Source organism: Lissotriton helveticus, chromosome 6, assembly GCF_964261635.1.
Source record: "Lissotriton helveticus chromosome 6, aLisHel1.1, whole genome shotgun sequence".
NCBI classification, from domain to species: Eukaryota; Metazoa; Chordata; class Amphibia; order Caudata; family Salamandridae; genus Lissotriton; species Lissotriton helveticus.
Genome location: NC_136067.1, coordinates 1,285,587,949 through 1,285,732,127, shown reverse-complemented (window position 1 = coordinate 1,285,732,127; position 144,179 = coordinate 1,285,587,949). Strand labels below are relative to the sequence as shown.

Genomic DNA, 144,179 nt, shown 5'->3' with positions numbered 1-144,179 from the left:
CACATATGAACAAACAGAGCCCACTAATAACTGAAAAAAAGAGGATAACTTACAGAAATGGATCTCTATTGTCAATAAAAAGACTCTAGTTATCGTCATAAAAAATTGTACAAGTCCTCACTCATATTTAGGCTGTTAGGGACTCTTGTATCGAGAGCTAAAATTAAATGTGATTCACGTTGCCTTAATAGCTTATCTCGATTTCCTCCCCGTCCGGAGTTTGGAACTGACCCTAAAACTGTGTATTCCAGATCCTTCAGTTTGTTGTTGTAAACTGATTTAAAATGTCTGGCGACCGGATAATTGTGGTCAGAATTCACAATAGCCCTTACGTGTTGGAGGATGCGTTTATGCACTGGGAGTTTGGTGCTGCCAATGTATTCCACGTTACAGGTACATTTCAATTTATAGATGGCATATTCAGTGCAACATGTATGATGTCAATATTGTGAACGATCTTAGGAACAGTGATGGAACTACCCCTCGGGTCACTCCTACACAAGAGCTCTGCAACTCGCTGAATGCGTTTTTTTAAAATAAAATTATTACTTTAAAGCAGAGCATCCTAAATTCTCTGCCCCCCCCTCCTCCATTGGATGATGTCTATCACAACCCTTTTAATTTAGAAACTTTTCCCTCCATTGATGCCAAAATTTTGTCTAATCTTTGTGCACGGGTTAAATCTGGATCACCTGATGACATTTGTCCTCCACACATTTTTAGAGAGGTGCGGTTGGCAATTCCACAGGGCATTCTTTCATTGCTAAATGGCTCACTTTTACAGGGTAAAGTACCCAGCTGCCTTAAGAAAACTCTGCTTATCCCATTGATTAAAAAAGCAGGAGCAGACCCACATGACCTGATAAATTACAGACCAATATCTCTGTTACCTTACACATCAAAAATCTTGGAAGCCCATGTCTCTACGAGTGTATCCAAATTTATAGAAAAATCTGATTATCTTGAACCCAACCAGGCCGGCTTCCGCCCTTGTCATTCGACGGAAGCCATGATCCTTGCTGTTCAAAATACTTTAAGGCGGAACGCCGATAAAGGCATCCACCAGGCCCTTGTACTTCTTGATCTGTCTGCAGCGTTCGACACGGTTGATTATACCATCCTTATCAACCGTGTCGAACAAGCCGGCCTCAGGAGCCTTGCTTTAAGCTGGATCACCTCCTTTATCACAGGACGTACGCAATCTGTAAGACTAGGCCCTTTCACAGCTCCCGCAATTCCCACCACATGCGGAGTGCCGCAAGGATCATCATTATTACCCTTATTATTTAATCTGTATCTCCGCCCACTATTATACTCTCTAAGGAATGCTCAAGTTACCATCTATAACTACGCGGATGATCTCCAACTCATCTTTCCCCTTAGCACCAACGACTCTGTGGTGGAATTTCAAAACACCATGACACATATACAGAGTTGGATGAGCCTTAATCATCTGAAGCTTAACCCAGGCAAGACAGAATTAATCTTGCCTGGGAAAAGTGAATTAAGTTGGAGTCCATGCTTCTGGCCATCTAGTATGGGGGCTCCACCTACGAGATCTTCCTCGGTTAAAAGTCTGGGAGTTGTACTTAGTGCGGTTCTTTCCCTGAAAGGACAAGTTGGCGCTGTAGTTTCTGCCAGCTTCTTTCAACTTAGGAAAATAAAAAGAATAGACCAGTTCCTTACGCTGGCCGCACTTATTCAGGTTACCATTGCCCTTGTCCTGTCCCGTCTGGACTTCTCAAATAGTCTTTATTTGGGACTTCCAGCGGGCCTGCAAAAAAGACTCCAACTTGTTCAGAATCAAGCTGCCAGGCTTATTCTTGGACAAACAAAATGGCAGCCTATCAGACCTGGCCTGAAACAACTTCACTGGTTACCGGTGGCACAGCGAATTGCGTTTAAAACTGGGTGTATTATTTTTAAGACTTTACAGGATACAGGCCCGAAGTTTATAAAAAATCTTGTTTTCAGATATAGCCCCTCACTGAATCTCCGTTCCGCTCATAAAGCCTTACTGGTTGTCCCGTCCTTTAAAAAAAAAACGCCTTGGTGGCTGCTGCTTTGACCATCTCGCAGCCTCCTTTTGGAATTCGCTCCCGTTTTCTTTAAAAATGAGCGCAGACCTACTTAGTTTCAGACATTCTCTCAAAACATGGCTGTTTAATCAGGCTTACTGCTGAGTCCTACTATGTGTTATGTTTCCTTCTATAGCGCCATGAAGCCCTTGGGCATACGTGCGCTTAATAAATAAATGTTAACATAACATAACATGCTCTTGGATGGCAATCTCCATCTCACTAAATGCTGTCTTATAGTGAGTACCATTCTTAGCAAACGTGCAAGCACGGCAGGAGTTACATTTAAAGAAACCTGTTTTAGTGAGCCAGGTGCTTTTAAGCCTAACCTCTGGCATTGGTTTCACAAGGGCATCCCTCACGGAGGTTGCCCTTCTAAAGGTGATAGCAGGCAAACTAGGTAAAATGGGATCAAGAATGTTGTCGGTCAGTACAATTGGCCATTCTGACTAAATAATCTCATATATAATGTCTTCTTGTGCACTGAATGTGGTTATCAAACGAATTGAATGTACATCTTTGTTCAATGCATCCTTGTTGGCAACACTTTTGAGTTGGGGCTGAAGCAGGATATCTCTTTGTATATATATGTGTAATTGTTTCCATGAAATCTGTGGAGCATAAACATCTTCTTACGCTCACCTTGTGGTCTGTGCTCCATCTTTTGTGAAATTCGGAATCACCAGTGACTGGTGGAGTCCCTGGGATATATGTGTGTATATATATATATATATATATGTGTATGTGTGTGTGTGTGTGTGTATATATATATATATATATATATATATATATCCAAGATACTACGTCCTTACTCCAATCGCTCAGGTTTTCCCCCCAGCATGGAAACGCAGACACGGACCATTTCGTGCAAGTATTTAATCAGTACAAGTTAGCGCATGACGTTTCGGCTCTCAGCGAGCCTTGTTCACATGACATATATATATATCTCCACACGAAAAAGCGGCGTGCTTCTGCCGCTTGCACGGCGGGCGCTCGACAGGGTCGCCAAACCTTCCAATGTCGAAGTACCTGGTGTAGTCCTCTTATGAAAAAGATACCAGAGTCGAGGCCCAATTTAATTATTCAGTGCTCAAGGTTTATTTGGCAAAAAATAAACAGCCCCTACGCGTTTCGAGGTAAGCCTACCTCTTGGTCACGGGTGGAGTACATATAAATTCGCCATTCTTTTAAAGTCAAAACTAAATGCATTACGTCATGCATCACGTGCTAGTAGACATTAAAGACACACTACCGTTCGGCAACAATGTTTCAGTATAACATGATTCATGGCTCTACCCAATATAACCACATCTATAAATACAGAGTGCATGGCAAGTTTATCTCAAAATAAAATATTACTGCATGTGCAAGCATATATTTTCTATCGTATTCCATATCTTAACGATTTTAGAGATAAATGTCAAACAATACTTAATTGTATGTCGTTTACTTAATGGTCTCAACTTAAAATTCACTAGTCAAATGAGCCAGACACAGCTGGAATTTTTGGATGTTAATCTTTTGGTTGAGGATGGGGTCTTAACGAGTTCCTTATTCCGTGGTATCTTTTTCATAAGAGGACTACACCAGGTACTTCGACACATATATATATATATAATATATATGTGTGTATATGTTATATATATATGTGTGTATATGTTTATATGTGTATATATTTGTGTGTGTGTGTGTGTGTATATATATATATATATATGTAATTGGAGTCTTTCACAAAGTGAATTGCATGCGCTCTCGGACAAAAAGGCAAGAAGAGGGTCAAAATAGTTGGTAATGCAGTTTAATGCACAACGCGTTTCAGCAAAGAAAGCCTTGTTCACGTGCAACCCCACACTCACAGACACCAAGTATAAATAAAGTTTTTTCAGACTGTAGGCTCATAGTCAACAACGAAGTAGGACTGACAAAGCAGATGGTTTTGTGGCAGACATGTTGGAATGGTCAAACGGAATATACATCGTTTTTACAAAATCTTGCTCGTATTCGATGAATGATACACACAATTAATAAATAATTCATGCAATTTGCAAATCAATAATTATAAAGGTGTAACATGTAATCAAAACATATATTGCGGAAAAATCCCATTTTTGAAAAGATATGTAAATACCACAGAATCCGAATATCGGCTACTCCGTTAGCCAAGTGGCATCAAAAGGAGAAGTTGAGGCACATACTATGCATCTATTGCCAGGAGAATATTTTGCAGCACTGGTCCCATTAGCTATGCTTAGACACATATATATACATGCAAACAGCCCAGGACTGCAGAGCAATCTCTGCAGTATTACAATCAGGCTCAATGCGCTGGAGAAAACAACACACAGCTCAAATCAAATCGAATCAAAGCTAACAGCACCCAATGCTGCATAGCTTATAGAAGTGATGGTACAGCCTAAAAAGTAAAATACACTTGCGTGGCGTGGATCTCTTCCACCAAAAATTATGTGAATGTATGTATAATACAAGTTTGTAAAGTCCATCATGGGCCTCTGTGATAGGCATGGATCCGGGCAACGGCTGGGGAAAGTTTTACTAAGTAAGTGTCACCGTCAACCCAACCATGAAATTCAAACAATGCCTGGTAATTGTGACTGCCCAATGCTGTTGTATTCACTCTCTGCAATGGACCAAAATTGTATATACTTGGAAAGGTCAAACCTTAAAGCTATGGTGTCTGGACGTGTGGTACAAACTCGAGCAGTGATTCCAGGAGTGCAAAGGTTGGGTGCGCCCGTGCAGGTGTGATCCAGTGGTGGGCCCCCTCCTTTCCTCCTAAGGAATGAGAAAGAACAAAAGATAGAATCAAAATTTAAAAGTGAAATGTGACTAATCAATAACATGAGACAGACTAAATGAAAAATATATGACTAGACAACATAATAAGAAAAACAATTATGTTAAAAACATGTCAGAAGACGATGAGCGGAGTCGGTGCTTAACATCATAACAAACTATGCTGAGAAAGTCTAGACAATGCTGGCAGTTAGCGAGGTTGATAGACACTACTCTCTCAGGTGAATGGCCAGTTCCTCATCCATGTTGAGACCTCCCGGGAATCTGGTTTGAAACTCAATTATGAGTTTGGATTCACGTTGTCTCAAGTTGAGTACCCTGTCACCCCCTCTCGGATGTTTGGGGACCTGTTCCAATATGAAGAAATTTAATTCAGAGGTATTGGAATAGTGTTTCTGTTCAAAATGACGTGCCACAGGGTATTTAGGGTCCTTGTTGGTAATGGCCCTGAGGTGCTCAAGGATTCTTTTTTTGGCAGCACAGCTGGTACTGCCTATATACCACAGTTTACAGGAGCATTCGATGACATAAATCACAAATGTGGTGCTGCAGGTAAAGAAAGAGGTCAGATTTTTATTGATGTTATTATATTCTACAGATCCTCTGTATTTACTGTGCTTGCAAGCTTTACAATGGCCACATGGGTAAAAACCCACTAGACCATGTTCAGAGTTAGTCTTACTGTGTTTAGTAATGTCATTCCTGACCACTAGGTCACCTATATTCCTACATCTTTTGTAAGTGATGGCAGGACGATCAGGTATACTGTTACCAAGAATGGAATCTGTCTTCAGAATATCCCAATTTTTGGATAACAGTTTTTTGACTTGACTAACTTCTGAACTGTAAGTTAAGATGAGTCTGGTAGATTCATCTTGCTCCACAGTGTCAGCAGTCTTCTTGTCAGTTAATGTTTCAGGTCTTGTTATTTCATCTGCTCTCATTTTGGCTTTTTTAAGGACCCAACTAGGATAGCCTCTGCTTTGAAACCTGGTTATGATGGTTGCCTGCTCTTTCAGGTAAGCATCATTGGTGTTACAATTTCTTTTGGCCCTGAGCAGTTCCCCGTAGGGGATGCTCCATTTTAGAGCTTCAGGGTGGCTACTTTGTGCGTGAAGCACACTGTTCCCCGCCGTGGCCTTGCGAAACAAAGAGGTGTAGATTTTATGGTCTCTAATCTCCAGTTTGACATCCAAAAATTCAGTTTGGATGTCACTAACGTTGCCAGACAAAATGATGTTATAGCTGTTACAATTAAGTTTCCTGACAAACTCTTCAGCTTCAGATTTAGTACCCCTCCAGATGATAAAAAGGTCGTCGATGTAACGGAGCCATGCGACGACCTTCTTAAAATCCTCTGCCAGTGTGATACTACCATGGATTTCCTGCTCCCAATAGCCCATGAACAGATACGCTAAACTAGGAGCGAAGCAAGAACCCATGGCAGTACCACTGATTTGCCTGTAGAGGGCGCCATCAAAGGAAAAAATGTTGTTAGTTAAACAAAAATTCATCATTTCCATTATCATTTTGGAGTGTTCACGATAACATAAGGGTCTTTGTTTCAAAAAATGTTCACAAGCTTGAAGACCATGTTGGTGATTAATTATCGTATAAAGAGATTGCACATCCAAAACAACAAAACTGTATTCGGGTTCCCACACAATTTCTTCAATGTGACACAGAAAATCTTTAGTGTCTTTTATGTAGCTTGGTAATGAGATAACATAGTCCCGAAGAAAATGATCTACATACTTGGAGATACCTTCACTGATACTTCCGATAGAGGACACTATCGGGCGTCCTGGAGGAGCTGTTGCATTTTTGTGGAGTTTGGGAAGTAGGTACAGAATGGGAAGTCTAGGGAAATCTTTTTTCAGGTAACGATATTCTTCCCAGACCAAGAGCCCCTTATCTTTCCATGTCTCCAATTTCTCCCAGATTTCAACGATGCTCGTATTGTAGGCATCGATGTTGATCGGAATATAAAACTTGGTGTCACTAAGTTGTCTGAGTGCCTCATTGACATAGCTGTCACGGTCCATGATAACAATATTACCACCCTTATCTACCAGACTCATCTTAACTTACAGTTCAGAAGTTAGTCAAGTCAAAAAACTGTTATCCAAAAATTGGGATATTCTGAAGACAGATTCCATTCTTGGTAACAGTATACCTGATCGTCCTGCCATCACTTACAAAAGATGTAGGAATATAGGTGACCTAGTGGTCAGGAATGACATTACTAAACACAGTAAGACTAACTCTGAACATGGTCTAGTGGGTTTTTACCCATGTGGCCATTGTAAAGCTTGCAAGCACAGTAAATACAGAGGATCTGTAGAATATAATAACATCAATAAAAATCTGACCTCTTTCTTTACCTGCAGCACCACATTTGTGATTTATGTCATCGAATGCTCCTGTAAACTGTGGTATATAGGCAGTACCAGCTGTGCTGCCAAAAAAAGAATCCTTGAGCACCTCAGGGCCATTACCAACAAGGACCCTAAATACCCTGTGGCACGTCATTTTGAACAGAAACACTATTCCAATACCTCTGAATTAAATTTCTTCATATTGGAACAGGTCCCCAAACATCCGAGAGGGGGTGACAGGGTACTCAACTTGAGACAACGTGAATCCAAACTCATAATTGAGTTTCAAACCAGATTCCCGGGAGGTCTCAACATGGATGAGGAACTGGCCATTCACCTGAGAGAGTAGTGTCTATCAACCTCGCTAACTGCCAGCATTGTCTAGACTTTCTCAGCATAGTTTGTTATGATGTTAAGCACCGACTCCGCTCATCGTCTTCTGACATGTTTTTAACATAATTGTTTTTCTTATTATGTTGTCTAGTCATATATTTTTCATTTAGTCTGTCTCATGTTATTGATTAGTCACATTTCACTTTTAAATTTTGATTCTATCTTTTGTTCTTTCTCATTCCTTAGGAGGAAAGGAGGGGGCCCACCACTGGATCACACCTGCACGGGCGCACCCAACCTTTGCACTCCTGGAATCACTGCTCGAGTTTGTACCACACGTCCAGACACCATAGCTTTAAGGTTTGACCTTTCCAAGTATATACAATTTTGGTCCATTGCAGAGAGTGAATACAACAGCATTGGGCAGTCACAATTACCAGGCATTGTTTGAATTTCATGGTTGGGTTGACGGTGACACTTACTTAGTAAAACTTTCCCCAGCCGTTGCCCGGATCCATGCCTATCACAGAGGCCCATGATGGACTTTACAAACTTGTATTATACATACATTCACATAATTTTTGGTGGAAGAGATCCACGCCACGCAAGTGTATTTTACTTTTTAGGCTGTACCATCACTTCTATAAGCTATGCAGCATTGGGTGCTGTTAGCTTTGATTCGATTTGATTTGAGCTGTGTGTTGTTTTCTCCAGCGCATTGAGCCTGATTGTAATACTGCAGAGATTGCTCTGCAGTCCTGGGCTGTTTGCATGTATATATATGTGTCTAAGCATAGCTAATGGGACCAGTGCTGCAAAATATTCTCCTGGCAATAGATGCATAGTATGTGCCTCAACTTCTCCTTTTGATGCCACTTGGCTAACGGAGTAGCCGATATTCGGATTCTGTGGTATTTACATATCTTTTCAAAAATGGGATTTTTCCGCAATATATGTTTTGATTACATGTTACACCTTTATAATTATTGATTTGCAAATTGCATGAATTATTTATTAATTGTGTGTATCATTCATCGAATACGAGCAAGATTTTGTAAAAACGATGTATATTCCGTTTGACCATTCCAACATGTCTGCCACAAAACCATCTGCTTTGTCAGTCCTACTTCGTTGTTGACTATGAGCCTACAGTCTGAAAAAACTTTATTTATACTTGGTGTCTGTGAGTGTGGGGTTGCACGTGAACAAGGCTTTCTTTGCTGAAACGCGTTGTGCATTAAACTGCATTACCAACTATTTTGACCCTCTTCTTGCCTTTTTGTCCGAGAGCGCATGCAATTCACTTTGTGAAAGACTCCAATTACATTAATTCACCGGACTGCTTCGCCGGTATTTGCGCCACCTTCCACGGGTTCCAAGTGCTCCAGAAGAAGCCTTCAGTTTTTCTCATATATATATATATATATATATATATATGTGTATATATATATATATATATATCTGGGCGCTGACGAGGCTACACAGCCGAAATGCTGCATTCGCCCCTTAGTGCCTTATATTGAAAATAAAAGACTCCGAAGTACTCCCCTGATGTGGCCTCCGCCTTTCTTTTTGAGGGGATTACTGGTGCATTTACCACGCCAGCCAGCGGCGTGTTACGGAGGCCCCTGCACATAAGCGGCCTGGTCATCACTGGCCTTTCTTTGCTCTGGCAAAGTACTCTTCAATTCCGAGGTATCGGAACGGATCAGGCCCACCTTCGTCTGCAGGAGTAATGGAAGCGGTGTCAGAGTTACTGTACTCTGCACTGGGCGAGGCGAACTCTCGCACTTGCCCCCGCGGATCAAATGCCTGCTAGCGGAGGTGGTGCATTTGGGGACCCAAGGAGCCTCGATGTTTTAACGGGCACTGCAGGACATTGGTGATGGGTTACACGACTCCCCGCTGCTTGCGCCAACACCCGGCGGCCCTTTCCCGGCAAAATCAATGCATGCTGGGAAATGCAGTCCAGTGACCAGCTAGGAACGACTGCAGGTGACACGGATCATCATTTTGGGCGGAGCAAACTACAGTTGCTTAAGTGGGGCTGGACTATAAACTTCGTGGCTTCTCACTCACCTCCTGTTTTACTCCTGGGCGCTGACGAGGCTACACAGCCGAAATGCTGCATTCGCCCCTTAGTGCCATATATTGAAAATAAAAGACTCCGAAGTACTCCCCTGATGTGGCCTCCGCCTTTCTTTTTGAGGGGATTACTGATATATGTATATATATATATATATATATATATATATGTATATATATGTATATATATGTATATATATATATATATATATGTATATATATGTATATATTACCTACTGGCGGTCGCCAGTAGGTATATATAGTTAGGATTTTTTCTCTATGGGATTTTTGAAAATTCTATGTCTAATAACTTTGGCGTTTGTGGACGGAATTGGCTGAAATTTTCAGGAAATTGGAACATTTTGTTTCTGAGCAGCCCCTGAAAATTTGGGGGGGTTTCGTCAAGGGGGGGCCGAGAAAAAAGGGGGTTCCCAAAACGTGTTTTTAACATTGAGTTTTCCATAGGGCGGTTGGCCTCACTTTTAGCCCGAACGGCTGAATGGATTTGCACGAAACTTGGCAAAATTGTAGGGACTGGTAGCCCGATGTGCCTTTGCTAGGTCTCAATATATGTGCTCCAGTGGATTTTGAGAAATTAACGTTCAAAAAAAGATATATATCTGTAACAGCGGACCGGGCAGCGCTCCAGTTCGTGTACTTTTCGCGTTATGGAGCTTTGTGAAGCGAAGCTGATTGGTTCTCCGGCGTCTGTAAACATTCCAAACAGTCCGTAGCAGCCGCCATCTTGTCTCTCGGTAGGATCGAGAGACAAGAGGAGGCCAAAGCGAAGGGGAAAATGACCATAAGGGGGCATAGTAGATCCTCCCTGACCCCCTAGGTTTGATGTGGAGGTTTTAAAAGGGCCCGCGGGGGAAAAAAAAAAATAATAATAATAATCGAACGGCTGAATGGATTTGCACGAAACTTGCCAAAATTGTAGGGACTGGTAGCCCGATGTGCCTTTGCTAGGTCTCAATATATGTGCTTCAGTGGATTTTGAGAAATTAACGTTCAAAAAAAGATATATATCTGTAACAGCGCTCCGGGCAGCGCTCCACTTCGCGTACTTTTCGCGTTACGGAGCTTTGTGAAGCGAAGCTGATTGGTTCTCCGGCGTCTGTAAACATTCCAAACAGTCCGTAGCGGCCGCCATCTTGTCTCTCGGTAGGATCGAGAGACAAGAGGAGGCCAAAGCGAAGGGGCAAATGACCATAAGGGGGCATAGTAGATCCTCCCTGACCCCATAGGTTTGATGTGGAGGCTTTAAAAGGGCTCCGCGGGGCAAAAAAAAAAAAAAAAAAAAAACGTTTTTTTGGTGGGGTGCGCCCGGTTAGCGTAACGGGAAGCGGACTGGGGAGCGTACTACAAGGAATGAAGAATGATTGACTTTTAACTTATTGTATGTTTATAGACTTTTTTTTTACTTTTTTTTCTGCTGAGTGACGTCTCGGCCTATCTTCACGGGATGCAGTCCCTACCATCTCGGCGTTTAAGCCCAGGGGGACCGGTAGTGTGGGAGAGATAACGGGGCATATTATCAAGGGGGTTTATCTCCGCTTTTTTGGCTTTAAAAGCCAAGAAAGCGGAGATAAAATTATCTCCGTATTACCTAGCTGTCGCTAACACCAGTTAGCGACCGCTAGTAGGAGATAGCGACCATCTTGGGCCCCACTTTGCATGTCAGTGATATTTATCACTAATGACATGCAAAGTGGGCATGCCAAGATGTTAGCGACTGGAAACAGTCGCTAACATCGCTATCTCCTATTACCAACTTTTGGAGATATTCGCGCTAAGCGCGAATATCTCCAAAAAGTAACACCTGCCCTGAGCAGGTCTTAGCCATGTTATCCAATGGGAGGTGGATAACATGGCTAAGAGCATTAGCTCGGTAATGCATGAATATCGCTGACTTTTCAGCGATATTAATGCATTGCGGCCGTTTTTTATCGCATTTGCGATAAACCTTGATAATAGCAAGGTTTATCTGCGATAATTTCTGACGATGCTTAGCGGTAAAAAATTCGTTGCTAAGCATCGTTAGGGATAAATATCGCTTAACTTTGGTAATATGCCCCAACGTCTGTTAACGTTCGATTCGAAGGAAATCAGGAAGTGTTGAAAAACATTGTCTGCGCCATCTTGCCATTTTTCAAATGCCACACTTTTGTCGTGCACGGCAGCCATGTTAGATGACTTGACCAGACCCACTCTCTGCACGCTGTCGATCCTTAGCATGGCTCCCCACCCTCGCAAGCATCTCCCCCAGGCACTGGTCACCCCCGCTCTCTGTCTTATGCATGGGCAATAAACCTCCCCCCATCTGCGCTGCTCTTCCCTGAGAATCACACCCTGTGCCCGCCCGACACCTCCCTTTCGCCCTATTCACTACCGCACCCTCTGACACTCCTCTTCCTCTGTGTCCGATTGTCCAGGCCGGTCCCAGGCTATCAGCTAGCCTTGCAGATGTAGTTTATGGCCCCAGCTGTAAAGAATCACCCCTCTTCAAAGGAGTTATAGTAGATCAAGGCCCACACCCGATGAGATCCGTCACACCACACGCGTTCGTACTATCTGAAAACCATCCTGTATTGTGATTGGGGAGGGGACCGAGCCTGAAGCGGAAGATTCCAGGGATGACTCTTTGTACATCAAAGTTTTTACAATTATGTGTCACATTAAAAATATATAGCACTCCAACAAAGTAGTAGGATTATAAAACTTTGATAACTTATAAATATATACAACAAAACAAAAACATTTAAACATTTTTAGGGAAAAAGAAGGAACAATGGTCAGTAGCGGTCGGTTGTGCGAATAGTCCCAAGGCAGTACGACGTCCAGATTTCTGGACGGCACCCAGGTGATGTTGCCTGGGTGCCGCACTGATTTGGGTATCCGGCGTGGGGCGTCCCGGGGGGTGGGTCGTCAGTAGCGGTCTGTTGTGCGAATAGTTCCAAGGCAGCAGAACGCGCTGAAATGTGGATGGCACCAAGGTGATGTCCAGTAAGTTGCCGCCCTCCGAATAACGGCGTGGGGCGCCCCGGGGGGGGGGGGGGGGAGGCGGCGTGAACGGGCCTCCCCAGGTGGAGCCTCGTCTGCTGTAGTGGGGCGCCCCTTTACCGTTTCAGTTGCCATTCCGTCCGCTTTTGGTCCACTGTGTCAAAATCCGCAATTCAGCTGAGTTGCGCCCACTCTTGCGGTGCAGCGATAGGCGGCTGTCACAGGACTCTCAAAATGGCGGCAGTCTCTTTCCTTTTTGGGCCTGGTCCACTGAAATGGCCCTGGGACACCTTGGAAATCGGACGCTTGTCTGCTAGGTCTTGGACCCCATTCTCGAAAGCGTCCCCTCCGCCTTGAGGATTCTACAAAAGTCTTGGGGGCCCCCGACTCCTGCAGGCTTCCGGTGGGGAGCGGCTGCCATGATTGCTCGCGGAATGACCACGACGGAGCCACGAGATGGTGGTGCTTTCATGCTGACGCCAGCTTCAGTCTGAAACATCCAGAAACAAGGTGGGGCTTTCATCGTTTGGGAAAAAAAAATAGTTTTCATCCAATGAAAAGTGTTATTTTTAGGTCATATGATCAAGCCTTCCATCATTAGGAAACCAAAAGTAAAATGAACCAATGAAAAGTTTTATAAACAAGTCACATGACCTGTTATGCGGCATAGGGTATAAAAAGCGTAGAAAATCCGTTGGCACGTGAGGCGGCGTCAGTAGCGGACCGATGTGCGAATAGGCCGAAGGCAGCACAACGCGCCAAGATCCGGATGGCACCGAGGTGGTGTCCAGCAAGTTGTCGCACTGGTGTGGCCATCCTACAATGCTGAAAGTCGGCGTGGGGCGCCCCGTTGGCCTGTGAGATGGCGGCAGTAGCGGACCGATGTGCGAATGGGGCCAAAGGCAGCGCAACAATATTTTCTGAATAGAAGACACCACAAGGCGCTGAGATGCCGAGATCCGGATGGCACCGAGGTGGTGTCTAGCAAGTTGCCGCACTGGTGTGGCCATCCTGCAATGCTGAAAGTCGGCGTGGGGCGCCCCGTTGGCCTGTGAGATGGCGTCAGTAGCGGACCGATGTGCGAATGGGGCCAAAGGCAGCGCAACAATATTTTCGGAATAGAAGACACCACAAGGCGCTGAGATTCGGTTAGCACCGAGGTGGTGTCTAGCAAGCTATGCAGCTGAGTTGCGTGCGCACTTGCGGCGAATAGGTCGAAGGCAGCACAACAATGTTTTCTGAATAGAAGACACCACAAGGCGCTGAGATGCCAAGATCCGGATGGCACCGAGGTGGTGTCTAGCAAGTTGCCGCACTGGTGTGGCCATCCTACAATGCTGAAAGTCGGCGTGGGGCGCCCCGTTGGCCTGTGAGATGGCGGCAGTAGCGGACCGATGTGCGAATGGGGCCAAAGGCAGCGCAACAATATTTTCTGAATAGAAGACACCACAAGGCGCTGAGATGCCAAGATCCGGATGGCACCGAGGTGGTGTCTAGCAAGTTGCCGCACTGGTGTGGCCATCCTGCAATGCTGAAAGTCGGCGTGGGGCGCCCCGTTGGCCTGTGAGATGGCGTCAGTAGCGGACCGATGTGCGAATGGGGCCAAAGGCAGCGCAACAATATTTTCGGAATAGAAGACACCACAAGGCGCTGAGATTCGGTTAGCACCGAGGTGGTGTCTAGCAAGCTATGCAGCTGAGTTGCGTGCGCACTTGCGGCGAATAGGTCGAAGGCAGCACAACAATGTTTTCTGAATAGAAGACACCACAAGGCGCTGAGATTCGGTAGGCACCGAGGTGGTGTCTAGCAAGTTGCCGTACTGGTGTGGCCATCCTACAATCCTGCTCCGAATAACGGCGTGGGGTGCCCGAAGGGGGGGGGGGGGGAGGAGGCGGGGTGAACGGGCCTTCCTAGGTGGAGGCTCGTCTGCTGTAGTGGGGCGCCCCTTTACCGTTTCAGTTGCCATTCAGCTGAGTTTCGGCCGCTCTTGATGCTACAGCGACAGGCGGCTGCAACAGGACTCTCAAAATGGCGGCCTGTTCTTTGGATTTGGGCCTGGTCCACTAAAATGGCCCTGGGACACCTTAGAACTCGGACGCTCGAATTTTTTTTCCTTTCCTCTACATGCAAAAAAAGGTAAATGCCCGGTACGTTACACGCTTCATCTGCCACGATGTACTCTCCAGAGGAACCGAAAAAAAATATAGTTATGGTAACTATACCATGCATCGTCATATGGAGAGGTGGCACCAATTAATTATAGTGCTGCATAAAAGAGAGATTTGGAGGAGAACCCCCGACCTTCCAGTACATTCATCAAAGAAGTGGCACTGACAGCATCAGAGGCAAGGGAAACGGTCCCAAATATTTAGAAGAACTTTGGAAAGATTAAAATGACATGTTTAGATTGTGGCAAATTAATTTCATGTGGACAGATGAGTGTTACTCTAATAAATACAGCATATGAACATCATCATAGTCGATGGTTGGTAGAGACATTTTGACTATATCCTGGACCTGCCCGTCCTCGCCCAAAATGGCGCCGGAATAAATGGGACTCGTAACTCCTTGTTGTGTACTGGTTGCACAACCTTGATATCACGAGATACGTATGCAGTTTTGAAGCACATGGCGGGCGGGGACGAGAATAGATTGAATATTTCGATATCCCTATTGATATTAAGTTCTGATGTGTTATTGATTACTGTACTATTGAAAGTTCGAATTAACGTCACCCATGGTACTTGCCCGCAAATGTATATCTAGATAATTTTATTGTAACTGGCCCTGTCGTATTTTAATTATAAAATGTACGTCCACCGATTCCGCAACTGTTAGACACTTTAGTTCTTGCAACCTAATGGCCCGCCCGTTACGTTCCTCTACAGTGTAAATGTCTACTCATCATATACGATTACAGTTTGCTCCGTGGCCGGCTCACGTGGTTATAGGCCCGTATTTGTATAATGACATTTTCACAATAAAGGTTTTTAAAAGAAAACATGGTAGTAGTATATACATTGGTAAAGTTTTTAATAATAGTCACTGTTTTAGAATCAGTAAAAGGCAAGTGAAATAAAGCAGACCAATTACATGAAGGGTAAAAGGTATAATACGCAGGAACGCAGTAAAGATAAATGGTCAAGGGCTGTTGTGTTTTCTACTCCTGCAACATAAAGTGATCGATAAGAATCTCATATTCAGGCGTATCGGCGACTAAGACAGCAGGCCGACCCTCTTTTGCTCAACGGCTCCGTCATGGGACGAAGAAACGCCCTTTTTCTCGAAAAAGGAATATATTTTACTTGCAGGACAGTTGTAAATTTTCCGGGAAAGTACATTAGCCTGGAACATTATAACATATATTTAAGAAAAAATAATGTTCGAAAGTAATAAAAAGCGTAATTTTTAGGTCATATGACCAAGCCTTTCATCATTAGAATAAGAAAAGTAAAATGAACCAATGAAAAGTTTTATTAACAAGTCACATGACCTGTTATGCTTACGTTACGCGCTGCGCGTCGCGCCCCGGATCACTTCCGGATGCGCTAACGCGGCGCGTCATATGACGCATTACGCGACAACGCAGGTCCAGAATATAGTCAAAATGTCTCCACCAACCAGCGGTCGGAACACAACCCCTTTCAGCAGGCTAAATAGTTCTGTTAAATGACAACAGAAGGGACAGGCAACAAGAACCATCAGTCAAAGAGGGGAGGGCTAGTTCTTCTCTACCGGGTCACGTTGGGGCGCTACCGGAACTGATCGAATTGGTAGTCTACAGTGTTTCTGGATGTTTCAGACTGAAGCTGGCGTTAGCATGAGAGCACCACCATTTCGTAGCTCCGTCGTGGCCATTCGACGAGCAATAATGCTAGCCGCTCCCCACCAGAAGCCTGCGGGAGTCGGGGGCCCCCAAGACTTTTGTAGAATCTTCAAGGCTGAGGGGACGCTTTCGAGAATGGAGCCCAATCTCTAGCAGACAAGCGTCCGAGTTCCATGGTGTCGCAGGGCAATTTTAGTGGACCACGCCCAAATCTGAAGAGCCGGCCGCCATTTTGAGAGTACTGTGGCAGCCGGCTATCGCTGCACCGCAAGAGCGGGAGCAACTCAACTACATGGTGAGCGAGACGCTGTAGTCGAAAGAGCGGGCGGTAAACAGCTGAATAGCGGAAGAGGCACAGTGTAGCAAAAGCGGGCGGAATGGCAACTGAAATGGTAAAGGGGCGCCCCACTACAGCGTGTCTTTAGGTGAAACGGATTATGGGACAAGGTCAAGAATGGAAGAGTTACCAAAAGGAAAAAAGTTCCGCTTGATCCCGGGAGCCGGCCACCTATGTCGGGGGCGATCTCAGGCTACACCAGGAGAACACGACTTGGGGAGGGAGCCGGAGCCAAGCGCCCCCTCCGAGTCCGCGCCCTCACACCGTCCCTCGGGGGCCTCCGTCAAGCGGTTCAGGGTGGCACCGCATTACATTGTTCACAAATGCAGTCACGTCCTCAAACAGCCCCCACTTTACTTTGAGAATAGTGAAGCTGAAGCAAGTGCAAATAGGCTTCAGACAGTGTTACAAGCACTCCTCAAAACTTTGAACCATCAGAGTGCATGAGTTTCATGCTCGATCGATTGAGCTAGCCGGATCGGGCAACAAAAAGTATAAAATAGTTATGTAAATAGTTGTTTAATAAAATGTTTTACCCTGTTACTTTGCTGGTGTGTTGTATATATTTGTAATATTTGCATAGAGTTTATCGTTATTTTGGGCGGGGTGGGTGGCGGAGCCGAGCTGTATTGCAGCCATCATGGTGTGGAGTTCAGTTCATCTCAATAGTTTCGTGTTTGTCATGAGGGGTTGTTCCTAATGTTTCTATTTTAGCGAGGTCAAAAAGAGATCCCATTAGTGGCCTACTGATTTTGCTCGATTCCTTTTGTTTTTTTACACGATTTTTCGCTATCTGCAAAGACTAAACAGAGTATTGCGACTCTGTGCTTGTTTGTAAATAGAGAATGAACCAAAGAGAACCAATTCTAAAACAGTAAATGCTTGGATAACAATCAATCAAATGGAGAGAGAAGCAGGCACGACGGATTACAACGGGGGCAAAGGCCTGCGTTAACTACCCTTCACTATCTGCAAAGAGAGAGTACTCCTAATAGAAATGAGGGGGAGGGGGGGGCAGCATTCAAAGCAGATCAGTGTGCATAAACACGAAAATGTTTTTACTTACCACGTACTTGACATTCGACAGCTTATGATATTTGCTATTAAAAAACCATTGAAATTCACTGAAAAAACCATAGGTTAGAGACCATATATAGTTAGGAATTAGCATTTAAAAAACCTTGAAAATTCACTGAAAAAACCATAGGTTATAGACCATATATAGTTAGGGATTAGCATTTAAAAAACCTTATTTTACTCACACAAAACCATTGAAATTCCATATATAGTTAGTTGCACTAACTATATATCGCGCACCCGCAATCCACTGCTGCTGATGTCACATATTACATCATTCATGACATGGTCAGTGACATCACTGATGACATCACTGATGACATCTCAAATGACATCACTGATGACATCTCAAATGACATCACTGATAACATCTCAAATGACATCACTGATGACATCTCAAATGACATCACTGATGACATCACTGATGACATCTCATTTGACATCAATGACCACATCACTGATGATATCATTCATGTGACAATACAATGCATCTCCTCACACTTTAATATAACCTCTGTTACACCCAGTGTTAAATACAGAGTATAATTTTTGAAACCATTGACACACCAATACTAGTTACTACATACGCACTCAGTGATTCCTATGTTTACACACACATTCACTCATTTACCCATACAATCATTCATACATACAATCACTCATCTTTACAACACTATCATATGCACTCATACACCTATACAGACTCTCACACTCTGTCACTCATCCATGGAGTTACTCACACACCTAGTCAGTCCTGTAAATAATCAATCACACTTCCATTTTCTAATCTATACAGTTAAACATAGAGCACCTTACATTTTGAAACATATACTAACACATACTTACTCTCTTATACAATCATTGATACAAGTACACATTGATCTGCACAGAGTCACACACCTCCCAGCCAGCCACACACACACTCAGTCTCCCATACAAATACTTGGGCAATCAATCAATAACCCATATAGTTACTCATATAGCTACTGATCAACACATGCAGCAGTTTACAGAACAACAGACATAATGATGCACAAATTAAGACAGTTTAGTCACTAACCCATGCACTCAGTGAGACACATTTAATCACTCACTCATACAGTCAGTCACGCACCTACTAAATCCTTCATCCAGACACTTCTACATCTACTCATTCTTCAATATGTAAAACATATTTAAACTTTACAGAAACACACAGTCACTAGATGATGTCATCAGTGATGTCATTTGAGATGTCATCAGTGATGTCACTGACCATGTCATGAATGATGTAATATGTGACATCATCAGCAGTGGATTGCGGGTGCGCGATATATAGTTAGTGCAACTAACTATATATGGAATTTCAATGGTTTTGTGTGAGTAAAATAAGGTTTTTTAAATGCTAATCCCTAACTATATATGGTCTATAACCTATGGTTTTTTCAGTGAATATATATGTATGTGTGTGTTGTATACATATGGTCGCCAGGCCTTCTTTACAGTGCATGTCGCTGCATTTTACCTGCATCCTTCTTGGTGACCTGGTTCAACCTTCTTAGTTTTATTGGTCTTTTTCCTTCCTTCTCTCCAGTGAGTGTCTGTTACATTATTTCGGAGGATGCCTTGTATATCTTTAAGGTTAATTCTTTAAGGTTAATTCAAGAGCGGTGTCTTTTACTGTTCTTGTTGTGTGAGTGGCGCTGCTCTTCAGTGTTCTCTTTCTCCATCATTCTTCATAGGAGGCCTATTCTTTCTAAATCGGTTTCTCAGGTTAGTCTCCTCAATGATCGGGGTGCGCTTTATTCGTTGTATGTGTTGCTGTACCTAAAAACGCTGTGTATGCTCCTTTCATTTGGTTTTGAGCCTGGCCTCTATGGGCTATTATCCTTGGTCCCTATGCCTTCCCCAATCTTAGATTGCATCTTTTGTGATTGTCTCTTTTACTGTTTCTATACCTTGTTTCCACGGTCTTATAGCTTTCTACTCCTTACGGGCTTCCATATTCATTCTTGGAGATCAGTCTTTTCGGTGAGCAGCTTGCGTCACCTATCATTTTGGCATAGTCTGGTACCCTTCTATCTTTTGGACAGGATCCTCCTATTTAGGGATCTTTGGTGAGGTCAGTTTGCCCCACAAAGCCCCTCCTCCATGGATGGTATTGCTAGGGTATCTGATTCTAACATCAGGAATATACAGCTAGATGTCTCTATCAGATGGACAAGTTGCTTACTTTCGGTAACCCCTTATCTGATAAGTACAGGATCTAGCCTCAGGTTCCTTATTGACCCACCCATCCTACCCGCACTGTGAACTGACAGCCCTGTTGTCTCCAAGATCCCCTCTATGCATACTACTGCAGTTCTTTTCATTTGGCACACTGTTTCCAGATACTGTTTCCTTGAGTGGCTCTGCATTGTTGGCGTGAAAATAGTCACAGAAACAACTGACATTACGTAGAGGGAGGGTTTTTGTGGAATTCATTGGCGTCACATTCAGGAGACTGAGTCGCTTGACACCCTCTACCGACCTGCAGAGGAACTGCTAAAAAAGATCTTGATCTATTCTGAAGCCTGGGGAGGATTCTAAGATGTGGAATCTGCGGCTAGATCTACCAGATAAGGCATTACCGAAAATAAATAACTTGTCCATCAGTCAGGAGGGTCAGTGAACTTACAGCAATTTCTTCCCTAACGAACTGGTTCTTCTGACTCATGCCTCTTTTCTTCTGAAGGTAGTCACCCTGTTTCACTCGGTCAGAGCAGTACTCTGCCTGCCTTCTACACTCCACTTCCTCAATGGAGGAGGAACAACTCCATTGTTATGACCAAAAAGAGCTCTGTCATTCTATATTGATCACACCAAAGATCACTGGGTGGGCGATCAGCTCTTCATTGGGTTCACCAGTGCGGAGAAGGGCAAGGCTGTGAGGAAACAAACCATCTCCAAATGGATAGTACTCTGCATAGAAATCTGCTACGCACTGCTGAAGTAGAAGCAAACCCCTGACGGCTTGCGTGCTCTCACCACCAGAGCCAAGGATGCCACTCCTGCTTAAGCCATGGAGTACCTGCCCTGGACATCTGCCAAGCTACCTCATGGACGTCCCTCCACACGTTCACAAAGCACTACTGCTTGGACGGTCATGTCTTTTGTGATGGGCATTTCACCCGTTCAGTTCTCCAAGAGTTTTTGTTCTAAGCTAGTTTGCAAGCCCACCTCCTGGGAAAAAATGGTTTAGGGATCTATTCTGAGGTGAGAAATCTGCAGTTGGACAGCTCTATTAGAGGAACAAGTTTCTTACCTTCAGTAATGCGTTTTCTGGTGCAGACTCTGTTGAACTACAGATTCCTCACCAACCCTCCCATGCTCCCTGTTCTGCAAACTGGGCTCTTTTTCTCAGAAAGATCCCTTTAGACCGTGCACCCTGGTCAAAACTGTTTCATTGGTTTTTACGTGGCTCTGCAGTTTTGACGTGTAAGTAGTCATGAAAGAAACTGATGTCAGCGCCCCTTGGTTCGGCCTATATAGGCACCGCTACGTCACTTCCAACTCAGGCGATGCTGGCTCAGAACTGAATGATGCCACCTACCGGTGCGCATTGGTACTACTCAAGATTTTCCAGCTCTAATCTTACACTGGGGAATATTCTAAGGTGAGGACTCTGCGATTAGTTAGAATCTCTACGAGAAAAGACGTGTGGGAAGGTAAATAATTTGTTCTTCAGAAACCATTACTGTTTTGATTTTAACTCCAGAAACAAGGCACATTTTGACCAGTTTTTGGTGTGTTGGTTGGCTGCTGTCCACTTTATCAGACTCCATCTTTCAGTGTGACTAGTAGGTGAATTATGCTTGATTAGGAATTTGCAGACATATGTATAAAGTGTTGTTATCAATCACACCCCATGACATAAAGCGTGCTATAAACTCACTGGCAAAAAAGAAAGCGCCTGGCCTGGACGGCTTCCCTCTGGAATACCTCAAAACCTTCGCGACTGACCTAACACCCCACCTGGCGTCCATATACGGGGAAGCCCTAACTAAGGGTGTTCTACCAGTCTCATTCCGAGAGTCGATAGTCGTGACATTTCCGCAACCACACAGGGACCCCACACTTCCGGCTCTTATAGGCCTATCACACTGCTGAATGCAGATTGTAAACTACTGGGGAAGTTGTTAGCCGACCGCTATAGCCAAATCCTCCCAGCACTAGTACACACCGACCAATGCGGCTTCGTCCCCCGCCATAACACCTCCCACAACTTGCGCCAACTATTCCACATACAACATGAAAGTGTGGACCGTTTTCCTCGCGCGGCCTGCCTGATCTTTGACCTAGAAAAGGCATTCGACACCCTGACCTGGCCCCACCTGTTTGCTGTCGTACGGGCCATCCAGATAGGTCCCACTCTGATGGCATACACCCAGCTTCTGTATAGAGGTCTGACCTCTAGGATAAGGGTCGGTAAGCTGATCTTGACCCCGTTCCCAGTGGAGAGAGGAACCAGACAAGGGTGTCCTCTCTCCCCTCTTCTGTTCGCACTGGCTGTGGAGCCCCTGGCCATTCGTATGAGACAGGAGGGAGAGAGCTGGGGTATCCCGATCGCGGGCGCGTTTCATTGCGTCTCACTCTACGCGGATGACCTACTGGTCTATGTCCGAGACGTAACGGGCGATCTCACCCCCATTTGGCGCGCCCTGCAGGAGTTTGGAGACATGTCAGGTCTCAAAGTCAACTGGGGTAAGTCCGCAATATACCCACTCAGCCCGGACCTAGCACCTCACGATCTATGGGTAGGCGAACAGACCCTAAAATGGAGCTCGGAAGGCCCCAGATATCTGGGCGTGCGGTTATACCATTCCCCAGAAGACCTTTACGAGGGAAACCACCGTGGTGCACTAGCGGGCCTTCGGTCCCCTGTCGGCTTCTGGAAGACTCTCCCCCTGGCGCCAATAGGGAAATAGCCATAGCCAAAATGATAATGGTACCCAGACTACTGTACCATTTCTCCAACCTCCCTGTGATTCCGCCCCGGTCCTTCTTCCGAGAGCTGGACACGCTCCTCACAACATTGATCTGGGGGGACGGGCGCCATAGGGTAGCTCTACGCACTTTACAGCTCCCCACTGCACGCGGTGGCCTGGGAGCCCCATCCTTCGAATCATACTTCTTAGCTGCGCAGCTCCAGTGGCTGTCCTATTGGATGACGGAGAGGCAGATGGGAGAGACAGTCACTGACAACAGGGAGCTGCCTCTACCCCTCCTTAGACGGATCCTGATGCCAGGCTCCAAGCCGGACCGCACTCACCCGGTGCATGTCGCCGTGGCCCGTAACTGCATGATGCGCATTCACAGACTATCCAAAGAACGACCGCTATACTCCCCGCTGCTCCCCCTAGTAGGCTTTCCCCAGAATGAGGGATACTACACCGACAGAGATCTGCAGACGTGGACGGATAGTGGGGTGTCAGACATGGAAACCCTGTTCCAGGAGGGTCAATTGAAGACATTCGAGCAATTGATCGAATGGCACGACCTTCCTCCCGGGCAATTCCTAACGCATAGACAATTGATAGACAGCAGCTGAGCATACTGGGACCCTCGGGCGGGAGAACCCCCAACACACCCTGTGTTACACACAATACTGTACTGGCAGACACCTGGTGACGTGGCACTATAAGGCCATTCGGAAACTAATTGAAACTCCCCTAGATAGGCTACGACAGTCCTGGGAAGACGACATAGGACGTGTTCTTCACGATACGGAGTGGACACGGGCGCTTGAGTACCCAAAAAAAGTTTCCCGGAATGCCCGCTTCAAAAATATACAATTCAACATTCTACACCGAGCTTACCTGACACCCGACAAGCTGCATAAATACTACCCCGACACGGAATTCCGCTGCTCCCGTTATCAGATGCTGAATGCAACCTTTCACCATATGTTCTGGGACTGCCCGTCCCTGCAAACATACTGGAATAAGATATACCAAACGCTGCGCGCGCTAGTACACCTGCAACACATCGTCACCTGGGAAGCCTGTGCCCTGGGTATCTATAAAAGAAAAAAATCCGAGAAGCTGCAGTGGCGATTCGCATCCTTGGCCATTCTACTGGCCAAACGGAATATAGCCATGCACTGGAGGGCCCCAACAGGGCCGCCAGAAGCGGCCTGGGTGGGAGCCGTAAATAAATGGGGTGCGGCGGAGGAGGAGATCCTGAGAGATGAAGAGGTGAAAGGGACGCGCAAACACCCTATCTCTATGGAATGGGCACACCTGCTGATACAGTTTAAACACGAACCGGCAGTCCAAGACACTGCAGAGCCGACGCAGACCCAACCTGACAACCCCCCTCTGGGCCCCAGCCCACAAACCCAATCACTACCGCACACATAGTGCCCCTGTAGGATAGTCGACGCGCCGCGATCCATAACCACGGCCGCTGTCCCTCCCCCCCCGTTAACCCGTTGGCCCCCGCCCCCCCACCCCCGTGACACGCACTACCAGTTCTCATCGGGCGATGCCGGACGGGACGTCGTCCTATAGCGCTACGCTCGCCGCTGTCCCCCCCTCCCGCTACCCTCCTTCCCTTACACCCCGCGGGGGATGCCCCCCTGCGGATCCCAGTTCAGCCTCAGTCGGCAAGTACGAGTCCGACAAGTTACACGTAAACATCACTGTTGGCATAAGTTGAATAGGGTGGAACGCTGTCAGTGGGTAACAGCCCCTTACAACCCCATGATCATACCGACCACGGGATCAGGTACACTAAGACATGGCATCCTACTTTACGATAACTTACTGACGAACTCAGGCACTCCATACACAGCACACACACCCAGGAGACATAAGCCAACCTGTCGTCATCGTACCATAATCGTATTGTCATGTAATGATTGCATTTATGTTGATTGTGTTGCGACCTATCCTGGAAATGCAGAAAACCCTAGTAAAAAATGAAAACAAAAAATGTATAAAGTGTTGTTTATATTGGTCTTCTTCATTTCTGATAGATACTCTGATCTCCCCTCAGATTAACTTCTCTCACTTCTTCCGTCTGAGAATTTGCTTTTATTGCTTTTTGGTAACATGTTTTCATATTTCTACTCTGCTGTAGCTCAGTCTACTATCCTTCCAATCTGTAGTGCATGGAAGCTAAGCAGTACTGATGTCACTAATATGGGGGGTTCTTTGAGGTAAAATGCAACAAAAGCACATTTGGACTTATCTTGTTGAGAGAATCCCTGCTTTGGTAGGAAGGGAATTTTGAATACTTCCTTAGTATGGAGGGTAAATGAGCATGTCCAGGAGGTTATGTTGGTACAAGGCAGACTGTTAGAAAAATGGCTTCACTCAAGCGAAGAATAACTTTGTTTTTTCAGCTGGTGAAACAAGGCAGCCTGTGGTACCCTTAAATTTGGATCCTGATGTTTCTGCTCAGTTTGTTTATTCACCGCCTGCGATGCGAACAAGGCGAAAAGATCAACTCAATATTTCAGAAGTTGTAAAAGAACGAGTGAGTATATTGCTGCAGTACATTCACTCAAGTGCAATTTTGCTATTTTAACACTGACTCCATTAGATGAAAACAGACCATGTTTATTCCTAAACACTCTACAAAAACTTAAAGCATAAAAATACATGAATGTGTTTAACTCAAGGAAATTAAAGTTAATATAGGTTAAAAATTGAGTTTTATCAAAAACTAAAAGTACACTTATTTGACCGTGTGCCTAATTTCACTTAGATAGGACGTCTTGCAATCTGTTCTCTGCATGCTTTAAGAAAATTTCTAAGCCAGTCTGGATCTTTCCTGATTACATTTTGGACAGACAATTCATTACCTCAGCAACTACTACTCCTACCTTGACAAACACTAATCTGAGGAATTGTCTAGCAAACAATGCCACATTAAGAGCATGTGTGGCTTTGTTTGATTGGTCATGTCCATGCTTTGTGTTCGAAGGGTATTTAGTCTGATAATTGGGAACTAATGTCACAAGCCCCAGCCTTAGCTTCATAAACCCCTGAGATAAATTTTGAATATTATTCTCAGTCTGGTGTTTTCCTAACAATTCAAACATCTTAAGAGTCTGAAGGAAACCTTATCCAGTGCCCAGCTGAATTATGCACCTTGCTCATGAAGCAGAATTAGTAAGTGATGTTGTTAATCAATCTGTTTCTCTTAAAGTTTGCTTCCCAGGTCTTGCTGAGGACTATTAAGTGAGTATTTTATTTGTTTTTAATCCTTTCTCCTTTGGGAGTTGGTGGTCTTCCTGATCATCGAACCTTTTAAGCTACAATTCTAAACCCTATCATTCCAGAGAAATTGTTCATTGAAATCACACACTTTCTTTTGAGACCTGAACCAATGGCTCGTGGCTTTTAATTCTGTTGGGTCTTGTCATGCCAATGGGTGTGCTACCTCAGTCAAAACACTTTTGCAATTAGTAGATCCTGAGATTCTGATCAAAACTTCTAACCACAGATGCCTGCTCCACCAGGAATCTGTGGTTAGAAGTATGCATTCGAAGCTCAGAACAACCAGCTAGGAATGCTGTTTCTGCCTGTACCCAAGCCCTCTGTAATGGCCCCTAAATTTACAGGACTGATGCGGAAAATGTTTTGCATTGGCCCACGTTGAACATGATGTAGCTCAACTCTCTTCAAACTATTTCATATAGGAGTCCACCTTCTGTCTGGAAGTGAGATTGATCAAAGGACATATCCATAAGTGATACATGTTCATCACTCATCCAAGCTTTCTACAAAGGCAAGTAGCAGTGATGCAAATAGACAGACTGTGTTTACGGCTCATACTGCCAAACGTCTTAAAGGCATCAATCCTTTCGAATTCTCTATCCGGAGGATTGGTTGGAAATGAGTTCGTTTTCACCTTACTAGTCCAGACCTGTACAATGAATCTCTTTAGACCAGGGTACTTGGAGAGGAAGCCGAAATCACCAGGTGCTGGCCTAAGATGTCTGGCCAGCTGACAGGCAGAAATTACATGATTTGCAGAATTTCTGTCCTAACTTTTGTCATTGTCTCAATGGAGGGCTGTTGTAATCCCTCAGCTATGCTCTTAACCACAACTGCAAACTAGGTACTTCAGTTTGAGGCCCATGTTTGGCAATCTCTGTTTCAGGGGAGCTTTCGAGCCCACTTGATTCTGCACAACCATGTATAATGCATCAACATTTTATTTAGTGGGGGAACAAGCCATCCCTTTCACCACCATTATCATTAGTAATATCTTGGGGCGTGTACAGGAAAAGAATCAGACTCAAATAGATAATGGCCCCTCTGCTTATTGCTGTGATGCAGAAGGGGGATTTGCTGCTTGGCAACTGGTTTTCGTTTTTGTAGTTTTGCAGAGCAAAATGGGTGAAGCTTGAGCTGACATTGGTTCGGGATCTTACGTGGGGTTCTACACCGGTTCGTCCACCAGTGCAGAGCCAGCATGGATTCCTGGATTGAAATGCCCAAGTTGGTACGGCCCTTTAACAGGTCCCAAGGGAACAGGCGTTGCCATGGAGGGACCGGCTGGTAGTAACCCAACTTGAGACTCCTCTGGTTCTGTGGGGCCCTATGTTGTACTAGAGGGAGCCAAAAGTACACTGAAAATTTTATGTAATTTCCTATTGAATATCTCTGTGAGCTGTGGGGGTTGACGATGGTCCGGAAACTCTGGCCCAACTCAGGAATGCTTGATGGACCATTATTCCCACTCTCTGTGGGGAAACGGTTGTGCAGATCCTGCCACAGGTTCCGGAGGAGGCCAGGGACATCCTCTCCCAAACCGTATCAGATGGGAGAGATGCAGCTAAGTTATCAGTCCACTGTGGTTTAGACACGACTCGCTGGGCAGAGAGATTTCCACACCTGGCTCAGAACATCTGACTTTCCGGGGGATGTCCAGGCCTCATGCATGGACATGCCCTTTGTTGGCATCCGCCTTTTCGGAGACAAGGCAGACACAGCGCTGGAGCGCTTTAAGGTCTCACTGGTTACTGCCAAGCTGGTGGGCCTCTGCTGATCCCTTCACCAGTTTGCCTTTCGCTACTTCTATGGTTATGGAAGGGACTTTAAACCATGCCAGCCCTATCTGAGCCATCAAGCTGTGCAATTTCAACAACCCCTGCATGGACGAGGCCAGACGTCCGGTCACCCTCCCCACCCGCAGTTTCTACCTCTAAGCCCTCCTAGTCTTGCCCTCCCAGATCATGGGCGTCCAGCCGGTGGCAGGATCAGCTATCATCTCCACCACTGGCACAATATAACGTCGGACAAGTAGGTCCTCCAAATAATTCAAAGGGGCGACTTCCTCCCCTTTGAGACCACACCGCCCTCCTTTCTATGAATGTCTGACAGAGGATCCTTTAAGTTTGCTCCAGGAGAAAGTCAGGACTCTCATGGCCAAGGGAACCATAGAGAGGGTTCCTGTGCCAGAAGTAGGTTGTGGTTGCTATGCCTTCTACTTTCCGGTCTGAAAAAGGACACGGGCCTTTGTCCTGTCCTAGACCCTCAAACCCTCAACTACTTCCTCAAAATTGAGAAATTCATGGTGCTCACATTAGCTCAGGTCCTGTCTGCCCTAGACCTGAGAGACTTGATGATAGTGTTGTACTTGCAGAACTCTCATTTTAATGTCCCGGTCCTTCCGGCTCATCAACGCCTCTTGCAGTTTACGGTAGACCACAAGCACTTTACGTTTACTGTGGTTCCTTTTGGCTTTACCGGCGCCCCTCGGGTTTTCACCAAGATGATGGCGGTGATTTGCGGCAAATCTGCAAAGATCAGGGGTGCCAGTCTTTCCCTATCTCGACGGCTGGCTGATGAAGGCGGACTTGCCCAGACTGTCATCTACCTCCTCCAGACTATAGCGAACCTCCTGCATTCGCTGGGGCTTACTATCAACATGCCGCCGAAGTCACACCTGATTCCCTGTCAGACGCTCCCTTTCATCTGAGATGTCTGGACACAATGTAGTTTCGGACCTATTCATTATGTGATACTGATGTTTCAGCCTCTATCCTAGATTTAGGGGAGAATGACTTTGAGGCTGTTGGACCTCACAGCCTCCTGTTAGTGACACATGCCAGATGGCATATGCGGGCACTGCACTGTGACCCAAAGTTCCAATGGGTACAGCATCAGGGGAATCTCTCCGACTGGTTTCAGATCTCAGAGGAAACTGCACAAGACCAACTGCACGTGACCTGCGGTTGTGGCTGAAAAACCTCAATTTTGGATCAGAGGCAGACCCCCCTCCTTTCCCCAAACAGATCTCACATTAGTGACAGGTGCGTCACTCCTGGAAATGGGGCTGCCATCTTGGAGAGGTGACGCAACACAGGAAGCCTCCACCCTGCCAGGTTGAAGGCAAGGTCCAGCTCTTGCGTATGGAGTTGTTCCTGAGGCTGATCCTCCTCGGGGTCAAAGTCTTCGGTTAAGTTAAAGAAGAAACACAAGAAGTCCAAGCAGGACTCTGCCCCTTCCCACCACTTTCAATCTCCAGAGGAGGAGTGAGGGTGTCACTGTGCTTAAAGGACTTGCTCTCGTTTAACCGAGGGGCCACTTCCATCTTTGGTCTTAATGCACCCCAAGTTGCAGCAGGTAGAGGCCTTTTGTGAACCCTTGCTGAGTATCTTTGGCACTCTTCTGGCTTCCTCTGAGGCATCTTTGGACCTCAAGAGTCCGTAGAAATGGTTGGTCAAGTTACAACCGGTGGGTTCAACGTCCGCACCGTCTGGGCCTTTTTACCCAGTTTCGGTTTCTGTGCTGACATCGGGACTAGTGCTGAAATCTGTACTCCTTGAGCGTCAATGCTGCCCCCATTCGCCACTGCCGCCAGAGGAAGACGCACAGACCATTGTGCTTTCCGACTCTGAGCTGATATTGTCTCAACATCGATTACAACATATCCTGATATTGTGCCAGCCCCAACACAACTGACTTATTCAATTCCCCTGCCGTGCAGTCATGCACAGACATTACACCAGCTTTTAGCTTGGACTCTGACCAAAACTAGCCTTATGCAAACAACAGTGATGTGTTAAGGAAGGATTTTTCCCATCCTATGATTATAACTGGGTTAGGGAGTTACAGAATTCCAGTTGCCTGAACACCTCACCTGATACTGAGTTGGTTCCCTCAATGGGACACCAACTGAGGAAAGCAGTTCCTTTGCCACAACAATGAGAGCTGCGGAAGGCCTTGATCTTCAGCTCCCCACTGTGGATGTAAGTCTCTAGTATATGGTAACAGGGGCACCCAGGGCCTGTACGTTAAGGTCTCTTTCATGTACTGCGGCACTAGTTGTGCCACCACAAGTATGATGTGGTAAAATATGGCTCGCAGTCTGCCTCTGCAGACTGGAAGGGCATTTTGAAACTGCTAACTCAACTTTGGCATTTAAAGTAATGGCAAAGCCCGAAATTCCCTTTTATATGCAAGTCATTCCTGAGGTAGGTGTAACAAGCCCTAAGGCAGAGTGCTGTATGTTAAAAAGTTGTACATGTACTTTTACATGTTCCAGCAGTAAAATCCCTAAATTATAGTTTTTAATGTGGAAAGGCTAGTAGCTACAATGGCAAGTACAGAGTTACAGCCTGACATAGCCTGCTAACTTCTGAATGGGACCACTAAAGCTTATACTGTAATGGGTGGTGACCTCCTGTTCACGTAACAGGGCCACAACAGCTTAGAAGCCAACTGGGGCAAGTTGGTAGTCCATGATCTTCGTACCAGAGCTGTGCAGCACCAGACACCATAACCCGGTGCTCAGTTGCACAGGAGTTCACTGAGCCCGAATGTCATCTGAGTGCAGCTTGGTCGCCCAGAAGCAGTTATCGCCCAGGGAAGGATTCAGCTGAGACCGCGATACCAGGTGACTTTTAGCCCAGTGGTGACTTTACTTCTACCTGCATTGAGGGACGTCAGCCCTGTGAATGGGACTCCAGTCGACAGCACAGCATCCTTGAGCATATTCAACATCCTTCATCCCTTGCATCAGGACCACTTCCATAAGAAACCACTTTACTGGATATATAAGTTCCCAGAATTGACTGAAGACTGCTTCATCTGCTGAGGAAACAGATTCTGAGAACCTTGCTGGTCCCCCTGACTGGCTCCCTACTGGAGTTGGTCGCCTAAAGTGACTCTAAGTGATCGCAATACAACTAGCCCTTTTTTTGGAGAAAAAAGTCTCTACATATCAAATTCATTGGATTTTCCAATGCTTGTTCACGGTTGAGTGAAGTACTCTGATTTACTATGCCTTGGACATTCTATATCTCCGGAACCCTCCGGTGGATATTTTTCATTGTGGTGTCTAAGAATACATAAAAATACAACCTATGTTTATAAATTGGTGTCTGATTTCTTGAGTGTCCTTTGGATACCCAGGGTTGAGCTAAAGGTTTGACAAATGACGCCTACTGGTCCAAAGAGAGTCTGTAAGTGTATTACATGGTGAGGTCGCACACAACCACACCATATAATATACCCCATTTTCTTACATTGGTGCGTAGTGGTGTGATCCAGAACTTGTGATTAGCAGTACCAAACAATTGCTGAAGTCTTGAGACCATTTGGGAATCCACCTAAGGGGATACCCAAGAAGTTGTCGTGGTTTCCCAATGAATGTCCAGTCCCACAGTCTGCAGAGACATTGTTTCCCATGAGTTGCTGAACTAAAGTTGTGACCAAGTTTTCAAAAGTTTCAGAACTTCCTGGAAATTACTGTGAGCAGGAGGAACTTGGAGCTTGACATTGTCCAAGGATAGGATCTGAGCGATTTGTGTAAGGATAGAAAGTCACTCTGGGAAACAAGACAAGGAAGAGTATCTGGTGAAGTCCTTTAAGGCTTGGGAGAAAGCCCACAAAGCCCCACCAGCACTGAAAAAGAATACCTCAAGGTAGTGGAGAAGAAGAAAGAGTGGGGATTCCGTCCACCTATACACCAGGCAAGAGTGCACTCAACAGAAGGCAGTGTGGGGAGAGGTCACACAGCAGCAGGAGACACCTTCAGAAAGAAATGGCAGCCCTAGAGCTGGACGAGAGAGCCTGGCAGAACGGAATGCTTCACATTTCACAGTGTCGTTCATAATGGTAAGCAGTTTGAGCCCTTTGTCTACAAAAGCACAAATGATGATTTTTTTTTTTTTTAATAACTTTATTTTGGTTTTCAGCAAAATGAACAACACAATCCCCCTCCCAAAATTGGCATCGGTAGAAGAAAAATACAAGTGTACACATTCCACAGCCCCAGTATAGCTCCAGCAGGTGCAGATATAGCAGTAGATACAATAGTCACATTCTTGGGATGCAAAGCAATTATACTAAACTGACAATAAGGAACGACGTGCGTAGACATCAGGGCATTACCTCGACACCTACTCTCTCTCTCCACCTTCCGCCACCCCATCCCCGGGCCCCGATTCCACAGAGGAGAACAAGTCAGCACTAGTTGCATCGGAATCGCTATCAACGGACCCCACAGCGCACATCATTCTCCATGCGAGCAAATCCTCTTGCAGCCGCTCATCCTTACGCGTATGCTGCATGTGAGTCTCCTCAGCCAATATCCATTCCCCCACGTCCCGGAGCCACAATGACATGTCTGGTGCCCTCTGTCCCATCCAGGTGATAGCCACCCGTCTACAAATTATGAATTTAAAAAGGAACACCATAGTTGGGATTCTCTTTAATTATACAAATCAATTTCTACCCAAAATAACTCTATTTGCAACATTAATCTATGCTCTAATCTATACTTTGCAGCATACATGCAGTTCATTGATCGTTAATTGCTCACAGTTCAATATGCGGATTTTAACGTATAAATTGCAAGTCACAAAAGGATGTTTCTTTTAAAAGCAGTCACCCACTGACCTATTTACATTATATGCACTTTGTAATCTGCATGGCACACGTTCTGTGCAACAGGCACATTATCCCTCTGCGCTACCTTCTAGGAAGAACATTAATCACAGGAGTTATCTTGACATTTATTTTGTTGCCTGGAAATTTCTTGAGGAAAGAAACGCAGCAGCTGGTGCTTTAAAACTAAAATAAACTTGCAAACACAGTGCCCAGCGTAAGTCAGCACCCGGTGCGGAGCCACCGGTCGCATCCCCCTAGAGCCGACCGGCCGGCCCTGGATGGCACTGATGAGTTCCTAAATTAAAATGATGCCTGCATACCTTCCAACTTGAAGAACAATGTCACCCTGTGAGAAGAGGGCATGGCCACATTTCGAGAAGTACCTACAGGGCGCTTTTGAACCCCGCCCCAAGTCCCCTTCTCCCAAAAAATAAATGAATAAATAAAAAGCTTGCTGAGGCTGGTGCCAATGTCCTGGGGTGTTTGAACACCCCTTAATGCATGTTGGCAGCTCAAAGCCTCTGAAAACCAGCTGGAAAATCACTATTTCAGTGGTTTTCAGCTTGTTTTCCCTGCCACCATGTGATATCGGCTCCTCAATGGGAGACGGTGTGATGGGAGCCGATATCGTGTATCACACGGTGGCACCATGTGAGTTGGAAGGTATATGTCTGTGCGCATGGCTTGCGCTTATATGCAGCTTTGTTTGTCACTTTCGGAACAAAACGGTGCCAACACAGAGTCTACTGGCATGCATGAGCACTGCTTTTGAGTTTCCAAATCCAGTCTTCACCTGGGGGAAATTTACATGGTGAACAGTCAGCAGCTAGAGTATCGACCCGAAAAAGCGTTACCATAAGTAAGTAACTTATTCATTAGCAGCCTATAAAGATTGTCAAATCTACTTAATATCTGGTTTGGCCAGTGTGTTTAGAATGCACAATTTATAACTGGATGTTCGAGGCATATGAGCTGCAGATTGCACATAGTGCATAGATCGCCACCTAGTGTTGGGCCCGGATGTTTGCAGTTTATTTTAGTCCTGAAAAGTTCTTTGGAAGTCACGAGATAGGTGACTCCTCCTTTGGACCACATTGCGCATGGGCATCGGCTCCATCTTCAGATTGTTTTTTTCCGCCATCGGGCTCGGATGTGTTTCCTGCGCCCCAGTTTGGAACCAAATTTCCTTAAGCACACAGTCCTCACCCGGTTCGACGGTATTGTTTCGATTGCGGTCCCCATCGACTCGACTCTTCACAACTTCAAAGTCTTCGATTCCGGTCGTTGACGAAGGCCTTACTTCTGGCTCATGGAAAAGACGCCATTCAAAAAGTGTCCTCAATGTGGGTTGAAGTTTCCCCACACTGATCTACATGAGGTGTGCAACCTTTGCCTCTCCCCGGAGCAAAAGGCCAAACACTGTTCCGCTTGTGCCACCTTCCGCTCCAAGAAGACGATTCGGGACCAACTAGCTCGAAGAACCATGGCTCGCTCATCAGCTTCGATCCCGGACGACATATTTGAAGGGGGCATCGACATGCCAGAACAGCAGCGAGCCGAAGAAAGTGCCAGCTCCTCTGATGCCGAAGACTCCGACGTCGAGGACATCACTCCAGCTCAACGGGTCGTGAGTACACACGTCAGCCCGACCCTTCCTCGGCACCCTCTAAAAAGGCTTCGGTCACACCCTGACCTTCGGGCCTGGGTGCACACCGAGAGACTGCTTCCCACGCCCCGCCTTCGTACCCGGCAAAGAATCCTACTAAGCCTTCAGGTGGCACGGGCTTGAGTCAGCCTATTCCTGGTGTCGATCCCATACCGACACCGAAAAATAAGCCATCATCCTCATACACGCAGACCGCTTCGACACCCAAGCACTCGGCGCCGTAGACTGGCGCCGGCGTCAAAAACGCACTCAGAGCAGAGTAATAAACTGCCTAAGGGTCCCGACTCCCATGCTTCGGAGCCAAAAAAACCTCCGGAACCGAAAAAATACGTTCTGGTTAAAGACATTTCAAAAGGTCACAGTTCTAAATAAAAAGACCCTAGACCAACTACCCAGTCTGTGCCGAAAAAACCTCAAGAACCAAGAACTTCAACACCGAAGTATCTACCCTCCACATAAGAGCTTTTTATACCAGATCCTACTCAAAACACTCTTGGACAGGATCCTAAGACTGACCAACTGACTCTTAGCTCCAAGAAGAGACCACTAGAGGCACATGCACCTCCTCCTCCAAAGAAGAGAGGCATTGCAACCTCTCCATTAAGGGTCCCTTCTCCACCGCCTCCCCATACTCTTTCTCCTCCTCTACTTCCTCCACCACATCATTCGCCTACACCATCCCCTAATCCAGATGGCCCTCAGAAGGTTTTTCCCCCTCATTCCTGGCGAAGCTAGAGAGACTGTGCTAAGAGCGTTGATCTTATCACGCTTAGATTATGCAAATGCACTCTTCAGTGGCCTACCAGACTATATGGTCCGTCGACTCCAGGTTATTCAAAACTCGGAAGTCAGACTGATGTTCCAATTACCCAGGAGATCCAGTGTTCGTGAACATCTGCGCAGCCTTCATTGGTTGCCTATTGCCAATCGAATTCTGTTCAAAATTCTGGTCCTGGCTTATCGCGCTATCCACCAGCAGGGCCCAGTATATTTACGAAATAGATTTGTTCTTTATGCTCCTAAACGGGCTCTCCGTTCTGCTAACCTTTGTCAGATGGTCCAGCCTAAGTTTAAGCTTGCAAGAACAGGAGGCAAATCCATCTCTGTTAAGGCTGCCAGAGCATGGAATGTTCTCCCTTTGGCCCTTCGCACTGCTCCCTCACTTTCGCAGTTCAAGAAGGGACTCAAAACATATTTGTTTAATATTACTCTTTAATCTCTCTCTTTGTTGTGTTAGCTGCCCGCCTTTTTTTCACGTACTCACCGCGCCAGGATACTCCTGAGTAATAGAGCGCGCAATAAAAGGCTTTATAACATAACATTTATAACAGATGATGTAGTAGATACAGACTCTGATGACTCGGGTGGGGGGTGCTCATGACCCAGTAGGGACCAATAGTCCCCCTCAATCACCTAATCCATGGGATGATTATACCACCCCTGATGTGCCTTACGTCCCTCAAGATGATGTATATCCCTCCAGGCCTCCCCCCCCCCAGAGGACACTATAGGTTTTAACCTACTAGTCCATAGGGCTGCCCAATACCATGGGGTTGACTTGTACACAGACACTGTGGAGGAAGATTTCTTATTGGACACTTTTGACACTACACAAAGGTCCACTTCCATCTTGCCAATGCTTAAAGGGGTCATTAAGTATTCGACAGAGGTATTTAAAGATCCTGTCAGGGCTCGAGTCCTCAACTCCCGCATTGAGAAAAAATACAAAGCTGCCCCTACAGATCCAGTTTACATAAGAGGCTTAGCACCACTAGATTCCTTGGTAGTTTCTAACGCACGTAAACGTGCCAATTCACAGACATCAGGTGAGGCCTCACCCCCAGATAAGGAATCTAAACTCCTTGATGCTCCGACAAACGAACAGCGTCACATGCAGCTAATATATGGCGCATTGCCAATACTCAAGCGCTATTGGCAAGATATGACAGGGAAATAAAGAAAGAGAGAAACAGCAACCATCAACCATATAGCCCCCTGCTATTAAGTGGAATTCCAAAAGGAATATTACATTCCATAATCAGGACTAAAAACAAAAAAGTAGTGATTTAAAAAGGATGTGGAAGAGAAAAACATTTTATTCTAATATCTCTACCTTTGTTGACAATAAGCTACTGCATGTGTGAAAAAGTATAAACCTCCCATACACTGAGGTGAAGCCCGAGGCACCGACGGAGAGGGCGGGGTCCTCATACACCTGAGTGTTTACCGGGTGAGGTGAGGCCAATACCACATCTAGGACAGGTGTAACAATCACTCTGCCTGTATGGAGGTAATATGATAAATACACAATTATAGTTTTTCACGCATGCATCAGCTTATTGTCAACACAGGTCCTGAAGAAAGCCTGGGCTATAGGCCCTTTGAGCTGAAACTAGTTGACCACTTTCCACGAGCAGCGGCATATTTGTTTTACGTCGCATCTGCAATAATTTTAGTAGGTCTGGGAGAGATAGTAGAATAAAAGGTTTTTCTCTGCCACATCCTTTTTAAATCACTACTTCACTTGCACTGCACTTAATCCTTTTCCATCACAGACTTTGTGGATATCCTTTAGAGACATCGGATGACCAAGGAATACAACTAGTCATTGGTCTTTATTTACCACTTTATGTAAAGGTCACAGAGATCTATTCGAGATTTATACCACATCAGCTCCTTTTGTATCAAAAGGGCTGAGTGGTAAAGATTGAAGGATATCCATATGATGACACTGGCCATGGCTGGCAGTTGATGGAAATAGGACTGTTTCGTAATGGTCTCTGTTTTCGTTTTTATTAGTCCGATTATGGAATGTAATATTCCTTTTGGAATTCCAATTAATAGCAGGGGGCTATATGGTTGATGGTTGCTGTTTCTCTCTTTCTTTATTTCTCTTTGACCGCCAAATTTCTATGTTTTGGAGTCGTTGATTTGGGGATTTTATCTGTTTTTGGTCGGTAAACGGTCCCTTAGACCCTTGTCCCTTGTGGATGTGTCGATAGTAAAAATTGGACAGGGCACATTATGATGAACTGGAATCCATAATGCAGCATCTGCCAGATATATACAAAAATAGGGCCAATGAACTCATACAGGAAGGTAAAAATATCACCAATACTTCCATTCGTTGTGTCCTAGATGCCGCAGATACTGCCTCGAGGACAATTAACACCAGTGTCCTTTTGCGTGGGTTTCAAACCTGAAGTTCAAAATTCCATCCTCAATCAGCCATTTGATGAGAAACACCTATTTGGCCCTAATGTCGATGTATCTTTAGAAAAAATGAACAAAGACACCGACGCAGCTAAATCTATGGGAGCCTTGCAATTGCTAGCTCCCAGACGTTCTTTTCGTCGCTCATCATATAGAGGCAACACAAGAGGCTACTCCTCCGATAGCCCCTCCACTTCCTATAAGACTCCTAGCCAATCCACTTTCACTAAAGGCTACCAAAGAGGGGGTTACAGGGGTAACAACAACAAAGGCAGAGGCGAAACCAACAACTCCCGCTCTGCCTCCAGCCCTACCCAATGACTTTCCTCCACTTCCCCCCCACCATTCCACTCCTGTGGGGGGAAGACTACAACAATTCCTTCCTGCCTGGACCAACATCACATCAGACAGGTGGAGCGACAAATTATTCAATCCGGTTACTGTCTAGAACTAACATCTACCCCCCAAATATACCGCCCAAACAGCGTCCAATGTCACAAGAGCATCTATCACTGCTACAACAAGAAGTAATATCTCTACTGGAAAAAAGTTCAATAGAACCTGTTCCTCTGCACCAGCAAAACAAGGGAGTTTACTCCCTATACTTTCTTACCCCAAAGAAGGACGGCTCTCTAAAGCCTATTCTAGACCTCAGACCACTAAACATATACATACAGTCAGACCATTTTCACATGGTCACACTCTAACAAGCCCTTCCTCTTCTGTTAAAAAACGACTTCCTTGCTACTCTAGATCTCAAGGACGCATACTTCCACATTCCCATTCACAAAGCTCACAGGAAGTATCTCAGATTTGTAATAAACGGGCAGCACTATCAATTCAAGGTACTCCCATTCGGAGTCACAACAGCACCAAGAGTATTCACCCAGTGCCTAGCAGTAGTGGCAGCACATTTACGAAGACAGCACATCCACGTCTTCCCATACCTAGACGACTGGCTCATAAAAGCCAGCTCCTACAACCAGTGTGTACAACACACTCATGCCACTATCCAACTGCTTCACAACTTGGGGTTTACAATAAACCACACCAAGTCTCATCTGCAACCATCAATGGCATTTTTAGGGAACATTCCCCTAGATGACATCTGCAGAGCAGCTACATGGTCTACACCGCACACATTCACAAAACACTATTGTGTAGATGTGCAAACTAAACAACAAGCTAATGTGGGCCAGTCTGTTCTCAAAACACTATTTCAAACTACTGCAACAGAGAGGGGTGGTCGCCGCTAAGAGTGGGTACTGCTATACAATCTATGCACAGTGTGTAATGTGCAGCTCATATGCCTCGAACGGAAAATGCTACTTACCAGTATGCATCTGTTCTTGGCATGTAGAGCTGCAGAGTTACACAGGCCCACCCGCCTCCCCGGCTACCCTTATCTGTTCCAGTACTATCTTAATCAGATACAGCTTACATGGACATCCTTCCTTTTCTTGCAAAGCTCCATCTTTTCCCTAATGGCGAAAAACTATCTGAAGATGAAGCCGATGCCCATGCGCAATGTGGTCCAAAGGAGTAGTCACCTATCTTGTGACTTCCAAAGAACTTTTCAGGACAAAAACAAACTGCAAACATCCGGGCCCAACACTAGGTGGCGAGCTATGCACAGTGTGTATCTCTGCAACTCTACATGCCAAGAACAGATGCATACTGGTAAGTAGCATTTTCCTTTGTTTTGTTTCTAAGGATAGCTCTGCTCCATTGTTTGAAGTGTTAGTCCCACCACCTCCATTGCTTGACCTGTTAACTCCTATCCCGAAGCTCCGATCTAGTAGCGCTTATCGGGTAGATGGTGCCATTCTGGGTGAAATGCATGTGCTGTCAGTGTACGAGGGACAAATGAGATTTGTGAAGCGGATTACATTGTTCATCCGAGTTAGATAAATGCTTCCCAGAATCTAAGACAATCGATCGCCCTGTGGGCTGACGTAGAAATAAAAGGACAGCTTAGCTACGTGAGAAACAAAGGTGGTCTGTCCCTATTAGAGTCGAAAATGATTGCAAGCAGAGCATTGCTTCCGGGATATCCATCAGGTGAATTTCATACAGGACGGTGGAGTGAGATGGAAAAGTGTGCCTGGTTGTCCCCACATCACAGTGCTTAGAAGTAGATATTGGTATTAATCTTCAATCAACCCTTCGTTATTGTGTTTGGATATCCAATAATACAATGTATTTCACTTATAGATTTAATCGACAAGGTAGCTATGCTTCGAAGTAGAGCAAGTTAAACAAACATTGGCATAGCTAATAGGTCTCGCATTTGGGGTGTTATAAGTGTTTAGATAGAGCTATTGGCTTTGTTAACGTTTTTAATACGTGTTGCTTCGAAGCGCTTGGGCGTTTTCCTGTAAAGACTGGACTCCCAAAATAAGACAAAAGCAGAATTCCCAGCATGGAAATTGGGATGGTTTCCTGGCAGGCCTTTAATTGTAAAAATTCAATAGGGCTAGGGAGAACAGCGACAACAGCACAGTACATCTCAGATTATAATATCAAGTATAAACACTGCATAACGCCATGATGTGGATCAGTAGATAGGCATACATGAGCCAATTTCATGCGGCATCATTCAGACATATTGTCGTAATGTCAAAAATGTATCTAAACACTTAAGTTGAGATTAAGTAACATACTTAATGAATAAGTGCAACCGTTGCAGTATATTTTGTTCTTTTTAGTCATGTCTAGGGCTCTGCCCCCAAAACCCTGACTGCACTGCGCTCGAGATCACAGTTTTCATACTTGTATGCAATTCTACTTCTGAACGATCTGTGAAATACTTTCAATTGGCAGTTTTTGAGACCCCCACCTTCAGCACACATAAGGTAAAGAACTGTGTGTATCCTGGAAGTTCCTGCTGCTCCGGCTAAGACACACATCAGGGGTTGGGGCCCAGAAGCCCCTTAAGCCCTAGCTATTTCAGGCCTTGGCTTGCTTGGCACTGTTGGTGATTTGGATAAACTCTACCCTGGTAGGGTTCACTTTCAGATAGATGATCCAGGATTGGAGGAGAGCAGACAATTCTTGCATTTGGTCGACTTTGTTGATTGTCCAGACTTTTATGTTATGTAGAGGGCCCTCCGTATGCTGGAGGGTTCATAAAGTTGCTACCTAGGAACATGCCTTACATTTTAATAGACAATTGGGAGATGGATTCTTGACGTACTGCACATGGGACTTAAAATCACAGGATTCTAGTTGACAACTCGACCAGCATTTGGATATTGGAGAGGGACAAAGTGAACCTTTGTGGTATGTACCACATTACTCATGGGATTCTACAGAATTAATCAATGATCGTCAATGTTTCTGAAGGCTCATAGTAGATTGAGAAGGGCCCGGAGCGAGGAATCACCATTGTCTTTGACTAGGGCATCATCTACGGGTGGAAGGAGGCCTCTACTGTTGGTTGATCTATGCTTGCTGTGGTAGATGGGAGGCGAATTTGGGGTGAGAATACATTTTTACTCCATGGATGGACCAATCAGTGGTATTACTGTTGTGAATCTGCTTGAGGAGGACGAGGTTGAGTGTGTTTCCTGTTGCATTAGATTGTATAAAGAGGTGCTGCATGATTCTCACGGTTTCAAGGTGGTTGCCGAGCGAGCGCATGTCTCATGGCTTTGAAGCTGCAGCTTCCGGATAGGATGATATCGCCAAAAAAAGGTTTTTGGTCCAGCTGGTGTCCCTAAGATGAATGTAATTACCTTAATGAGGTAGGTCAATATGAGTTACTACCCTCCACTCAATTAGCTCAGTATTCTTCCCTTTGATGCCAAAACTCTAATTATTATCATAGCAAACATATTTGATTTATAAGTCAAGACTTAAGTATGGCAGAGTCTGCAAAGGAGTTTTCAGCTTATCACTGATATTTAATATATCGTTCAACTACTTACTCTCTAGAAACTATACACCACATTTGCATTTGCCATTCTAGCCCTACTAGCTCCGTGATGGAAATATATTCTTAATACAGTAGTAGCCGCGCACAAGAATTTAAAGGAAACCATGTTAGTATGAAGCCTCAGTAAAAAAGGCTTACAAACATAATTTTTCAAGCCACAATAAGGCTGACGGAGACCACTTCTTCCTGAAAAAGACATGCAACCGGTAGCAGATAAGACACAATAGCTCTGAGCACTCCCTGTCACATTTTACAGAACTGAGCAAAAAATGTCAAGTATTGAAAACTAAGGCGAGGTACTGTAGGGCAGAAAGCAATAGCAATTACCTGATTTACTAATGCAAAACTCTGCGTTACATAAACATACAAATACAGAAGCAACCTCTCTGAAGTCACCATCGTTCTGGGCTCTGCAGATTGACCGATGTTAATTTGCAGTGCTGGTCAGAGTGTAAATAAGGCCAACATGTACAAAGCCGAATAAGTCAACACAGAGGGATATTCAGGAGGAAGTGAGGAATTACTCAGTTGCAGCACCTCGAGGAACTGAGACCGGGGCCATCCCCAAGAACAGCTGCAAGTACGTGGGGACTCCACTTTCGGGCTCTTAAGTTGTACAAGGAAGCAGCTGAGCAAAATCAGCATGGTGAAATGAGGAAGGGAACTAAGCGTAGAGGGAAAAGAAAACATTTTGGGAGGCTGAGAGAACAAATAGCAGGGAGGTTCCCTCAGTCCACCAGTGAGGCTGTGATAGCGAGGTAGTGAACCAGGGACAGGCAAAGGGCTCAGAGTTGTACAAATGAAAGTTGCCAAGAGATCTCGGGGAGCTCTCTGTAGACGAAAGAATTTTAGGATAGAGGCACACTGGTGAGAAGTGGGTATGACCAGGCCCACTGGAATTATGCAATTGTGATAATGAAGCAATACTATTACAAAATATGCAGCATAATTAGCATTTTTTTGCTGCATAATTTTCTCAATCCTGCCGCATAATTTGGCCCTTTCCTGCTGCATAATTGAAGTGGCCCCGGGTATGACTCGGTAACCCAAAGAATGAGAGAGAGGAAGGAATTTTTTAGAAAGAAAGCACATTGGTGAGAATCGGGCATGACTGGCATACAAATAATTGAATGGAGTATAAAATAGTTAAGAGCTCATTGTAGAGAGCTGAACAGAGTTGATAAGAAAGCACTCTGGGGCAAGTAAAGAAAAAGTAAGTGAGGAAACGACCCAATAATATGGTAAATGCCTGCACAGGTAGGTAGAGAGCCAAACTAGGACCTGTAAAACGACCCGATGGGCCCTAAGATATATCTTTGTAGGTAGCAAGGAACCTGAGATTTGGGAGAAGCTTATGGGTAGAGACTCAGTGCAACTGAAGAACTCACGGGAGAGAAGGGAGAGTTAATGTAGCCTAATGGGAAAAAGAACCAAGGGGAGTTAAGTTCACATTAACTATAAGAGGGACATTTGGACCGGTGATGAGCTGCATCGAATGGGCAACATCACACTAACGAGAGGGGTACTTCTAGCAAAGGAAAGGGATCATGGAGAGTAAATGACCCTTCATAGGAAAAAGTTCTGCAGGAGAGGAAGAGAGCCCCCGATAGTTAAAGAGCTATAGCAAACAGTGAACTTATAACAAAGAGCAACTAAATACCAGAGAGTGACCCAACAGGGGGGGTTCACCAATAACAGCAACACGTTATCGGCAGACAAGGGAGCAGACGCAAAAGGAGGGTCTAGCGGACAGTGGTAGGGACCATAACTAACAAATGGAGGGAATAGCAGTCAGGAAAAAAGGGTTTCTGACACAATAGGGCGGTGAAAAGGACATGTAATGAAGACACTGATCCGCTCCTACCTGAACAAGACGTGCAGCCCGAGACGCGGTCTGCGGTGGGGGAGGGGAGGGGAGGAGGGGGGAGGGGGGAGAGCACGCTGCCTGATTAACTTTTGGGTATCCCGCGATGTACCTTCATGCTTGCATTCTGCTACTTAAGTGGCCAAGATACCTGCTTGCATCCCCGCCCTCTACACCAATGCACTGTCTGCAGCTTTTCTGTCTGAGCACGTGCCACATACGAAGGAGAGGGCTCCTGCAGCTGGCTGCCTGGTCACCACTCATTATCCCTGCCTCTTCCTACTCGTTGGAGTGTGACTCTATACCATCTGCACAGGCTGCTTCTGCATGCCAGGCAGGCCTTTGCAGAGAAGCGCTGCTCTAATGTCTGCAAAAGAAAGGGAATGAAAAGATGTGACTGGCATACCACAAAGTAGCGGGTTAGTGTTCTCGATGCACATCGCTGAGACGTTGCCTTTGTCTTGATGTACTGCTCCCCCTGCTGGTGGAACCCTGGCATGTCAAAGAAAGTTAAGTCAACTACAGCTTTTCGCTGCTAATCCACTATTGGACCGAGCAGGTATGAATAGTGCGTCACAGGCACCAGGATAGAACGGCTTGTGGAACGTGTCCCACTAATAATTTATTGGTGTCCATTGGCTGGCTCAGGGCCGTTCACCTTACACCAGAGGTCTTCAAACTTTTTGATGCCGAGACCCCCTTGTAAAACCTTTTTAGGCGTAAGGACCCCCCTTCCAACAAAAGTTTCTAGAAACTGGTACTCCTCATCATCAACAACTATCGACAACCATAAATGCGCCTGTTGGACCTCATCACATCCATCCATCCATCATTCATCCACCCACACTTTCACACATCTATCCATCCATCCATCCTTCATCCATCCACCCTTTCATCCATCCATCCATACATCCATCCTTCATCCATCCACCCTTTCATCCTTCCATCCATACATCCATCCTTTACCCATCCACCCTTCCATCTATCCATCCACCTTTTCACACATCCACCCATCATTCATACACCCACCTTTTCACACATCCATCCATCATTCATCCATGCAACCTTTTATCCATCCATGCTTCATCCTTCCACCCATACATCCACCCTTCATCCATCCACCCTTTCATCCATACATCCGTCCTTCATCCACCCACCCTTTCATCCATCCATCCACCCATCATTCACCCCCACCTTTTCACACATCCATCCATGCATCGTTCATCCATGCAGCCTTTTATCCATCCATACATCTATCCTTCATCCATCCACCCTTTCATCCTTTCATCCATCCATCCATCCTTCATCCATCCACCCTTTCATCCTTCCATCTATACATCCATCCTTCATCCGTCCACCCTTTCATCCATCAATCCATTCACCCATCATTCATCCACCCATTCATCCATCCATCCATCCACTTATCCTTCATCCATCCACCCTTTCATCCTTCCATCCATCCATCCTTCATCCATCCACCCTTCATCCATCCACCCTTTCATCCTTCCATCCATCCATCCATCCTTCATCCATCCACCCTTTCATCCTCCCATCCTTACATCCATCCTTTACCCATCCACCCTTCCATCTATCCATCCACCTTTTCACACATCCACCCATCATTCATACACCCACCTTTTCACACATCCATCCATGCATCATTCACCCATGCAGCCTTTTATCCATCCATACATCTATCCTTCATCCATCCACCCTTTCATCCTTTCATCCATCCACCCTTTCATCTTTCCATCTATACATCCATCCTTCATCCATCCACCCTTTCATCCTTCCATCTAAACATCCATCCCCCCTTTCATCCATCCATCCATTCACCCATCAGTCATCCACCCATTCATCCATCCATCCATCCACAATCCATCCACCCTTTCATCCATCCATCCATCCTTCATCCGTCCACCCTTTCATCCTTCCATCCATACATCCTTCCATCCATACATCCATCCACCCTTTCATCCTTCCATCCATACATCCATCCTTCATCCATCCACCCTTTCATCCATCCATTCACCCATCATTCATCCACCCTTTCATCCATCCATCCATCCACTCATCCTTCATCCATACACCCTTTCATCCTTCCATCCATACATCCATACTTCATCCATCCACTCTGTCATCCATACATCCATCCTTCATCCACCCACCCTTTCATCCATACATCCATCCATCCACGCATCATTCACCCCCACCTTTTCACACATCCATCCATGCATCATTCATCCATGCAACCTTTTATCCATCCATACGCCCATCCTTCATCCATCCACCCTTTATCCTTCCATCCATCCATCCTTCATCCGTCCACCCATTTCCACCTGAGCATTTTCATTCTGTCCTTCCTCAGGGCTCTCCCTTACCTTCAATGTGAGGATGTTAAGAAAAAGCCTCAAAAAAGCTTTAAACCTCCAGCTTGTGAAGAGATTGAGATATGTTTCACTTTCCCTGAGTACAAACTAGTGTAAAGAAGGAATTATCGTGGACAGAAGGAATTATCCGCGAATTGCAACAGGCAAAAGGAAACATTGGTGCATTTAAATGTACGATGCACGTTAAAATTACAACTATTATTGTTCAAGTAGCTCCAAGTCTAAGATGAGATGTCTGAGCCCACCCTTGCTGCCCTCCGGGTTCAGATCTATGGCATCAGAGGGTCCTTCTTCCTGTTCTTAAAAGCAGCGCCCATCCCCCAGTCTGGACAGGAGAGCGACTTCCCTGGCTTTCAGCACTCGGGCCTCCTGACGTGCTCATGGCCCTCTCGTTATGCATAGGTGTGTCTGCGTGAATGTGGCTGGCATCTTGTGTGGGTTGCCTTCTCGAGTTTCCTCTCAAGCCAGAAGAATTTAACATCCCTGCTGCTGAACTGAGGGTGTGCCTTCATTTACAGGATGGGGGAAATAGATGTAGCTTAAATTGATCCTTTTTTTTTTTTAATTTGAGGAGAAGGCAGCAGGGGGAGAGGGGAGAGAGGAGGGGGCCTGAGCCTGTTTCCCTTGTGGGAAAAACGAAGCCTCAGTAACCAGTTTACAAAAGGAATGTAAACATGCAAATGTGCTTTAACGACCTGTGAAAAACTCAGGGGTGCTGGGCTGTGCTGGAGATAAGAGTGCAGACACAGCCCAGCGGAGCCCACAGCAGCTCCAGTTGAGACGCACTACGGGGGAGGAGGGGGGCTGAATTCCTTGGCCTGGGCAGAAGTGTGACCAGGATTGCGCGACCCCCTTTCCATCACTCCACGGCCCCCCTGGGGGTCGCGCCCCACACTTTGAAGACCCCTGCCTTACACTCTGAACGTGCGTGAGGCTCACGCATTGCCCATAATGCCCGGCGCCTGCAAGTCACACGGCATGAAAGAGTGTTCAGCATTTTTAAAGGGGGCTGCCGGCTATACATGGCTGCAATCCGGAGCTATTTTTTATACCTTTGGTACTCACAATTATAATTGGATTGAAACCGCTGCACTCCAAGGTGAATCAATGTAAACTGCAAGGGTAAATTGATGCAGTATTTATAGGTGCTTAGGGAGATCACCTCCTGGTTCAGAAAGGTGCTGTTAAATAGTAGAATCGAGCAAGCCTTACAGAGGGTAAGGACTGTCCCTAGGCACTCTTTAATGCACAAAAGTGCGTGGTAAATGTATACTAGTACTCCAGAGGTGATTAGAATGATAGTAGTTTTTAATCAGTTCGATTGTAAGTTTTTGGCAAAAAGTTCACATGTTCAATCATATTACGTCATATGATGGTACAATTTTGAACGTGAGTTTCAATCACAAATCCAATGATCATAAAGAATATATACTCCAAAGGTGTAATAATCCCCGATGCATTTCGTGCAAGGTTGCACTTCTTCAGGGGGAATCTGTGTGAAAAAGAAAAGTAGCTGTAGGACGCTAAACAATACAGGAGCCAGAGATTCAGTGAGACCACAATCGAGTTTGTGAAGTTAATACCTCATCCTTCCACTACACGCTTTACATTGTTGGTTTATGGTGTTCTGCAGCACTCTATTTTTCACTTGATCTATTTTTGCCTGATTAACATTTTTCACGATCTTTCACGACCGCGTCACCGGTTACTCTCATAGTTGCTTTGTTTATCACAGTCCGCTTTCTATGTTCACACCCCTTACCCAATATCAAGGAGCATGTACGCATGCTCGCCGTCTTCCGGGTTGCCGTCTACACGGACCGGCCTTTACCGTTGGGACACTGCCTGCTTAATCCTTGCTCCTATGGCCGGTAAGTGGCCCAGCCACTAGTTTCTTTGCACTTATTAGTTTTTAATCGTTCCCTATAAATGCATGATTTCTTTTCATACACTTTTACACCAATCATAATATCATCAATCACCCGTCATTCCCATTCTTGCACGATAAGTATTCCGTTTTAAACACTCTTGGACCACTGGAGTTGACATCAAATGGGTTACTCTCATGCTTCGTTTTGACACCGCACTAACTCTTCCTGCATGTCATTCACCATATATTCTGTTCTTGTTTCTCTGAATACTTCGTAATCAAATCTCTAAAAACGTCGGAATCTGCACGTTTTTTTAATTTTTAAAATTTTAATTTTGGCGTACCTGTTTCTGTTTTCTTTTCCTTTTTGGCACACTTTATAGGTATTAACTTCACAAACTCGATTGTGGTCTCACTGAATCTCTGGCTCCTGTATTGTTTAGCTTCCTACAGCTACTTTTCTTTTTCACACAGATTCCCCCTGAAGAAGTGCAACCTTGCACGAAATGCATCGGGGATTATTACACCTTTGGAGTATATATTTTGTATGATCATTGGATTTGGGATTGAAACTCACGTTCAAAATTGTACCATCATATGACGTAATATGATTGAAATGTGAACTTTTTGCAAAAAAACTTAAAATCGAACTGATTAAAAACTACTATCTGAAAGAAACAGGTTAGTATTAGATTCCTCACCTTAGAATATCCCCAGGCGTCAGTCTGGATCCGGAAACTTTTGCGTAGCAGTACCCCTGCGCGTCGGTAGGCGTCGTCTGCAGGCGTCCCCTGCGGCTCCGCGTCCGTCGGCGTCGTGCGCCGTGATGACGTCGCCGGAGTATATAGACGCCGCCTCCGCGCGCTGACGTCAGTTCTTCTTTTTTTTCCGCGCCAGTTAGCGCAGATCCGAAGAGCAGTACTCCGGTCTTTTGACCAACGTTTTTTGATTAACTTTCTAACTCTAAGGTGCCGATAGGATGCCCGGGTTTAAGAATTGTGACGGGTGTGACCGCACGATGTCGGTCACGGACTACCACCGACTCTGCCTCCGGTGCCTGGGCGCGGACCACGACGTGGAGTCCTGCGTCGACTGCCGGGCCTTGACGAGTAAGGCTAGACGGGAGCGGTCCCGCAAGCTACTCGAGCTCCGGGTGTCGGCCCAGCGTCAGGAGCGGTCCCAGTCCGACCGGAGGTCGAGGGAGCGGTCGCGGAGCCACCACGAGCGCTCCGGAAGTCGTCACCATTCCTCTGGTTCCTCAGGTAAGAGGCACAAGAAGTCGGGGCGTCGTCATCGTACCCCCGACGCTCGCGCGATGCGGCCGGGGGTTCGGGTGGCCCCACCCCCGCGGCTCCGCGTGGGTCGCCGACGCTGCCTGCTCCATACCCGACGGTCCCTGGGCAAGGCGCGTCGCGAGAGGAGATAGAGGAGTTCCTCATGGCCATGAGGGCGCTGTCTCCTCCGACGGCGCCTGCGGGCCCGGTGGTCCCGTCCGGGGGCCCGAGCGGTTCGGGTGCTCCTGCCCCGACGCCGTCGGGTGCTCCGGCCCCGACGCCGCCGGCGGCTCCGGCCCCGGCGCCGCTGGGCCCTTTAGGGTTGACGCCGGCTGGTCCACCGGCCTCTCCGGCGCCGATTCCATCGGGGCAACCCATGGTGCCGCCTCCGCGCGGCGCCGGGACTCCGACGCCGGCCGGCGTCGGGGCTCCGGCTCCGGGCGGCGCCACCCCCATTCCCTCTCCTACTCCGGACGCGGAGTCGGACCGGCGTCGTCCGACGCCGAGTCCGGCGCCGATGGGGCCCATTGACCCCGAGGAGCCGGTCTACATCATTGACTCCGAATATGGTGAGGATGCAGATTATGGAGAGGGTTGGGAGGGGTCTGAGGACCCTCTGTCACGCGAGTGTCAGTACGACGTGGACTGGACAGGTGACTTGGGTGATGCCAGTGGTCTGGACGATTCTCCTAACCCTGGTTTTGTCTCGCCTCCTACTGTGGCCTCGGAGGCTGGGGCTGCTTATTCAGTGGTGTTGATGAGGGCTGCCAAGGCCTTGCGCCTTGAGCTCCCCGTCGCGGTCGTGAGGCCTAATATCCTCACTGAGGTCTTCAAACCGCAGTCATGCCCACAGGAGCCTCTGCTGCCGTTCAACGAAGCCTTGACAGACGTTCTTTTGGGCACGTGGTCCAGGCCCGCTTCAGGTTCGCCTGTTGATAGGAACGTGGCCAGACGCCACCGTCCGTGTCCGGATGACCCCAAGTTCCTGTCCACCCATCCCACCCCTGAGAGTCTGGTGATCCAGACCTCGACTTCCCAAACCGCATTCCCGTCGGCCCCGCCCGACCGGGAATCTAAGAGGTACGACCAGTATGGGAAGAAGGTCTTTTCGTCCCTGAGTCTGGGACTGCGGTCTTGCAACACAGCATGCCTCGTGGGCCGCTACACCCACTCTCTGTGGGATACGGTCGCGGAGTGTCTGCCACAATGCCCGCAGGAGGTACGGGCAAAGCTCGGTCAGGCTATGATTGAAGGCCGAGACGCAGCACGATATTCCATCAGGTGTGGTCTCGATACGACCGACTCGCTAGGCAGAGCGATGTCCACGACGGTGGCGATTCGTCGCCACGCCTGGCTGAGATCCGCCAACTTTTCGCCGGATGTCCAAAATACTTTGATGGACATGCCGTTCGATGGCAGTCGCCTGTTTGGCGACAAAGCGGACCACGCGCTGGAGCGCTTCAAGGACTCCAGGGTCACGGCCAAGTCCTTGGGTCTCTCGACCCAGCGCCAGCAAACGGGTTCGTTTCGCTCCTTTCGTGGCCACGGAAGGGGCGGTCCCACACGTGCTGCCAGCCACGCACCGCAGAACACTTCTCAACGCGGTGGCGGCCGTGGCTTCCGCCGTGGAGGCGGTCGGGGACAACGGCGAGGTCAGACCACACCTCCCCCCGCAGCATCAGCCTCCAAATCCTCCTAGTCCGAGCTTTCAGGCCCATGTGACGCCAGTGGGGGGCAGGGTTCGCCATCACCACTCCCGCTGGCGCACCATCACATCGGACAGGTGGGTGCTGCAGCTCGTCCGAAGGGGCTACTCCCTCCCCTTCGAGAGCACTCCTCCAGCCATGCCACCGCAGAACCACCGTGTATCGGGGGACCACTTGACACTTCTGCAGGAGGAAGTTACGGCCCTCTTGGCCAAGGGGGCCATCGAGCGCGTTCCTGGGCCAGAAGTAGGGTGTGGTTGCTATTCCCACTACTTTCTGGTACCCAAGAAGGACAAGGGGGGCCTACGTCCTATCTTGGATCTACGGAACGTCAACGGCTTCCTCCGGAAGGAGAAGTTCAAGATGTTGACTTTGGCTCAGGTCTTGGCTGCTCTGGACCCACAAGACTGGATGGTGGCGTTGGACTTGCAGGACGCGTATTTTCACATCCCCGTCCTGCCGGCCCACCGACGTTACCTGCGGTTCACGGTAGGCCACGAGCACTTTCAGTTTATCGTGCTCCCATTCGGCCTTACCAGCGCCCCACGGGTGTTCACGAAAGTGATGGTGGTGGTCGCAGCTCATCTGCGCCGGTTAGGGGTTTCAGTCTTCCCCTACCTCGACAACTGGTTGTTGAAGGCGGGCTCGCCCCAGACAGTCGTCCACCACCTTCAGATGACGGCAGACCTCCTGCACGAGCTGGGGTTTTCCATCAATGTGCCGAAATCACACCTGTGTCCCTCTCAAAAGCTCCTTTTCATCGGAGCAGTTCTCGACTCGGCGCAGTTTCGGGTTTATCCTCCGGAACGGCGGGTCCGGGATATTCAGGCTCTGATTCCAATCTTTCAGCCGTTATCCCGGGTTTCGGTCAGGTTGACGCTGCGGCTGCTGGGGCTGATGGCTTCCTGCATCCTTCTGGTGCATCACGCCCGGTGGCGGATGCGGTCTCTGCAGTGGGACCTGAAGTTTCAGTGGGCCCAGCATCAAGGCAACCTATCCGACCATGTCCTGATCTCGGAGGGCACTGCGAGACAGTTGCAGTGGTGGCTTACGGACCGTGATTGGGTCAGAGGCAGATCCCTCTCCCTTCCCCAACCGGAGCACGTAGTTGTGACGGACGCGTCCCTCCAGGGCTGGGGAGGCCACTTGGGAGAGGCGGAGATCAGAGGCATCTGGTCTCCGGCGGAGTCCCGGCTCCATATCAACATGTTGGAGCTGCGGGCGATTCGCCTAGCACTGAAGGCATTCCTCCCCTTTGTCAACGGGAGTGTAGTGCAGGTGTTCACGGACAACACCACCGCCATGTGGTACTGCAACAAGCAGGGCGGAGTGGGGTCGTGGACCCTTTGCCAGGAGGCTCTGCGTCTCTGGCAATGGCTGGAACGTCAGAGCGTGACTCTGACGGTTCAACACCTGGCAGGTTCTCTGAACGCCAGGGCGGACGAACTCAGCCTTCGGTGCTCGGTGGATCACGAATGGCGTCTGAACTCGGACGTGGCGAAAGGCCTCTTTCTGCAATGGGGAGAGCCTTGGTTAGATCTATTCGCCACAGAAGAGAACGCGCAATGTCATCAGTTCTGCGCGTTGGAGTTTCCAAGACGGCACTCGCTCGGCGACGCCTTTTGGCGCGAGTGGAGTTGCGGTCTATTGTACGCCTTTCCGCCTATACCACTTCTGCCCAGAGTGCTGAAGATCAGGCGCGACCGGGCCCAAGTTATCCTTGTGGCTCCGGACTGGGCTCGCAGGTACTGGTATCCCGAGCTACTCAGCATGTCAGTCGGTCCCTCGATCCGCCTGCCCCTTCAGGAGGACCTTCTGTCACAGCAGCAGGGGACGGTCCTCCACCCGAACCTGTCCAGTCTCCACCTCCATGCGTGGAGATTGAGCGGCGACAGTTGAGGCCATTTGACTTGCCTCCTGAGGTTTGTGATGTGATTCTGGCAGCCAGGCGTCCCTCCACGAAGTCGGTATACGCCTGCCGGTGGAACAGATTTGTGGCATGGTGCACAGCAAAGGCTGTGGACCCTCTCTCTGCCCCTCTTTCCGAGGTTCTCCTCTTTCTTCTCTCTCTTGCCCAGCAGGGCTCTGCTCTGGGCACTATCAAGGGCTACCTTTCTGCCCTTTCGGCCTTTCTAAGGCTGCCTGATCAACCTTCTTTGTTCAGGTCCCCTATTGTAACAAGATTCTTGAAGGGCATCACGCACATGTATCCACCTGTTCCGTTCGTGATGCCTCAGTGGGACTTGAACCTGGTTCTGATTTTCTTGATGTGCGCTCCCTTTGAGCCACTTCATTCCTGTCCTCTCCGTCTCCCGACTTTAAAGACGGCCTTCCTGGTTGCCATCACCTCTGCCAGGAGGGTGAGTGAGCTCCAGGCTCTTTCTGTCAAACCTCCTTTCATGTCAATTCATCCAGACAAGGTGGTTCTGAGAACTAGACCTTCTTTCCTGCCCAAAGTAGTCTCTGCTTTTCACATCGGGCAGTCCATCACCTTACCCTCCTTCTTCCCGCCTCCGCATCCTTCAAAGGATGAAGAGCGGCTCCATCGTCTGGACCCAAAACGTGCGCTTTCATTTTATATGGATCGCACATGCCAGTTCTGGGTGGATGACCAACTGTTTGTTGGCTACGTGGGTGCGAAGAAAGGACGGGTGGTACATAAACGGACCATCTCTCGGTGGGTTGTTCTGTGCATCAAAGCGTGCTACTCTTTGGCTCGGAAGGAGCCTCCTGTTGGGCTGAGGGCCCATTCCACTCGGGCCACGGCGGCTACTACTGCCCTGGGCCGGGGAGTCCCTTTGCAGGACATTTGCCAGGCGGCTACGTGGGCCTCGCTGCACACCTTTGCGAGGCACTACTGCCTGGACAGTCAAGTCCGGAGGGATGGCTTCTTTGGCCGTTCGGTCCTCCAGGACTTTCTGGTGTAGGATTGTATTGGTTCGCAGACCCACCACCGGGGTTGGTATTGCTGGGGTATCTATTCTAAGGTGAGGAATCTAATACTAACCTGTTTCTTTCAGATGAACAAGTTACTTACCTTCGGTAACGATATATCTGTAAGAAACAGTAGTTAGTATTAGATTCCTTACCGCCCCACCCATCCTCCCCGTTCTGCGAACTGATACCTAGGGTTAAGGACATCCCTTTCAGGACCCTTGTTTCAAATGGCACCAGTGTTGGTTCTCGCATGGCTCTGCGTGTTCTGGCGCGGAAAAGCTATGTACAAAGAACTGACGTCATCGCGCGGAGGCGGCGTCTATATACTCCGGCGACGTCATCACGACGCCGACGACGGACGCGGAGCCGCAGGGGACGCCTGCAGACGACGCCTACCGACGCGCAGGGGTACTGCTACGTAAAAGTTTCCGGATCCAGACTGACGCCTGGGGATATTCTAAGGTGAGGAATCTAATACTAACTTGTGGTAAATAAATAAATAATACCCTATTTTTGACTAGACATATATCATAACAGATAGCTCAATAAATAAGAGTCAAGATTCGAGGTAGTAGGAGTTTTGCAGGTTTAATACAGCATAAGGACAGGAACAGGACAACCTGCATAGGAATAGGATGGCAGGGCCCAGCAGCTGCTGGGGCTCGGTCTGGGATGAGCGCGCTGACTTTTAATAACAATACATGAGCATATATACATAACGCAAACACATAGCATTACATTGCAGTAGGCGTAGCAGTGGGTGGAGCAGAAGGCGTGACGCGTAGCAGTCGCGAAAGATAAGGGTAAAAAGAGGTGTAACTGGGCGTATACATAGACATGTGATGCAGACTTAACAGGATATGTCATGAATGGGGCGGAAACCATGGAGGGGGCTACCTAAGGAGCCGGGACCTCTAACCTGGTGGTGCGCGCAAACTGGCAATGACGTATCACTAGGAGAAGCTGGGGGCTATGAACTCTGTGCTAGGAGCAGAGACTAAAGTCTGGAGGGTCGGAGCGACATGTACCTAAACAGTATCTAGTATCTGATGTTTAGAGAACATGTTGATATAAACTAGAAGTCAGGAGGGGAAAGGCTAACTTGATTCTAAGACTGGACCATGCATTATTCTACATGTAGTGCGTGTTGAAGAATATTAAATGACCATTAAATGCAGTATTTCTCTAACGTGGAGACGTGAAGGCTAGACAATGACGGAAACTATTGATGCGATTCAGTAGCTTTAGGAATGCAGGGAAGGAGGACTAAACTGATAACTGGAACTATAACATACTTTTGGCAGACTCAGAGGCAGAGCCAGGCTGGACCGGGCACTGCGAGGCAGGAAGTAAGTGAAGGGTCGAGGATACAGGTGGGGGCTGGATCGCTCCTCAGCGAGGCTTCCGGAGACAGGAGCTGAATCTGGTGTCCAGGCCCTTCTGAGGCCTAGAAACGGGGGCTTGATAATAAAATAACGTGCACACTGAGAAACGTGGCAACGTAGCTTTACATAGGCCTGATATTCGTAGTATTCACGAGGACTGGAAACTAGCATACTAGAGGTGGACACAACTGTAATTGCGTCATTAATCGGACATGGGGAATAACATATGCATATTGGTCATGCACACATAACATATGATGGATGACACGTAGGGACATAGAACATAACAAAATTTACTTTTCCACATTCCCTCCTTGTCACTACGTTTCCATCAGGAAACATCAATATTCATGATACCATCTATCATTTCATACAGTATCATTTGCTCGTCTCGAATTATCCTGGAACGGGATTTAGAACGGGGCTTGGGACTAGGAATACAAGAGGTAGCACAAATGCCGCAAATCGCAGGGCCACATTGTATACAGAGGCAGCAGCTGAATATGATCGCTACTGCGATACCTAGGAAGGACAATATTTTCCATCCCCATGCGGAAATTATATTCCAGAACCAACCGGACCATGTCCAGGTGCCTGGATCTTGGTGTATCAGATGGGCAATTTTATGGAGTCTGGTTATAGCTGAATAAACAGACGGCGCGTTATTTGGAATGAAAATGCAGCAACTAGATCCGATGACTCTACAAGCCCCGCCCCTATCGGCCAATATGACGTCAAGGACGAGACGATTCTGGAGCACAACAATTCTCATAAAGGATTGCTCTTCGGTTAAGTTACCTAGAGCGGAGGCAGTCTCATCTACTACAGCTTCAAGGGTTCTTGTTAACCTACGAATTAGCTTACTATTTACAACTGTGCCTAAATAAGGGAAAACACCTTTATCAATATCAATGAATTGCTCTGCAGCAGTTTCAGTATAGTCGACAATCGGGAGATTTCTCTTGTGTCTAGTATGTACTAGGTAGGAATTCCTATGGTAGTCAGGTGGGGCTAAAAAAACAGGTGGCAGTAGGAAGGCAATGTAACAGGTTCCCTCCCAATCGAGGGGCAGACGAACATATGCAGTTTGACCACAAACAAAATAAGAATGACGTGAAGCTTTAAAAATAGATTTCCCACTGTCACTATACTTGACAATAGTAGTACAATCACTATGTCCTACATGTACGGAACCCTTATTTCGGACACATAATTCGCCTTTGACTGGTAGTACTGAAATAGCAGGTGAGTCTGGAGTAGTATCAGACTGAACATTCAGGACCATAAAGTTCGACGAATAGTTACCTAAATTGTACACTTCATTTTCTAGATCTAAACCTGTTCTGTGGGGGAGACCATGCTTGTCTGGGAAACATGCACTGTTAAGAAAAGACATATCTGTTGAGGATGACGTTAACGTGGACCATGCTCCACACGAACCATTATGTGAAAAAGGATAAGGAAAGAGTGGCAGAACTCCTTTCGATGTCTGGAAAGGGGGGAGTCGACCACACACCCAACAATTAGTGGCATTGCTGGTCTGGTGTGAGTAATGTAACATACGGATAAATGAGTTATTACGCATAGCGAGGCGGTAGGACAGCTCGTGAGGAGGCAGATCACTAAACGTGTGCTCTACTGTAGCATTAGCAGACTTATTTACATGTGAAACTGGGAAACACAGGTAAAATGCATAACTGGTGCAGGAAATCATAAGGCTGGAAAACAATATGAAACATAGAAAAACGATACATCGGATTGAGTTTTGACTAACTCTCTCACTATGGGGGTCTATTTTATACATGTCAGAAACAGTCTAACCGTTTCACCTAGGGGAGGACTTAGACAATCAAACTGACTGACTTATTTTACTAGACCGTAGCTTTTGCTTATACTCCTGCTGCGGAGTTTTCTCTAACAGGGGAGGGGTTGTGTCAATGTCATTTGCGGGACAGTCCTTAGGAACAATGTTTTGACAAGTTTTTAAATCCTGGGAAATGTTCTTGGAGACCGGCTTTAATCCGTAGAATTTCTTGACGTGCGAAAGGTGTACCCAGCCGCGGCGTCCTTCCAATTTCACGGCTGTACGGGTGGTGAGGAGGACCTGACGGGGCTCCTTCCAACGTGGCTCCAGCGGACTTGATCTGTCGAAGTTACGTACGAGGACCATTGAACCTGGAACGATTTCATGCGGGGCCACCTCGGTATTGTCTGGAAATGCGGCGGCAACCTGTGAACGACATGAGTTGAGGGCAGACATCAAGGAAGCTAGGTAATCTGTCAGCATATTACATGAAACATCAGTAATACTTCGGGGTCTAGGAGTACCCCACATGTTAGGGGGGTGGCCGAATACGACCTCATACGGGGACAGACCTGATCTGGAATGTGCGACCATGCGCATATAAAACAAAGCAACTGGCAGAGCTACTAGCCAGTCCACACCTTTCTCTTTACATATTTTGGCAATTCGGATTTTCAGAGTCTGATTATGTCTCTCGACGAGACCAGCTGCTTCAGGATGGCGTACACAATGAAACTTCCACTGGTACCCTAACAACAGGGAAACGTGCTTCATCAACTCAGATGAGAATGGCTGACCGTTATCAGAATATACGACTCTAGGGAGTCCATATCGAGGGAAAAACTCACGAACCAACTGCTTGGCAGTGGTCGCGGCTGTGTAATCTGGGACTGGATATGCTTCTGTCCATCTGGACAAAGCGCATACAACTACAAGAACATACTTGAAACCTCGACATCGCTCCATCTGAATATAATCCATCTGGAGGACCTCAAAAGGGTGGTCAGGAGGCTGGAAACCACCTTGTTCCACCGGGACACTTTTACCTGGATTAAACTGACAACATATCATACAGGTACGGACTTTCTGCTTGGCTGCAGCTCGTAAATGCTTGTTGAACCAAATGTTCTGGATACTGTCTAACATTGCTTTTTCTCCTAAATGTGCTGGACTATGTGCGGTATTAATGATGACTTGAACCATAGAGTCGGGGAGAAACCATGTGGTTCTACCCTTCGTTACCCATCCTTGATCTGTCTGGACCCCTCCTTGTTCAGACCATTTCTTGATTTCTTCGGGAGTAGCATGTAACTGGATATCTATGACATCTTGTGTAGGGTCCTTAACTGTCATGCATGTAATTGGATCTGGAGTATGTGTCATGTTAACTGGAATGTCTGGAGTCTGTGCTGTAAGCTTGGCTGTGCGATCTGCTAGATCGTTACCCTGGGAAATAATGTCAGTGACTTTCGTGTGTGCCTTGCACTTCATGATGGCAATGGATGTCGGTAAATGTATTGCATCTAACAGAGCTTGAATAAGGAGACCATGCTGAATCTTGGTTCCATGAGAAGTCATGAAACCTCTCTCCTGCCAGAGCACTCCAAAGTCGTGTACAACTCCGAATGCGTAGCGTGAATCTGTGTAAACGTTAACTTTCAAGTTCTTGGCGTGTTTACAGGCTTGTGTCAGAGCAACTAGCTCTGCTGCTTGAGCGGACAGGGTGTCAATACGGTGTGTTTCAATAACTTCAGTGTCAGTAGTCACTGCATACGCGGCGACTAGTTCTCCTGTACTAGTTCTCATACATGAACCATCCACATAAAGTGTCAGGTCGGGATCTAGTAACGGAATGTCTGTCAGGTCTTGTCTTGGCTTTGTCGTAATGTTAACTACTTCCACACAATTGTGTGCGGCAGAATTTGAATTAGCTGATGGTAACAGTGTAGCAGGGTTCAGGGTGTTGCAGCGTCTGATTTCTATGTGTGGCTGGAACAGTGTCAATTCATAACCCGTTAAACGTGCAATTGTCAAGTGCTGTGTTTGTGTTCTATTTAAAAGAACTTCCACGGAATGTGGAACTTGTACTGTCAAGGTATGTCCTAAGACTATGGAATCACTTTGTCTGATAGCTAGTGCTGTGGCTGCAACTGACTTGAGGCACGCAGGCAAAGCCTGGGCGACTGGATCTAATGTGCTCGAAAAATAAGCACACGGCTTGTATTGTCCTGCTTGATCTTGTGTGAGAACAGATAATGCTGTACCTTCACGTTCTGTGACGAAAAGTGTAAAAGGCTTACTGTAGTTAGGTGTAGCTAGAACTGGAGCTTGGCATAAAGCTTTCTTTAACTCGTTGAAACTAAGTGTATGTTCAGATGTCCAAGGGAGGACAGTCGATACGGCTGCCTCCTGTGTCGTTAACTGTATCAGTGGCTTGGCTAGAAACGCATACTGAGGAATCCATTGTCTGCAGTAAGAAGTAAGGCCGATAAAAGCACGTACCTCCTTCTGGGTCTTGGGCTGAGGTAGACTCGCTATTAACTGGATACGGTCTGGTGTCAACTGCCTACCCCTCTTGGACAGCAAGTGTCCTAAGTATACCACTTGCTGGACACAGAATTGAAGCTTCGAAGGGGACACCTTGTGCCCCATCTCGGCTAGGAAATACAGAACCGTCAGTGACGCTCGCTCGCAGTCACGTTCGGAACGGGCTGTGATCAGTAGATCATCGACATACTGGAGCAGGGCAGTTTCAGTTGGCATGTGAATGTTGTCTAGTTGTCTCTTAAGTGCTTGACTGTAAATACTAGGACTTTCTGTGAAACCTTGAGGAGCTCGTGTAAACATATAGCTCCTTCCATTTAAACAAAATCCGAAAAGGAACTGGCTGTCTGGATGAATTGGGACACTAAAAAATGCATTCTTGAGGTCGATTACTGTAAAGAACGTGGCTTCGGAATCAATGGCTGTTAATAGGGAAGAGATGTCTGGGACAACTGGGTACTGAGGAATAATACATTTATTAAGCTCTCGTAGGTCGATCACTAATCGATATACTGGGGGTGCATTTGGATCAGTACGTTTCATGACTGGAATGATCGGAGAATTACATACATTGGAGTCAGTTTCTACAACTACTCCTTGAGCGATGAGCTCGTCTATAATTTTGGATAAGGCTGCTACAGCCTCAGGTGGCAATCTATACTGTCTGATTCGTGGTAACACTACACCTGGTTTGAGAGTCACACGATGGGGTGTGATTTGCATATAACCTACATCAGTTGGACCTTGCGCCCATAAATGCTGCGGGACATTAGACAGTCTTGAATCAAAATCTCGTAATACATAGTGACCCTTAAAGTCACGTAGGAACAATCGTATTCCCTCGGGGGAACAACATATAACTGCACCTAACTCTTTCAATGTCTTAATGCCTAACAGATTTTCTGGACATGACTTAGTAAGTAACAGATCAGTAGTGCGGGACAATGGACCTACTTCTAGAGTAACTGGCTTTGAAATCTCATTTACGATAGGCTTTCCTGAAAATCCAAGGGAAACATTTCTAGAGCCTGAGAGCGGAGCCCCTGGAACTTCGGCGTGACTAATTGTGGTCCTACTTGCCCCTGTATCAATCAAAAACTTTCTGTCTTTCCCTAATACTTGACTGTGAACATAGGGACCTTCTTGATCTACAGGTATCTCGATGAGAGGCAAGCCTACCTCCCTCTCTAGGCTGTTTCATGAATACTGCTGATACTCTGGATATTCAGACTGTGCATACTGGTACATCTGCGATGTAACGTGCTGTGTTGCCGCAATAGGCTGCGGCGCGGTAACTGTCTGTGGTGCATTCTGTGGCTGAGGAATCTGTGAAACTTGTTCTTGTCTAGGCGGACGTGGTCTTTCTTTAGTCTTACCGGTAGCTATGTTGTGTTTCAGGACTGCACACTCGTTTATGAAATGACCTGGCTGTTTACAATAATTGCAATTCCCTTTAACGGGAGCTGCAGGATGACTGGTTTGATTCGGACCCCTCTTCTGACTGTCTTGAGGAACAGATTGTGCAACTAGTACTTTCATTTTCGTGTCTTTCATACGTTTTCTTTCGTGTTCTTGCTCTTCTCTGATTCTATTCTGGTGGTACTGGAGCATCTGGAGCATCTGGGACGGAGTATTAGCTTGCCAGGTACTTTCGACTTTCAGAACTCGGTTTTTAATTGGTGGACTTGAATTCTCGACTAATTTAGTAACGAAAAGGTGAGGGTACGACTCACTACTTGTCTTGAGACCACTGTTGATACTGAAACATTTTTCAAATCTAGAATAAAAATCACTAATATCTTCATCTTGTTTCTGTTTACAGGCTGAGATTGCATCCCAGTCTTCTTTTTTCGTTGTTAATAGTCTGGGTAAAACTTGAATCAATAATTCTGGTAATTCTTTACATTTCTCTCCTAGACCGGTACCTGGTACACGTGCCTTGTCTTCAGCTTCTAGAACTGTCCAATCTATCTTTTTCTCTCCCACCTCCCATTCTTTTTCCTTTAGCTTTTCATACACCCCGGCGGGCAACAGGACCTTTAACATTTTAATGATATCTGGGTAAGTGTATTCTCCCATACGGAGCATATCTTTTAATTCTCTATGGTACCCTGCTGGATCTTTGTCATGACAGGGAATTAATTTCTTCATCTCTAGAAGTTCCATCTTTGTGATCGGAGTGTATACAAACACTCGCTGCATTTCGCCACCCGCTCCTCTGACTTAACTGGATGCACTTCTCGTAACGGGTTCTGTCTTTCCATGTAAAATGGTTTACCTTCTGGGGGTGAGACATGAACAAAATGCGGGTTCAGAAACGTTCTATATTTGTGGCGCTGTTCTAGAATGACACTAATTAAATCGGTACCTAGACCTCTCCATCTATACTGGAGTAACTCGTTCAGGATATCATGTAACGGGCCTGGATCAGAATGTTGACCCTCATACAGAGTAATGAGGTGCTGAATCATATACATACCCACCAGTCGCTGCTCGGCTGGGGGCATTTTCAGAAACATTTGTGCCACTATTTCGTCTGGAAAAGTGGTAGAATCAGTAATCCATCGGACTGCTGACCGAACTATTTCTTGTTCATGCATGGTACTTAACTCACTATAACCGATTCGTGATTTCAGAATGTGATCGGTAGCTTGGAATACTTGTTCTAGGGAACCTTGTTCTGGTGCTGAATGATGGGAAATTGACTTGTGTTCTAGACGTAAATGGCGATCTGGAAATCTAGATTTTCCTACATACGCTATTCTGGCGGTATTCTCGTCCTCTTCCTCTTCAGGATCAGAGGTACTTTCTTTCTCGCTTACTTGTGCTGCTTTACGCTGTTCGTGTATCTTTATTATCTCTCTACGGATTTTCTTGTACATACTTTCCATGGCACCAATGGTATTGTGCTTTCCTTCGGCTATATTATCACTCCACTTTGTTAGAGTTTTCATTTCTTCCGGGTCTTTAGACGGATAATCTTGTTCTCTTATTAGACAGTTAATTAAAAACTTTAATATCATACGCTGGATCTCAGCTTTCCTTTGAGACATGGCATCCCTAATACTTTCTGGATCATCCCCTGTACGGATGAAACGATATATTCTGTCTAGATCTTCTTTCATATTGGGTAGGGTGACTAGATACTCGGTCACTCTCCTTACGCGTACGGAATATAAAACCATATTAAACTCGCCTGGAACTGGGTCATAGACACATTCGCCAAGGGTTTGCCTGATCTCTGCAACAGACTTATTACTTTTGGGAGTACGCTGTGATGCTTGAGCATGTAATTCGAGTGCTGATAAACGCTTGTATGGCGGCGGGGTTTGAGGAAGACCTCCTCCTGCGGCCCCTAGACTAGAATCGTCGACTGATGCTTTTCGTCCTGGCATGGTGGGTAATTGTAACGTGGGCTGGACTTGTATGGCGGGCTGACCCGGGGGGGCTGTTAAGGGCACCCCGGTGTCTGGGGGAGTAGGAATTACCTGATTTACAGGGACTGGCGGAGCGCGGACAGGATTTGCATATTCAGGGACTGTGTCGCCCAAATAGGACGAAATAAAAATATCAGCTGCGGTCGGTTTGTGACGTAGCTTGGTCGGAACTAACGGTGGCGGGAAATTACTGGATGCCTCCGGGGTCGCTTTTGGCAAGCCCTCGGCAAGAAGAGGATACATACCCTTAATAAGGGCATTCCTCTGTCTGTCTTTCTGTTCAGTTTTGACTTGTTCACCTATCTCGATTAATTCTTTTTCTTGGGCTCGTTCTTGGGATTCTCTACTTAGTTCTGACTTTCTGATTTCTTTTTCGGTTCTTTTATGAGCTTCTTTGCGCCATAACTCAATGGCATCTTTCTGTGATTGTCTGGCTTTCTTTTTCCATAATGCTTCTTCTACTCGCATGATGCATTCGGCATCCCATGTACCCGATACGGGCCATCTATACTTTTCTTCTAACTGCTTGGTATACTCTACCCATAAATCTAGATACAATATGGCACTTATGCCATGTTTCTGATACATAAAGTGACCTGGACTGTCCCTGGGCGGGACGGGAACTGCTGCTTCCAGCAGACCCTTTCTAGTTTTTAACTGACGTAACTTGGAAAATATGGGCATGACTGGACTGTAATCTAGACACAATACAATACACAATAAACACGATACTTAATCCCCATTCATACCACGACATTGAAATACATGAAAAACATTTAAAAATAACAGTTCGAACAGAATACTACCTGGAAATACTGAGAACAGAACACTTGAAATTTCTCGAGAACAGAACTGACTAGAACAGAAACTAGATGCACTGCTGAAACAGTACGAAACTTACCGGTCTCTTAAAGAGACACGTCAGGACCCGCATCCACCGAAGTGGACACTTCGTTTGTGGGACTGTGTACCACCAACCCACAGACCAGAGTCAATTTAAATTGACCCTGTCTAGATACCACCCCAGTAACGGTACTCACCGGGCAGCAAGAACGGAAGGCCTCGGACTGGACTACACTGCTACGACGATGACGACGAACTTCGGACTTCGGACTTCAGTTACGGGTGGACCTCCGGATACCTCGGACCTTGGACTCTTGGCTTGGGCTCTGGTCGGGACTCGCCGCGTTCCTCCACCGTCTCGTCTGGATGCTGGACCGCCTCCTCCGTCTCCTCCGTGGGCCTGAGGGATACTTGAGCAGAAATATCTGCCACTGCGCAGAAGAGTTCCGTCACGACTGCAGAGGGTCAGGGGGTCGGCGTGGCTTCACCGACGCGTGGGGAAAGGGCAAGTCCCTGTTCGGGCGCCATTATGTGGTAAATAAATAAATAATACCCTATTTTTGACTAGACATATATCATAACAGATAGCTCAATAAATAAGAGTCAAGATTCGAGGTAGTAGGAGTTTTGCAGGTTTAATACAGCATAAGGACAGGAACAGGACAACCTGCATAGGAATAGGATGGCAGGGCCCAGCAGCTGCTGGGGCTCGGTCTGGGATGAGCGCGCTGACTTTTAATAACAATACATGAGCATATATACATAACGCAAACACATAGCATTACATTGCAGTAGGCGTAGCAGTGGGTGGAGCAGAAGGCGTGACGCGTAGCAGTCGCGAAAGATAAGGGTAAAAAGAGGTGTAACTGGGCGTATACATAGACATGTGATGCAGACGTAACAGGATATGTCATGAATGGGGCGGAAACCATGGAGGGGGCTACCTAAGGAGCCGGGACCTCTAACCTGGTGGTGCGCGCAAACTGGCAATGACGTATCACTAGGAGAAGCTGGGGGCTATGAACTCTGTGCTAGGAGCAGAGACTAAAGTCTGGAGGGTCGGAGCGACATGTACCTAAACAGTATCTAGTATCTGATGTTTAGAGAACATGTTGATATAAACTAGAAGTCAGGAGGGGAAAGGCTAACTTGATTCTAAGACTGGACCATGCATTATTCTACATGTAGTGCGTGTTGAAGAATATTAAATGACCATTAAATGCAGTATTTCTCTAACGTGGAGACGTGAAGGCTAGACAATGACGGAAACTATTGATGCGATTCAGTAGCTTTAGGAATGCAGGGAAGGAGGACTAAACTGATAACTGGAACTATAACATACTTTTGGCAGACTCAGAGGCAGAGCCAGGCTGGACCGGGCACTGCGAGGCAGGAAGTAAGTGAAGGGTCGAGGATACAGGTGGGGGCTGGATCGCTCCTCAGCGAGGCTTCCGGAGACAGGAGCTGAATCTGGTGTCCAGGCCCTTCTGAGGCCTAGAAACGGGGGCTTGATAATAAAATAACGTGCACACTGAGAAACGTGGCAACGTAGCTTTACATAGGCCTGATATTCGTAGTATTCACGAGGACTGGAAACTAGCATACTAGAGGTGGACACAACTGTAATTGCGTCATTAATCGGACATGGGGAATAACATATGCATATTGGTCATGCACACATAACATATGATGGATGACACGTAGGGACATAGAACATAACAAAATTTACTTTTCCACAAACTACTGTTTCTTACAGATATATCGTTACCAAAGGTAAGTAACTTGTTCATCATTCTAATCACCTCTGGAGTACTAGTATACATTCAACCACGCACTTTTGTGCATTTAAGAGTGCCTAGGGACAGTCCTTACCCTCTGTAAGGCTTGCTCGGTTGTACTCACAATTATAACATGCAGGGCAAAACATTTACTTAACGGTTTGAACATTCTCCTGTTTAAATGCACTAGCCAATGTACCACTTGCTTTAAAATGGCATTTTGACTCATTTGTAAGGTAAACTCATCAATATATTAAACAAGCATTGGCTGCGTGACCGTAAAAGTAACGCGATCACAGTGAAAGCGATTGCGATCGCAATGACGCGCTCTGTGCTCCCAAAAATGAAATATTAAAAAAACGTGAGTGGTGCGCGCGCGCAACGGGATAAAGTGGCAAGCTGGTGGCCGGCAAGGTAGCACTTTTGACACTGCTACTAAATGTCTTGCCAGAGCAGCGCATGTGCTGGCTCAGGTGAGACCTAATAGAAAGGTCACTGAATCGCCATATTGGTAAGACTCTAGACATTACATTACACACATGATAGTGTCTGTTTTTCATTGACTTGAATTATGTTGAATTAATTATTTTATTTTTTTCTTCTGTAGGATATACTCATTCAGGAAACAGAGGTTTCCGATGAGCCGGCTGTTAAGAGAAGAGGCAGGCCACCCAAATCCAAAACAAAAGGCGGCAGGTAGGCATGTCACATTATTTTGGTTAGATTTGTTTTTTTAAATAATTCATTGTATTCTCTTAAGCAATTTATACGTCCACAAAGCAAGACAGAGCATGTTTTAAGTCCTTGGAAAGTATCTTTATATATTGTCATTGACACTTCCTTCACATAATCCTGCCAGGATATAGCTCTATGTATAACAGGTCTTGGTGTTCTTCGCTGAGCAGTTTGGAAAGCATAAGCAAAAATCTTAGTCACCCTTAGGCATGTGTGGGTTATGTATATTTCATTTATTGGTTGCAGACATTGCCACTCTCTTTAAAAATGAGCAACCGCAATGCCTATTTCCAAAAAGCTGTAATGTGCTAGAAAATCCCACAATGTGTTACGAAGGATTTATATTTATTTATTTATATTTAATCTTATAAAGCGCGCAGCTACCCGAAGGTTTCCCGGCGCTAAACCAAAGGCAAAGGGAGTGTGCTAGCAGACTCGTTTATTGATTGAAAAGCCAGGTTTTAAGATCCCTGCGGAACGTAAGATGGTTAGATTCCTTTCGAAGAGGAAGAGAGTTCCACAGGGACGGGGCTAAGAAGGCAAATGAACGACGCCTTCTTAGAGATTTCAGCTTGGCTAAATTGCAGCACATTGCTTAATTCATTATTTGTGCAGAAGTAGATGTGCTTCGGAACGACCCGCTCAGGTACATCCGCTCCGGTGCGTCTCCCCAGTCTCTGGGAGCATCTGGAGAGAGATTAAAAAAAATGAAAACGGCCTTCTGGGGTGCTTGGATTTAAAGGCTAAACAAGGGTAATACACCCTTGCTTTACCCCAGGATTTGATAGAGACTACTAGCCGCAGATTGCTTCACATAGAATTATCCCCAGACGGGAGACTGGATCCGGAAACTTGTTGCCACAGCATCCTTGTGCGCCGGGTGCGGGGCGACACCACTCGACTCCGCCCAGCCGTCCTCCGCGTACGTGACATCAGCGAGGTCACATAAGCCCCACCCCAGCGCCCTAAGTCAGTTTTTTCCTTTTCCATGTGCAAAGCGGATCCAGTCTTGCTCGGGCCTGTTTTGGGGCACTTTTTTCTTATCTCATTGTATCTATTTTTGGTGGAACAGTGTGCGAATGCCTTTGGGCTTCAAGACCTGCATGGCGTGTGGGCGTCTTATGTAGGCGACGGACCCTCACCTCATTTGCATGTGGTGTTTGGGGGAAGATCCCGGCACCACTGATTGTGAGGCATGCCAGCAGTTGAATCTGAAATCGCGGCAGGAGCGCCGGATGAAACTAATCTCAGCGCGTCTCTCCAGGTTGGCTTCTGGTGTTCGGCCTGTCGGGCCGTGGGCTCTCCGCGGGTGATGCGGCCCTGTGTGTGTCGTCCTCCTATCCAACGTTTCCCGGTGAGTGGGCGTCAAGAGTCCAGATGGAGACATACGCATCGGCTTTTCAGGCCTCGCTGACGTCTCCTCCTCCTTCCCCTCCTGGGGTGTCGGCGGACCCCTTGCCTTGCGCGGGGCCCTCCGCGGCGCCGGTGGTGGCTCCGGCCCCGGCGCCGACTGGTTCAGATCCAGGCTTGGAGGATGAGGTGCTGTTGGGGTGCGGCTCCTCAGGGGCCCCTCCTTTGGACCACGGCGCTTCTGCTTCGCCGCAAACTCCAGCAGGAGTCCCTGTGGTGTCGCGGGAGGCCGCCAGGGCTCGGGTCGCATCCCCGAGCCCTGCTCGGCTCTCTGGGGAGGCGGAGGCCTTGTCCACGGCTGAGCTGACACCGCCACGGCGCCGGCACCTGCTGGTCCGGGCGGCGCCACAGGGCTCAGTGGGCCCTCCTTGTCCCGCTCTGAGTCAAGGTTGGGCAGGGACCCCTCCCCCCCCCCCTCCAGACGGCGGCCTCGTCGGAGGTTGAATCGTCCCTTACGCGCCGCCGCATAGGTCACCGGGCCACCTCAGTCACATCCTGGGACGAGGCTGGTGGAGGGCTTCGATTCACTCCCCAGGTCCCTCTCGTTCCTCCACGCAGGCGGCTGCTTCGCCGGAGGTAGAGTCTGCGTCGTTCGTTTCCTGCCGTTGCCCACGGAGGAGCTGCTGTCTCCACCGCGGGGCCCTACGGAGGCGGGTGCGGCCTTCGCTCACGCAGTGCCATGGCTGTGGGTATCCTGCGCATGGGTGACCTGGTAGCTCATTTCCCGACGGACCATCTCTTGGAGGTTCTCCACCAGGGCTCTGGTGGGAGGGAGCTGTAGATTCCCTTTGAGGGTTTGCTCCTTTCCTCCCTGATGGGGGCTTGGAGGCGCCCCGCCTCAGGGGCTCCGGTGCACCAACACCTTCTGCACCGGCACCTTCCAGCGCCTCATGACCAGGCATGTCTTTCCCTCCATCCCTCTGCCTCAAGTCCACTTTTGCGGACTGCTTTTCCTTCCTTGCTGCTGCTGTTGCCTCCGCCATCCCGGGAGGCCCGCTGGCTGGACTCTTGGGGGCGCAACATGTTTGCCTCGACCAGCGCTGCCCTGCGGGTCCTTAAGACCTTATGTGTGTTGGCTAGGGCCTCCTCTTGTTTGTGGGACTCTGCTGAGTCCTTGGGGTCCACAGCTTCCCAGGAGACTGTTCACATGGACTTATGGCATTATGCGTTGGATGGCCGGGAGCTAGCGACGTTTTGTTCTCTGCTCCGCTCTGGACATCTCAGAGGTGCTGGGCCATGGCTTACTCAGTCGCCCTCCCTCGCCCTGCTTGGCTTCGGGACGACGTGTTCCCTGAAAACATTCGGGAGTGGCTGATTGATCTTCTGTTTGATGGCAGCCTGCTATTCCATGCCCCGGCGGACTCCACCATCCAAAGGTTGCTCCGTCTTGTTGCTGTTTCTTCCTCCTCTTTGGTTCACCGGAGGGTGGGGTTATAGTGCTCCTGTGCCCCGCTACTGTGGCTGATCCAGGGTTGGGGGGGTTGTCTTCACTCTCTGCCCTCCCATCCCACCCTCTTGCTGCTAGCGGTCCTGCCCCTCTGCTGACCCCTATGTTGGGGTCATCAAGCCATGCCTTGCCTTTGTTTCCTTGGGGGATGGTTGCCCTCTGTGCTGGGGTGGCTTGGAGTTTGGTTGTTCCTGTCTGTCTCGGGGCTGGGTCCCCTTGCCTGTTTCTGGGTGTGGGTTGTTGGCCTGCTGCAGGTATCATGACTTTTTACATATGTTCCCTGTTTCTATCCGGGCAGGAAGGAGGGGAGGGGAGGTGCAGGCTGTTTACATACTGGCAGGGTGGCTGCTCTGGCTCGGCTCTGTTCTTTATTCTGCCTTTGGATGCTGCAGTGTTGCGCTGTTCCTTATGGTGCACTTGCCTCCATTCTCTTTTGTCTACTCTTCGCACACTGTTCCCTTACTCCCACAGTTTTGCCTGGTGGCTTCGCGAAAACTGACGTAGGCACGCCGGGGTGGGGCTTATGTGACCTCGCTAATGTCACTTACGCGGACGACGCATGGGTGGACTCGCCTTGCCCCCGGCGTGCAGGGATGCTGTGGCAAAAAGTTTCCAGATCCAGTCTCACGCCTGGGAATAGTTCTACATGAAGGAATCTGCGACTAGAATCGTCTCTACCAGATACATCGTTACCAAAGGTAAGTAACTCGTTTGTCAGGGGGTGAACATATTCATACCTAGCATTGCCAAGCTGCTGAGAAGGATTGTGTTCGACCAGCCACTTTGCCCACGGGAGGTTAAGGACATGGTAAAGTGACCTACATGCCAGTATTTGATTCTTACCATCCCCCAACCCCTATCTTGACCAAAGGCAAGATGTGTTAGCTCCTGCTACACCTCTCGGCCAGGACGGGGGGGTGGGGGTCTACAGGGTCCTGCTTCCCTTGCCTAAGAGTAAGCAGTTTTTTGTTTTGAATCTCTCCTATCCCAACTCAACCCAAGGGTATAGTGTGAATATTTCTCTCCCTCTCACTTTGCTTAAGGGAGCGGGAGTTGTATAGCCCAGCCTTGCCCTCAGGTTGGAGGTTGATTTTTTGCACCTGCTCTCTCCACCCCATCCTCTTACCCAGATGCAGGGAGGTTTTATTGAAAAAAGCAGAGGCAGCTCACTTCTGCCTAAATGCCGTGTTCACAATGTCAAACATGGTACCAAGCTAGCTCGTTCTGCTTTACCCACAAAGTGTTGCTTTTCAAGTAGATAGCGTTGATGGTGTATTCGTGATTGCAAGCATACCAGCTAGGGCCTTCTCTGTTGTCTTGATTCTAGTTGGCTCTCATGGTGTTAAGAGCTCTGTTCTTAAACACAATCCATGGAATTATGGGGTTTTATTTTTTTATTTTTTTTAAAGAGTACCCCTTGTGCCCTAAACCAATGGGCAGTGGAGCGGATTGGACCTGATAAACCTCCACCACTCATGAGTTTCAGGTGGGGTCTACTAAATAAGTAGTACTGTGTTATCAATTAAATTTTTCTCCTATCTTTTCTCCCATGGTTAAAGTTTGTGCTACTCCATCGTTGGCACTGTGTCTGTCAGTGCTGCAAAACGTATTGTATCACAAGTATCAGGTTTGGAAAACCAATCCCTGCTTGATGAGTGTACCTTATCTTTGAAACTGGCTAGTTTCTCATTAAAAATGTTATATGACCTTCTAATCACAAATGACACTTTGGTGAAGTTTTCTTCTGATTCCATCAACAATTTATTGATATTTTTTCATTTCTTTACATTGAATCATCCTTCATTTGTATAATGGAATCCAAACACTTTATCAGTGCCCAGTGCATTTCGGGTCGAAGATGACCCTTCATCAGGGGTCTCTAGAAATGACATAACACAAGAGCAAATTCAGTCCTAACGAAATACTAATGTGGCTTCATACACCTTCATTATACACACCAAACAGACTTATCTGTGGAAGTTACTAAACTCAGCACCCTGAACTAATTAATCTAAAAGTGAAAAAAAAATGTTCGACAAATGTGCCCATGACGATTACAATGACTAAATCGTGACTGCCACATGATTACAGGCACCGCGTTTTCAATCCAGTAATACTTCTCCAAGTGGTGCCTCCCCCGCGGCTCCAGCAGAGCCTCCAGTGTTGCCGTCGGCCTACCCACCCTTCCTGTGTCCGTCAGCGACTACGGCCCAGCTGCAGGAATTTCTGGTTGCCATGGCTCGCCTCTTTGGGCAGGCTGGCCTGCAGGCCCGACTGGGGGGTCCTCCCCCTTAACTGTCGGCAGCTCCGGCATCGTTGTCCGATTCGGCCATGGCACCGCAGGCCCCCCAAGGATCCAGGCCTGGATCCCGGTCGATGCTGGTTGACCTCGTGACACTTCCACCGACGTCGACCCCACCGGCACCACCTCCGACATCGCCCGTGGCACCGGATGACGTCTCCCCCAGTCTCAGCCCAGATGTGGACACAGAGCCGGTACGGGGGATTTCTATCCCTATGTCTTGCCTCCTTATTTTAGGCCTGTTCATCAGCCTTAGGAGGAAGGGAGGGGTCTGAGGACCCTCACACAGCTCAGTGTGAGTATGACCCGGACTGGGCAGAGGAACTGGGGGATGACAGTGGTATTGACACCTCTCCTGACATTGGCATGCTCACTCCTCCTACCGTGGCTACGGAGGAGGGTGCAAGTTATGCAGTGGTATCTGAAAGAGACACGTTAGTATTAGATTCCTTACCTTAGAATATCCCCAGGCGTCAGACTGGATCCGGAAATTTTTGCGTAGCAGTACCCTTGCGCGTCGGTAGGCGTCGTCTGCGGCTCCGCGTCCGTCGTCGGCGTCGTGGGCGCCGTGATGACGTCGTCAGAGTACTGAGACGCCACCTCCGCGTGCTGACGTCAGTTTTTCTTTTTTCCGCGCCAGCAAGCGCAGATCTGGAAAAAGCAGTAACCTAGTCACTTTTTGTCTAACTTTTTGATCGATTTTTGATCATTTCTCGAAGTCTTTCCGACTCCGATTGGTGCCGTAGGGATGCCCGGCTTTAAGCACTGCGAGGATTGCGACCGCCTGATGTCGGTCACGGATCCTCACCACCTGTGTTTAACTTGTCTAGGCGTCGATCACGACGATAAGGCCTGCTCCGGTCCTGCGCCGCGAGAGGTCTCGGTCCCACAGGAGGTCGAGGGACAGGTCGCGGGCTCGGAGCCACCACAGCTCCGAGAGTAGGCCGCACTCCTCCGGGTCGAAGTCGTCGTCCGGTAAGAAGCACAAGAAGTCCAAGAGGCGTCATCGCTCTGCAGACTCCCCCCGACGCTCGCGCGATGCGGCCGGGGGTTCGGGTGACACCACCCACGCGGCTCCGTCGGAGTCGCGGGCGCCGCATACAGCTCCACGCCCTCCGGTCCCTGGGCTACACGCGACGCAGGAGGAGATCGAGCGCTTCCTCATGGCCATGAGGAAACTCTCTCCTCCGACGGGCTCCGCGGCGCCTTCGGCCCAGCGGACCGGTCTGGGGCCCCTAGCGGGTCGGGGGTTTCGGCCCCGCCGATGCCTTCGGGCCCGGCGCCGCAGGTTCCCGCTATCCCGACATCCCGACGCCGCCGGCACCTTTGGGCCCGGAGCCGCGGGGTCCAGTTGTCCCGGCGCCTTCCGGCCGCGGGACGCCGCTAGACCTTCTTCGGGATCTGGATCGTCGCCGGTGGACCTTACGACCTCCCCGGCGTCGGACCATCAGGTGTCGCCTCCGGCTCCGTCCTCGGGCGGCGCCGTCCCCGATGCCCCCTTCATTCCTGTTCCGACATCGGGACGGCCCGATGGACGCCGCTCCAGACGTCGTTTGGGGAGTTTCACTTCTATGAGCAGGACCCATTAGTTGAGAACCCTGAGTTTCAGGAGATGCGTGATGAAGAGGATTGGGAGGGGTCTGAGGACCCTCTGACCCGGGAGTGTCAGTCTCATGAGGACTGGGCAGGAGACCTTGGGGAGGCCAGTGGCCTGGACACCTCTCCAGACACTGGTTTTGTCTCCCCTCCTACCGTGGCTTCGGAGGAGGGGGCAACCCGACAGTGTGGTGTTGATGAGGGCTGCCAAGGCCTTGGGCCTTGAGCTCCCCGTCGCGGCCGTGAGGACTAATCTCCTCACTGAGGTCCTTAAACCGCAGTCAAGCTCGGCCGAGCCTCTGCTGCCCTTTAATGAGGCCTTGACCGACGTTCTTCTGGGCACTTGGTCCAAGCCCGCTACGGGTTCGCCCGTAGATAGGAACGTGGCCAGACGCCACCGCCCGGCACCGGGCGACCCATGTTTCCTGTCCACCCACCCTACCCCCGAGAGCCTGGTCATCCAGGCCTCCAATTCCCAGACCGCCTTCCCGTCGGCGCCGCCGGACAGGGAATCCAAGAGGTACGAGCAGTACGGCAAAAAGATCTTCTCGTCCCTTAGTCTGGGACTGCGGTCTTCCAACACCGCATGCCTCTTGGGCCGCTACACCCACTCTCTGTGGGATACGGTCGCGGAAGTGCTGCCAGAGTGTCCGTTGGAGGTACGGGCCAAACTCGGCCAAGCCCTTGTGGAGGGCCTGGATGCAGCCAAATATTCCATACGGTGTGGGCTGGATACCACCGACTCACTGGGTAGAGCGATGGCAACGACGGTGGCGGTCAGACGCCACGCCTGGTTGAGGTCCGCCAACTTTTCGGCCGATGTCCAGAACACCTTGATGGACATGCCGTTCGATGGCCGTCGCCTCTTTGGCGACAAGGCAGACCATGCGCTCGAGCGCTTTAAGGACTCCAGGGCTATGGCCAAGTCCTTGGGCCTCTCGGCCCCGCGCATGCAATCGGCTGCCTTTCATTCCTTTCGTGGCCACGGAAGGGGTGTACCCACACGTGCTGCCAGCCACGCTCCGCAGGGTAATACCCAACGCGGTGGCGGCCGTGGGAACCGCTGTCCTGGCTGTCGGGGACAACGGCGAGGTCAGTCCACACCTTCCCCCGCATTATCCGCCTCAAAACCCTCCTAGTCCGTGCTTTCAGGCCCATGTGACGCCAGTGGGGGGCGGGTTCGCCATCACCACCTCCACTGGCGCACCGTCACTTCGGACAGGTGGGTGCTGCAGATCGTCCGAAGGGGCTACTCCCTCCCCTTCGAGGCGACTCCTCCAGCCATGCCACCGCAGAACCACCGTGTATCGGGGGATCCTTTGCGACTTCTGCAGGAGGAAGTTACGGCCCTCTTGGCAAAGGGGGCCATCGAGCGCGTTCCTGGGCCAAAAAGTAGGGTGTGGTTGCTACTCCCACTACTTTCTGGTACCCAAGAAGGGCAAAGGGGGCCTACGCCCTATCTTGGACCTACGGAACGTCAACGGCTTCCTCCGGAAGGAGAAGTTCAAGATGCTGACACTGGCTCAGGTCCTAGCTGCCCTGGACCCAGGAGACTGGATGGTAGTGTTGGACTTGCAGGACGCTTATTTCCACATCCCCGTCCTGCCGGCCCACCGGCGCTACCTGCGGTTCACGGTTGGCCACGAGCACTTTCAGTATACCGTGCTCCCCTTCGGCCTTACCAGCGCCCCACGGGTGTTCACAAAGGTGGTGGCGGTGGTCACAGCTCACCTGCGCAGGTTAGGGGTTTCAGTCTTCCCCTATCTCGACGACTGGTTGTTGAAGGCGGGCTCGCCCCAGACAGTCGTCCACCACCTCCAGACTATGGCAGACGTCCTGCACCAACTGGGGTTTTCCATCAATGTGCCGAAGTCACACCTGTGCCCCTCTCAGAAGCTCCTTTTCATCGGAGCGGTTCTCGACTCGGCGCGGTTTCGGGTTTATCCACCCGAACAGCGGGTCCGGGATATTCAGGCTCTGATTCCCATCTTTCAGCCGTTATCCCGGGTCTCGGTCAGGTTGACGCTGCGGCTTCTGGGGCTGATGGCCTCCTGCATCCTGCTAGTGCATCACCCCAGGTGGCGGATGCGGGCTCTGCAGTGGGATCTGAAGTTTCAGTGGGCCCAGCATCAGGGCAACCTATCCGACCACGTCCTGATCTCGGAGGGCACTGTGAGACAGCTGCAGTGGTGGCTCACGGACCGCGATTGGGTCAGCGGCAGATCCCGCTCCCTTCCCCAACCGGAGCACGTAGTTGTGACGGACGCATCCCTCCAGGGCTGGGGAGGCCACATGGGAGAGGCGGAGATCAGAGGCCTCTGGTCTCCGGCGGAGACCCGACTCCACATCAACCTGTTCGAGTTACGGGCGATTCGTCTAGCACTGAAGGCATTCCTCCCCTCTGTCCGGGGGAGTGTAGTGCAGGTGTTCACGGACAACACCACCACCATGTGGTACTGCAACAAACAGGGCGGGGTGGGGTCGTGGACCCTTTGCCAGGAGGCTCTGCGCCTCTGGCAATGGCTGGAACGCCAGGGCGTGACCCTGGTGGCTCAACACCTGGCGGGTTCTCTGAACGCTAGGGCGGACGAGCTCAGCCGTTGGTGCATGATGGATCACGAATGGCGTCTGAACTCGGACGTGGCGCGCAAGGCCTCTTTCAGCAATGGGGAGAGCCTTGGTTAGATCTATTTGCCACCGAAGAGAACGCGCAATGTCATCAGTTCTGCGCGTTGGAATTTCCAAGGCGGCACTCGCTCGGAGACCCTTTTCGTCGCGAGTGGAGTTGCGGTCTACTGTACGCCTTTCCGCCTATACCACTTCTGCCCAGAGTGCTGAAGAAGATCAAGCGCGACCGGGCCCAAGTCATCCTTGTGGCTCCGGACTGGGCTCGAAGGTACTGGTATCCAGAGCTACTCAGTATGTCAGTCGATCCCCCGGTTCGTCTGCCTCTTCAGGAGGACCTTCTGTCGCAGCAGCAGGGGACGGTCCTGTCCAGTCTCCACCTCCATGCTTGGAGATTGAGCGGCGACAGTTGAGGCCATTTGACTTGCCTCCTGAAGTCTGTAACGTCATTCTGGCAGCCAGGCGTCCCTCCACAAAGTCGGTATACGCCTGAAGGTGGAACAGATTTGTGGCATGGTGCACAGCAAAGGCTGTGGATCCTCTTGCTGCCCCTCTTTCTGAGGTTCTTCTCTTCCTTCTTTCTCTTGCCCAGCAGGGCTCTGCTCTGGGCACTATCAAGGGCTACCTTTCTGCCCTTTCAGCCTTTCTAAGGCTGCCTGATCAACCTTCTTTGTTCAAGTCCCCTATTGTAAATAGATTTCTAAAGGGCATCACTCACACATTCCCTCCTGTTCCGTTTGTGATGCCTCAGTGGGACTTGAACCTGGTTCTTACGTTTCTGATGTGCGCTCCCTTTGAGCCACTTCACAACTGTCCTCTTCGCCTTCTTACTTTGAAGACTGCTTTCCTGGTTGCCATCACCTCTGCCAGGAGAGTGAGTGAGCTCCAGGCCCTTTCTTGTACTCCACCTTTCCTTTCTGTCCATCCGGACAAAGTGGTGTTGCGTACCAAGCCATCTTTCCTGCCCAAGGTTGTCACGGCCTTCCACATCGGCCAGTCTATCACCTTGCCAAACTTCTTCCCGCCACCGCATCCCTCTAAAGAGGAAGAGCGGCTCCACCGTCTGGACCGAAAACGTGCGCTCTCATTTTACTTGGACCGCACACGCCAGTTCCGGGTGGATGACCAACTCTTTGTTGGTTACATGGGCGCTAAGAAGGGGAAAGCGGTGCACAAGCGGACCATCTCCCGGTGGATCATCTTGTGTATCCAGGCATGCTACTCCTTGGCTAGAAAGGAGCCCCCTGTTGGATTACGGGCTCAGTCCACCCGAGCCACGGCGACTACAACTGCCCTGGGCCGGGGGGTGCCCTTACAAGACATCTGTCAGGCAGCTACGTGGGCATCGCTGCACACGTTTGCAAGACACTACTGCCTGGACAGCCAAGTGCGGAGGGATGGCTTCTTTGGCCGTTCCGTCCTCCAGGACTTTCTGGTGTGATTATTGGTTCGCAGACCCACCACCGGGATTGGTATTGCTGGGGTATCTATTCTAAGGTAAGGAATCTAATACTAACGTGTCTCTTTCAGATGCACAAGTTACTCCTTGTGTAACGATATATCTGTAAGAGACATTAGTTAGTATTAGATTCCTTACCGACCCACCCATCCTCCCCGTTCTGCGAACCGATATCTAGGGTTAGGGTTATCCCCTTTCAGGGCCCTAGTTTCCATGGCACCAGTGTTGGTTTTTAACATGGCTCTGCGTTTCTGGCACGGAAAAGCTGTGTCTAAGAACTGACGGCAGCACGCGGAGGCGGCGTCTAAGTACTCCGACGACGTCATCACGGCGCCGACGACAGACGCGGAGCCGCAGACGATGCCTACCGACGCGCAAGGGTACTGCTACGCAAAAATTTCCGGATCCAGTCTGACGCCTGGGGATATTCTAAGGTAAGGAATCTAATACTAACTAATGTCTCTTACAGATATATCGTTACACAAGTAGTAACTTGTGCGTTGTGTAGGGCAGCCGAGGCACTCCACCTCCAACTCCTTACAGAGGCTGTCAGGACTCACCGCCTGACTGAAGTGCTTCAGCCGGCGGCTACCTCTGCGGAGCCACTGCTGCCTTTTAATGAGACACTTTCTGATGTTCTTTTGGGCACCTGGTCCAGGCCCAACCCAGGAGCTCCTGTGGATAGGAACGTGGCCCAACGCCATCGACCGGCCCCGGGCGACCCCATTTTCCTCTCCCAACACCCCACCCCTGTGAGCTTGGTTGTCCAAGCCTCCACGTTCCAAAGCACCTTCCCTACCGCACCCTCTAATAGGGAATCAAAAAGACTGGAACAGTTTGGGAAGATGATTATCTGATAGAGACGTCTAGCCGCAGATTCATTAACTTAGAATATCCCCAAGCATCAGACTGGTCCGGAACATTTTGCGCAGCCCTGACGTTGTTTTCTTCTTTTCCGCATCACAGCGCGGAATCGGGAAACCAGCAGTTCCTGGCCTACTTTTGGGCCTTCTCGACACCGTTGGTGTCATACCGGAACAGTGAGCAATGCCCTCTGGATTCAAAGCCTGTGAGGCCTGTGCGTGTCAGATGTCTGGCACTGACCCATACCTTATTTCCATGTGGTGCCTTGGTGTGCACCACAATTCCAAGCAATGCGGCGACTGTCAACAGATGAAGCCGAAGTCCCTTCGGGAACGCAGTATGAAGCTGTTGGCCGCGTGACTGTCCGGACCAGTTTCTTCTTGTCGCCGCTTTCCCTCTCCAAAGAGGGGCTTTCTCCCGAGGCCGCTCCCGCGACGGGCGCCCAAAAAAAGGTAAGGGGAGCCACAAGCGTCCACTGAGGTCCACCTCACGTAGGCGTGCTGCTGGCGCCCACTCCTCTCGTACGGCGCCCGGAGGTCACCTCCTCCTTATCCTCCTTTCCCAGGAGTTGGAGCGACGTGTGCCCAAATGGAGTCCTACTCCTGGGTTCTTCAGGCCTACTTTGAGTTCCCCGCTCTCCCTGGCGCGCCTTCGGGCCCCACAGAGGCAGAGGGGACTCAGGCCGGGCCCTCGTCGGCGGATCCTTCCCCGGCCAGGGTTGTGAGCACCGACTCCGGAGGCGACGATGTTGGGCCGTGGCCCAGACTGTCCTTGTCGCTCTAGCACACCCCGCCAGTCAGCGCATAGCCCTGTGCGTCTTCCTGCGCGGACGGCGGAAGCGTCGACGGCGATGCCGGCTACGCCGGGTGCGATGCCGGGCTCTCCCCGTCAGTCAGAGCATAACCCTGTGAGGCTTCCTGCGCGGACGACTGAGGTGGGTTCGATGCCGGCAACGCCAGGCTCTCACTGCCCGTCAACGCATAGCCCTGTGCGGCTTCCTGAGCGGAGGGCGGGGTCAATGACGCCGAGCTTGGAGCTAGGCTCTGTCGGACCCAAAGCCGGGCTCATCGTCCAAGTCCACGCCCAGCTCACTTACTCGGACACCGTTCGGCATCGAGGGTACATCCCTCATGGAGGCCGTCGACGTCCTGTCGACTCCGACACGGTGCCCACGGACGCCACTGTCGACACATCCATCGCCGCCGGTGCTCATCCTTTCATCAACGCCGGTGCCCATGCCTGGGTTTGCTCCGATGCTGTTGCTTCCCCTGGTCTGGAGCCACTGGTGCATGTTCCTTGTGTGGCATGGCCTTCGGTTCGTTCCCCAGCCCCGCTCTTTATGGCGACTGGGAGAATTAGCCTCCAACTGTCTCATACAGATGGCCTCTTGTCCCCTCCTAGGGTGATTACTGAGTTGAGGGCTGCCTACGCGCGGACCATTACCGGGCAGCTGCTATCCTTGGCTTTCAGCCTCCTGTGGTTACCCCTTATTACCGATCTCTTAACGGATCTGCTTAATCACAAGCCCATTTTAGTGGAACCCTTGCTACCCTTTTGGGGTGCTCTATTGGAAGTCCGGCGTGGCACAATGACACGGCCCTCTCTCAGGGAGCCCCGGTTGCTTGGGCCATTGCAGGTAGGCACCATCCTGCCCTGGGGGATCTACTCTGTCTGTCCCTCCATCCTGCTGCTCAGGGCCTGGTAATTCACGCAGATTTTGCTTTACAAGACTCCTCTTCTTTGCCTTTGTTTCCTCCCACCTGGGGAACCCGGTGGCTGGATGCATATGGCAGACAGCTATTTGCTTCTTCTAGTGCTGCCATCCGCCCTTTAAACACTACATGCGTGTTTGCACGTGCGTCCTCCGCATTCTGGGACTCTGTGGCTACCTTGCTTCCTTCTCTTCTCGAGGAATTGCGCTCGGAGTTCCTCCGTCTTGTCCTTCGCGGAAAGGAAATGGCTCATTTTACTATACGCGCCTCCCTGGATGCCACGGACTCTGTGGGCCGTGCCCTTGCACGGTTGGTGGCTTTGCGCCGTCATGCCTAGATGCGTGACAGCCGCTTCCCTGATAACATCCGGGACAGCCTCCAGGACATGCCATTTGACGGAATAGACCTTTTTGAGTCCCACACTGACTCTGCCGTCTCCCGGCTTCTGTCAGGGCTACCATAATTATGCAGCGCCACGGACTGGCTGACTTTTTTCTTCTCGGTTGCGGTCTTCCTTTATGGCAAGTTTTTTTTTATCAGAGGCAGATTGGTGCCTCTATATTGTCGGTATAGCCGTACGTCTGGGCTGTTTTTGTTTTCAAGTCCTCTAACTGTCTGGGAAACCCCCCACCCCTCCTTGCCAGTGGTTAACCCTTGCCCTATGTGGGGTATTGGCTGGTGGCAGGTATCTGCCTTTGCCTTCGTAAGCGCCTGTGGAGTTTTCATTGTAGGTATCCGTCTGGGGCTTAGGTGCCTCCTTGTACTGTGTCCCGCGGGGTCGCATCACCCTATTGTCTGTAATGCTTAGACCCCGGGTCTAGGTAGATTTTCTTTTAGTGCCAGCCCCGCCTGGGTTGTTCTCCCCAGTAGGGAGTTGCCAGGGACCTCTGTTGTGGGTTGTTATGGCCCTTGGCTTGTTCCCCAGCAGTTTTCTCCACATCCCCGCTGCTTTTGCGCAGGGTTTTCTATGTTCCACTGGCATTTTTAAATGTGGCAGACTCGTGGAGCCGGTTCTCCTTGTACTCCGCTCTTCCTGGCGTCTAGGACCCGCGAGTTGGTCCTAAGTACTCCTTTGTTAGGCTCGTCTTTTTTTCTAAATTGTCCTGCGAGAGGACTGCTCTCTCTTCCGGACTGACGGCAGGCGCCGCTTAGCCTGGTCTAGTACCACTTTCTGTATAAGCTGCAGGTACTTTTCAGTGAACCCGAGTGGCTGGGTTTGGACGGGTTTCAGCATCTTCTTGAGGCTGTTATGTGTCATGGCTTGTGCGGCCCGTTGCTTCTTGCTATTGAGCGCATCTCGGCTGTTCCTGCTGTCTTGCTTCCTGGTGTTACGTCTTCCCGTGTATGAGCGTCATTCGGCCTATGTATGGGTATTCTTTCAATGCTGTCCACATCTCTGTCTGGTGAGGGTCTCTGAAGTGCTCTTCCTCTGTGGTACACGTGGGGGTGCTACACGTTCTCTCCACCATACCACTTATCCGGTCCTTTGGGTTGGTTTTGGCGACTGCCGCATCCTGCGGTTCCTTCACGCCATAAGGTTCAGTTCTACTCCTGCGAGATGCTGCACTTTCTTTCCATGTCAGTTTCTTACTAGGCGTGTTTTTCTGCCATGTCGCCCTGTGCTGAGCAGGGGCCAGTGACCTGCTGCTTTCGTATCTGTACGGGAGCAGGTTTCACAATGTTTTACGCTGTTTGAGTGATTTAGCTGGGCTAGCCCTGGCTTCTTGTCCACACCTTGGATCCTGGGGATCCTTCATGCCTCTTTCGAGGTTCGGCATTTTGTTTCGCTCAGGTGCAAGCGTTCTGGCTTGGTGTTTTTCTTCTTCATCCCCTCTACATGTGGGGGTTTTCGTGTTATTCTGGATGGGCTGTAGTGCCCTAGCCTTCCCTTGATTCCTGCTCTCTTCAGGGCACAGGGGTATGGTGGTGGCTGCACTGTCACTTTGTCCCCACTGTGTTTCGTCCTTGGTAGACGACACTCCTTTAGTCATGTTATTGACTACTAGGTTCTTCTGGACCTTGGTGGGGTTTAGTTGCAGTCCCGCCTCCTCTATGGATAAGGCTTTGGTATCTATTTTAAGTGAAGGAATCTGCGCCTAGACGTCTCTATCAGATGAACAAGTTACTTACCTTCGGTAACGATGTTTCTGGTAGAGAAATAGTCTAGCCGCAGATTCCTTAACGCCCACCCATCCTCCCCGTTCTGTGACAACCTCTTCAGGTTGGGCTTCTTGCCTTCACCTCACTCTGGGTGGCTTTATTCCTCTGCGGACGGATGTCTTCTCTTCATTCCAACTCCCGAGGCTACATTCTGTTTTGTGGCTTTGTTCTGCCCATTCTTGTGTTTGGACGGTATACTCATATGACATGTGTCCTTTACAATCCTTACCCTGGGTTGTCCGATGTGAGTCTCCCTCTCCATTCTGTCTTCTTCAACCGCTTGCGGTCTCTTGCCTTCCCTATACTCTAGCGGTTGCAGTCTCTGACAAGGCTGCCTTCGGCAGATCCATTATTTGGATTTGACGCCTCCTTTTAGGTGACGCTTTATAGTGGTTTGTCCTTGCTCCTGGATGTTGGACTGGTTGTCCCTAACTGTCATTTCTTATGGTTGCAGCCTTGCTGCCAGGCTGCTGTGATGGTTCACCGAGGAGCTAGGGCTCAATGGTGGGTCTTGTGCCTCTGGTGGCACAGGCTCACACAGGCCAAAGTTTCTATTCTGCCCATGCTCTGCATCTTCTTTTGCCTCCGGGGGAGGTTGGGACTTTACACTTGCGGGGGTTCCTGCCAGAGTGGTGCTCTGTACTTTCCCTCCCTCAGTTTACAGTATACAGTGCTTGGCACTGTCCTTCTATGGTGATGTTTATTCACCATACCTTGTTTTTTCTTTTTCTGCACACTGTTCCCATATTTTCAGTTTTTTGGTGATGGCTTCGCGTTCTGACACGGAAAATTCTTCTGAAGAAAACTTATGTTGTCGCGCCGGTGCGGGACATATATGGCTCCGCTGACGACATGTCCATGGACGACGTCAGGGCAGAGCCGTACGGTTCCACCCCCCGGCGCGAGGTGCTGCTGCGCAAACTTTTCTGGACCAGTCTGAAGCCTGGGGATATTCTAAGTTAAGGAATCTGCAGCTAGACTTATCTCTACCAGATACATCGTTACCGAAGCTAAGTAACTTGTTCTTTTCTTTCCCCAGTTCAGGGCTGTGGTCTGTGAACACCGCATTCCTCTTGGGCCATTATTCCCACTCTGTCTGGGATACGGTGGCCAAGTGCTGCCTCAGTGTCCGGAGGAGGCGCGAACAGTGCTCTCTCAGACTATTGCTGAAGGGAGAGATGCAGCCAAGTTCACAATTTGATGTGGCCTTGATACCGCCAACTCGCTGGGCAGAGCGATTTCCACGACAGTGGCGCTCTGTCGCCACGCCTGGCAGAGGACTACTGGCTTCTTGGGGATGTCCAGAACACTTTCATGGACATGCCCTTTGATGGCGTTTGTCTTTCTGGCTACAAGGCGGATAGTGCGTTGGAGCGTTTTAAGGACTCATGGGCTACGGCCAAGTCCTTGGGCCTTTCGGCCACTCGCCCTCCTCCGGTTCTGCCTTTCGGCCCACGGAAGGGGCGCCCAACACGTTCGCTTCAGAGCCACAGGCCTGTGCAGCAACAGTCCCAGCACGGACGTGGGATCCGCCGAGCTGGGTCAGGGAGCCAGCGTGCGGGTCAGTCCACCGCCACCTCCACCCCAGCCACCAATGTCTTCAAACCTTCCTAGTACGATTTTTCAGGCCCATCAAAAGCCAGTGGGCGGCAGGATTCACCATCACCTCCCCCACTGGCGCACCATCACTACGGACAGGTGGGTTTTACAAATAGTCCGAAGGAGCTACTCCCTCCCTTTCGAGACTGCCCTTCCAGCAATGCCACCCCAGTACCACCGCATGTTGGGGGATCACTTGGCACTTCTTCAACAGGAAGTTGTGGCACTCTTGGCCAAGGGGGCCATCAAGCTCGTTTCTGCACCAGAAGTAGGTTGTGGTTGTTATTCTCATTACTCTCTGGTGCCCAAGAAGGACAAGGGCCTGCGTCCTATCTTACACCCCTGGAATGTCAATCGTTTCCTCCGTAAGGAGAAGTTCAAGATGTTAACTGTAGCTCCGGTCTTGTCTGCCCTCGACCCTGGAGACTGGATGGTAGCGTTGGATCTGCAGGACACATATTTCCATATTCCCTTCCTACCAGCCCACCGTCATTTCCTGCGGTATATGGTATGCCACAAGCACTTTCAGTTTACCGTGCTTCCCTTTGGCCTTACCAGCGCCCTTCGGGTGTTCACGAAAGTGATGGCGGGGGTCGCAGCTCATCTGCGCAGATCAGGGGTTCCAGTCTTCCCCTATCTCGACGACTGGCTGCTGAAGGCGGGATGGGCTTCAGGCAGTCGTCTCACACCTCCAGACTATGGCTGACCTCCTGCATTTGCTGGGGTTCTCCATCAATGAGCCGAAGTCGCACCTGATTCCCTCTCAGAAGCTCCTCTTCATCGGAGCGGTTCTGAATACGACGCTCTTTCGGGTTTATCCTCCCGATCTTCGAGTCCAGGATATTCAGTCTCTGATTCCAATCTTTCAGCTTTTTTCTTAGGTTTTGGTCAGGCTGACCCTGAGGCTGGTGGGCCTCATGGCCTCCTGCATCCTGCTGGGTGATCATGCCAGATGGCATATGCGGGCTCTGCAGTGGGACCTGAAGTTCCAGTGGGCTCAGCATCAGGGGAACCTGTCTGATCTCGTCCAGGTCTCGGAGGGCGCTGCACGACAGTTGCAGTGATGGCTCACGAACTGGCATTGGGTCCATGGCAGATCCCTCTCCCTTCCCCAACCGGAGCACACAGTGGTGATGGATGCGTCCCTCCTGGGATGGGACGGTCACATGGGAGAGGCGGAGATCAGAGGCCTCTGGTCTCCGGCGAAGTCCCGGCTCCATATCAACCTTCTGGAGCTTTGGGCGACCCGACTTGCACTGAAGATATTCCTTCCCTCTGTCCGAGGAAGAGTAGTGCAGGTGTTCACGGACAACACCACCGCCATGTGGTACTGCAACAAACAGGGCGGGGTCGTGGACCCTATGTCAGGAGGCTCTGCGCCTCTGGACACGGCTGGAACATCAGGACATTTCCCTGGTGGTTCAACACCTGGCAGGTTAATTGAACACCAGGGCGGATGAACTCAGCCGCAGGTGCATGATGGATCACGAATGGCGCCTTCACTCGGACATGGCGCAAGGTCTCTTTCAACAGTTTGGGAGCCTTGGTTAGATCTATTCGCCAACCAAGAGAACTTGCAATGTCAGCAGTTCTGCTCGTTGGAATTTCCAAAGCGGCACTCGCACGGCGACGCTTTTTGTTGCGAATGGAGTTGCGGTTTGTGGTATGCCTTTCTGCCTATACCACTTCTCCCCTAAGTGCTGAAGAAGATAAGGTGCGACTGGGCACAAGTCAATATTGTGGCTCCGGACTGGGCTCGAAGAGTATTGTATCCGGAGCTACTCAGTATGACCATCGATCCCCGGATCCGACTGCCTCTTCGGTAGGACCTCTGTCGCAGCAGCAGGGGAGGGTCCTCTGCCCTAACCTGTCCAATCTCCACCTCCTTGCGTGGAGACTTATCAGCTGCAGTTGATTCCTTTTGACTTGCCTCCTGAAGTTTGTAATGTCATTCTGGCGGCCAGGCGGCCCTGCACTAAGTTGGTATACGCCTGCAGGTAGAACATATTTGTGGCATGGTGCTCAGCAAAGGATGTGGATCCCCTTTCTGCCCCTCTTTCAGAAGTCCTTTTGTTCCTTCTTTCTTTGGCCCAGCAGGGCTCTGCTCTGGGCACTCTCAAGGGCTACCTTTCTGCAAGTTCCTTGTTGTAAATTGATTCCTCAAAGGCATTGCTTACCTTTTCACTCCTATTCCCTTTGTGATGCCACAGTGGGACTTGAATCTGGTTCTCACATATTTGATGTGTGCTCCCTTTGAGCCTCTTCACAACTGTCCTCTACGTCTCTCAACTCCTAAGAATGCTTTCCTTGTTGCCATCACCTCCACTAGGAGAGTGAGTGGGCTCCAGGCTCTTTCTTGTAAACCTCCTTTTCTGTCTGTCCATCCAGACAAGGTTGTGCTCAGAACCCGTCCATACTTTCTGCCAAAAGTTGTCACTGCTATTCACATCGGGCCGACAACCACTTTGCCCACCTTCTTTCCACCTCCGCATCCTTCCAGAGATTGAAGAGAGGCTCCCCCATCTGGACCCAAAATGTGCGCTCTCCTTTTACCTGAATCACAACAGTTCCGGGTGGATGACCAGCTCTTTGTTGGCGCCAAGAAAGGTCGAGCCGTACACAAGCGGACTGTCTCCTGATGGGTCGTCTTGTGTATCAAAGCCTTTTATTCCCAGGCAAAGAAGGAGCCTCCGTTGTGGCTGCGCGCCAATTCCACCAGGGCGACACTGCTACTACGGCGTTGGGACGTGGTGTCCCCTTACATGACCTTCTGTCAGGCAGCTACATGGGCCTCGCTGCACACTTTTACTAAGCTTTACTCCCTGGACAGCCAAGTCCAGAGAGACTGCTGCTTTAGCTGTTCTGCTCTCCGGGACTACCTGGTGTGACCATGGTTCGCAGACCCACCACCGTGGTTGGTATTGCAGGGGTATCTATTCCAAGGTAAGGAATCTATCACTACGTGTTTCTTTCAGATGAACAAGTTACTTAACTTCGGTAACAATATAGCTGTAAGAAACAGTAGTAGTTATAGATCCCTTACTGCCCCACCCATCCTCCCCGTTCTGCGAACTGATTTCTAGGGTTACTGTCATCCCTTTCAGGGCCTTAGTTTCAAGGCTCCAGTGGTCAGTATCTTGCATGGCTCTGTGTTCCTGGTGCAGAAAGTAGTGTACAGAACTGATGTCAACGTGCGAGGGTAGCGTCAACGTAGCTGCCACCATGTCATCTCAGTGACCACGTTGCCAACGACGGACGCGGAGTCGCACGACGCCACCTTCGGACGCGCAGGGGTACTGCTGACGAAAAAACTTTCCGGATCCAGTCTGACGCCTGGGGTAATTCTAAGGTAAGGAATCTATCACTACTAATGTTTCTTACAGATATATCGTTACCGAAGGTAAGTAACTTGTTCTTTAGTGTCCCACACAGGAGTAGAACCTTTATATACTGCAATACAATGCCTTTATATATATATATATATATATATATATAATGTAGGAGACAGTGGTTAAGATGGCGAATGGGTAAGACGTGCCTTCTCGTCTTTTCGTCCCACTGACAGGGCACATCTGCCACGCCTTCAGTAGATGGACCAGGGAACCTCCATGACGCTACACCTGACCTACAACTTCGGCCGTTGCACCTAGAAGCTGCCTGGTATGGCGAAAACCCAAGGAGATAGCAGACTGACTGAGCAGGCAAGCCGGGCCAAGCACTGTACCAATTGGCCTGCATGGGGCCTGCAATCCCCGGCCTGGGCGGTGCTTTGTCCTCTGAGTAGGCAAGGCTGTGTCAGACTGTGTCCACCCCCTGAGCCTCCTTTGTGTGTCCAGTCTGTCCACGAAGCCGCATGAGGAAGCTGCTCGAGTGTAGCAGCTCCCGCTGCCCCTACGACTGGAGCGCCTGCTGCTGGAGCTGATTTTAAAGGAGGAGAGAGAGGATGTAGGCAGAGCCTGTGGCTTTGGACCCTCTCGGAGCAGGGCTGAGTACGTTTGAGGCTGTTCCTCTCTGCTCTGTGTCCCTGGGCAGGCAGGCAGCCCACCAATGCTGATCTGGGGTGCCCCCCTTCCCCACCCCACCTCCCCACTGACTAGTGGTTCCTGATTTCACCAGGATGAACAGTGTGCCCTCCCACGCTTCCCTTCACTCCCTGCCCGCTGTGCCAGTGCAATGGTGTATTGCCCCCGTAGGCCGCAACTCCTACTGGGACCTGGGTATCATATCCCTCATCTTTTAGACTCTCCTTCGCTGCACTGCTTGGAAGGACATGCCACTGGGGAAGCAAGCAGGGCCGATGACTCAGCACTACAGCCTGCGCGTCTTGACCTCCTGCCTAGGACGCCACGCCTACAGCCCCAGGCTGTTGGACCTACAAGCATCTCCACCAGATGCAGAGACCTGCCTCTTGGGAGGCAGCGCTGTACTCCTGGTGCTGCTCCAGTCCCCTGGCGCCCGGAGGTGGTGCCGGGCCTGCAGCCTTTGACTTTGCGTACCATTGAGGTTGGATCCTGCCCCGACCAGAGTACCTTGGGGGCCCGCCTGCAAGTCCGATGCGACTCGCTATGAGCTGCTGGGGTCTGACGGCCCCCACCACCATTGCTTTTCCACGCCATACCTAGCATCTTGCTGGGGGTGCAACATGACTCCTTGGCCTGCTCCTTTGGCTTAGCGCCAGCTTGGGAGCCGTCTCTGCCACTTGACAATGAGTGGTCACTACCTATCGACAGCAGTGGGCCCCCACAGTGTGCATAACCAGGGACTCCTAGCTGCCACTGCACACCCTTTCCATTGCTTCACTCTATTCTCCTCCCACATGGCAGCGAGCAAGAGAAAGGAGGACTGCTCAGTAAAAGCTTTGCTCCTCAAGCACACCAGCTCTCATGCTGAGGGCTCTCCACCGGTGCCTGACCCATCTGTGTCCTTGGACTCCGAAACTCTATGTACACATTCCTTCATAGGAATGCTCTTCGTTTCCCTCTAGGAAGACCTACAATCCATGAAGAAGGAGCTCTCCCAGCATCTCCGAGAGAGGAGGCGGCATGTGGACGCATTGGAGGACAGGGTGGAAACTGGAGGAGCTGTGCACGAGTAGGGACACAGAGATCAAACCACTCCAGCAGGAGATACTCTGCCTCCGAGACCAGCACTTGGACCTTCTGGCACGGCTGAAGATTTAGAGAACCACTCGCGCCATAATAACATTAGCCTCAGGGGATCCCAAACAGAGCAGAGAGCCCGAATATCGCCTTTTTGGGGGGTGACCTCTTCCGAGTGATTGTAGAGGCCCCCTTTGATCTTGAGATCAAGCTTGACAATCGCGTTGGTCCGATAAGGCCTCCACCAGCACCCCTTGCAGACATCCTCACCTGTGCCCTTGATTTTCAGCTGAAGAAGCGCATCCTTAAACGGGCCGGGTACACAAACCTACTTTCTTCCTTTACATTGCCGCATCCACTCTTCAAAAACAAAGGCCATATCGTCCAATTACATCCCACCTCCACTCCATCGTAGTTCCCTACTCTTGGGGACAACCCTTGCTCTCAGGTGGGAAGAACACCAGCTCCACTCATAGGTCCACTGGCCTCTTTCACCACTCTCTCATAGGGCTTCTTGCCCAGGACATTGATTGTCTTTATTTTGTTGTGTTGAATATTTGTTGGGTTTCTTTCTGGGTGATTGGTCTCCCTCCACCCCTAGGTTCCTCTGAGCGGTTCCCTTTACCGACACACCATTGTGCCACTTGCTTCATGATGTCAGGGTCTCTATCTTGTGCCATCAACCCCCCCCCCCCCTTAGAAAAATCAGGGACAGGGTATTATCTTACTCTTGCTAGGCTCACACAACTTTACAGTGGGATCAGTGTATACCCCAAACGATGGTCAGGAGAACTTTTCGCATCGGACAGGGGTGACAAGGTCGACAGATCAGCTGTTGCTGATGGGGGCAACGTTAACATAGTCTTTGACAACGCAGTGGACCGCTCAGCCCTACGTCAGGGGTAGTCCAGTGCTCTCTTATCCGAAGGACACATTGCCTTGAGGAGGTGGGCCTGATAGCTATTTGGAGGGCTCTCCTTCCCCACGACCGGGGTTACACTTTCTACTCCCACTCCCATAAGGCCTGGGCGAGGATAGATTAATTCCTGGGCACCTCTGGTATTGTATCTTACACGCAAGCTGCCGAAATAATGCCACGTTCATTGTTGGACCACGCAGCTGTCGCTCTCATGCTTTATATTCCATCCACTTGCCCCCCCTCCTAAGGCTTGGCATCTCCAGGATTCACTCTTACATCGCCACGCTGTGGTTCAGCAGATTACCACAGCTCTATGGACTTCCTTGATATGAACGCCTACCCCAAGACCTCAGTCACCACTATCTGGTAAGCTCTGAAAGCGGTGATTAGGGGGAAGTTTATCGTGATTGCCTCAGCGGATAATAAGACATGCAGGGACAAGCAGGACCAACTCTCACGACAAGTCCAGGAGCTGTAGCGTATCCATGAACTGACAGGTGCACCCGGATCTGGCGACCGCTTGAGGCAGCGCACAATCAGCTGTCCGACTTTGATTTGGACTGGGCAAAACATGGAGCACTCTAGTTGCGATATACCTTCTATGTTGGGGGTAACAGATGTGGACGGCTGCTATCCAACATGCTGCTTAGTCTGAAGGAGACAAGGGAACCCAATAGGTAATTAAGGACCTAGGGTATCAACCCCACCACCCGTTCAGGGAGATAGAGAAAGAAGGGTGGAAGGAGAACAGTGGTCCTTAACACATTTTGTAAAAACATTTCAATAAAGTATAGCCAACAATATGTGCTATATTCAAAAAAAGTGTCCAGCCGGACACGGATTTTTAATCAATGCGATGTATGAAGGAGTTTTTCAAGAACAAACAATACACTGGGATGCACTCCTGTATCCAATACAAGAAAACATAACAAACAAAAACAAATAAACAAAAGAGTTTTTACGGCAAGGATGCTTTAGGTAAATGATAATACATAACTGAGCTATCCAAAATAGTTGACACACGAATAGAACACAATGGTAAACTGTGTGTAACTATATAAGTGGTCGACGGCGTTTCGATCCCTAAAAAAACAGAAAATGGGATCATCATCAGGACTGCATGTATAACATGCCTAAATATTTATAGCAAGCCTTTGGAGAAATTAGGGGAGAAAAGGCAAGGATGACTTTAGAAGGAGGAAACATCCAGTATCGTTTTATCATAATTAAAAGTAGACCATGCAGAGTAGGACTTCTTGAGAAGTTTTAAAGTTTTAAAACTGTGCTTAATGAAAAAGGAAGAGAGGGAAGACAAATGAGGAACAGAAGTGATCGGTAGGACCCATAAATGACTCTCCTTGAGGAGGTGGTGCTAAGCCTTCCACTTGAAATTGCAAGGAGGTATGTTGTGTGGCAATTAGAGAGCCAAGTGTGCATATGTGCATAGAAAAGACCAGATGATGGGCAGTACTGCCTTCAACGTACTGGCCTAGGGGCTCCAAAATTGAGCCTCAACCAGAAACTATGGGTCTACCGGGTGGGCTGGTAAGGTTTTTGTGAACTTTGGGAAGAGTATAAATTACAGGTGTCCTAGGTGATTTAACATTGAGGAATAAAAAGTTTCTGGTTGCGGCTCAATTTTGGAGCCCTTAGGCCAGTACGTTGATTTCTTTATAAAAGAATTTGTTCCATCTACCGCATGCTATTGGAGAGATAGCATGGCGATGATTAATCTAATTAAACACCACCCTTTCAATGAGGATACTGATCTACTGTGTTCACTGGCTGTAGAATCGTTGTATACGAATATTACTCAAACTAGCGCCCTGCTGGTCATTCAAGAAATACTTGACTCCAGACCACTCCCTCACCCGGTACCCACCATCTTCATTCTCCAGTTGTTGGAGTTATGTTTGACAAGGAATTTTTTTGCTTTTGAAAACCAGTACTACCAACGGGTGAAGGGTACGTCTATGGGGGCTGTTTTTGCCCCCAACCTGGCTATACTCTTCATGGATTATCTGGAAACTAACATCATACTCTCTCCCTCTAACCCTTTTTGCACAGAGATATCGATATGGCGAAGATATATCGATGATATATTCCTTACCTGGTGCAACAACCTAGACACTCTCAACCAGTTTCTCCACTGGCTTAACAGTAATTGTTCGGGCCTGACATTCACCATCACCACTGATAAATCGGCCATTGCTTTTTTAGGTCTTACCATTTATCATTCTGATGGCACACTACGCACTAAATTGTACCGCAAACCCACCGAACGTAACACTCTGTTGAGCTATAGCAGCAATCACCCAAGGGCTCTTAGGGATTCACTGCCATATTCCCAATTTCTGAGACTCAGACGTAATTGTTATGCTAAGGATGACTATTTTAGAGAAGCTACTACATTATCCATGAAATTGAAAGACCGAGGGTACCCTAAAAGACTTGTACGCAATGCCCTTAAAAGAGCATGGTACTGCCCGAGAGAGGTACTACTTAGCCCTAAACCCAAAGACCAGGTTAACAGAATTGCATGTGTTACCACATTCTCTCCCATTTCCCACCCTCTTCGCAAATCAATACTTAAACATTGGCCACTACTCAACGCTGGAGTTCTCAATATCGAATGTCCTATATTTGCATTTTGCAAAAGTGCCAATTTAAAAGACCATTTAGTAAGAGCGGCACTTCCCAACCCAGTTCAACGTTCTACCCTTGATGCCCATTGGGGACTGGTCCCTTTAGTTGGTCATTCTAAATGTGGTACATGCAGTGTATGTGATTTCACTATGGAAGGCAAGTCCTTCACCTTCAATAATGTCAAAGTAAACTGTCGTACTTTTTCGAATTGCAATACATGCAATGTTATTATTTGATTCAATGTCCCTGCCCCAAAGTGTACATTGGCCAGACGACCCAGACGATAAAGACCCGGATTGGACAACACAGGAGCAGGGTGCGATGCGAAACCCCCAATGCGCCACTTGTGGAACATTTCATACAGGCTGGCCATAATGAAGATGACATTAAGTGGACAGTACTAAACGCTCTCAAACTGCCCCCACGAGGCGGTAACATGTTGCTTCTTTTGAACAAGGAAGAACTCAAAATGGTAATTCTCATGGACAGTATCAGAACTGGATTGAATCGGACAGAGGACTGGACCTCTCTCCTTTAATGTGTCCCAGTTGGACTACTTTTCGTAATTACTGAATTTTTGAACAGGTTTCTCAACTGACCAATTGACAATTGTCATTCATTTTCACGCTAACACTCATCCCTGTACAGGGGCTGTTAACAATGTTCCTCACTGCATTATTCTGTAATACTTATTGTTGCCTTGAATTGTCCACAATACCAATTGTTTTCAAACCCTATATGTTGCTTCTGTTGTCTGAATCTCTTCTTTCACTTCGCTCTCTAGCTGTCATAATCTTCACACTAGCAGATACATTCACCCTTGGCACCTCCTTTGAACTACACTTTCCTATTCACCTTAATTTCTCCTTGCCGGTTCTACCCGCAAAACATCCATCGTAGGACGTACATCCGGCTCTACACTCCCTCACCCAAGATGGCCGCCTTAGTCCGTTCTCACTCGCATGTGTACATAAAGCCCCCGACCCGCCCCTCAAGGCGTAACCTTCTGCTCACACCATCGCGTCTAGCAGATTCCGGACACACGCCTGCTGGTTGGAAGGTAAGAGTTCCTTCCCTATACCGACTACATTCAATTTGTGTCCCCGTAGCACGTTCTAACCCAAGACCCACTCCCTCCGACAGGCACCGACCTCCCCAGACGAAGACCGACAAGGATTACCTATCCCGCAGCTTTTCATTTCGTACCGGCATTGTCCAGTCCACTATAAAAGGTAACCTTTAGTTTTGCGCAGCACGCACGCACTGTTTACTACTTACTCCCACTGGCCCTAACTGATGGATACCTACCCCCTCTAGGTAATAATTGCGCCTGCACATATTGCAGCCCCCTTTAAGCCACCCAACCTGCATCACACGGCGAAACGATTGTGTGACTCCACAAGCCCACACTGTGCGGTTTTCGACTCTGTGTGGCTCCACAAGCATTACCTTCATGGTTAGTTCGCACCCCGTATGCCTACCGTTATCCCACAGGTTAGCTGTGACATTCTCCCAATTTGCCTGCGCACACGGGCGTTCTACTTGCTCCTATTGGCTTCCATTCACATATCGCCTCCATGCTTTTACCGGCATTATCACTGCTCACATTGGTTATGTTCACTTCACTCTCTTTGGACCGAGATATTCACCGTTTGTCTACTTATTACGTAGGTCTTATTCACCTATTCTGCCTGGCAGTACTGCCCATCATCTGGTCTTTTCTATGCACATACGCACACTTGGCTCTCTAATTGCCACACAATATACCTCCTTGCAATTTCAAGTGGAAGGCTTAGCATCACCTCCTCAAGGAAAGTCGTTTATGAGTCCTACCGATCACTTCAGTTCCTCAATTCTCTTCCCTCTCTTCCTTTTTCATTAAGCACAGTTTTAAAACTTTAAAACTTCTCAAGATGTCCTACTCTGCGTGGTCTACTTTTAATTATGATAAAATGATGCTGGATGTTTCCTCCTTCTAAAGTCATCCTTGCCTTTTCTCCCCTAATTTCTCCACAGGCTTGCTGTAAATGTTCAGGCATGTGATAAATGCAGTCCTGATGATGATCCTATGATCTGTTTCTTAAGGATCGATACGCCGTCGACCACTTATATAGTTAAACAGTTTACCATTGTGTTCTATTCGTGTGTGCCAACTATTTTGGATAGCTCAGTTATGTATTATCATTGACCTAAAGCATCCTTGCCGCCGTTGCCTGAAAAACTCTTTTATTTGTTTGTTTTCTTGTATTGGATACAGGAGTGTATCCCGCTGTATTGTTTGTTCTTGAAAAATTCCTTCATACACCGCATTGATTACAATTCCGTGTCCGGCTGGACACTTTTTTTTTTCTATAGCACGTATTGTTGGCTATACTTCATTGAAATTTTTTACAAAATGTTTTAAGGATCACTGTTGTTTTATAAATATCCAACATGCGGGCATAGCAACAGTTGTCCGGGGTATCGTATACAGTTGATATATCTGGGATGGAACAGACTGAGGACCTGCATAACATATAGCGGAGACATTCCGCCAATTCGTTGCACTCCCCACAGATGTTCGACCTGTTACCTTCTGGAAGTCGCGACTGCCAGGCAAACACTCAACCAAACTGCGATTCTGGACTCCCCAGTTCGGGTTGAGGAAGTAGTGTCTACTATCTCCCAGAAAAAACTTAAATCCCCTGGCCCGACAGGTTCCCTGCGCTTTTTTAGGTTTCGGCTACCGTCCCACTGCGTAAGCAGTGGGTGGGCGGAGCCGAAATCTTTTGTTAGTAGTATGGGGGCCTGAACAGGCCCCTCTTCTCCATTGACTGGCCTCGTAAATGCTGGCCAGCCATTGGAGGAGAGGAGCGTCACTGAGTTCAGGGCCCGCCTTGACACGATTCGGGGGCGTTTCCGTGTCTTTTTTTAAGTCACGCCCTCTCCTCTTCCCATTGGCTGGAATTTTACCTTCCAGCCAATGGGAAGGGGAGAGCACGCCCCCGAATCCCTACAGGACGCTGTGCTTTCCGAGCAGCGTCTACCGAGGCTTTTAGGTAAGCCTCTGCCCCCCTTTTGTGCCATTGTTTCTTTTTAATTGTTGCCTTCCCGCCCCCCCCCCTCCCGCTGTCCGTTCCGCCCCCTCCCCAACTCAATATTCGTTCACGGAGAGCAGTCTAGCACTGGTCGTGACCACAGGCGTGCGTCCATCCCTCTGTGGTTTCTTCCCCTCAGTAAAACCCCCCTCCTGAATTCTCTGGCCCGGGCCGCGGGCTGTGTTGACACAGCCTGGCTCCTCTCGGTGGGGGCCCTGGGCAGTGCCTGGAGAGGGCCCCGTGCCCGTCTCCCGCCTGAGGCGGAGTGCTCTGGGCCGCAAAACGCACGGACAGGCTTGGCATCTCCTTCCGGCGCGGCGCTTCGAGACTGGACATGCTCGACACTAAGCGCTATGCCAGCAAACATGCGTGCTCAACCCTATGGTAGTTAAACTGGGCTTGTTTTATAGAGGCGAGGAAGACAGACTGGTATATTCAGCTGGGACTCGTTTTGCCTTATTGGAAACCCTCTCCTGAAACGCTGGAAACTGCAGCGAAAACATACCAAATAATGTTCACATGTTAGAACATTTTACGTTATACATTGCACATTTTTACATTTCTTACGAACGGCATCCGAAATGTGTATATTCATGAGCAAAAACGGCTCCTGGAGCGAGAGAGGGTGACTTGTTTAACAGAAGAAACATTTTAGCATGCTTTCCTCCATTTGTGTAACCCCCCGACAGATGTATGCTAGTACGCTAGAGAGAGAGCGCACAGTCTTCATTTTATTTATGTTGCACGTTTTTCACATTTTGCTTTTCTTTTTCTTCTTTGGCAGTCAGCCAGGGCCGCTGAGAAAGACGAGAGAATATTTTTTCTCACACCCGGTGACATTTTTCTGAGTGCTTTCATGTGCAAAAAAGTGCAAATGTAAGCAGCCCCTCCCGGCCCTGACCCCACTACCCATCCCACCAAAGAAGAAAAAAAAAAGCGCCAGCTTTAATCACATTAGCGGTGGGAGAGATTGTTGGGAGCCCTGTGCGTTGTCATCGGCAGTGTTTGTTATTGTAAGGGAATCCAGCGCTGGCCTGCCGGGGAGAGATAAGCGTCGCTTATCGGGCTTGGCAAGCGTTATCAGACTGGGGATCAGGTCCCGCCACTTATCAGCTGCTGCCATCTAGCAGAGAGAACAGCAGAGGATGAGCGGGCAGCCCGGCTCCCGAGACTACCTCCACTTTCCAACTCAAGTTTGCCTGTGTTCATGTGTGTGGAGGAACAACAGGAACCGCCGAAGCGTGGTACTGGGCTGGGGGCCCAGGTGTGATTTGAGGCATCCTAAGTGATCCGTGTGTGGATGTGGTTGCATGACGACACATCCCTATGGTCGGGGCTACTGGAATAATGCGACATGGGAGGACCAAGTTAATCGGCAGGGATGACTGACGCAGAACGAAAATGCAAATTATTCGGCATGGTGCGGCACATTTTGCCATAGTATCAGTTCATTATTTTGCACGTTAACAATGGACAAAGGCTTCACCGTATTAGTACTAGTTTAACACCCAAAAACAGCAATATGCAACTGAAAGGCATATGAAACTGATGGGTTAACAGTCAACTTCTGCGAACTGCCATCCCCTGCACAGCAACAAGCGTCGCCGCATTTTTTGTAACTTGATCTGTTTGAGCTTGAAACAATCTTTTTGTTAACATTTTCAAATTATGCAGCAGGTGATGGATTATGTGGCAAATGCGCCAAATCCATAATCGTGCAAAAATCACCGTAGCCATAGATTCAATTCCAAAGGGGCACCACCCATAATCCACATTATAACAAGACTGATAACATGAGGTGGTAGTAACAGTCCAGTGGTACCGCCTGGAGACAGTACCGAAACCCCAGTAAACACCCATCATACGTTTTTGGGCTAGAATAGGAAATAACAGGCATGTCCCAGAATTAATGGGCCCTTCGTGCACCAATTGACACCACCATTGGTCATTTTCTGCAGACATCTTACAGATATGTTCCAAATGTGTGCTGAAAAGTGAAAGATGTTACCAGGTGCAAATTTGTATTCGGTAAAACATGTAATTGCGCTGGGTGGTAATTTACCATCACTCATCACTATGTTTTAGATTCGACTTTTAAATTAATTACCATTCTGCCAAACTTTCCTAATCACAAAATATTCCAACTCATGCACATCGTTCCAACGCCTTCTGGGCCTGTTTGCTGCTTTAAAATGTCCATGTATAAAAATGTTACCGCTGAATTGCTTGGATATGAACATAGATGATCTATAGATGTAGTAAGGGGGTGGGGGCATAGGGTGTAAAGTATGGTTCCCGCATCAGAGCTGCAACCAGGAACTGCCCCCCTTATCTGGCGGAGCCCACTGTAATGGCTGAACAAGTTCCACATTACTCTCATGATTGAAGTTAATGAAAGTGTTCTGGCCCCATCTCTGCAGAATCCGCTCCCAGCCCTTATCAGCCCGGCACATCTTGCTAAAACAGAACAAAGAGGCAGGCAGCTGCAGCGACTCGGGTTATTCTCTTGGCTTTGATAATACTGGGGGCAAGGGGGGGGTGGAAGCGAGGGGGAGTCTGGTATAAACGTAATCATCAATTGAAATCAAAACTCATTAGATTATCAATTTCCATAATCTGCCACTAGGCAAAAGAGAGCTGAGAGAACACAGGAGTGAATCTAACTTCAGCTTGCAGCCAAGCTTCACAAAGGGGGCCCAGCTCGCTAAATAGAAGTATATGAGTGGTGCCAGCTGCCATTGTACTGTACAGGTCTCCCACAGAGTTCTCAGGGGAGTGGGCTGACCCACAAACCGCCAACCATGAAAATACAACCACTCCTGGAAGTAGAGGCACATCACCAACTTCCCCTCATACCAGGTGAGTAAGTTATGATGAGTTGTTGGGGGTGGGGGACCCTACAGGGTCCAGTGCTCTGTTTACACAGGGTGAGGGAGCAGAGACATAGGGTAAGGTAGAGAGAGCGCGAGAGCAAAAGAGAAATCGCGAGATGGAGATTTTTGAGGTTAAGGAAACAGGCTTTTGGGAGGCAATGACAAGGTTCGACACATTAAATATGAGGCGTTGATTGGGGCCAAATTGCACTCTGCATGGGTGGGCGGTGCTCATCTAAGGTCGTTCAGGGGTTACAGCATTGCCTCTGTGGGACACCCGTAGGACATTTTGGGCACCACGGGTCTCTTGGCAGGCAAAGCAAGGGAATGTGGAGGGACCAAGGTTATGTTGGGGGCGCAGGCAAAGATCTGTTGGGGCTTAGGTAAACGTTTTTGTTGATGTCTGCAACACCAACTCATTCAGGAATACTGGAATGCTAGTGGTTGTACCTTCTGACCCAGGTATGGATCTCTAGTCGAGGGCCAGGCACGGGCCTAGTTGAGGGCCAGGCACGGGTCTTACCAGGAAACCCCTGCAAACAGTGATGAGTGATGTGGTAGCACCAAAGTTTTTTTTCCTCCGTGTTTGTGCCAGGACTTACTCCTGTGTTGTGAGGCATGCTATATTGAGGTGGGGACTTGAAGCTCTGCCCACTCCCCGCACACATTTTTAATTGGCTTGTCATTGTCCACTATAATCTGTGGCTGTTTATTGGTCAAAAAGCTTAGTACTCCCTTTTTAGTACCGCCGTGTCATTTTGTAACCTCCCATGGCAACACCCCGTTTCTTGTGTTGTTGCTCCGTAGGCTTTATTTATAGCTTCCGAGCACTATTTTCTCAAGTAGCTTTCTCCTACCTGCAGCAGCATGCTCTCGCCCAATGCTTTTTATTTTTAACAGCACACATTTACAATGCAACAGATCTCACATTTGCTTATCGGGCTTGGCAAGCGTTATCAGTCTCTGTTTTTAAAACAACACATAAATAAAAGGCATTGTCATTTACAATATGAATGGCTCAAACTCTAGTAAATGAGAGACCTATTACATTGCAAATGCTTGTTTTCATCCCCCCCTACGAGACCACACATGACCTTTTGGGTACTTACATTGTTTTTTAAAGCCCACCAATTACTTACCACTGGTTGGCTCTTATCACTTGTCAGCTAGTTTCTTCATCAGTGGCTGCTGGTGAGTGTCGGCTCGTGCTGTAATTGTTGTGCTGGGACAGGCAGCCGCAGGGCAGAGCGGGCAGCGTGTGTTTGAAGTGGGAGGCGGCGTGCCACGACATGTCGAGCCGAGGACTTCCAGCCTCTAGACAGGAACCCAAACTATCAGGGCCCAAAATCAATACGAGCTCCGCCCCTTTCCTCTTGCGAGGCACACACTGGATTGTAAGTTACGCTATATATACACACACACACTCACTCGTTCCTCAGTTAATTTATTTTACATCTTTAAAATATTTTCTCACACTTCTGTCCAACAGTCCGTTTGTCTTAAGCTCTTTCCGCTAACCTTTCTAAACATACCTCAGGTAAAGGGCATGTATTGTTTACATACTTGTTTATTACGCTGTTGCTTAGCTGGGCGAGAAAGTGTTTGAGCTCAGGCAGCTGCCAAAAGACAGCCGAACCTCTCTTACGAGACGGCCGTCCAGGGTATTGACTTTGTGTCATTTCGTAATTCGATTCGTCGTAATTGAAGTGCCAGTGCCCTGTTAGCCAGTTGGACACTCAGAAGTGACGTACAGTGGGTTTACGTGGGAGGTAAGGGTAACGACACCACTGCTGCGCTTATGTTAAGAATAGTAGCAAGAAAAGACCTACTAGTGTGTGGGCTGTGAGAGCTGTGTGGGCTGTGAGAGCTGTGAGGGCTGTGAGAGCTGTGAGAGCTGTGTGGGCTGTGAGGGCTGTGAGAGCTGTGTGGGCTGTGAGAGCTGTGAGAGCTGTGTGGGCTGTGAGAGCTGTGTGGGCTGTGAGAGCTGTGTGGGCTGTGAGAGCTGTGTGGGCTGTGAGAGCTGTGAGAGCTGTGTGGGCTGTGAGAGCTGTGTGGGCTGTGAGAGCTGTGTGGGCTGTGAGAGCTGTGTGGGCTGTGAGAGCTGTGAGAGCTGTGTGGGCTGTGAGAGCTGTGTGGGCTGTGAGAGCTGTGTGGGCTGTGAGAGCTGTGTGGGCTGTGAGAGCTGTGTGGGCTGTGTGGGCTGTGAGAGCTGAGAGAGCTGTGTGGGCTGTGAGAGCTGTGTGGGCTGTGTGAGCTTTGTGGGCTGTGTGGGCTGTGTGGGCTGTGTGAGCTGTGTGAGCTGTGTGAGCTGTGTGGGCTGTGTGGGCTGTGAGGGCTGTGTGGGCTGTGTGGGCTGTGTGGGCTGTGTGGGCTGTGTGGGCTGTGAGAGCTGTGAGAGCTGTGAGAGCTGTGTGGGCTGTGTGGGCTGTGTGGGCTGTGAGAGCTGTGTGGGCTGTGAGAGCTGTGTGGGCTGTGTGGGCTGTGTGGGCTGTGAGAGCTGTGTGGGCTGTGTGGGCTGTGAGAGCTGAGAGAGCTGTGTGGGCTGAGAGAGCTGTGTGGGCTGAGAGAGCTGTGTGGGCTGAGAGAGCTGTGTGGGCTGAGAGAGCTGTGTGGGCTGAGAGAGCTGTGTGGGCTGAGAGAGCTGTGTGGGCTGAGAGAGCTGAGAGGGCTGAGAGAGCTGTGTGGGCTGTGAGAGCTGTGTGGGCTGTGAGAGCTGTGTGGGCTGTGAGGGCTGTGTGGGCTGTGTGGGCTGTGTGGGCTGTGAGAGCTGTGTGGGCTGTGAGAGCTGTGTGGGCTGTGAGAGCTGTGTGGGCTGTGTGGGCTGTGTGGGCTGTGAGAGCTGTGAGAGCTGTGTGGGCTGAGAGAGCTGTGTGGGCTGTGAGCTGTGTGCAATGTAAATAACAATGCCATTTATTTATAAGTAAAAAAAATAAAAAGAAATGTCATGAGCAATGCCAATAGCTCTAACTTTTCCAAAGGCGAAACCATTGCATTGTAAATGCTTGTTTTTGTTGTTGTAAATAGACTGACAGTGTCACCACGTGTTAGACTTTCATAAATATGTGAAGGTGTTACGAAATAAGTGTCTGTGCAGAGCGCTGGCAAACACAGGCACAAATTAAGCACAGTGCCCCCCCCCTTCCACTTTGTCTGTGAAAGTTCAGAAACTTTTATTTTCCCAGGGTATGACTAAAGAGCACACTTCGAGGGTTGTTTTCTTTTATCCCCACTCCACCTATTGCCTGAATGTAAATGCTTGGCACACAAAGGATTTAATGGTGCTGGGAGAGGGACTGGATGCTGTGATCAATAAGCCCAGCATTTGAGGCATATTGTGTACTTAGCACGACTAAAAAAGGTGATATATCAGTACCTGGAGGTTAACAAATCTGCTCCCTAGGCTTACTTCAGAGAACCAAATGCCTGGAGTATGTTTCACTTCTGTATCCTAAAGAAAGTCTGTCGGACACTTCCCTGTAATTTATAAATTATGTTCAGTTTCCGGAGTTAAAAAGTATTTGAAAAATGGAGTATGCCATTTTATAAAGATTGAAAAATACACGAAGTTTTTTTTGTTTTAACTTTTGTTCCAGTATTTTGAAATGTTTTTTTTTCTTTCTCTTGTTTAAGCACTGCTTTACAGATGAGCATTGGCAAAGCCAATAGCTGGGCACTCCCATCATAAAGGCAATACCTGTTGGCTCTGTACGTGTTTGTTCAGTCTGTTTAAAAATACCTATTGTAGACCATACCATAACATACAGTGGGATTTGAAGCACACATTGTTTACCGTTGCTTAGCTTTCTTATCACTTTCTTTTGCTTGCTTCTTATTCAGATACTTTCTTCATCTTCATGTGGTTGCTGCTCCACTAGAGCATAGCTTTTTTGCCACCCTTTTAACACATAACGTGCATCCTTCCACTGTTTTTACTTTGGTTTTTTTCTTTCAGCACTCCATGAGAGTGCATGTGGTGTTTTTTCCCCTCTATCCCTCGTATGCTGATTCCCTCCAATACCTGTTTCCCGACTGCAGGGCCTCGCCTCTCAGACCGGGTCTCTCCCATATTGTTCCACTCGGAGGACCTTACCCCTTGCACTGTGTCTCTTCTGTGATCTCTTAAGAACATGGTTACTCTGTATGTCACTCTCCAGCATGGCCTTGTCTCTAGGACCAGGTATCTGCTTTGTCTCTCCAGCTAGGCGGCCCTGCCTCTTTGTTCAGGGCTCTCCCATGTCATTCTGCAGGGCATTGCCACAAAGACCAAGGCCTGCCTTGGGCGTGGGCGAGCTGGGCCCGAGCCCTGTGGGGAGAAGAAGGGGGGGGAGGCTCGCAGGGAGACGCCTGACTTAATGTTATGCAACCAGCAGCTCGTCCATCCCACTTAATCTTAATTGGGTCCTTTTAAAGACTTTGTAATCATCCCTTAATATACCTCCCCCGCGTAATTGTTAGCACCTCATCAATCCCCTGCCCTCCTCCCATCTTCCTTACACATCCTGCCGTCACATTACAATGATCCTCCCCACCCCGTATCCACAAGAAACACCACGTTTTCTTGCCGCCCATGGCGCAGCCCGGTAAATCCGATTTGGGGCTGGCCTTGCTCAGACCACATCTCTCCCATGCCATTCCACTCCCAAGGCTTTGCCTCTCTGCTTGGGTCACTCTCTGTAACACGCTACCTGCCAGTTCTTTCCCCCCTGTTACACTGGCAGCACAGCGTTGCCGCTTTGGGACCACTGTTACACCGGCACACAGCCCACCCTTTGGAGTGTCTTCCTGTGACATTGACTGTGGATCCAGTGGCCTCTTTATGTATACCTCCTCTGTGACAATCACACCAGTTTCTCCCTGTGTCATTGACTTCAAATCCTGGTTCCTCTGCCTCTTTCAGTGATATTGACACACGGTCCTGCTTTTGGAGTCTCTCCCTCGGACATTTTAGAGTCTGTGTACTGTCTCTCTCCCCTGTGACGTTCACACTAGGTCTTCCTCTTTGAGTCACTCCCTGTGACATTGACTGTGGTTCTGGTGTCCTCTGTGCGTCTTATCTGTGACACTAAAACCGGGGCCTGCTCTTTGAAACTTAATGACACTGACTGTAAATCCTGTGTCCTATGTGACAGTGATACCATGGACTACTCTTTTTGAGTTTCTCCCTGTGATCTTGACTTGATTGGACAGCTTTGCTTCTGTGGTTCTCTTTGTTGTCTTACAGATTGTTGCTGCTTGTCATTTGTCTACCTTTCTCCTCTCCATTACCCTGCATTTCAAACCATCTATTCCTGTAAGTCTGTCTTTCCAAGAAATGTCACTCTGAATAATCTGGCATCTGCAGTACTGTAGGACACTTGGAGTGTGTCAGGGGTGCAATGGATGTGTAGAGAAAAATTCATGAAGTGGTTAGGAATTTTATATAGACTATATACATTTCAAATGTAATTAACGGATATCCTTCACCTCTCCGGCCATGTATACTACTTCCCCACTCCTGTCCTCTTTGCTGCTTTCCCCATTTGCTCATCCAACTTTCTCGATACCTTTTGATATTTTTGACGACTTACCTTCCCTGTCCTCCTCCTCCACTGTCCTCATTTCTATTTATTTGGTTAAACATCTTTTTATGATTTTCTTTATGATCTTGTATCATCAACCATACATTTTGCTAAACAGTAGGTTCACGATTTCATACATTTCAGTCACAGTAGATTATTTATTACATGTAGCGAGGGTAAAGGGGACAGTGCATCTGCAAGATGCTGTGCACACTGGTAAAAAAAAAAAAAAACAATGACACAAGCTGCCATTTTGTAAATGTGCATACTCTATTATGAATGTGCATCTACAATATGACATTGGTGTCATATTTTTATTTTTATTTATCCACAAAAGGTTGCAGGTGTGGGGAGGGCCAGCAACATGGAGTGGGAGGGGTGAGCAAAGGAAGCTTGGGGTGGGCAAAAGCAGCATTTGTGAGAGAGGCACATGCGTGAGGATGCAATGAGGGGGACGAAGCACACAAGGGCGAGCGCAATACCGATGGGGCATACTGGCAAGAGAAAGCAACATGAAGCTTGGTAGAAGGGGTGAAAAGAAATGCACAAGGGAGACAGCTGGAAAACTCGGTCACTCTCATGGACTGCTTACCAATAAGAAAAATGTAGTCCCCGAAAAGTAAGCTGTGGAAAACTACAAGTAAAGTGTCTATGCTCAAGGGCAGGGGCAAACATCGAAGAGGAAGGTACTTCCACACAAGGCAACAAGCACAAAGCATTAGCAGACCCAACAGGTCTCACCTTAGGGGCCAATTGGCTTCTCTGATGGTTTTAAGAATTGCTGCACAGGATCCCGGATGCTGGTCTACAGGGCTACAAATTAAAAAACAAAACAAATACCCCTTTGATTTGGCCATTCACGTCACTTTGTAGGCTGTCACTGCGCCTGTGCAGCACATAAAATGACGCAGTTTCTTGTTTTCTCTTTGTAGTTACTGATCCGTGTTGGATCGGTTAAAAAAAAAAAGAAGAGTACAAAAGTTTTTTTTAATTACTATTATATAAACTGTGTGGTTGAAGCAACAGGGGTGGTAGCAATACTGCAATGCAAGTGGTGGGTAGTAACTTGGAGAGCATGGTTGAGGGGGAGATCAGGCAACACAGAGAGAGTAGAGTAGAGTGCTGAGGGGAAGCAAATGGGCGAATGAGGCCAACATGTTCGGGCAGTGGAGAAGCCCTTGGGGGGAAAGTACACAAGGGCGAACGCAACCTATAGAGAGATGGAGTGAAACAAACTGATTACAGAGAGCAACAAATAATGCCATAGGACAGAAGTACGCAAGGGAGGCAGCTGGTAGTATGGAGTGCATAATACAAAAAAACATTGGCAAAGCCTGTGTGTCAGTCATTCTTCAGGTTTGGCATGGATTTAGCAAATTGTTATTGTTGTAGAAGCTACCTGAACCTCACCAGTTTTAAAAAAGAAACAAAAATGAAACATACTTGTATACAGACTATGCCTGGGCGGTAAATTCCATTCCGCTAGCGGAATTTGCGGAATCTGGGTAATCTCGCGTTCTGCGGAGAATGCAAAATTGCCCAAATTTCTGCGTTCCGCAACTTCGTGAATTTTTTGCTTGTTCGCGTTCTCAAATGCATGTTTCGAGATATTTCTCCCGAGCACGCAAACAGCGATTGCGAACAGTAAAACATACATGTGGAAGGAAATATTTGCCTGCTGTAAAATTTCTGTTAGTGGTTCTACATATAGATTGAATAGAGCAGAGAATAGTGTTGATCCCTGTGGTACTCCAATAAGATTTGGGGATGATGCTGATAGTGGTTTGTTCACTGCAAATTCTTGCGATCTGTTCTCTAAGAAGGATCTAAACCACTCTTGGACTGTGCCCACTACATCCTTTCCTCCAGTCGTTCTAGTATTTTGGCATGGTTTACTGTGTCGAATGCAGACGAAAGGTCGAGCAGAATTAGGCTGGTTTTAAGTCAATATTTTAAGAAAGGCCTTTAAGATCTAAAACCAATGCAACCCCTGCCTCACAAGTTTATTGAACATAAACGCCATCCGCCCTAGTTACATCTGATTACCTAGTTCATGCTCATTGTAAATTTAATCTATTTTTATGAGGATGTGGATTGAACAACAATACTGATCGTGGAGCATCAAGTATATTAGTTTAATCAGATGTAGGGGTGCTTGTTACTAACAAAACTGCATTTTTTTCAGCACAGGTCAGCCTAGTGGAGGTAGGTAAAGTCTGTGAGAAAAGTGAAATTGTTAAAAGCGCGGTGGTTGATGGTTAAGTGCCATTGTCTTTTGTTTTTGTTGCTGAAGATGCATGGTGGAAAAAACTGCTTCATTTCGAAGTGGTCACGGTGATAATTACTTCCCGTTTTTTAATTGAAAGTAATGGGTTTGCTGCTTTAGGGCCCGGCTACCGTTCTAACTTGCTGCGAGTATACTTTAAATCCGTGATACTCAATGTACGGCCCATGGGGCCGCTTGCGTCCAACTTGACCTTTACATGTGGCCCCTCCTTGTAAACAGCAGCAGTGTGTGGGGGGGCTCGCAGTGTGTGGGGGGGCTCGCAGTGTGTGGGGGGGCTCGCAGTGTGTGGGGGGGCTCGCAGTGTGTGGGGGGGCTCGCAGTGTGTGGGGGGGGCTCGCAGTGTGTGGGGGGGGCTCGCAGTGTGTGTGGGGGGCTCGCAGTGTGTGGGGGGGGGCTCGCAGTGTGTGGGGGGGCTCGCAGTGTGTGGGGGGGCTCGCAGTGTGTGGGGGGGGCTCGCAGTGTGTGGGGGAGGCTCGCAGTGTGTGGGGGAGGCTCGCAGTGTGTGGGGGCTCTGTGTGGGGGGCTCGCAGTGTGTGGGGGGGCTCGCTGTGTGTGGGGTGGCTCTGTGCAGGTGTGTGGGGGGCTCTGTGTGGGTGTGTGTGTGGGGGGCTCTGTGTGTGTGTGTGGGGGCTCTGTGTGTGTGGGGGGGCTCTGTGTGTGGGGGGGCTCTGTGTGGGGAGGGCTCTGTGTGGAGGACTCTCTGTGGGTGTGTGTGTGTGGCATTTGCGAGAGATTAAGCTATTGGCATTGTAAATGACAATGCCTTTTATTTATCTGTTTTTAAAACCAACACATAAATAAAAATGTTGTCATTTACAATGCCAATAGCTCTAACTTTTGCAAAGGCGAAACCGTTGCATTGTAAATGCTTGTTCTTATAAGACATTCTGATCATCCTGCCCCCATACTCATCAGAATCTGCAATACTGTCTGGGTTTCCTCCGCACTCGCACCAACCATGCTGGGGGTCGTTGCAAGGTTTGGGTATGCCCAAACCTTGCAACGACAAGCGCCACTACGCCTCTTATAGGCCAGTTTCCTTATTGAACGTCGACCTTAAGCTGTTCAGTGGGATCTTGGCCTCGCGATTGAACCCTCTCCTGCCTGGCTTGATAGATCGGGACCAAGGGGGTTTGTCCCCAATCGCCAATGCGGTGACAATATGAAAAGGCTGCTCCACCTTATTGAGAAGGCACAACGACTTGATGCAGAATGCATGCTTCTATCTATTGACGCAAAAAAGGGGTTTAATAGGATTCATTGGCCCTACCTGAGAGAAATCCTTTGACACTTTAGATTTTCAAATCGGTTTATCCAGTGGGTCCTGAGCAGTTACACACTGCCCTCGGCTACGGTGCGAGTGAACTGTTGAACCTCTACAGATTGGGAAGGAGGTGTGAGGTAGGGCTGTCTGCTGTTTCCCCTCTTATTTGCCTTGTATATGGAGCCCATGGTATATAGGATACGCAACGACCCCCTTATATCTGGGGTTTGTTTTGTGGGGGACAAGCATACGCTCAGTCTATATGCGGATGACGTCGTGGCCAGGTTGAAGGCTCCCTTAATCTCCCTCCCGGCATTCATGGCTGAACTCAAGCTGTTCGTCCAGGCGGCAAGATTTAAGGTCAACGTCCATAAATCCCAAACTCTCAATTTATCACTCTGGGCCTCCACGCTCTCCGAGTTACAACGCTCTTACCTTTTTCAATGAGCCTCAGTCCCCTATCTCGAGTTACAGCGAACACTCAAAACTCGTGTCCCTTAATTATACAGACCTACTTCAGCAAATACAAGCGGACCTGCACCGCTGGAGACCACACACCCTTTCTTGGCTGGACCTAGTTGTGGCGGTAAAGATAGCTATATTCTACCAAAGATGCACCTCCTGGTGGAACCCCCCCTCACCCACCCGGGTCTCTCTGCACTCTACAATAGGAGATCGATAGCTTTGTATAGGCGGATAAGAGGCCTGGCGTGCATGGAGACATCTGTTACAGGCCCCAAAAGATAAAGGTCAGAGGGTGCAGAATCTGCATTGGTATTACTGGGCTGTGCACCTTAGGATTTTGTTGAGTTTGTGTCCTGTATCTGAAAAAAACTGGCTTTCCATGGATCGGGTTGTGGTGGGACAATCCCTGTGGGAGATTCCCTTCCTCCCCAAAAGCATATACTTGTTTCCCATCATGCAGGCCCCTCTTGCGGCATGGGACAAAATCGCTGAGAGGAGGGGCATTACTTCATTCTCATCACTCCTGATGCCCATAGCTGGCAATCCTGATTTCACTCTGGGGCCCTCACTCAGTGAAGACAGGAGGGCTGTAAATCTATCGGGCATTTCTTCGATGAAGCTGGTCCTCTGTCATTGCAGGACTTCTGCTTACAACAAGGCATCCCTGAATTCGAACGATACTGGTAGCATCGGATCAGAAACTGGGTGAGGCACCCCACGATTCGACCATATGCTCAACGCCATTGAGGGGTGTCTGCTATCCAAAACTTCGGATTTTCACCTTATATCCGATATATACTGCCTCCTTCGCCCTCCCCTGCCCATTAATAAATTCTTGGGCCAGAGAAGGTGGGAATCCGAACTAGGTCACTCCTTTACACAGCGGGAATGGGAGAATATTTATCTGAAAGAGACTATTAGATATAGATTCCTTACCTTAGAATTACCCGCAGATGTCAGACTGGATACGGAGACATTTTTTCGGAGCAGTACTCCTACGCGTCGGTAGGTGGCGTCTGTCGACTCCGCGTTCAACGTTGGCATCGTGAGCTCTGGGATGACGTCATGGTGTCTACTTAGACACCGCCCTGCGCGCTTATTTTAGTTCTTTCTTTTTCCGTGCCAGCCAGCGCAGATCCGGAGCGAGCTGTACTTCTAGTCACTCTTTGACAGTCATTTTATGACTTTTTTCAACATCGTTTTTGATTTGTTCGACTCCTGGTGCACAGGGGTGTCACATAGGCGGACCGGCTTCAAACCATGTGACTCCTGTCACAAATGATGTTGGTTACGGATCCGCACCATGTGTGCCTGTGGTGCTTGGAGTGCAACCACGACCCGAAGTTGTGCTCCGACTGCCTGGTCATGTACCCAAAGTTTTTGCGTGAGCAGTCCTGAAAGCTTCTGGAGGTCGGGCAGTCAGCTCCGTGCCGCTCGAGGTCCCGGTCGAGAGGGAGGTCACGGGACCAGTCACAGAGTCACCACCAACAGTCCTCTTTGAAGTATTTGTCTTCGGGTGAGTTGAAGCACAAAAAGAAGGCGAAGAAGCAATGTCGCTCTTCGCGTTCTCCCTGTCCGTCGGCCGACGCGACGCAGGATGCGGAAGGTCGTCGTCCTTCGGCTCCTTCCACTGAGCCTACTGGGTCGGCTCTGAGCTTCCCTCCCTCCCGGGAGCTGGAGCAACCCCTGCCCAACTTTGTTGTTTTCACAAGGCCCTCCACTCCATCTTTAGGCAGCCAGACTCCGCTGGCGCTACTTCGGGCCCCGCGGACTCAGCTGGGGGTTCTAGGCATTAGATGGTGGCTTAAGCCCCGGCGCCACAGGGTCCCCAATGATCCAGGCCTGGATCAGGATAGGCGCTAGTCGACACCTCTGATACCGGTTGTGTCCCCAGCCAGCGTTGACCCGGCCTCCTCCTTGACTTAGACTCAGAGTGACCGGCGTCGACCAGCGCCGGCCGGTACTTTTGTAGCAGTGTTCTACCCTGGTGTTCCCTATTGCCCTGAGTGGCAAGGTGAGGAGGACTGGGAGGGGTCTGTTGACTCTTTGACAGACCTGTTGCAAGAACCTTACTGGAGAGAGGAGTTTGGTGAGGCCAGTGGTCTGGACACCTCTCCAGACCTTGGCATGCCTTCTCCCCCTACCTTGGCTATGAGGAGGGAACCTCTTAACGCTGTGCTGTTGCGTAGGGTGGCTGAGGCTTTGAACCTTGAGGTTTCTACAGTGGCAGTCAGGACCAATCTCCTGACCGAGGTGCTTCAACCGGCAGTAGCCTCTTCGGAGCCCCTGCTGACGTTCAATAAGGCCCTCACAGACATCCTTCTGGCACTTGTCCCAAGCCAAGCACAGGGGCTCCTGTGGATAGGATGATTCCCGACGCCACCGCCTGGCCCCGGGCGACCCTATTTTCCTCTCCCAACACCCTACCCCTGAGAGCTTGGTGGTCCAAGCCTCAAATAAATTCCAAAGGCAAATTCCCTACTGCTCTACTAGATAGGGAATCCAAGTGGCTGGATCATCTTGGGATGATGTTTTCTTCCACCAGCTTAGGACTGAGGTCGGTGAACAGCGCAAGTCTCTTGGACCATTACACCCACTCTGTGTGGGATACGGTTGCTCAGGTGCTGATACAGTGCTCAGAGGAGACCCATGCCTTTCTCTCCTGTGCAATGTCTGAGTGTAGAGATGCAGAGAAATTCGCCATACGATGTGGGCTGGACACCGCCGACTCGCTAGGCAGGACGATTGCAAGGTCTGTAGCCCTGAGACGCTATGCCTGGCTGAGATTTACTGGCTTCTCGGGTGATGTCCAATCTATACTTTTGGACATGCCCTTTGGGTGCTCGCGCTCAAGCGATGTAAGGATTCTAGGGCTACGGACAGATCCATGGGCCTCGCTACCACCTCTCGCCCTGCACAGTCTGCTTTTCGCTGCTTTCGTGGCTACAGAAGAGGTGCCTCACCACGTTCCACCCAGAGAGACAGGCCTGCGCAAGCTACCCAGGCTCTGCTCGGCCAGGGATGTGGGACCAAGCGTTGTGGCTCTGGGGGCCAGAAGGTGTTGCTAGTCCACCTGCTCCCCCCTCTGCAGGAGCTTCCAAACCTTCATAGTCCGACCTTTCAGGCCCATCAGATGCCAGTGGGCCCAAGGATTCGCAATCACCTCCCCCACTGGCATAACGTCACGTCGACAGGTGGGTGTCTGCAGATAGTCCGAAAGGGCTACTCGCTTCCTTTTGAGACTACCCCACCCTCCATGCCACCCACATTCCATTGCATTTCGGAGGATCATTTGGCCCTTCTCCATCAGGAAGTTACGGCTCTCTTGGCCAAGGGAGCTATAGAGCGTGGTTCTGTGCCAGAAGGACGGTCGTGGTTGTTATTACCACTACTTCCTGGTACCCAAGAAGGACAAAGCCTGCGCCCTGTCTTGGATCTCAGGGATGTCAACTGCTTTCTACGGAAGGAGAAGTTCAAAATGTTAACATTAGCTCAGGTCCTATCTGCTCTCGTTGGACTTGCAGGACGCCTATTTTCACTTCCCCGTCCTGCCTGCCCATCTGTGTTACCAACGGTTCACGGTAGGCCATGAGCATTTTCAGTTTACCTTGCTCCCCTATCAGCGCTGCTCGGGTGTTCACAAAAGTGATGGTGGTGGTCGCAGCTCCTCTGCGCAGATCAGGCGTTCCATCCTTCCCCTATCTCGACGACTGGCTGTTGAAGGCGGGCTCGCCCCAGGCCGTCATCTCCCACCTCTAGACTACAGCAGAACTCCTGCACTCACTCGGTTCACTATCAACGTGCCGAAGTCCCACCTGATTCCCTCTCAGAAGCTCCTTTTCATTTGAGCGGTTTTGGATACAGCGGAGTTTCGGGCTTATCCTGCCGAGCAGGAAGTCCTGGATTTTCTGGCTATGATTTCAATGTTTCAGCCTCTATCCAGGGTTTTGGTGAGTATGGGCCTGAGGCTGCTGGCCCTCATGGCCTCCTTCATCCTGCTGGTGGGTCATGCCAGGTAGCACATGTGGGCTCTGCAGTGGGACCTGAAGCTCCAGTGGGCACAGTATCAGGGGAATCTTTCCGATTCTGCTCAGATCTCGGAGGGCACTGCACATCAATTGCAGTGGTGGCTAATGAACCAGGATTGGGTCAATGGCAGATTCCTCTCCCTTCCCCAATCAGACTTTACAGTAGAGACAGATGTGTCACTTCAGGGATGGGGCAGGCGGAGATCAGAGGCTCCACATCAACCTTCTGGAACTCCGGGCAATTCGTCTTACACTGAAGGCAGTCCTTCCGTCTGTCAAAGGAAGAGTAGTGCAGGTGTTCACAGACAACACCACCGCCATGTGATACTGCAACAATCAGGGCGGGGTGGGGTCATGGACCCTATGTCAAGAGGCTCTCTGCTTATGGACATGGCTTGAACATCAAGGCATGTCTCCGGTGGTTTAACACCTGGCAGCTTCCCTGAACGCCAGGGCGGACAAACTCAGCCAAAGGTGCATGATGGATCATGAATGGCATCTTCACTCAGAGGTGATGCAAGGTCTTTTTCACCAGTGGGGTGAGCCTTTGTTAGATCTGTTTGCCACCAAAGAGAACACGCAATGTCAGCAGTTATGCACTTTGGAATTTCCAAGGCGGCACTCGGCAACGCTTTTCATCGCAAGTGGAGTTGCAGTCTACTATGCGCTTTTCCACCTATACCACTTTCCACCTATACCACTTCTGCCCAGAGTGCTAAGGTATATCAAGCGAGACCGGGCCCAAGTCACTCTTGCGGTTCCGGATTGGGCACAAAGAGTCTGGTATCCCAGGCTATTGCACATGACCATCGACCCTCCGATCAGACTGCCCCTTTAGGAGGATCTTCTGTCCCTGCAGCAGGGGATGGTTCTCCATCCAAACCTCTCCAGCCTCCACCTCCTTGCTTGGAGTTTGGGTGGCAACAGTTGACAGCTTTTGACTTTCCTCCGAAGTCTTTAATGTATTCTTGCCAGCCAGGCATCCCTCCACTAAAACAGTATATGCCTCTAGATGGAACAGATCTGTGGCATGGTACACGGCAAAGGCTGTGGATCCCCTTTCTGCCCCCCTTTCAGAGGGTCTCCTCATCATTCTTTCTTTAGCCCAACAGGGCTCTGCTCTGGGCACCCTCAAAGGCTATCTTTCGGCCATTTCGGCCTTTCTTCGGCTTCCTGATCAGCCTTCTCTTTTCAAGTCCCCTATTGTAAATACATTTCTTAAGGGCATTACTCACCTCTTTCCTCCTATTCCCTTCGTAATGCCCCAGTGGGACTTGAATCTGGTTCTAACATACCTCATGTGTGCTCCTTTCGAGCCATTACATAATTGTCCTCTCGACTCCTAAGACTGCTTTTCTGGTTGCCATCACCTCTGCTCACAGGGAGAGTGAACTGCAGGCTCTTTCTTCTAAACCTTCTTTCCTGGTTGTTCATCCGGACAAAGTTGTCCTTCGAACTAAACCTTCTTTTCTTCCCAAAGTGGTTACCTCTTTCCACATAAGACAGACGAACAATATGCCCACCTTCTTCCCGCCCCCGCATCCTTCTAAGGAGGAGAAGAGACTCCACTGTCTGGATCCAAAACCTGCGTTATCATTCTATTTGGATCGTACAAAACGAATTCCAGATTGACAATCAACTCTTTGTTGGTTATTTGGATGCCAAGAAAGGTTGGGCTGTGCAAAAACGGACCATCTCTTGATAGGTCCTCCTTTGCATTAAAATCTGTTATCCTTGGCGAAAAAGGAGCCTCCAGTAGGACTGCACGCCCATTCTGCCAGGACGACCGCATCCACTACTGCTTTCGGACGAGGAGTCCCCCTCAGTGACCTCTGCCAGTCAGCCACGTGGGCATCCCTGCACAGCCAAGTCTGGAGAGACTGCTTCTTTGACCTTTCAGTTCTCCTGGTCTGGTGTGAACTTAGTTTGCAGACCCACCACCGGGGTTGGTAATGCTGGGGTAGCTATTCTAAGGTAAGGAAACTACAACTAACAGTCTCTTTCAGATGCACAAGTTACTTATCTTCAGTAACGATATATATGTAAGAAACATGGGTTAGTTATAGATTCCTTACCGCCCCACCCATCCTTCCCGTTCTGCGAACTGACTTCTAGGGTTAAGGACTTCCTTTCAGGGCCCTAGTTTTGTGCACCAGTGGTCAGTGTCTTGCATGGCTCTGTGCTTCTAGCGTGGAAAGTCGTGTACAGAACTGACGTCAGCGCGCGAGGGCGGTGTCTTTGTATCTACCGCGACGTCATCCCGGCAACCACGACACCAATGAGTAACGCAGAGTCAACCAATGCCACCTTCCGACGCGCAGGGGTACTGCTAACACTAAACTTTCCGGATCCAGTCTGATGCCTGGTGGTAATTCTAAGGTAAGGAATCAATAATGGACCTATGTTTCTTACAGATTTATCGTTACCAAAGGTAAGTAACTTGTTAACGTATTTATTGCAACAGGAGGCTACTGAACAATTTACAGTTGACTGAAAACGCAGGGTTTAAGGATTTAATAAGTACTATCATGTTAAAGAAGAGAGAAATAAAGTGTTTTGCCTGTGGATTGAGGATTGAATTTGATTCAAATGTCTATGCGCTGCCGGTATCTAAAATTTTAAGAATTTCTGCAGTATTTGCTGATTCTAACCCTTTCACCTGGAGTCAAACTTGCATTTTATAAATAATTCTGCCCTTTGTGAACGTGCAGAGTTCGTAAAAGTCGTGATTAAAGAATGCATACCTGTACTATTACTTCAGCAGTAAAATAATAAATTGTGATGTACTGTTGTGAGGGCTTTCCTGGAAGTGACATGAGAAGTTTAAAAGGTGAGTACTGTTTGTTATGTACTAAGATCTCATTTAACCACCCAACTTGGCAATTTCTATGGAATATTTCAGATCTTGTGACTAATCAACATTTTTATTTTTATTTTATGTATTCTAGGTCTTCAGACAAAGTTCCTTGGTCACCACCCCCAGTGGAGGTTAACCTTATATCACCCATGCCTAGTCCAGCTACTGAAGCAAGCAGCAAAGCTCAAGCATCTTCTGATGAAGGCACAGAAAAGAGGACTCTACGAAGAAACAGGAAAAGATTGCTATCCGCTTTTACAAAGCCAGTCACCCGTAGGAAGATGCGATGATCGTGTGTCGTTTTTTTGTTTTACAGTTTGTATGTACGCCACAGTTTGTAAATTCATGTCCTCAATTGTGTTGAATAAAAAAAATCATATTGGAGAGAAAATAATTTATATAAATTATTGTAAAATTTCATAAATGATTTCAAAAGAGAGAATTCCGTATGGAGTTCAGTCAGGCAGTTTTTTATTGACCCTTCATACATTTATAAAATATGTAACTATGGCTTATAGAAATGTTAAATAAAGATGTATACTTAAAACATGTTTTCTTCACTCTGTTTTCTATACAAATGCTGTATTGCTGCTACTTGTAGGTCCTTTTTAACATTATACAGTTCTTTGTCCTACAAACATAATAACTTTACTGCTTCCTTTTTGACTGTTCCAGTTTTTAAAGTGAATTCCATAAATTTTTTATTTAAGGCCAACATAATGAGTTGAAACTTCACCAATGAAAAAGTCTCTAAAAATGGAAACACAAATACAACAAATGTTTTCAGAAATTGACTGGCGAAACTTCAACTGCCCGCTCATTCCACATTAATGAGTACTTTTTAGGTCTCGGCTGGCGATAGCAATGCACATGCGCTGCTCTCGGCATTCGATAGCTTCTTGAAATCGATACGTTCAGGAAAGGGACTTGAAGCTCCGCCCGTGATTTCTATTTGCTTGCATCATAGTGCATGGGAAAAGGTGGCTTCTCATGGTAAAGGAGGCTTCTTAGTCCCTCCTGGTTACTACCATCTCCACTTTTGGCCCCACCCACGGGGACTGTATCTTTTACTGGCTGCGTTATACGGGATGCTTTAATAAGTGTGTGAGCACTATTTTCTTTACTAAACAATGTGGGAGAATGGCAGTGCTTGTTACTCTTCTATACCAGATTCAATTGAAAATGTCTCCACTCCCACCTCCTCCCTCCAGCCGTCGCTGGTCATCTCCATTCAAATGTCAGCGAGTCTGGCTCCCCTTTCCTTCCCGACCATCTCTTTCTCTTAGACTGTGAGAGCGGCAAGCTGAACACCAACTGGTACACTGTCTCTGAGACAGACCTTCGCTGGAGATAACATGGCGGCATGCTTGCCTGCAGTCAGCCACTGTCCGCCCTCTGGGCATCTCCATTCTTACGTCGAGACGGCTGACCCGTCCTACTCGACCGACAGTTCGGCGACCGGCACTCCGACCAAAGAGGAAAACACCAGCGAGTCCTGAGTTCAACTGACCCGTCCTACTCTACCGAAAGTTTGGCGACTGGCACTCCAACCACAGAGGTAAACACCAGCGAGTCCGGCTCCCTTTTCCTTCCCGACTATCTCTTTCTCTCGAACTGTGAGAGCGGCAAGCTGAACACCAACAGGTACACTGTCTCTGAGGCAGACCTCTGCTGGAGCTATCCAGATCCTTTCTTTGATATTTCACCCACCTAAGAGGGACAACTACTTGTTATTTGTGTGTAGTTGTTTCTTAAGGCCCCTCAAGAGTCGAGGAGGTGGATACCGGTAGAAAGCTAGAGTCCATCATCTCTAAACAGACTGTGAAAAAGGGAAGTGAAAGGTCTGTCTACAATAGAAATAAGTGAGGAAACGAGAAGCTGCAACACTGTTGTTGTGTCTTTTACCGACACGTTTTGAAATGTTTTGATATTGCACGTTTACTGTTTTGAATGACGCTGACCACCTTGCCCACTTTTCTGCTGCTTGTGGCACATTGCTCTATAAATGAAGTAAATAATGCAGTGCAGTTACAGTAAAACCATAAAACGGGGGCTGGGGGGGAGGGGGTTGAAGATTTGTTTTTTGAAACTAGTGTCACCAAGTGTACATCTTCATGGACAGTAGGATGTGTACAATGTTTAACTGCCTGTTGTCAAGTATAAAATGTGTTCACAAATAATAACAAGCATTAAAAATGCAATAGGTCTCGCCTTTCATTAGGTTAAAGCCATTTGCTTTGCTCAATTCCATTAACAAAGCAAATGGCTTTAACTTAATCAAAGACGAGACCTATTGCATTTTCAATACTTGTTCTGTCTTGTTATAGACTATTTTACAAGTGCGTATGCCCTCTTTACTTCCTTACCAGTCTCGGCACTCTCATGCTTCCCACAAATAACTTTCTACCAAAGTTGTACTCGATCAAGCAGAACATGTCCAAATGTTGGACAACACAAGCAGCATATGACTGGCATTTTACAGGACTACCAGACTGGAACAATTAAGACTGTTCAAGTCTCAAAGGGGGATCCTTTTATTTAACAATACTTGCCATAATCGTAGCAGACATCAAACAAAGAAACATGCTAAAATGCTTGTTGTTGGTGGTTAACGATTCAGGACAGGATTAGTAAGACTTTCTTGACTCCTTATTAGATCTTTCATAGATTCACATGCTTGTTTAAATCATTCCCTTTCGTCAAAGTGGAAGTCTTACTGTACCATTAGAAAGCAGTGTTATGTTAAGCGTAGCCTGGGAAGGCCATAAAGCCTTCACTTCAGAAAAACATCTTTTTCATTTAAAAAATGAGTCTAAACTCTAAGGTTCAATTAATCAGGTTGTTTTACCCTCTGGAACACTCCTCTCAGAGGCTTCTGTCTTGGATTTTCTACTGCACGTCATGTGAGGGAGTCACCACTGATCCCTGCTCATGTCAGCTATTTCCAGTATTCAGAGAGTTATTTGCATCTCCCTTATGCCACTAATTACCAGCAGCTCCAGATCTGACTCTCCAATGTCAGAGCAAGCTAAGAAATTTCTTTTTAGACCATGTAGGTCCTTTGGCTTCATTCAGATGATCTTATTAGAGACAGCGGTCCCGATCATCGAAAATATAAAACCATAACCACAAAACTACAATCAGCGTTGGGTGTTATTGTCCAAATGGAACGTATTGTATTTATTTACATATTCAATAAGCATTAGACAACATATAATACCATAAAGTGAGCAGAAAGTGACTGGGTTCTGGAAATCAATATTTCCTGACCTCATGCATATAGCTGTAAAGTGACTTTTAAGTGATATCAAGATTAGTCACGATACAAAGAATATCTTGTACTCCACAACAGTCATAAATACAAGTTGGAGTTAAGATGTTTTGGTCAACGTTTCAATCCCCAACAGCGATTATGGGATCATCATCAGGACAAGTAAATCTGAATACCTTAGAGGATGCCTAAATTAGGCAGGGGATTGGGATAGGAGAACGAAGAGACCGACAGGTGGGGGGGGAGGAGAAAAATGGAGAAGAGTTAGGGAAGACGAGAGAGTATGCCAATGATTAAAAATTAATCGATAAATGAGTTAAGGGTGAAGAAAGAATGAAGTGTTACATCGCACACTCTACAACCAGACTAGTGCACCCCTGGTGACACTAAGATGAGGCAGCGGTCATCTGTGGGTGGGATCATGCTGGCCATGGGAAGAGGAATATATTGTTGCGAACATATAATTATACGTGTTGTGCAGGATGTGAAGCGCGTACTACAGTAAGTGTTGATGCAGTCCACTAATTAGGAGTTGGACTTACTGTGGGTCCAAGCTGGGGACCACAATTTCAGTAGGAACAGAAGAACTATGTCCCCCCCGTGGAACCGGGTCTGCACGGGGACGTGGAGGTGAAGGACAATGCTGCAACAGAGTGGAAAAAATGGAGGTCTGCTTGTTGAGGGGAACCTGCCCACTAATTGAGAAAACTACAGCCGGTGCTTACCTTCCATAGAATGTTAGGGGGGGTCAATGCCTCGTCCCTGGCTGTGTTTCACGAAGCTCCCAATGGAGCGAGATTAAGTGGAAACCTGCGGGACGAGGAAGGGAATGGTCAGACGCAAGGGTGTTTATCCGCTGAGAACGTGCGTTCACGAAGTCCAACGCGTCTATTTACCTTGTGGTAATACTTGCAGCTTCTTGGGATTGCAGGCGCGTCGTATGCGTGTGCCTTGCAAGCAGGAAATTACGGAAGTATAAGTTGTGGGTGTGCATGCGTCCACCAGGCGAAGACTAGAACGTGAGGATTTCCTTATTGCAGGGGGAGATAGGCACCATGCTGGATGACATGCACAGTACGAATTGGCAATTGAGAGGGAGTATGGTAGAGGTAACGGAGATAATAGATTGGAAGCAAGAAATAAAGCTGTCGAATGGCATGACATTATGGTGTCCATAAACAAGATGACATAGTTTGTTAAAATGTGGCATTGTTATATAGTATTGGGAGACCATGCAAGCGAGATCTCCAAGTTAGACCATAGACCGAAAGCATGAATTGCACATGCCATCCGGCATGGCATATCATGGTTCGTAATCGAGATGAGGCATAGTTACATTGTATTGAGAGACAGAGATAGCACATGAGCAAAAAATAATCTGATATATGGTTCCAGAATCGAGAGGACATTTAGGCATCAAATTGTGGCACAGTTGTATGGTATTGAGAGACACAGATAGCGCAAGAGCAAAGCATAATCTACAAGCTAGACATGTGATTTGTAAACAGGGTTAAGTAAGTTCTAAATTGGTAAACAAGGTCAGAAAGTACTTCTTGAGTAACTAACTGTCAGTTGTGTGCTAGACTGGTATTTAACACGGAAACACAGTCAACGCGAAGTATTCATACATGTGGGTGGAGAAGGAGATAAAATGTTCAAATCAAGTTAGTCCAATACTCCATACCGTTCAGTCCAGTATGGAGACTGTTAGTACGTAAAATCCATTTAAGTTTCTCCTTGTTCAGGATTCCACTGATGTCAGAATTTCGGGGCGGTTGGTGGATCACGTTAATTACTTGCCATTTCAAGTCGTCCTCCGTATGCCTTAGGCTTGTGAAGTGTTACACCAGAGATGAATTTATTGTTTGGCATTGCAGTCGGCTCCCATGTTGGAAACCTGATTTTCTGTGTGGTCTTCTCAATATAAATTAGGTTGCATGGGCATGTAATTGCATACACAACATTATGGCTATTACAGTTGGAAAAATGTGTTAGGGTTACCTCAATGCTTCCATAAACAAACGTTTTGCTTTCAATATTCAAGTTGCAGACACTACCACCTCCGCAACAATAGTGGCTCAGTGTGGGTGGCAGGCCCCATATTTCTGTGAGTGTTTGTGAAGTTATCTTAGGGGCTAAGGCTGCCTGATAAAGTGATCCTTTATGTCCCTTTTTTTCTTGAAGGCAAACAGTGGGCGTTCTAATGTCAGTTTGCCAGCGTTGAGTATAGACCAATGTTTTACGATACAATTTTTCACCTCATTAGAAATAGTTGAGAATATTGTCACATATACCATCCGCTTGTCTTTGCTTTTGGGTTTGGGAGTCAGGAGTGTCTAACATGGACAGTACCAGGCTCGTTTGAGTGAGTTCTTCACAAGTTTACGGGGGGGGGGGAAGTCTGTTGGTCAGTTTCTCCAAGAGGGTCTTAGCTTCCTTAAAGTAGTCACTTTTTAGAAAACAATTCAGTTTTATGCTGAGTTATTGCAAAAAGGTTAAATAGTCTCGCAAGGCACGTGGCTGATGGCTATTGTATGCTAGCAAAGTGTTTTTCTCAGTAGACTATCGGAAGAGTGTAGCGTAGAGCCTGTCACCTTTGTATATAATTAATAGGTATGAAAGGAAACCTGACTTTTGAAGTTTGGCGTGAAAACTGCGCCTATGGCGGTCCCTTTGATTTGTTGGTAAAAATTGCCATCAAATGTGACGAAATTTCGCATCAGGCAGATTTTGATACAGTGTAAAATAGTGGGAGTGGGGACCGATTGTGGGTGGGGTCTTGAGTCAAGAATGTTTTTAATAACGTAAATCCCCTCATCCTGTGGGATATTGGTATATAGTGACTCCGCATCCAGAGTGCAAAGTATGCATTGGACAGGGTCAAATGAAAGTTCCTCAACCAAGTTAATCATAGCCATGGTGTGCTATATATAGCATTGTGTATTGAGGACAAAGTCCTTAATGAAATGATCTTCCTACCGTCCTAGGGGCTCTAAGATGGAGCCGCAACCAGATACAATGGGCAGTCCAGGCGGAGTTTCAGCATTCTTATGTACCTTTGACAGTGTATAAATTACAGGTGTTCTTGGGGATTTTCTTATTCAAGTATGGAAATTTGTTTTTCAAAGGAACCCCTTTGATTTGCCTTCTTCTGTTATGGTGTGAATAAGGACCTGTATCTCTTGTGGGATCAGACGTGAGTCTCACATAGTGGTCAGTATTGGACAGTTGTCGCCGGATTTCTGCCTTGTATATATTTATGACCTGAAGTAAAATTCTTTCCCCTCTTATCAGCCGGTTTAATAACCACGTCCTCATTTTTTTAGAAATGTAATATAGCATTTTTCTCTTGTAGGGGGAGGTTATATGGAATGTACCTGTGTTCCTGTTCTAAGTCCATGACTTTTTTTAGGACAAGCTTCTCAAAGGTCTGTATCTCTGTGGGTATGCTGTTGGGGGGTGGGGAGAATGTGGAAGGTGGTCAAAACGATGTGTATGCTGATTGTGGTGCATATGGTTTATCAAGGAAGAAGGCTTGTAGGTGAACCTTTTGAAAGAAACGGAGCAATTCGATCTGAAATTCCAGGAAATTGGATTTTACCATGGGTACGAAGGACAGTCCTTTGCTAAGCAATGCAATTTCTTGTTCCGAAAGTTGGTGGTTGGAAGGTTAAAGATCGGAATGGTATTCTGGTCAGTCATGTGCGTGTTAGTTGCGAGACTCATGTCTGTATTATGTGTGGGTGGGGTAACTCTACTCACCACTGATATCTCTGCCTCGTCTGTCTGTCTCCTGGGGCACACTACCATCTGGGAGGGCTGTTCGTACCTCAGTTTGTTTGCCGTCCCTGGTCTTTGTCTGAAAATTTGGTGTTAGTGTTCTTGTTTCTTGAGGTACTTGGTCCTTCGCTCAAGTCTGAGTTTTCGGATGACTCTGCAGATGTATCTGAGAACCCTACTATGTTTTGTTGTTTGTTGAATGGTCCCCAAGGGTGCTATGCTCGGGGTGCCGAGTATGCTCGATGGTACGTACTTGTAAACCAACCGGTATTGTCTGTTTTTAGACACAATACCGGTTGGTTTACAAGTACGTAACATTCCCAGAGTCTTTACTCACAGCAAGAAATATCTTACTGGCTTTAGTTACATTGGGACAACTTGCTCGAGACACTGGATGGTCCTAGGTATCAATATAGCAACAGAAGAAATCAATAAACTTCAGATAGAAATAGAGAGCATAGAGAAACAATTAAAGGAAAATATCGCTATCACAGAAGCAAAGACTTTGTTGGAGAAAGTAGATAAAACCATGTCAGAATTTCACAGGATAGAGCCAAACAAGCACACAACAAAGGTGAAAAGAGACGTTAAAAATTACAGGACCGAAAGAACATAGCCATAGCTGGTAGAGGACTTTTATGTAAATCATGCACACTCGGCACACCGAGTGTAGTGCCCTTGGGGACGATTCAACAAACAACAAAACATTGTAGGGTCCCCAGATACATCTGCAGAGTCATTGAAAACTCAGACTCAAGCGAAGGATCAAGTACCTCAAGAAACAAGATCACTAATGCCAATTTTTTTAGACCAAGACCATAGACAGCAAACCAACAGAGGTACGAACTGCCCTCCCAGATGGTACAGTGCCCCAGGAGACAGACGAGGCAGAGATATTATCAGTGGTGAGTAGGGTTACCCCACCCATACATGATACAGACATGAGTCTCGCAACTAACACGCACATGACTGACCAGATTACCGTTCCGATCTGTAACCTCTCCAACCACCAACTTTTGGAAAAAGAAATTGCATTGCTTAGCAAAGGACTGTCCTTCATCCCCACTGTAAAACCCAATTTCCTGGAATTGCAGTTCGAATTGCTCAGTTTCTTTCGAAAGATGCACCTACAAGCCTTCTTCCTTGATAAACCATATGCACCACAATCGGCATACACATTGATCTGAAAGAAACATGTAGAGATAGATTCCTTACCTTAGAATTACCCCCAGGCGTCAGACTGGATCTGGAAAGTTTTTCATCATCAATACCCTACGCGCTTCTGTAGGCGTCGTTGTGTGGCTCCGCGTGCGTCGTTGGCGCCAGGATGACGCCGCTGGAGCTATTTAGACGCACCCTCGTGCGCTGACGTCAGTTCTTTCTTTTTCCACGACAGCAAGCGCACCTCTGGGAAGAGCAAGTACCCAGTGTCAATTTTAGACTGAGCTTTTTCGAGGCCTTTTGCCTAATTTTTTCGAGTCGATTGACTCCTGGTGTCATAGGGATGCCCGTTTTCAAGAACTGTGAGGACTGTCACCGCGTGATGTTGGTGACGGACCCCCTCCGCGTATATCTCTGCTGCCTGGGTCGCGACCCAGACTCCAAGTCGTGCCCCGACTGCTGGGCCATGGCGCTGAAAACTTTGCGGGAGCGGTCCCGAAAGTTGCTGGAAGTCTGGCAGTCCGCTCCGCGCTGCCCGAGGTCCCGGTCTCGTGGGTGGGCGATGGACCGGTCGCGGAGCCGTCACCATCATTCTTCTGGATCTAAGTCTTCACACTCGGGGTCAGGTAAGTCGAAGCATTCCAAAAAGAAGTCGAAGAAGCATAATTACTCTTCGATTACCCCTCGCCCGTCGTGGCTGAGGGTGCGGGTGATGCCACCCCCGTGGCTCCAAGGGAGCCTGCAACGTCGGCGCCAGTCTACCCCCCTTTCCGTGTGCACCTGCTTAGGTGCAAGAGTTTCTTGCTGCCATGGCCCCGGTGTCGCCAGCGGCTCTGTCCCCGCAGGACCCCCTGGGATCCGGGATTGGACCCCGGTCGACACCGGTTGACCTCTTAACACCTCCACTGGTGCCGATCTCCCCGGCACCACCACAGACATCGCCCGCTCCCCTGGACGACATTGTGCACTGGTTCAGCACCGACCTGGACACGGTGCCGGATCAGTGCCGACCGATACCATACGCGATGGGCCCATTTTTGCCCTATGTCCTTTCCTCCTTATTTTCAGCCTGTTACATAGACTTCGGAGGAAGAGGAGGACTGGTAAGGGTCTGAGGACCCTCTAGCACAGGACTGTGCTTATGATCCGGACTGGGCAGAGGATTTCGGGGAAGCCAGTGGTCTTGACACCTCTCCTGACCTTGGCATTCTGTCTCCTCCTACCATGGCTACAGAGGAGGGAGCCAGGTACGCAGTGGGGATGCGTAGGGCAGCCAAGACTCTCCACCTTGAACTCCCTACAGTGGCCATCAGGACTAACCTTCTGACAGAAGTGCTCCAGCCGGCTGCAACCTCTTCGGAGCCCTTGCGCTGCCCTTTAATGAACCACTGTCTGACGTTGTTTTGGGCACCTGGTCCAGGCCCAACACAGGGGCTCCTGTGGATAGGACCGTGGCCCGACCCCCTCTTCCTCTTCCAACACCCCGCCCCTGAGAGCTTGGTTGTCCAAGCCTCTGCATCCCAGAGCGCATTCCCTTCCGCACCCCCGTGTAGGGAATCCAAGAAGCTGGAGCAGCTTGGCAAGAAGCTGTCTTCCTCTGGCAGTTTAGGGCTGAGGTCGGTGAACACTGCATGCCTCTTGTGCTGTTATTCCCACTCTGTGGGACACGGTTGCGCAGGTGCTGCCCAACTGCCCGGAGGAGGCCCAGGCAGTCCTTTCCCAGGCTATTGCAGCCAGGAGAGACGCAGCAAAGTTCACCATATGTTGTGGGCTGGACACCGCCGACTCACTGGGCAGATTGATTTCCACGACAGTGGCGCTTAGGCGCCCCGCCTGGTTGAGGACAACTGGCTTCTCAGGGTATGTCCAAAACACTGTGATGGACATGCCCTTTGATGGCATTCGCCTTTTTGGCACTAAAGCGGACAGTGCTATGGAGCGCTTTAAGGAGTCCCGGACTCGGCCAAGTCCTTGGGCCTGTCAGCCACTTGGCCTCCACCACCTTCTGCTTTTCGCTCCTTTCGTGGCCACGGAAGGGGTGCCCCACAGCGTTCGCAGGGCCACAGCAGCAACAACTTCAGCGTGGCCGCGGACGTGGGAACCGTCTAGGCGGTTCAGGGGGCCAGTGGGCGGGTCAGTCCACCTCCACCCCGCAGCATCCACTGCCATTCCTTCCTAGTCTGACTTTCAGGCCCATCAGACACCAGTGGGCGGACGAATAAGCCGTCATATCCCCCACTGGCGCTACATCACTTCGGACAAGTGGGTGCTACAAATTGTCTGAAGGGGCTACTCCCTCTCTTTCGAGACAACCCCTCCAGCCATGCCTCCTCAGTACCACTGCATTTCAGGGGATCACTTGGCTTTTCTCCAGCAGGAAGTTGCGGCCCTCTTGGCCAAAGGAGCCTTCGAGCGCGTTCTGACGCCAGAAGTAGGTCGTGGTTGTAATTCCCACTACTTTCTGGTTCCAAAGAAGGACAAGGGCCTGCGTCCTATCTAAGACCTTCGGAACATCAATCACTTCCTCCGGAAGGAGAAGTTCAAGATGCTCACACTTGCTCAGGTCTTGTCTGCCCTAGATCCGCAAGACTGGATGCTAGCGTTGGACTTGCAGGACGCTTATTTTCATATCCCCGTCCTGCCAGCCTACCGGTACTACCTGTGGTTCGCTGTAGGCCACGAGCACTTTCAGTTCACTGTGCTCCCCTTTGGCCTTACCAGTGCCCCTCGGGTGTTCACGAAGGTGATGGCGGTGGTCGTAACTCATCTGCGCAGATCAGGGGTTTGTCTTCCCCTATCTCGACGACTGGTTGTTGAAGGCGGGCTCGCCCCGGGCAGTCGTCTCCCACCTCCAGACTATGTCCGACCTCCTGCACTTACTGGGGTTTTCCATCACTCGCAGAAGTCGCACCTGATTTCCTCGCAGAAGCTCCTCTTCATCAGAGCGGTTCTTGACTCGGCGCAGTTTCGGGTTTATCCTCCCGAACTGCGAGTCCGGGATATTCAGGCTATGATTCCGATCTTTCAGCCGCTATCCCAGGTTTCGGTCAGGATGACCCTTCGGCTACCGGGCCTGATGGCCTCCTGCATCCTGCTAATGGATCATGTCAGATGGCATATGCGGGCTCTGCAGTGGGACCTGAAGTTTCAGTGGGCACAGCATCAGGGCAACCTGTCTGATCACGTCCAGATCTCAGAGGGCACTGCACGACAATTGCAGTGGTGACTCACAAATCGGGGTTGGGTCAATGGCAGATCCTCTCCCTTCCCCAACCGGAACCCACAGTTGTGACGGACGCATCCCTTCTGGGATGGGGCGGCCACTTGGGAAGCGGAGATCAGACTCCTCTGTTCTCCGGTGGAGTCCCGGCTCCATATCAAACTTCTGGAGCTTCGGGCGATCCGGCTTGCACTGAAGGAAGGCATTCCTCCCCTCTGTCATGGGGAGAGTAGTCCAGGTGTTAACAGACAACACCACTGCCATGTGGTACTGCAACAAACAGGACAGGGTGGGGTCGTGAACCCTATGTCAGGAGGCTCTGCGCCTCTGGACATGGCTGGAACATCAGAGCATGTCCCTGGTGGTTCAACACCTGGCAGGTTCTATGAACAGCAGGGTGGACAAACTCAGCCGTCAGTGCATGATTGATCACGAATGACGTCTGCACTCGGACGTGGCGCAATGTCTCTTTCAGCAGTGGTGAGAGCCTTGGTTAGATCTATTCACCACCGAAACGAACGCGCGATGTCATCAGTTCCGCTCGTTGGAATTTCCAAGGCGGCACTTGCTAGGCGACGCTTTTCTAAGCGAGTGGAGTTGCGGTCTAATATACGCTTTTCCGCCTATACCACTTCTACCCAGAGTGCTGAAGATCAGGCGCGACTGGGCCCAAGTCATTCTTGTGGCTCCGAACTGGACCCAAAACGTGCACTCTCGTTTTATCTGAAGCGCACACAACAGTTCCGGGTGGATGACCAACTTTTTGTTGGCTACGTGGGCGCCAAAAAAGGTCGGGCCGTGCACAAACGAACCATCTCTTGGTGGGTCGTTCTGTGCATCAAAGCATTTTACTCGTTGGCTAAGAATGAGCCTCCTGTGGGACTGTGTGCCAATTCTACCAGGGTAATGGCAGCCACTACTGCCTTGGGACGCGGCGTTCCCTTGCAGGACATTTGTCAGGCAGCTACGTGGGCCTTGCTGCACACGTTTACCATGCATTATTGCCTTGACAGTCCAGTCCGGAGAGACTGCTTCTTGGGCCGTTCTGTTCTCCGTGACTTTCTGGTGTAATCTTGTTCGCAGACCCACCTCCGGGGTTGGTATTGCTGGGGTATCTATTCTAAGGTAAGGAATCTATCACTAACGTGTCTCTTTCAGATGCACAAGTTACTACTTGTGTAACGATATATCTGTAAAAGACATTAGTTAGTGATAGATTCCTTATCGCCCCACCCATCCTTCCCATTCTGCAAACTGATTTCTAGGGTTACGGTCATCCCTTTCAGGGCCCTAGTTTCACGGCACCAGTGGTCAGTTTCTTGCATGGCTCTGCGTTCCTGGTGCGGAAAGTCATGTACAGAACTGACGTCAGTGCACATGGGTGGCGCCTAAGTAGTCTCCGTGACGTCATCTCGGCGCCTATGACGCCATCGACAGACGCGGAGCCGCACAACGCCACCTACCGACGCGCAGGGGTACTGCTGACCAAAACTTTCCAGATCCAGTCTGATGCCTGGGGATATTCTAAGGTAAGGAATCTATCAATAACTAATGTCTCTTACAGATATATCGTTACACAAGAAGTAACTTGTGCATTAAGGACTTTGTCCCCATATACAATGCTATGTAAAGGACACCATGGCTATGATTAACTTGGTTGAGGAAATTTCATTTGACCCTGCCCAATGCATACTTTGCACTCTAGATTGGAGTCATTAACTCAAGACCCCGCCCATACCCGATCTCCACTCCCTTTATTTTACATCTTCTCAAAATCTGTCTGTAGCAAAATTTCTTCGCATTTGATGGCAATTTTTACCAACAAATCAAAGGGACCTCATTGGGCTTAGTTATCGAGCCAAACTTTGCCATCCTGCACATGGACTGGATTCTATCCACAGTCAATCCATTTGCCTCTAGTATATTGGAATGCAGAAGATATATAGATGATATCGTTTTGATCTGGAAGGGACCTGAAACTACTCTGCTCCTATTCCTCAATTATCTCAGTGACCGTTGGAATGGACTTAAATTCACCCTGACACACCGCAAAAATCTGAAAGAGACACGTTAGTGATAGATTCCTTACCTTAGAATATCCCCAGGCATCAGACTGGATCCGGAAAGTTTTGTTTAGCAGTACCCCTGCGCGTCAGTAGGTGGCGTTGTGTGGCTCTGCGTCTGTCGCTGGCGTCGCATGCGCCGAGATGACGTCACGGAAACATGCGCGCTGACGTCAGTTCTTTCTTTTTCTGCGCCAAAAGCGCAGATCCAGATTGAGCACGTACCTCGGTCATTTTTTGACTACTTTTTGAGACTTTTGTCTTCTTCTAGTCTCCTGGTGTACGTAGGGATGCCCGGCTTTAAGTCTTGTGGGTCGTGCCGCCGTAACATGTCGGTGGCGGACCCCCACGAAGTCTGCCTCTACTGCCTGGAGACTGACCATGATGCCCGGGACTGTCGAGCCATGGCCCTGAAGGCATTGTGGGAGCGGCGCCGGAAGTTGCTGGAGGTCAGGCACTCCTCTCACCGCCGCTCCGGGTCTAGGGTCCGTTTGCGGGACCGGAGCCGTCGCTCCTCGGGCTCTAAGTCTTCGCCTTCAGATTCGGGTAAGCGACACCATAAAAAGTCGTCGAAGAAGCGTGTTCGCTCTCCGACGTCCCCCCGTCGCTCCTTGGAGACAGACGAGGGGGACAGGGGCTCCACCCCTGCGGCTCTTCCGGAGCCTGGGAGTCCCGCGGCCTACACACCATAACCGGGTCTGTCGGCGACTTCTGAACAGATGCAAGAGTTTCTTGCTGCCATGGACCGCCTTTTTAGGCCTCAGGCTCCAGCCGGCGCACCTGCGGGCCCTGCGGTTCCGTGTCCAGATCCTGTAGGCCCAGCAGTACCGCCTCCGGCGCCAGAGGATCCATGGCCCTCAGCTCCGGCCCTGGCATCACAAGGTGCAGTGCCGCTGGCTCCGGCGCTGCCCCTGGCTCTGCCACAGGCGCCGCACTGGGTGCTGTTTCTCCCACACCTGCCCCGGTACTCGGAACATTTTGTTCCGACCTGGGATCCACATTGGGATTTGGCTCCGGCACGGCCCCAGCAGGCGCCGTTCCTCTCCGGCTACGGCCCTGCCGCCGCAGCTGGCTCCCTCTACTCTGGAGCTGAACGAGGACTGGGACGGCTCCGAGGACCCCCTCGCACGTCAGTGTGACTCCGAGCAGTATTGAGTAGACGACCTTCAAGATGCAGAAGAACTTGATGTGTATTCTGACCCGGGATTTGCCTCCCCTCCATCTACTATGGAGGAGGGCGCTTCCTACACTATGCTGCTGCGTCAATCGGCAGAGGCTCTCCATCTCAACCTCCCTACCATAGCCCTTAAGACCAACGGAGGTGCTCCAGACTGTATCTACATCGTCAGAGCCGCTGCTTCCTTTCAATGAGGCCCTTACTGAAGTCCTCTTGGGCACTTGGTTGCGGCCGGCCTCGGGGGCACCAGTGGATAAGAACATCGCTAGGCGTCATCGCCCGGCGCCTGGTGATCCTGCCTTCTTGACCACTCATCCCACGCCTGAAAGCCTGGTCATTCAGACCTCGAAGTCGCAGAGTGCCTTTCCCACGGCTCCGCCGGTTGAGGACTCTAAAAGGCTGGACCAATTTGGCAAGAGGTTGTTCTCAGCCAGCTTGGGATTGGTTAACACCGCCTGCTTATTGGGCCGTTACTCCCACGCGGTGTGGGATTCGGTAGCCGAGATCTTGTCACGGTGTTCTGAGGAGGTCCAGGCTGTCCTTTCCCAAGTGATTGCGGAAGGCAAAGATGTGGCGAAGTTTGCCATCAGGTGTGGTCTGGACATAGTTGATTCGTTGGGCAGGGCAATTTCCACGACTGGGGGGTTGCGGCACCATGCCTGGTTGCGGTCTACCAGATTCTCGCCCGATGTCCAGGGCTTGCTCATTGACATACTCTTTGATGGCTTCCGCCTCTTTGGGAACAAGCTTCCGAGACCGGTTTCTGGCACTCCAGCCGTCTTCAGCCCGGCTTGCTTGAATCCAGTGGCAAAGTGAGCAAGGGACTCACGTCTGAGCATACCCTGCCACACTTATGGCGGCCAAAGCGGTACAAAAGGGAGTGGTGATGGACCCCATAAGTGTGGCAGGGTATGCTCAGACGTGAGTCCCTTGCTCACTTTGCCACTGGATTCAAGCAAGCCGGGCTGAAGACGGCTGGAATGCCAGAATCCAGTCCTCGGAAGCTTGTTTCCGGTCCAGGGAAGGCATGGCTTGGCAGTTCGGGCTGGACTGTTCCCATGAGGCACAGGGTCAGACTGATTTGCATTTAGCCATGTCTAAACTGGGGTGGCAGAGTGGGCTAAAGAACGGTGATGGATCAAACCCAGATCTTTTGACTGGGTGTGAGTGTTTGATTGGTTCAGATGCTCCGTCCATCACCACCCCCTTTTGTACCACCTTCTGAATTCTATCTGCAGCATACACCGCAGTTCCGGGTGGATGATTAGCTTTTTGTTGACTACGTGGGCGCCAAAAAAAGGTCGAGCTGTGCACAAACGGACCATCTCCCGGTGGGTCATTCGGTGCATCAAAACATGTTACTCCTTGGCCAAGAAGGAGCCTCCTGTGGGACTGCGTGCCCATTCGACCAGGGAGACTGCCGCCACTACTGACTTGGGACGCGGCATTCCCTTGCAGGACATTTGTCAGGCAGCTACGTGGGCCTCGCTGCACACGTTTACCAAGCACTACTGCCTGACAGTCTGGTCGGGAGAGACCGCTTCTTTGGCCTTTCTGTGCTCTGTGACTTTCTGGTGTAATCTTGTTTGCAGACCCACCACCGGGGTTGGTATTGCATGGGGATCTATTCTAAGTTAAGGAATCTATCATTAACGTGTCTCTTTCAGATGCACAGGTTAACACTTGTGTAACGATATATCTGTAAGAGACATTAGTTAGTGATAGATTCCTTACCGCCCCACCCATCCCCCCGTTCTGCGAACTGATTACTACGGTTAAGGTCATCCCCTTTTAGAGCCCTAGTTTTATGCACCAATGGTCAGTTTCTTGCATGGCTCTGCATTTCGGCGCGGAAAGTCATGTACAGAACTGACGTCAGCGCTCATGGGTGGCGCCTAAGTAGTCTCCGTGATGTCATTACGAAGCCAGCGACGGACGGGGAGCCGCACAACGCCACCTACTGACGCGCAGCGGTACTGCTAAACAAAACTTTCCGGATCCAGTCTGACGTCTGGGGATATTCTAAGGTAAGGAATCTATCACTAACTAATGTCTCTTACAGATATATTGTTACACAAGTAGTAACTTGTGCATTAGGTTTCCTTCCTTGACCTACTAATTATATCCAAAGGTGGCAGGCTCTACACTACACCCTTCCGTAAGCCTACTGAGAAAAAACACTTTACTAGCTTACAAAGGCTATCACCTTGCAAGACTCTTTACCCTTTTAGCAATTCCTCCGCATAAGACGGAATTGTTTTCCCAAAACTGACTACTTGAAGGAAGCTAAGACCCTCTCGAAGAAACTGGCCAACAGAGGGTACCCCCCGTAAACTTGTCAAGAACTCACTCAAATGAGCCTGGTACTGCCCAGGTGAGACACTCCTAACCTCCAAAATCAATGATGAGCGGATGGTATGTGTGACAACATTCTCTCCTATTTCTAATTTGGTGAAAAAAGTAAACTAAGACAATGGTCTATACTCAATGCCGGCAAACTGACATTAGAACACCCACTATTTGCCTTAAAGAAAAATAAGAACATAATGGATCACTTAGTCAGGGCAGCCTTAGCCCCTACGAAAACTTCACAAACACTCAGAAATATGGGGCCTGACACCCACACTGGGCCATTATTGTTGCGGAGATTGTAGTGTCTGCAACCTGACTATTGAAAGCAAAAAATGTGTTTATGGAAACATTGATGTAACCCTAACACAGTTTTCCAACTGTAATAGCCATAATGTTGTGTATGCAATTACATGCCCATGCAACCTAATTTATATTGGGCAGACCACACAGAAAATCAGGATCCGAGTTTGCCAACATCGGAGCAGACTGCGATGCCAAACACCAAATGCACCTCTGGTGGAACACTTCACAAGCCTAGGGCATACGGAGGATGGCTTAACATGGCAAGTAATTAACGTGATCCACCCACCGCCCCGAAATTCTGACATTGAAGGAATCCTGAACAAGGAGCAGTCAGTAAGAAAACTTTATTTGATTGGTTACAACCATAAAAGTGTCCCCTATACATAAAATTGTTATTAAAATATTCCAGAATGATATTAGAGACATGGTATAAATACATATCATAAAATACTCATTTTACTTTATGTAAGATACAAATGTCTTTCATCTTCCTCAGAATCCGCCAAGGAATTCCAAGCCGTACCATTACCTTTTACATGCACAGCATTATCTTACCCCAAGTGCTCATATAAAATAAAAGTTTTTTTACTCTGTACACTCGAGGAACACCCTGACCTTACTCATAAATTTCCCAATAGCACAAGCAATGTCTAGGTTCTTCATTTCAACTGGAAGGCTAACGGCGTGCATCCTATTTCTGATTTTATATTTTTTACATATCGGGCATAAAATCTCTTTCCGAGAATCTAAAAACTTCGTACAATCTAGTAAAACATGCACAATATTGCAATGATTACCTAACGTACAGGTACCATTACTATGCAACATAAACAAGGAGCAACTTAACGGATTTTACGTACTAACAGTCTCCATGCTGGACTGAACCGTATGGAGGACTGGACTAACTTGATTTGAACATTTTATCTCCTTCCCCACCCATAACATGTATGACTATTTTGTGTTGACTGTGTTTCCATGTTAATTACCAGTCTAGCACACAACTGAAAGTTAGTTATTCAAAAAGTACTTTCTGACCTTGTTCACCAATTTACAACTTAACACTGTTTACAAATCACAGGTCTAGCTTGTAGATTATGCTTTGCTCTTGCTTGCGCTATCTCTGTCTCTCAATACCATATAACTGTGCCACAATTTGATGCTTAAATGTCATCTCGATCATGGAACCATCATTTTTCAGATTGTTTTGCACATGTGCTTTCTCTGTCAATATAACTATGCTTCAGCTTGATTACGGAACTATTATATGCCATGCCAGACACCATGTGCAATTCATGCTTCAGGTCTATGGTCTAACTTGGAGATCTTGCTTGCATTGTCTCCCAATACTATATAACAATGCCACATTTTGATTTATACTATGTTATCTGATAGAGACTACTAGTCGCAAATTCCTTAACATAGAATTATCCCCAGGTGTGAGACAGGATCCGGAAATGTTTTGCCCAGCATCCCTGCCCCCCGTGGGGACGGCATCACGCAACTCCTCTCAGGCATCATCCGCGTACGGGACGTCAGCAAGGTGACATAAGTCCCACCCTGGTGCGCCTACGTCAGTCGTTTCCTTTTCCGCATGCAACGCAGATCCAGTTCATAATCTCGGCCTGTTTAGGCCTTTCCCTTCGATTTTTTTTCCGTGTGTTGTGGAAACAGTGCGCGGAGGCCTTTGGGCTTCAAGACTTGTTCGTCTTGTGGACGCTTGATGTCGGCGACGGACCCTCACCACATTTGCATGTGGTGCTTGGGGGAGGATCACAGCTCCACTGATTGCGAGGCATGCCAGCGGTTGAAGCCGAAGTCAAGGAGAGAACGCCGGATGAAACTTCTCTCGGCTCGCCTGTCCAGATCGGCATTGTCGCCTCGCTCAACTTCTGTGAAAGGTTTTCGGAATGGCTGTCTTCGTAGTCGTCCTCATCCCTCTCCTGTGCCGCAAGAGCATAGATCCCCTGTCAGTAAGTGTCGCAGTTTGTGCCCAAGGGCTGGTTTCCGGCCTGTTGGGGGTATGGGCTCTCAGCGGGTGATGCGGCCCGCGTATCGTACCCCTATCCACGTTCCCCGGTGAGGGGGCGTCGAGAGCCCAGATGGAGACATATGCAGCGGCTTTGCGAGCCTCGCTGGCTTCTCCTCCTTCAACTCCTGGGATGTCGACGGAACCCTTGCGCCATGTGGGGCCCTCCGCGCTGTCACCGGCGGCTTTGACCCTGGCGCTGACAGGTTCGGCTCCAGGTTCGGAGGGTGTGGTGCAGTTTGGGTGCGGCCCTTCTGGGGTCCCTCCTTCGGACCACAGCGCCTCTGCATCGTGGCAAACTCCTGCGGGAGTCCCTGTGGTGTCGTGGGAGGTCACCGGAGCTCGGTCGCATCCCCGAGCCCCCCTCGTCCCTTTAGACAGGTGGCGATTCTGTCTGAGGCCAAAGTGACTCTGCTACTGCGCCCCAGGGTTCGGCGGACCCCTCTTGTCCCATCTTGGGTCGAGGCTGGAGGAGGACCCTTCGTCCCTCCCCGAGCCCTTCTCGTCCCTCCACACAGGCAGCTGCCTCATCGGAGGTCAAGTCGGCCTCTGCGCTGACACAGGCCCCTCTAGTCCCCTGGTGAGTCGAGGCTGGCGGGGGACTTATTGTTAGTCCCCGGGTCCCTCTCGTCCCTCCGCACAGGCGGTTGCCTCGCTGGAGGTCGAGTCGGCCTTGGCGCCGCCGTGGGGGTCTGAGGACCTCTCGTCCCACCATGGGTCGAGGCTGGCGGGGGAGTCCTTGTTGCCTTTCAGGTGCTTCTCATTCCTCCACGCAGGCGTGGCTGCCTCGTCAGAGGTCGAGTTGGCGCCGTTCTGGCACTGCCCCTTGACCACATCGGCTCCAGCCCAGCCCGGGTCCCCTGCGCCGTGTGACGGGGTGGAGGCCTGTCCGGCGTCTCCTGTGGTGTTGGACGACGACGTCGCCCTGCTACAGGTTGCAGACTCTACAGCACCGGACAGGCATCCGATCGTGGATTCGTCCTCGGACGCCCCCTCTTCCCCAGAGGTTGGGCTCCAGCTGGTGTCATCCTCGCCGGAGAAGGGCTCACGCGTCGTGGCTTTCTCCCCAATGTTATCTAAAGACTGCTCCTTGCCGTCGCCGCGGTGAGGCACTCAAAAAAAGAGGCGTCATCGCTCTTCCGACCTTCACAACCCCCCCCCGACGCTCACGTGACCCGGCCGGGGGTTTGGGCGACACCGCCCACGCGGCTCCGCCAGAACCACAAGCGCCGGGTCCAGCTCCACACCCGCCGGTCCAGCTCCTCACCCGCCGGTCCCTGGGCTGCACGCGATGCCGGAGGAGATACGCGACTTCCTCATGGCCCTGAGGATTCACCTCCCTCCGTCGGACCCTGTCGAGGCGCCTTCGGGCCCCGGGGGGTCCGTCTTCGAGTCCTAGCTGGCCGGCGGCTCCGGTCCGGCGCTGTCGGGTGCTTCGGTGCCGTTGTCGACTTCGGCCACAGGACCCCGCAGGATCCGGGTCGGGATCTGGCTCGTCGCCAGTCTACCTCACGACTCCTCCGCTGGTGCCGACCCCGAGGGTGTCGCCCACGACGCCGTCCCCCAGACGACGTCGTCCCCAGTCCCATCCCCGGTCCGGCGTCGGACAGGCACCAACCGGCGCCGTCTCCGGCTCCGATCGGTAAGCAATTCACCTATGACCTGGCTCCATCATTTTTCCCTCACTATCAGGAGATGGATGACGAGGGGGACTGGGAGGGGTCTGAGGACCCTCTGGCACTGCAGTGCCAGTTGAGCCAGGACTGGGCAGACGAGCTAGGGGAGGCCAGTGGTCTGGACACTTCACCCGACACTGGATTCGTCTCTCCACCCTCCGTGGCTACGGAGGAGGGGGCTGCTTACAGTGTGGTGTTGAACAGGGTGGCCAAGGCCTTGGCTCTTGAGCTCCCTGTCGTGCCCGTGATTACTAACCTCCTCACTGAGGTGCTCAAACTGCAGGCAAGCTCCTCGGAGCCTCTACTGCCGTTCAACTAAGCCCTCACCGACGTTCTGCTAGGCACCTGGTCCAAGCCCTCCACAGGCCTCCCTGTGAATCGGAACGTATCCCAACGCCACCGCCAGGCTCCGGGGGACCCTAGCTTCCAGTCCGTTCACCCCACCCCAGAGAGCCTGGAGATCCAGGCCTCTACCTCCCAGACCGCATTCCCGACCGCTCCTCCGGATCGGGAATCCAAAAGGTACAATCAGTTTGGGAAGAAACTGTTCTCCTTGAGTTTGGGGCTGTGGTCTGTCAACAGCGCCTGCCTTTTAGGCCGTTACACCCACTCTCTGTGGGATACGGTTGGGGAGGTGCTGCCACAGTGCCCGGAGGAGGCCCGGGCAAAGCTCGCCCAAGCCCTTGCGGAAGGGCGCGATGCAGCACGCTATTCCATACGGTGTGGACTCGACACAACGGGCTCACTGGGTAAGGCGATTGCAACGACGGTGGGGGTTCGCCGCCACGCCTGGCTCAGGTTCGCCAACTTTTTGGGCGATGTCCAGGCCACCCTCATGCTTTCATGGCCAAGGAAGGGGCGCCCCCACACGTCCAGCCAGTCACAGACTGCAGACCCAGGCTCAATGCGGTCGCGGACGTGGTTACCGCCGTTGCGGTACCGGGGGACACCGGCAGGGTCAGTCCACACCCGCCCCTGCAGCATCTGCCTCTAAGCCTTCCTAGTCCAGCATTTTAGGCCCATTCATCGCCAGTGGGGGGCAGGGTCCGCCATCACCTCCCCCACTGGCGTACCATCACGTCCGACAGGTGGGTGCTGCAAATCGTCCGAAGGGGCTACCTCCTCCCCTTCGAGGCGACCCCTCCAGCAATGCCGCCGCAGTACCACCGCATGTCGGGTGAGCACTTGCAACTTCTGCAGGAGGAAGTTACTGCCCTCTTGGCCAAGGGGGCCATCGAGCGCGTTCCTGGGCCAGAAGTAGGACGTGGTTGCTATTCCCACTACTTTCTGGTACCCAAGAAGGGCAAAGGAGGCCTAAGCCCTATCTTGAACCTACGGAGCGTCAACAGCTTCCTCCGGAAGCTGAAGTTCAAGATGCTGACTTTGGCTCAGGTCCTAGCTGCCGTGGACCCAGAAGACTGGATGGTAGCGTTGGACTTGCAGGACGCATATTTTCACATCCCCGTCCTGCCGGCCCACCGGCGTTACCTGCGGTTCACGGTAGGCCACGAGCACTTTCAGTTTACCGTGCTCCCCTTCGGCCTTACCAGCGCCCCTTGGGTGTTCACGAAAGTGATGGCGGTGGTCGCAGCTTATCTGCGCAGATTAGGGGTTTCAGTCTTCCCCTATCTCGACGACTGGTTGTTTAAGGGGGGCTCGCCCCGGACAGTCGTCTCCCACCTTCAGACTACGGCTGACCTCCTTCACTTGCTGGGGTTCTCCATCAATGTGCCTAAGTCACACCTGTGTCCCTCTCAGAAGCTCCTTTTCATCAGATATTGACCAGTCCAGTATTCAATGCACATTTTATTTAGCACAGAAGTGAACGGAAAACTTAGCATCAATCAATAAGTTCCATGAATTATTAATTCCATTAAACTTGCGGCGAAGAACATAAATGAATTCTTTTAAACAAGATCATATATAACTTTTATCAATCTAAGTTATGACATGGTATTTACATAAATATCGGCGCACTCTCAGTGAAAAAGAGAAAGGTAGTTAAGTGGGATAGGTGTGATGGGATAAGTGTTGGGACTGGGTAAAGGTGTTGTGACCATAACACAATCACAGTAGAACTCAATAGGACCTTTACAGTCTAATTTAGATCAACAGTTCCATATATCTCTTTTTACATAGGATAGGTTTACTCCATTTGATTTTCTCCTATGTTTAGAGAAGTAATATAAACTGGTCTACGTTTCGACCCCGCATGGTGTAAGGGTTAGTTGAAACCTCATTCTGGGGTCTTCATCAGGACATTGATAAGACGAGAGCGTCTACAAGTAATACAATTAAAATGAATGTATCAGTACCTTATAACGAGTCAACAATATCCAAGGACTGGCAATTAGTCAAATACATACTTTACATTTGGCCATCCAGTGACCATAATGGTAGGACCTTCATAGGTTCCTATTGTGAACGATTCAACCTGCAATTAATTAAGAGGACTGCAATTACAAGAAGGTACAATGATGGGATGTCCTATCTGATGATTAATAGGTGAGGGGGATACTTACTGGGATATGACAATCATCCAGTCAAATTGTGTGATTAAATCCGGTTTGTTTCCAAATGTTTGATTGCAGCTAAAGGGGTGTGCAGACCGTCACAGTGCCCCGGTCGTTCTAGGAAAATGGGAAAATGATAATTACACTGGTGGTAATAGGGGTCTACATTTAAATTACATATCAGAGTTCAATCAGTAACTACACTCAGAAACTGAGCATCGCCCGCAGAATTATCTATCGCGCGATCAGGACCTTCAACCCAACGCTGGTATGTAGGCTAGTATTCCCCGCATGTTACATTGCTGTCGAGCGATGCCTTCCTCAAAGTAACGTGTTATTAACTGTTTTAATGGTACAGACACGGATTTGTGTCAAGAAAGGCCACTTGTAATACCGTGGATTGCCTGTGCATAGATGATACCACGTTTAGGGAAACGTATCATAAAAACGTGAAAACGGCACTTATTCCAAACAATGTGGATCGCAAGTAAATTAATGGGCCATACGCGTAATTCAACAGTTTAAGCAACGGCCAGAGTGAAAGGCACCACACAGTTATGACTCCTTACCTATTCTTCACCTAACTTCGTTCCAAAGCATGTGAGCCGGTCGACTCCGTGTCTCTGTATGAGCCTCCTCGAGGTGCAGCCGCTCTGTTTCTAGATGATTTTCTAGATGACCGGAAACCAGGCATCTGTTTTTTTACAGAGACGTGGCTACATATACACTCAACTCCCTCTATAGCTATCGCATTCCCGGTGGAATATACAATAGCAAGATTGAATAGAACAGGCAAGAGGGGAAGAGGGTTGGCTATAGCCACTCGTCCATCTCGGAGTATAACAATTTTGGATACTATTCTATCCCCCAGCATGGAGCTGATGATCTTCTCCATGGAGCCCGCTCAAAGCCATAAGGTAATGGGGGCAGTAGTGTATCATCCTCCAGGGGAAAATAGGAAGGTCTTTTGCGCTTCACTATTGGAAACTCTCGCCCCTTTTGTGCTGCAAACAGAATACTTTTTTCTTTTAGGGGATTTCAATTTCCATTTTGATTTGGTCACCAATTCTGATTCGTTAGACCTACTAACAGCAATGGGAAATGTTAGATGTCCTTCACAGAATATGTAACCCGACACATATAGCTGGTCATGTAATAGACAGTATCTTCACAAATATGCATAATTTGACAACTGAACCACCACAAGTAGTAAGCTGGTCTGGCACTGACTTTTTCCTTCACCGCCCCTAAACAGCCAGGTCAACCTCTAGGGTGGGAAGTCACTCGCAGACATTGGAGGAAAAAAACAAAAAACTTTTGGCACTGTATTCTCTCCTCTGTCGTTTAGCGACTGTACCAATAGCAATGCAGCTCTGCGTAAACTGGAGACAGCGATGACAAGAGCTTGTGATAGTATCGCCCCGATTAAAACAACGACTATTCATGACAGGGCCGCCCCGGCGTCATGGTACTCAGAAAGCTTAAAAATTGAGAAAACCTCTTGTAGAGCTAGAGAACAGAAATGGAGGATATCAAACAGAGCGGAAGATAGACTGTCCTTTAATGCAGTACACAGGACTTACCTTAAAAACTGTAATATAGCAAGGCGAACCTATCTTGTCACTCGAATAGAAAAGTCAAAATGCTCCTCATAGGAGCTTTTTAGGATCCTTAAAGAGTTTACTACTCCAAGAGCTAACAAGCTATCCTGTCCGCCCACACAGTAACTGTGACGAGCTAGCTATGTATTTTAAAAGTAAAATTGACAACATTTATGGCTCCTTCGATCAGGAACTGGAGATTAAGGAATCAATCCCCAGCCCAGACAATCCTCTCCCACCAAGATTAGAGACCTTCGCCATCATCACCTCGGAGCAAGTTATACCCCTGTTGAAACGGATTAAGTCAGGCTCTCTGTCAGATGTCGTTCCTCCTTACATCATGACGGACCTGGCAGAGGAGCTGGTCTTCCCAGTAAGGGATATCTGCAACCTGTCACTATCGACCTCCTCCTTTCCATCAAAATGGAAGAAGGCTTACATAAAACCCTTGCCTAAGAAACCATCAGCTGACTGTGCCTATATGCAAAATTATAGACCCATCTCTCTTCTGCCGGGCTGCTCAAAGATAATGGAGAAGCTAGTTAACCAACAACTATCAGAGTATTTGGAGCAGCATAATCTGCTATATCCCTCATAATCAGGCTTTCGTTCGGGATACAGCACGGAGTCTGTCCTGACAGAAGTAACGGACTTGGTGAGGCTATTATAAGATGAGGGAACACCTACAATGATAGTTCTAGATCTGTCGGCAGCCTTTGACATCATCTCTCATAGAATCCTACGGGATAGGCTGCGGGAGATTGGTGTCGGAGGGGCGGCATTAGAGTGGATGCAGAGCTTTCTATCTGACAGATCGCAATGTGTACAATTAGACTCCTTCATATACCTTAGACCACAATGGTGGACAAGGGCGTGCCGCAGGGCTCCATCCTAAGCCCCACCCAGTTCAATATCTATGTGGCATCTTTGTCCACTGTGATCAAATCTTGTGGGTTCCAAACTATTTCCTATGCGGATGACACTCAGATGATAGTGCCCATAGAGAAGGACCCCGATGTGACCAGAGAGAAATTTAAGACCTGTATGATAAAAATAGCCACATGGATGAGAAAGAACTTCCTGCAGCTTAATTCCAACAAAAAGGAGATCTTATTGTTTGTGAAAGCTGAGGACTTATGGACGGAGGAGTGGTGGCCGGGTGAGCTAGAAGAAGTGCCCATCCCAAAAAAGTGGGCAAAAAATCTGGGCATTGTAATTGATGATAATCTCTCTATGGAGGAGCATGTCAAGACTTTATCAGGCAAGTGCTTCGGCATGCTGCGTTTCCTGAAAAAGATTTTTCCCTAGATCCCTCTTACTACCAGAAGGGCCTTGCTACAGGCGCTCCTAGTCAGTAGACTAGATTATGGAAACGCTCTACTGGTAGGGATGAGGGAAGACTTGTTCTCAAGGTTTCAAGTTATTCAAAACACGGCGGCACGGTTAGCACTGAACAAGCCAGCTTGAACTCCATCTCTCCCTCTACTGAGAGAGTTACATTGGCTCCCGATGAAAAAAAGAGCAGTTTTCAAACTTTTATGCTTAGCATTCAAAGCACTCCATGGGCTCAGACCAAGATATCTCACAAAAAAACTAGAATGGTATGTCCCGACCTGCCAGCTCAGATCCAGTGGGCAAAAGCTCCTTCGAATTCGGAGAATTAAGAAGTTGAAGATGGGAGGTCGGGCCTTCTCCTATTTGGCCCCTAAGTATTGGAATTTGCTGCCGGAAGACCTGCGGTCATGCCCCACTCTGACTCTTTTCAAAAAGCACCTTAAAACCTGGCTATTTTAGATGAGTATTTTGCACTATGGTCTGTTTGCCTCCTGGGCGCCAAGAGATCCCCTTGGGGATGATTCGTGCGCCATATAAATATAAATCATAATAATATGCCTGAGGTCGGGAAATCTTTTTATTTCCAGAACCCTGTCACTTTCTGCTCACTTTGTTATTATATGCTATCTAATGTTTATTGAATATGAAAATAAATACAATACGTTCCATTTGGACAATAACGCACCCAACGCTGAATGCATTTTATGGTTATGATTTTATATTTTCCATGATAGGGACCGCTGTCTCTAATAATATACTACTACCCTTGGTCCCCTCTGAATTACAGTGTTCCCTTGTTCTTTTTTCGCATCATTCAGATGATCACCACAAAATTGCATTTACTGCCTCTACCGATCCCATAAAGTGGGAGATTGTAAGGTAGTTGGAACCTTTTCTTCTAAAACCCTAAAGGACCGAGAGGGGAGGTTACTATTGTGGCTCAGAAACTGCTCTGTTTCAGAGGATGACAGTGAGGATTCTCCCTCATCCTCCTGGAGAGTTCATAAAAGAGAGTCCAGAAGGTCGTTCCCCTAATGATTCTCCTAGAAAATCTACTTAAACACCCCCCATGGGTCTTGCAAGGAGCGAAGTCCTTCAGAAAAATATTCCAAAACTCAGGAAGGGTATCTTTTTTCTTAAGAAAAGCCCAATAAAATTAAGGTCTGAGCCTTCTCCACCTCAGATTTTCCACAAGTTCAAAAACCATCGTCCGCACCCTCGAAAGAGAGATAGTCGGTGAGATAGTCAGTTAGCCCATCACTGTTGACGAGGAAATAATCTACTACGCCATTGACAACAAAAACGACTACAGCGGCATCTACAACATAGACAACGGTGACTGAATTACCGTCGACTATGACTACATCGTCTAGCATACAGTCCACAGCGCCCATCCCATAGACAGTTAAACTAGACTCTGCCTTGTCGACAATGACAAAACCTTCAAAGGCGAAATCAGTCCCCTCTGCAATGCCAGTAAAGCAGCCGTCGACATCCTTGAGGACGTCTATGAAGGAAAAAGTTTGGGAAAAGCCAAAAGAGATGGCAAAAACAACTTATATAATACCAGAACATTCATCACCTGGTAAGATCTCACCCTTACTACCCAGTCATCTATGGATGATTCAGAGGATGATGGTCGATTTGGTGTCACACGCAGTCCCCTACCGATGCATGTAAAATGCCAACAGGACAATAATGAAAAGGAATGAGGCTACTATGGCCATGAATATTATTCCCTCTCAACAAAAGAGCTTACATTACCAATAACATATCAGGAGGACATGATATGGGTACAAAAGGCATTGGTTTCAGATTTACAACTGATGCTGGTGGACTACCACAAACTGTTTCTGCCTACGGCCTCTTCCTCCATGCAGACAAATCTGCCTCCAGAGACTCCTCCAATGCAACTCTACTCCAAAAACCAGAGGAAATTTGCCAGCATCCACCCGCAAGGTGTACCCTACAGTTTACAATGTCTGTGCATGATACCTTATCTTCAGATGACAGGGAAGAGAGAACTTAGTGATGCCCACACTGAGTGGAATGATGACTTCTTTCCAACACAGTCATCCCCAACACCACCACCCAAGAATTCCCCCCCAAAGGCATAGATGGTTCCCATAATCTCCTGAAGAGAGCTGCAAAGAGATTTGATCTTCACATGACGAAGCAAGCTGATTACTTCTTATATGACTTCAAGAAACATTTCAGAAAGGGTGTCAGGGCTATACCTATCATTTACTAAATCTGGAAAGAGTGGATAAAAACTATGAAAAACCCAGCCTCATTGGCTGCCGTACTACCACGTTTGGACAAAAAATATAAGACCCCTAAAGATTCTCCAGTCTGCCTCAGTGGGCATCCAAAAACCTGACTCTCTGATCACTTAAGAGAACCAGCACTGTTCCAAAAACCGATCTGAGCCAATTTCAGCGCCCCCTAGATAAGGAAGGGAGGTGCCTTGCCTACATTGACAAATGCTTCTCATCAAAGTACGCACTCACGGTGTGAGCTGCTAACTCTTTGGCAGTGTTCGGAAGATATGACCGCCAAATGTGGTCGGACATTCTACCATATCTTGGCCGTCTCCCTCAAAATGCAATGGCCGAAGTGAAAAAGATCTTACGGGAGGAAGAGATCTCCTCCTTTAACATCATTGACTGCCCCATGGACATTGCGTCCTCCGGTATTTGACAATTGGCAGATTCAGCAGTCCAATGGGGCAGGGTTGGTTGAAAGCCACCTCCTTCCGACCGGAGGTGCAGAGTAAGAACCTGCACATCCCATATAGGCAAAGCCCTCTGTGGTAAACTTGTCCCCGATGCCCTCCAATCATTAAAAACAGACACTCATATCGATAGGTACCCTGCAATATCGTAAAATACCATTTTGTGGCACATGAGGGAAAGGAGAGTTCTCCTTAAGGGGAGGCTATCAGCAATACATGTACCCATGGTACCAAGCTGGATCACAAAAGTTTTGCCCGCAGTACCAGTTCCCTCAAGCAGCCTACACTAGGTAAACCCAAAGAGGAAAGTTGGATCGACAGGGAAAAGACAGAGGACATTGACAGTGACACACTACAAACACCAGCCACACCCCCATCCCCTGCATCATTCCTCGGAGGCAAAATATTTAGTCACCTGCATGAATGGAAGAAAAGAACAGAACAGTGGGTGTTGGATCTCATTCAATTCAGCCACATGCTGAAATTCATTCAAAAAACACCTCCAATCCGGTCCCAAAAGTCCCCGCAACATC

The 144,179-nt window shown here is 48.7% G+C and overlaps 1 protein-coding gene across 1 annotated transcript; it reads left to right on the top strand.

Moving 5' to 3' along the window:
• The first annotated feature begins 25,301 nt into the window (after positions 1-25,301).
• On the top strand, positions 25,302-114,974 carry LOC144761712 (protein ELYS-like). The gene is made up of 3 exons (XM_078646974.1): positions 25,302-25,431; positions 66,060-66,148; positions 114,526-114,974. The coding sequence occupies exons 1-3, from the start codon at positions 25,378-25,380 to the stop codon at positions 114,722-114,724; spliced, it is 342 nt and encodes a 113-aa protein (XP_078503100.1). The 5' UTR covers positions 25,302-25,377; the 3' UTR covers positions 114,725-114,974.
• The last annotated feature ends 29,205 nt before the right edge of the window (positions 114,975-144,179 follow it).

What these genes read in the sequence shown, in the direction of transcription:
- LOC144761712 (XM_078646974.1), top strand. Translation starts at nt 25,378, where the DNA reads ATGCGAACAAGGCGAAAAGATCAACTCAATATTTCAGAAGTTGTAAAA. An exon ending in CAGAAGTTGTAAAAGAACGA is followed by an intron (nt 25,432 to 66,059) that starts GTGAGTATATTG and finishes TTTCTTCTGTAG; the next exon opens with GATATACTCATTCAGGAAAC. An exon ending in TCCAAAACAAAAGGCGGCAG is followed by an intron (nt 66,149 to 114,525) that starts GTAGGCATGTCA and finishes TATGTATTCTAG; the next exon opens with GTCTTCAGACAAAGTTCCTT.